Genomic DNA, 144,179 nt, shown 5'->3' on the forward strand with positions numbered 1-144,179 from the left:
CCCTCAATACCACGATCGAGGTGAGGCCCTTGGCACCGAATCCCCAACTGCTCCCCAGGCGCCACAGCAATATGGCTGCTCACTGCTCTGGCTGTGTGTTTACAGTGTGTATGTATTCACTACTGTGTGTGTGTGTGTGTACTTGGATAGGTTAAATGCAGATCACAAATTCCAAGTAGGAGTCACCATACATGGCCACGTCGCTTTTTATTATTCAGACTAACTATCCGTCCTCCATCTATTCATGCCACGGGTGATATCTCGGCTGACTCGGAAACCACTGATTCAGGTAAAGAATCTGCCTTCAAAGGAAACAACCAAGTGTTGTTTCTGTCCGACCTGCCTAAAGAAAGTTAAAAGCATGAGGAGATCCTTCATTGCTCCGTTTCAAAGGGACCGTGACATACTTGAGTGTTCATACTTACTCATGGGGAGCCATTGAGGTTCATGTGCAATGAGAGACAATGATGGAGGCCTCTTCATGCGCCACTAAAGCGGAAAGAAAATTGTTTTTTGTTGTTGTTGTTGTTGTTTTTGTTGTTTACAATAGCTGGACAAAGGTAAATATTTTACATTAGTATGAGAGCTAACGGAGCCATCGTGTACACAAACAAAGAAGAATTCTAAATCAGCATGAATATCAACATCACCTTAATATTTTTAACAAGATCTCATACTATTTGCATTTATTTTTACAAAAATATGGTTTTCCCACATGTACATTTAGTTACATTTACATTGTCTCTAAAACACAATTCTGATGTATTGACAGCATCTAAAACGTCAGTAATTTATAGTCATACAAATGCATGATGAATGTATACCTTAATTATTCTATTAATATTTAAATCATGGAATTAATCAGTTGATTCTATTGTATTTATGATATTTGAGTTATTGCTTTGATTATGTTTTCAATCTTATTTATTTAATGATGTTGGCTCATTTCAAAAGATTACAGTATATATAGTACATAACTCAACAGGCTAAATAACGTTTGTTTCTAAGAACAAAAATAACTAATCATTTAAATACAAGATTAAAGTGCAAAAGAACTATAAAGACCAATCGGTATCACTTTACAATAAGATCTCATTAGTTAACCATTAACATTCACAATGAGCAATAGCTACATTTGCTACGGGAGTTATAATTTTTGTAAAAAAGAAAAAAAAGAAAAAATACAAGTCTTAGTTCATGTTAGCTAATTAAACAGCACAGCTGCAACTTTCAATTTAACAATGTGTTATTAAATATTGGAATAGCCTCGATTAATGAAAGTTCAGAAGAATTTTCCATTGGCAGTTTATGTTAACTAATGAATTGACTTATGTTAACTAATGAAGCCCTAATGTAAAGTGTGAATGAACAATAAAGAATCAAAACACTTTCAAACAATGTCTAGGGCATGTTGCAGTCAAGATTAAAATTAAGAAAAAAAAAAGTTTGAAAATAAATAGCCTAATAAGTATTTGGCACTGTGATGAACACCTTAGCAAATCCACAATATCTGAATGGCAATTTAAAATTATTTAAATATGTTTTAGAAAGTAGAGCAGGTGCTTTATTTATTTAGATATATTGTGCATTTTGACCAGTCGATGGGAAAATTATTCTTAAAATGCATTCCAAATTCTAAATAATTTGTAATATCTAATTATTCACGGTATTTAGAAGTACCCACGATAAAAATATTGTGCATATTCATTACCGTGATATATCAGATTACCAAATACCTTCACATGTCTAATTATTATATTAAAAAAACAAAACAAAACAATGGCAAAATGTAAACAGTCATTATTGTACAATATAAAGTTGCTCATAAGTATGCTATAAAGGATTCATGAGTATTTTAAGTGCCTGTGACATGCTGCTGATTATCACAGAAAAATATTTAATAAAACCTCAGCCACAAGCTATTTACAGTACAACACTGAGAATGAAAGCCTCGTAACCGATCCTGTGTGAAATGACACATGGTTGTGTTATTGTAAATAACACTGGGCTCTCACTGACCTTGATTGGAGGGATGGTAATGGATTATGTCTTTCAAACAGAATGTGTAACCCAGAAAATATGACTAAAATCTGAACAGATAATTTTTTTTTTTAACAGGTGGCTTTGTTGATCTGGATTTACCCCATTATCTGCTCACCCCTGTCACCTTTCCTTCTTTTCAGTGCTCATTTCCCTAATCTGACTATCCACTCATGCATCATTAAAAACATGCTCTGTCACTACTGCTGTCCAACTTATAAATGACTCATTACCAAAATAAAGCAGAAAATATGTTCTGTCTGATTCACTGATTATATTTGTATTGTAAACACAGGCTTTCTGCTTCTATGATTTTTAACCCTAGCTTTGTGGTTCCATTAACCCTCATTTGTTATCAATACAAACATACCTCACGTGTGACCTATATTCACTTTGTCCATGTTCCCAGCTTTACAAACAACATCAACACCACCAGTCGAACTCTAGCACGTCATGCACGTATAAGACATGTAGGTCAAAGTTGAGAGTTTACAGTAGGCCAAATGACAGCTGAGTGTAGAGACTCATGCTCTAGTAAGAAAGCAACTTTCATTGAAGCAATGTGAATGACTGAGGTGAATGACAAATTGAGCACTGCCAGACAGGTGCAAGTACAGATTCCAGCTGTGAAAAGATAGTAAAATTCTCACCAAACCCTTTAAGAAGGCCTATATGACCTAGACCAAGACCAATATTAGACCAAAAACCAGATCCTTTAAAACCCAGACCCACACTGACACAAGGCCCAGAGCAAGATCGAGATGTAATGTTAATATATTTTGAATAAAATTTGTAAAAAAAAAAAATAATAATAATAATAATATAGAGATAAAATGCTTAATTTATCAGAGCATTCTTTTCATGATTTTATTTTTTTAAACCTTATTTTCTATAAATAAATCAATGTATAATATCAATATTAAAATATATGTCAAGCTCAAAAACTGCCATTTTACACATTATAGGAAACCTTTATATATTATATATATATCACATCATGTGAGCATCAACCGAAAGAGAACATGCAAATGTGTTAAATTACTGACATGTCAAAAGGGTTTGTCTTTCAAAACATTTGGGAATACCTGATATAAATAGAACTGGTCTCTAACCTTTGGCATTTTTTTAAACACTTTTGATTATTTAAAACAGAAAATACACTGCGGCGTTTTGTACGTGTTTAGATGTTCCCGATTTTCTTTTGTTTGTTTGTTTTTCCAGTGCGGCGGTTAAGTGTGGAGGTCAAGGATCGTTGGCAGCATTTGTTGTGTATAAACAAACTACACGCGTGTTACATAATGCAAAATAACTACACGGCTGTCATCCTTTAAACGAGATCAGGTGGAGAACTCGGGGAGATTGCGTGTAAGGGAGCATCTCTCATCTCTGTGTTCATGAGTACATGTTCACACACACCAAATTCTAGACACCAGTTGCTGCACTATTGATGTGAACTCATGTATGTCAACATTAATCACACAGTGCAGAGAAAGGTGCGGTACAATGTATGATGGGATAGATAAACTGTCATGTGATAAATCTGCTTTGTCATCCTTTTAATTTAACCAGCACCACTGGAAGTTTTGTTCTGTTCTTAAAAAAGGAAAAGTGTGTGTTTTGAAACCATTCATGCAGAGTGTACAAAATATTAAGCCGCAGATGGCTATTAGTTTACTAGTGGTCAACTGAATGCAGGCATGTTATGACTTGTGTATAATAACAAATTTGTAAGATAAAGTTTGTAAATAAATAAATATATATAGATAGAGGGAGAGAGAGAATGTTGCAAGATGTAAAAAGTGACTACTTGTAAAATATAAACTCACAATTACATAAAATCAAATCAATAACAGAAAATAAAGTGTCAGCTATAAAGTAAGAAGTCACATTGAGAGATATAAAATCACATTTTGTCATTTAAAGTCATAAACTATACAAAATAAAGTCTCAACTACAAGATCGAGAAATAATGCATTTATTATTATTTAGTTTTAGTTAGAAGAATTCTATGGAATATATTATGCTAAATTGAGTTGCGAGCTATTGGTAACTAATTCTGTTGGTAGCTTTAAGCATGATTATTCAATCCAACCTGAATTAATAAATAAACATTCATGGAAACAAAGGATGTGTAACTTTCTGGATGACTGGGGAATTTGAGGGTGCAAATTGTAATGGTGAGTCAGCTTCACCTTCTGTGACTTTAGCTTTCCAGAATATTCTACTGGGATTTAACCCTGGAGTTAAAGAAAATTCAATAGATTCCCCATCACACCATTGACTTTGGGAGGAGTGACAGCAGATATTGACTTTAAGCTTTGCTGTACAAATACACGGATGACTCCTCTGTCCTCTCAAGTTGAAACGGACACTAACGTCACACCAAATCTCCCTGGAGAGGGATGAAGAGGGACCCTGAGGTCAAACTAACCATCTCTGAAGAGGCATACTGTGATAAGGTTTGGCTGTCTCAGACAAAATCAACATTATGACGGAGACCTACGACATCACAGCAATCATGAATAAAACATGCAATGAACAAGTCGATGCAGCATTGACTGCATTATTTATGCTCACTGCTGCTCTGTGTGTGTGTGTGTGTGTGTGTGTGTGTGTGTGTGTATGTGTGTGAGAGAGAGATCCAAGGATGAGGTGTGGCTGTGATACAGCATTAGAAGAAACTAGTTTTGATGACAAGCCTAAAAATAAATAAAACAATAATTATAATAAAATCAAATAAAAATACACTATTTTTAGGGCCAGCATACACTTGTTCTGATTCTATTTGATTTAATTCCAATTTATTAGAGCATGGTTTCCCAATTTATGGTTGATGAGAATATGCAGGGGGTTTGGAAAATGATGAAAAGCTAATAATTAATTAAATAATAATAATGTAAATTTACAATTATTTTAATTGGACTACACTCAGGCAGCAAACTCACATTCATAATTTAAAATATATGACTTCTCATATATTCAACTACTGTATAGCAATACCTCAGTAGACAGGCAGCTATCCACACTACTTTATTCATGCATCCTATATTTCACACATGGTTGTTTTAGCAGCGTTAATGATTAACTGTTTAAGATATAATATCGCATGAGGCCAAGTGAGGAAAGATCTCATGGCAACTGGCATTATAATGTAAATGACAATATATTAGTGCTGTGTTACGAGTCCCTATGTGACTTATGGAGATTTGACACTGGTGTGTGTAAAGCATCAGTCGCATTTATGTGTTACTCAGCTGAGTGACTGAATGTATGTGTAAGCACTGAATCACTATTTTTCAGACTCCCGACTCCTATAGACCAGAGAGAGATGGAGTGAGAGACAGAGAAAAATATATTGAAAAAGCAAAAAGAAAGAGAAAGAACAAAGTTGGTGTGACTACTCCACCTGCAGGCTCAAAATGTATATTTAGGTAAACATATATTTGTGTAAAACTTAATCATAATCTTAAAATGTTAATAAAAAATATGATACCTGGTTCTGATTGGTCATTCTGTGGTCAAATATATATATATTTTATATATATATTATTACAGCACTAACTATATAATTGAACGTCATCCCAAGTAGATGATTCCCTACACTGCTGAATCATTCAATATTTTAGTATATCAACCATTCCAAGACAATTAAATAATATATTTGGTAAATACCTGTGTGTTAAAGGGTTAGATCATCCAAATATTAAAATTATGTCGTTAATAACTCACCGTCATGTCGTTCCAAACCCATGAGTCCATGTCCAGAAAGGTAATAAAAACATCTTCAAAGTAGTCCATGTGACATCAGAGGGTCAGTTAGAATTTTTTGAAGCATCGAAAATACATTTTGGTTCAAAAATAGCAAAAACTATGACTTTATTCAGCATTATTCTCTTCCGGGTCTATTGTGAGCGCGTTCACTGCAGTGATATCCGGTTCGTGAATGGATCACTCGATGTAACCAGATCTTCTTGAACCAGTTCACCAAATCGAACTGAATCGTTTGAAACAGTTTGCTTCTCCAGTAAGCATAAATCCACAAATTACTTAAGCTGTTAACTTTTTATACGTGGCTGACACTCCCTCTGAGTCAAAATAAACCAATATCCCGGAGTAATTCATTTACTCATACAGTACACTGACTGAACTGCTGTGAAGAGAGAACTGAAATGAACACAGAGCCGAGCCAGATAACGAACGATTGACTCATTCTCGAGTCAAGAACCGTTTCTGTTGGACGCGTCCGATTCGAGAACCGATGAGCTGCTGATACTGCGCATGCATGATTTAGCGTGAAGCAGACTGACATGCAGAGCATCTGAACCGAACTGTTTCTTTTGATGATTGCTTCTGAACTGATTCTATGCTAATGTTATGAGCGTGGGTAAACCGAAGGCTTGAATGAAGAGAATCATCGGCAATGACGTCATTACGTCGAGCACAAAAGAACTGGTGAATCGTTCTTTTCAACCGGTTTATTGAATCGAACTGTCCGAAAGTACCAGTTCGCGGAAAAGAACAGAACTTCCATCACTACTGGTGATCCGAAAACTGATGCAACCGGATCTTGACTCGAGAACGACTCAATCGTTCATTCGTTATCTGGCTCTGCTCTGTGTTCATCTTCAGTTCTCTCTTCACAGCAGTTCAGTCAGTGTACTGTTTGAGTAAATGAATTACTCCGGGATATTGGTTTGTTTTAACTCAGAGGGAGTGTCAGTCACATTAAAAAAGTTAACAGCTTAAGTCATTTGTGTATTAATGCTTATTGGAGATGCGAACCATTTCAAACGATTCAGTTCGATTTGGTGGACTGGTTCAAGAAGATCCATTTACATCGAGTGATTCGTTCGCAAACCGGATATTACTAAATTGCAGTGTTTTGAACGCGCTTAGAACAGACCTGGAAGAGAAGACAATGCTGAATAAAGTCGTAGTTTTTGCTATTTTTGAACCAAAATGTATTTCCGATGCTTCAACAAATTCTAACTGACCCTCTGATGTCACATGGATGACTTTGATGATGTTTTTATTACCTTTCTGAACATGGACAGTATACAGTTCACACTCTTTCAATGAAGGGACAAAAAAACTCTCGGACTAAATCTAAAATATCTTAAACTGTGTTCCGAAGATGAAAAGAGGTCTTATGGGTTTGGAATGACATGAGGGTGAGTCATTAATGACATAATTTTAATATTTAAACTAACCCTTTAAGTCTGGGCTCTGACTAGGCAATGCAAAAACATTAACCTTTTTCCTCTTTCAACCACTGTGTGGTCAATTTTGCAAAGTGCTTTTGATTCATTGTCATGTTGGAAGGTAAACCTTATTCCCATTGACAAGTTTCAGGCAGAAGACTGCAGATTTTCCTAAAAAAATGTGATGGTATTTTGCCCGATCCATTTATCCTTCTATGCTCCAGTCTCTGCTGCAGAGAAACACACCCATAACAGGATATTACCACCTCCATGCTTCACTGTAGGAATGGTGTTATTTGGATGGTGAGCTGTATTAGATTAAATTTTAGTCTCATCTGCCTCAGAATCTTCTAGGTGCATTTTGGCAGAGCTCAGTCGTGACTGAAAAAGGCTTTTTTTTCTTTTTTTGCCACACTCCCATACAAGCCACATTTGTGGACAATTTGTGATATTGTTGTCACATGCACACAATGACTCTCATAGATTCCTGCAACTGCTTCAGAGTTCCTGTAGGCCTCTTGGTAGCCTCTCTAAACGGTTTCTTTCTGGCTCTTTCATCCAGTTCGGAGTGACATCCTGATTCACGGAGGGTCTGTGGTGTACCAAATACATAACACTTCTTAATAATAGACTTCACTGTGCTTTTAGGCATTGATAAAGCCTTTGAACCTATTTTGTATACACATCCTGACTTATGCCTGTCCACCACTTTACCCTGGAGATCTTTTGACAGTGCCTTGCCACCCATAGTTAATTGTTTGCTTCAGTTGCACTTCCATGGACTGAAATGCTCCAGGAAAACTCTTTTCATGCTGAGCTAATCAAAATGACCACAGCTGATCCCAACTGAAAGTCAAATGGTTTGTGTGCCATTGAGAAGGTGATTAGCTACACCTTATTGAAATCATTTTTAAGAAGAGGGTGATCCCTTCAACATAAATAGCACTACAGCTGGATAAAATAATAATACAGTAAATACAGCTGGATATCTGTGTCTTCATCAAAGCAACAAAATATTATTATTGTAAAGGGGAGTGATTATTTTGTATAGCCACTGTATATTGCAGTTATCCGCAAAAGGCGGCACGTGGGAAGATTATTTTGATAGAGGTAGTGGCTCGTTCTGAAATAGATCTGTCATGACAGCAACATTTATTCACAATCACTTCGTCTTTAGTGGTTTTTACATTTACATTTTTTCAGTAATTATTTATTTTGAATTGAGAACTTTTAATTTGAAAAGTTCAAAAGAGTCTATTATATTCTTTGCAAACAGCGATAACTAAGTTGCAGATAAGACACACACACTTTGGATTCAGAAAACTAGTTAGGATGAAAGCATAGTTGTGTTTCCATTCTTTTTGTATGCCCTATTTTCGCTGTCAACTTTCCTATTTAGACTCTTTGATAATGCCATTTTTCTCACCAGCTAGTTTAAATTTTAACATCACTCTGCACACAACGTAAATTCATTCCTACAGCATACAAAACAATTTTTTTGTTTCATACTCTTTAGTCAGATTAGAAAATAGAAATACAAGCTAAATAAGTCAAATAATGTACTTCAAAATTGTGTCTTCACATTAACATGATGTTTCTTGTTGTAAACTTACAGCACAAGTGTTTCACAAGTAAAAACTGCTGTGTTAATTTCCAAATTTAAGAGAATTAAAGAGTTTATCAATGAATAGTTGCTTCATCGGTTTGTTGGACCACAGGACTGAAAGTCTTGCAGAAACTTCAGAGCCTGATTGCGTGATACAGTACATGAATGGGCTAAGTAATATTTCATAATACATTCAAAGGAACCATAAGGTGGAAGTGTGTTATCATTTAGACTTGAATTTCATAATTCACTGTCTTTTAATAATTATACGTGTTTAATTCTGCTTGCGCTTCACTTTTTGAATCACCCTCCCTTACTTTTTTTTATCATACAGTTCCTTTTCACACTTCCCCCTGTGGTCTAACATCCTCTTTTCTGATAGAAACTGTTAACTTACAGAACACAGAGCCAGTAGTGAGACAACCACCAACAGGAAGGCTTATCCACAAGCCAGATCCTCTCCAGCTTTAGGGAGCAGGCCCTTCTCTGATTTTTCACATCCTTCATTACCTACAGTGGCCCATTCATGAAATCGGATGTGACTAAGATCCAAAATGGCTGCCTTCTTTGGAACCACAGTGCAAAGTAAAAATGAAACTTTTACCCATGTTTCAAGACACCACTATGGAATTCAAGCCATTTTTTCCTTGAATGTTTCAACTGTGTTAATATTAATTTAGTGGAAACTAGTGACCAGTATTGATTTACAAGCTAAAGGCCAGTTTACAGATTACTATAAAGATAATAACAACTGTAACCATATTAATGTCCACACATACAGAAGCTTTCACTGCATAAGAAGCATGACCCAAATTGTTAACAGCAATCACTTGAATGGTTGATGATTTCCATTATTACACCTCTACTGTATTTGCTACAGTAATGCTAGAGATAAAGTCCTTTATCTGGTCGGGTCTGATTTGTGCAGTGTCAAAGCTCCGAATTCTTTTTTTTCTTTAAACACAGGCCTCTTCAAGATGATTAGATTACAGGCCACGATCCGAGCCTGACCACTTATTTTTCCTTAACTAAATGACAAACTGGATGGGAGTTGAAGCAGCACAGATGAAATTAATTCTCAGGGTCATGGATGAGAGACATCCGTGGCCCATGAAAGGGAATGAGAGGGTTTAGCTCTCTCTGTCGCATCTAAATCAACATGGCACACATGAACACACACCCCTGTCAGCAAGTTGGCTGGGTGTTTGCGTGTGTGCTGCTGACAGCTGGTGTGAAAAAGGCATGTGAGGTCAGGCAGGGATTGAGCAGAGACTGGTTGAGCTTGGCCAGGTTTAGGAAGATCACACATGTGAGGATGTTCTGGGCTGCTCTTTGAAGTCTTTGAAGAAAACTCATACTTGTGTAAGATAGACGGTGGGAAAGATCTGAAGTTCATCCTCCATTCCCTGAAAAGGGAGGGAAACTTGTTTTTGGACTCACAGGGAACAGATCTTCACTAAATACTATCTGTGATTAACTGTCCATTACCATTTAACTTGGGAAGTCGTGGCCTAATGGTTAGAGAGTCAGACTAACAATTGAAAGGTTGTGAGTTCGAGTCTCGGGCTGGCAGGAATTGTAGGTGGGGGTAGTGCATGTACAGTTCTCTCTCCACCTTCAATACCACGACTTAGGTGACCTTGAGCAAGGCACTGAACCCCCAACTGCTCCCTGGGCTAGGTGCCCTTGATTATTTCTTTGGGGAAGTCGAGGCCTAATGGTTAGAGAGTCGGACTCGCAATCGAAGGGTTGTGAGTTCGAGTCACGGGCCGGCAGGAATTGTAGGTGGGGGGAGTGCATGTACAGTTCTCTCTCCACCTTCAATACCACGACTTAGGTGCCCTTGAGCAAGGCATTGAACCCACAACTGCTCCCTGGGCGCCGCAGCATAAATGGCTGCCCACTGCTCCGGGTGTTTGTTCAAAGTGTGTGTGTGTTCACTGCTCTGTGTGTGTGCACTTCGGATGGGTTAAATGCAGAGCACGAATTCTGAGTATGGGTCACCATACTTGGCTGAATGTCACGTCACTTTCAACTTAACTTTGGTTTGTAAATAACTTATTTAAATACCAGTTAGTATTATTCATACTCTCTACCAACCTAGCAGAATGAAAAATAAATTGTGGAAGTGTTTAACACTTTTAAGACCTTCTGGAGGATGAAAGCAATGTGATTAGGCCTTAAAGAAGCTGTGGGGTATATCGACTGTCTGTCGAAAGCCCACACGGATTGTCATTTTGGAAACTTTTCCTGTTTCCCTAGACAGAGATAATCATGTATTACTATACATGAGCTGTAATTAGACTGGACACCTCATTAACTACCAGAAAGTTAAGTTAAAGAGAGACACAGCAGAGAACACACCAACAAAAGTGCAGTATACACATTCTTTCGCCAAAAGAAATCCCACTCAGTGGATTACTCTAAATCAGTATAGATGCTATATTTATTTTTGACACGAACATAAATAAGGCTGTAAAGGATGGACGTGCAATATATACAATTCAGAATGAACTGATATATTTAGCTTAGTGTCTGAAACCTTAAATGACATTTTTAAGACATACTAAATGGACAGTTTACTTCTCATAGCTTTGTTTTCTTTTGCATCCTCTTAAAGGTGAAATGTGTCTGTTCTGTGCCACATGCATCATCAAATGAAATGACTGTTTTTAAAATGGTTCCCCCCACAGAAAACTTCCCATCTGCTATTAGTCAGATAAAGAGTTGGCCCCACCCCAAATTCACACCATCGGTTGAGATGTGGCTGTTGGACTGGTCTGATGCTCAAAAAAAAAAGGGCCTATGTCTGTCGCTCACAGCTTTGTTGTTATCTGTATTCAATTTAAAGACAAAGTGTGATTTTAAACATGTTTCCACAGAAGTCCTATCTCATGGCTCTACCCTAGACTCCTGCAATTGATTCAGCTGTTGCCAGTTGGATGCTCAACCAAACAAAAAAACAAACTGTTGGGGTGACTAAAAATTAGGTTTTAGACCTACTGAACAGATTGAATTTCTCTCTGTCTCAGCTTTGTTTTATTTGGGTCTAATTAAAGGTGATGAAGTGTGTTTTCGAACAGGTTTCTCCACAGATAACTCACCCCATCTGTTATTGGTTGAGCCAATAGACGGTCTTGCCCTAGACTGTAAGAAATACTGTTTCACTGTTACACTAAAAAAAATAAGAGAAGTCACAGAACATTTTGTGAGAGGTTAGATTCAGATGGCACTTTCCATAATATCTGCACAACTCTGACAGAAAATCAATGCCAAGCCCATACTGAAATTGGTAATGGGCATTACGCTTTCTCCAATGGCTGTGTACCTAGTATCTCCCAATAATAAGACCATCTCTGGTCAAAGCCTCTACGTTTTAATTAAAAATATCTTAACAGCCATTTTGAACACTATTTATTCATATCAACTATCATTTTGACTTTTAAACACTTTACGGTCATGATCTCTGTTGTCAGAGGACCATCAGATTCAACATTTCAGATTATGTACCAAAAGTAGGATGATCTTTCTGACTCTGTAGTAAATTGTCTTAATACTTTATTACATATAACATTATTCCACCCTTTCCTCAGAGCAAACCACAATTATGGCATATTTCTGGTACGGAGCAAAGCCGTTGAAGTTTCATAATTGATTAACTGTTGCAGGAAAACTTCACTGATTAAGACAACGAATTAGAGGAAGTGGGTCCTCAAGTGTCAGAGCATTGAGGGGGTATCAGAAGATAGCCGTTGTCATTCTTAGAAGAGTACACCCTGGAGAGGTGGGGTTGCACTGTATAAGGACATTGTGGTTTGGCTGTCAAGGTTGACTCCCATAGTATCTCTCTCTTTCTCTCTCTCTCTGTTTGTTTCAGTGAAAACAGTGGCCGTTTAACCTTCTTATTAGTTATGTGGCTCTTCACCCCCCAAAAAAAAAAAAAAACACCTGTTGTGTTTCTGTGAAAATGTCATTTGTTGTTTGCTAGTATTTCATTGTCTTTCTGGTGGGATGCAGTGTCAAAATAAGCTCTGTAGAGGTGTTGAAGTCTGAAACCTGACTGGCTACATTTTCTCCAGTGCATTTAATTATTTGGAGCAAGACAAATCTACTACAAAATTTCTGCTTTCACCAATTCCCCACTGCCCTTTTGAAACACAGATAATTATTTATTTTTGCTGTTTTATGCCTTTTCTTGAAAAGTAAAAAATCATACCCCCCTGTAGAATCCCATCAACCACTCCCAAAGTCGGATCAAAAACAGTCCATTATATTGTTCTGGCTTATCAAAAGAGCTTTTCAGTTAATGCAATACTAAAGTAGTAGAATAAGCTATTACTGTAGCTTGTAAACCACAAGCTGGTTGAAAACACAAAGAAAAACATTGAATTTCCTTTAAATTTAACCATCATTAGCTTTTGTAACATAGTGTGATATGTTCAAAATATTTATTTAAAAATTGATTAAAAATATCACGATATATCAATTTTTTTTACATTATCTGCAGCACTTTTAATGTGGAGGCCAAAAGAGGTGGAAGGGCCGCTAGCCAAGGTGGTTTTTATCACAGTCATATGAAGAGTGGCGGTACTCACAGCTCTTGGACTATTCACATAAGACTCTCTAGATTGCTAAAGATAAACATTACACTTACTAAGAGAGTCCTAGTTATGGCCAGTAAGAGGAATCCCATAAGTGAGTGGGTGTTAAAGGAGATAGTCCAGCAGTTGTTGAAGTGTAAATTGCACCTCTGGCTGTATGCTGACAGCGCTGGCACTTTGTGAGGGGCCCCACATCAAACCACATCCTCTGGTGTTCAGTGTCTACTCAAACAACTGACCTTGCCAAGTCTCAGACATGTCACTAGTGAACTAAAACCATGTGCCTGAATATGAATATCAGATCTACATGACACACAGAAAAGAGCTCTGGTAAAAAAATCTAGTGTCTTCTAATGGTGCACTCACACTGACAGCAGTCAACTTGGTGGAGATCGCCTGGTCGATGGAAGTTGACATTCCTACTTGACTCGAATTTACAACTCTCCTATAGTCTTTGACGACACAAATGCGCAACTCACACTGAACATGAATAACTTCTAGTAGTTACTGCTAACACTGTCAGTGTGAAATGAAGTGACTGATCTGAATTGTTCTACATACGCAGGATATAATTCAATTCAAGTTTATTTGTATAGAGCTTTTCACAATACAAATAGTTGCAAAGCAGCTTTACAGAAAATTACATTTCTACAATATATTTAGTAGTAGTATCTTGTCAGTGGTGACTATGCCAAATTGATGGACATATGGCAGAAATGTACGGTAAAATTCAGCTAATGACATAGACAATGGACACACACACACACATATTATATATACATATTCATATATATATATACATATATACACACACACACAGTACAGGACAAAAGTTTAGACACACCTTCTCATTCAAAGAGTTTTCCTTATTTTCATGACTATGAAAATTGTAGATTCCCACTGAAGGCATCAAAACTATGAATTAACACGTGGAATTTTATATGGAATTAAATACATAGAAAAAAAGTGTGAAACAACTGAAAATATGTCATATTCTAGGTTCTTCAGAATATGGGTGGGGTGGTGTTGGCCCAGTCGGTAAGACGCATGCCTTTGGTGTGAGAGACCTGGGTTCAAATCCACTGTGAGGCACCAATGTGTCCCTGAGCAAGACACTTAACCCCTAGTTGCTCCAGAGGCGTGCGACCTCTGACATATATAGCAATTGTAAGTCGCTTTGGATAAAAGCGTCAGCTAAATTAATAAATGTAAATGTCTTCAAAGTAGCCATCTTTTGCTTTGATTACTGCTTTGCACACTCTTGGCATTCTCTTGATGAGATTCAAGAGGTAGTCACCTGAAATGGTCTTCCAACAGTCTTGAAGGAGTTCCCCGAGAGATGCTTAGCACTTGTTGGCCCTTTTGCCTTCTGTCAACGGTCCAGCTCACCCCTAAACCATCTTTATTGGGTTGAGGTCCGGTGACTGTGGAGGCCAGGTCATCTGGAGCAGCACCCCATCACTCTCCTTCTTGGTCAAATAGCCCTTGATGCCTTCAGTGTGACTCTACAATTTTCATAGTCATGAAAATAAAGAAAACTCTTTGAATGAGAAGGTGTGTCCAAACTTTTGGTCTGTACTGTCTGTATATATATATATATATGATTCTAATAACTGTCAAAACTGTTTTATTATTATTATTATTATTATTATTTTACTCATTTTCAAAAAATATAAGCTCATAAGTTTTTATAAGTTCTGTAAGTAAGTAAGTAAGTTCTGGAATTGAACAAATATGTTAAATATGTCAAACATTTAAACATTAAAACATATTTCAAAAATAATAAATGAGTTGAACAGACAGAAAAGTAAATTGTGAATGGGAACACTTTTTATTGTCCTGTGTTAACCCATGTGAATGTGACTTGTGGAAGAACAAGACTTTCCTCTTTGCAAAGTATTTTAATAAAAGTTGTGAGTGTTGGCAAGTAACAGTTTTGTGGTTTACCAATTTCTTGTGTCATGAGATAGCATGTCCTTCTTCTTGGCTTGTGAATTCTCAGAAACAGTATAGTAACAGTTTCATATTCTCTTACAAAATTAGGTCACACCAATCCATGTCTGTTAATAGTCACCCCTTCACTACAACGACAACAAGAAAAATGGTAGAACGTGGTAGAGTTCTTACTTTAGGTCAGTGGTTCCCAAACTTTTTCTGCAGGGCCCCTTTTTGTAGAGAAAATTTCCAAGCTGGTTTCAATACAATTAAAGAAAAAGTTACAAACATAAAATCACAACATATGTTGGATGTGATCCTTATGTTATGAAGAGGAGCATTTTTTCAACTAAAATTAAATACTTGCCTTCCATTGAGGCAGTGAATATAGGCCAAGCATCTAACCCTGATTGCAAGCAAGGTATTTTGAAGTGATTCCTACCTTTATATGCATGTGGGATATACGTAACTCCTTAAACTTTGCTCCATGTACTGGCATGTGGCTGTTGATCCTGTTAGCAGCACAAAACTTTTATTTTTAAATTCTGAATTGATTATAGCCTAGAAAGCAATGAAATAGCACTTCCATATAATCACTAAAAAGTTCACTTACTTCAGTAGAACAATCTCTCTATGTTCTGCTTTCTAATCAATGAAGCTCTCTAAGCTGCACATTTAATATCTTAGTTACAATGTCTACATGTGGTGTTCAGCATTGATTCTGACTGTCTCATGCTGACGTTAGAGTTGGCAGCCCTGTATCTATTTATATATATATATATATTATATTGTAATATATTATTATATCCTATATTTACAATTTGTGCACGCAAGCATTGTCCGACTCGGCTCCTCCTGACAGCAGATTCAGGTTTACAAGCCACTTTTCCCTGCATTTTTTCAGTCAATTTCTTGCCCTTTACCCTTATAAACAGGTTTCGTACACATTAAAATGCTCCATGTGGTTTCTCAGTTCAACTGATTTAAACATCCATAAAAAAGGCAAAACATAAGAATTTAGAGTTTCTGCTAGTGATTCCTACAGTATATAGAAAAATCACTTCTTGCCCTCCAGGTGCATTTCGCGCCGAAGCAATGACATCATCTGCAACTTATGAAACAACATATTCCTGTGACCAAAGCTGAATTTTCAGGATCATTACTCCAGTCACATAATCCTTCAGAACAATGCTGATTTGCTGGTCAATAACGATTTCTTATTATTTTAATTCTGAAAACAGTTGTGCTTCTTATATAAAGGATATTTACAGAAATCACTCTTGACATTGAAAAACAGCTTATTATCCTTGTCAAACCTCTAGTGCTAAAGATGGATTTTAGATACGGAAAACTGGTACTCCGCTATTATCAAGAGTGCTCAAGTTGAGAAGATCAATGATATACTGTAAAATTTGAGTCTAAAATGTTTCAGTCATTGTCATTTAAATGCATTATGTGATCCCAATTTCATAAATCAAATGTTTATCAAATATTAATTAACTTAAATATTATTTGTATTTAATATTCACTATTCTGACACATTTCATTGCCATCCAAAATTCACACACCAATCAAAATTATTACATGTTCATCATTTGATGCCTAAAGCATTTCAGACCAACCCATTACAAGACCTGCTTTCCTGAACTCTTTTTCAACATCTGCACTCTTGGTCCCTCAGTCCAACAGTGCCCCATGGGAACAGGACACACCCTAAAACTCTCTCTCTCTCTTCCACAACCCCAAGAGTTTCACTGAGACACCCTGACCTTCATTCATTTCCTTACCGCAGAATTACTATGGCCACGCCCTTCTCCTTGATTGCAAGCGTGTTGAAACTGACAGGTTTTAATTAGAGCAGATATAAACTTAAAACAGAGCAGATCTTCAATAGAAAACACATAAACAGACTTTTTAAACAATCATACCTCACTCAATAAATTGGCAAATCAGTTCAAATCTGATTTGGTAAAATTATGCAGAAATTATTTTGATCTAAATACATTATTCTCTATTTTTCAATGTTTTTTGCACAACCGTTTGCACAATCCTAATTCGTCTTTTTTTCTTCCGATGAAATCTGATATTATGGTATAATCTATTTTACATAAAGAGGTATCTTATCAATCACAAGTGCAGTATGGAACACCTCAAGGCTCAGTACTAGCGTCGTTACTTTTCAACAGTGTTGGGGAGTAACTACATGTAACGGCGTTACGTAATATAATTACAAAATAAATGCAAATGTAATCAATTACAGTTACTAAGAAAAAAAATAGTAATTAAATTACAGTTACTTATGAAATTTTTAACGATAACAATTAAGAGTTCTCTTTTGAATATTTACACACATCGACATACAGCTTTCTTTTCCAAATTGCACTAAGACATATGGCCCATAATCTCCGCAACGTGGAAAACACAGTCTGGTTCATAGAATCCAGTCATAAAAATGAATATGCCACATTTTGGACAAATAGATCAAAAGTAGGTGAGTACACTTGAATCAAAATGCGATATAGGAGTGTCTGTGAATATTAAGCCGCAAAATGACAATCTATGAATCCTGCACGTTCTGTGTGTCTGTGGAAACCAGGCGCTACTGGCCATCGGGAGAACCGGGCCAATTCCCGGTGGCCTGGCAGACGATTTGGCCCTCTATTTTAATATTGTTATTGTATAATTGCACGCCAAATGTACTAAAGCGATTATTTCCAAATACGCCTTTCGATAATTAAATCTCTAATAAACCATGAATCGGTTGGTCGTGACTACAATGCTTCGGCTCGCGCGCCTCGACCAAACGGTTCGGATCAGACTCCGAGTAATCAATGCGAGAGAGAGAATAGAGTGGGCTGTGGGAGCACACACCAAGAGCAGAGAAGCGACACTTCTGTTCAGGGTTTCAAGTGCAGGTCAGTTTCATCTGTAAATATGCTATTGTAATTTTGTCTTTGTTTACTTAGTCAAGAAGCAGCAGCACATTGGTCACACTCACTCAAAATACTGTATAATCGACAGTATGTACTGTATGTTACAGTAGTAATTTAGCAGACAAATAATCAAACTTTATCCTAGGTTTAGGGGAGCTAGTGCAGACAATAACACAACCCTTAGGAAAATTAATGCAGCCTAAGGTATGGCACTAACCATGGCTCAACCATGGAATTTTGTAGTAAAAATAAATACAAGTGGTGATTCATTTGCGAAAAAACAAAATTGCACTTACAAAACATGGTAAAAGTAAAAAAAAAAAAAAATCTTCAGTATTAAAGTCATGAGTAGATGGATGGATAATGGAAGTGAAGGTGCAGTTCAGGAGAGAACTCTTAATTATGTTGCATGTCCCCAACCTAAGGATTTTAATCTTTTTCATGTCAGGTCCATTCACAAAAAAGGGTTGTCCATGTTTCAGAATGTGTTGTGGGTGTACGAGTGTGAGATCTCCCAACCTAATATTTTTCCCCCCAATCCACCCCTCATGGAAATTAATGCTGCAGACATGCGGTTTCATTTACTACACATAGGCTACTGAAGCTTTCAGTGTTTTCAGCCTCTGCTGCCTCAATATATGAGTACATGAACACAAACATAATCTCTAGAACTGCTGTGAGTCAATTCATGAGCATTTTACTTATTTTGAGAAACTATCATAATATCATATACAAAGAGACAGCAGTTTCAAAAAGACACCAATGTTTCAGGAGTTTAGTAGAAATGTTAATTCTTGCGTTCATGACCTCAAGGTTAGAATGTAATGATTTATCGGTTGGTTGTTCTGCATCCTTAATAAACAAAACTCAAGCTAGTCCAAAATGCAGTACATAGAGTTCTTACTAGAACGAGGAAGTATGACCATATTAGCCCAGTTCTGTCAATGGCTCCCTATCACATTTTAAAATCTTGCTTAATACTTACAAAGCCCTGAATGGTTTAGCACCTCACTATTTGAACAAGCTCTTATTGCACTATAGTCCCCCACGTCCACTTGCGTTCTCAAAACTCTGGCAATTTGATAATACCTAGAATATCAAAATCAACTGGGGGTGGCAGATCCTTTTCCTATTTAGCGCCCAAACTTCAAAATAACCTACCTAACATTTTTTGGGATGCAGACACACTCTGTCAGTTTAAATCTAGATTAAAGACCCATCTCGTTAACCTGGCTCACACATAACACACATTTCTAAAATTCAAATCCGTTTTTAGGATTTTTAGGCTGTATTAATTAGGAAAACCGGAACACAATGTACTTGCTACATCTTTAGAAAAATGGCATCTGCACTAATATTAATATGTTTTTCTCTTATTCTGAGGTCCCCATAGTCACCAGATCAAGTCTGAATCCAGATCAGATGGTCACTGCAGTCACCCGGATACAGTACGTATCCAGCTCAGATGGTGGATCAGCACGTAGACAGGACCTCTACAGCCATGAATGTCAGCGAAGACCAGGACAACTAGATGAGCCCCAGAGACATATCCACAGTCAAGACCTTGTCTCTTAGACAGCCACCGGGACAAGACCACAGGAAACAGATGATTCTTCTGCACAATCTGACTTTGCTGCAGCCTGGAATTGAACTACTGGTTTTGTCTGTCTTGAGGAGAACTGCCCCTCCAACTGAGCCTTGTTCCGCCCAAGGTTTTTTTTTATCCATTCTGTCACTGATGGAGTTTTGGTTCCTCGTCCATGTCGCAAAATTTAATTGTTATTGATTGACACACTCTTGTGCAGTCTGTAAATGTGTTTACCAGAATTTAAATATTGAAATATCATGCAGAATGCCACTGCTGTTTTGCATAATACCAGAAATGTACTGCTCATTTGCATACACCTTAGTTACACTGCATTTAAAAAAGTAAACACATCATTATAAAAATGAAAGCATTTTATTTAATCTTAAAATCATGTTGTCATCACATCCGACAGATTACAAACTATCACAGTTTTTGAAAGCTAGTTTTCAGATAAAAAAAAAAAATTAAAAACAGGAAATTATAACAAATCAAGAACTACAAAATTTTTTATAGAACTATAAAAAAAATCAATTAACCTCCATTTTTAATCTCAAAGTACCATTTCAAAACATAATTTAAACACCTTTTCCTTTACACAAAATCAAACACACAAACGAAGACATTTAATCAGTTTGCCATGCAGTGGATGTAACTTTAAATATTAATAAAAAAATTATATACTATTCTCTTTTTTATATAATTGTATCCAGATCATATAGATAATATATAGATATTTTATATTCAAGTCAAAACACTCAACCTCCCTTTATATAGGGAAACAAGCTAAATTAAAACATTTACCACAAATATAATCTAACAATGCTTTTATAGCTGCCATCAGCAGCATGGCTGTCTTTCAGGAACATTAAAAACAAAGGATTTCAGCAAAATTATTTTGGCACAGAAAACCACACATAATGCCAGCAGCATCTGCTTTGTAAAAAGACAAGGAAAGATTAGAGAAGCTTTTTTCTGATATTTTTTTCCAGGTTTAAAAAAAAAAAAACATTCTGTGCATCACATTAGTCCAGGAGAGAGAGTGTATGTGCATCTCCTGAGCATTTGCTTGAGGCCAGTGGTGTGTGTCCCAGAGTTCTGTTGCTACTGCAGCATGCTTTTAATGGTCTTAGTGGTTGACTCATCATTAAGATGTTTTGTTGTGTACCTGCACAGACATTAATTAATTAATCATTATATTTACTGCATTCTTTTGAAGTATCATGTCAAGCTTTCATTAACACTGTTGCAAAACAAACATGCAGGGCTAAAAAAATAATCTTATGGAATATTCCTCACATTAAATGACAAAATATATATATATATATATATATATATATATATATATATATATATATATGAGTAACTAATTCAAAATGTGTCTTCGTTGACAAGTGCAGTTGACTGATATGAAATTAATATGGTACAATTTTATAGAATAATATTTATGAAAAAAATAAAAAAAATAAAAACTTATATGATGCTCTAATTTTGGCTTGTTGAATAAGGTACCTGAGAGCATTTAGAAGACCTTCCACACTGCTTGGTGGCTGATCTCTGAGCACTTTAATGCAGCCTTTCATCTGTTAGGGGAAAAAAGCAACCATGGTTAGAGTGGCAGAGTAATGAAAGCACTCAACTTCATGAGTCATGATGCTGTGAGAGAGCCATCACCACGTTTTCTAAGCACTATGATTATAAGTCAGTGAGGGGAGGGGGAAAACTTCAGAGATGGGTTTTCAGTAACAGGAAATGATAGTTTCACTCACGTCTATTTTGGAGGACTTTGCGAATGCGCCGACGGGATGGACGTAGTCGTAGAGGATGATGACCCCCACCATGACACGCAGACAGAAGGAAACGGTCTCCTCACTGCTGAAGCGGCTGCGATATTCTCTGTATCCAAACAAAATTAGAGAATAAGCAAATCTTTTTACATTTTTTTTGTTTTATATTTACCTACCATGTTCTAGTAAATTGTTCTTGTTGTTTAATACACCACAAATTTTATGGTGTCATCAGATAGATGAGAAAATGGCAGACTTACGGGGTTTCCAACATAACTTTGCACACGCTTGCCATGGTGCTTAATACGTCTGTTGTGTTTTCAATGGGCAAATTTTTATTCTGTTGGGAAAAAGGAAAAAATTATATATGTTATATATGTATATTTAAGTGTTTTTTTTTAATATATCACCGAGAACTGATTTGAAATGTTTTTATTTACCTCAGATACAAATTTTGTTGTGCCATCACTTAATGTTTTTAGCATGGGTGTAGCATCAGCATAAAATAGAGATATCCGATTGGCAAGCTCATTATTCACTTCGTTTTCTCCCTCTGCCTACATAGACAGACACCAAAAACATGACAATTTAAGCAAAGCAAGGAGAACATAGATTCTTCTCTCTCAGAACTTAGCACAGTCAATGCCTCATGAAAGTGATTAAAAGAAGACCATAAAGTGAACAATAAGAAGATTCATAACCACTTAAGTTTTTTTTTCTGTGTTCCAATTTCACAGAAAAATCTGTCAAAAATGGTATACATCATTAATCTACTAAATAGTAAAAAATGAATCCTTCAAAAATGGATGCATGTTACTTGACCCTTCTGTTTAAATGAGGATTGTATGCCAGTCAAATTTTGTGTTAGCAAAGCTAGCTTAATTTAAGTAACAATGGAATAACCCAGAATACAGTCATTTTGGTTAACAGGTAAATGGGAGAAACAGCAAATTGGACAAGGATCGGAAAAGTAAAGACATCCCCAGAAAGGAAAATTAAGCTTTATATAAATATTTATATAAATATGCGATGAATTATTTAAAATTCAGTGAAAATAAAGTCTTAATTTACTGTACTCTACTGAATAAAAAGGGTTATTTGAAAACAAATTTCAAACAAAACCATCAGCTTCAAAATGAGGACAGGCAGACAATAACAAATTTGTTTTTACTTAAGAAAGCGGTTTAATCTTTCAGTAAACTGCATACACCTGCACATTCTGGTGTGTCAAGTATAAAAATACATTCATACATTAAACATTAGTCTAAACTATTAGTCCTGATGTGGAGAGTGCCAGCTGGAGTGATTTATTTAGATCTCTTACAGTAGTAGGGCCCTAGGGAGCCATGGTGAGGCTACTGAATTCAGTGTGAGAGAATATGAGGGGAAAACCAGCACCACTGCACTAAACAAGGTATGCATACTGCACGATGTCCCTCAGGGCTATGTATGTGGCCCACTCTCAGATCAGATATTTAGTCCTAGGAGGGCAGGACATCTCTGGGGAGGACAGGCACAAAAGCTGAACACAGATCAGGTGCCAAACTATATTGGTGCACCTCAATGCACTTCAGTAAGCATCTCAGAACTCTCTCCCAGTGGGAGGCTATTTTGTGTTTGGGTCCTCAATAGTCCCCTGAGGGTTGGTATGTCCAAGTGGCTGAGTGCTTAAATATGTGAGTGTGAAAGAAAAGGAAGTGTGTTGGTTATGTGAAAGGAGTGTGGGTCAAATCAAGAGCTGCTTTTCAAAGGCATATCTTTACATTAAAAGTTAAAAAAACAGGTGTGAATTACTTAAGTGAAGACAGAAGTGTAGTACACAGAAAGGGGGGTTCTCTATTTGACACCAATAAAAAGGTGTCAGTTTCAATTCTTGAGAAAACTCACAGGAACATTATTGATCCTCATGCGGCTTAGGGTCCTCCTGTAATAACTGAAGTCATTCTGAATGGCTGGATTTGTCATCTGCAAAAAAACGAAAACCACATGTCTTTAGTCAGTTTAGCTACACTACCATTCAAAAGTTTTTATTTTTATTTTTTATTTTTATGCATAAATGGGTAAAAAGTGACAGTAATACTTTATTATTTATAATATAACAAAAGATTCTATTTCAAATAAATGTTATTCTTTTGAATCTTCTATCAAAAAATACTGACTGAAAAAAAAAAAGTTTCCACAAAAAAAATGAAGCAGTCGAACTGAAACGAGGCTGCTGAAGGAGTGTGAGACATGGCTTCAAAACAGCTGATCTTTTATTATGCCAGCCGACTGCTTCCGCTCCTTCCAGTTGTGCGTATGTGGGCAAAAAAAGCAGCACTGTGTTATCATACTAGATACATTTGAAAGTTCTGTTATAATGCTGCTCTGTGCAGTGGTCATCAGTCTATTAAAAAGTACAAAATATTAAAAGGGTCTTTGGTGTTTCCCTGTTTTAAAAAATAAATAAACTGGAAATCGAGGGATTATGACGTCATTGGCCGGCGACACAATGGACACGGCCCGTCACTAGTTAAAATTTCTTATTTCTCTGGGTTTAAACAGTCTTTGAAACATTTAGGATAATCAAAGTACACAAGTCAGCAAAATATATAACTCCGTTCTAGTGATATTTGGATATTTTAATAATGAAAAAAATCATACATATTGTGCCTTTAAGCAGCACAACTGATTTCAACATTGATAATAATATTTCTTGAGCACCAAATCAGCATATTAGAATGATTTTTTAAGGATCATGTGACACTGAAGACTGGAGTAATAGCTGCAGTCTTCTTTTAGTTATTTTCCATTACAATCTTTGCTTGTTGTGGGTGATTGCTATACAGTTGTTCAAATTTTCATATTGGTTTTTAGATTAGTATTTGGTTTTTAGATTAGTATTGAAGTCGGGCTGTCATATGTGGATCAGCTTACTATTTTGTGTATTTTCAGCAGTTTCGGTATGAAAAATAAATTTCATACTGATTAAATTGATTTATTGCATTAAAAAAAAAAAAACGATCATGGATTTATTGCATTTTGGGATGCTAGGGCATTGTCATGTTGCAATAGTCACTAGCCACCAAGTCCCTTTCAGGTCTCTAAGTGTGGTTCAGTTTATAATTTTCATCTGTTTTATCATCTGCCAAGTGAAAATCTGATCCTTTAGAAAAGTTATAGCACACCTCTCAAAGTTAAATAAAGTTTAATACTCAAATTATGGGTTTTTAATCAACCTGTAACTCCAAATATGAACAATAGTAATAGTGATTCTGGCCTTAACAAGAACCACTAATACAATTATTGTGTATGCAAAGGTGTTTCAACGGGAGGCAATCTGCAGATAAGACTGAGGTAGACAAATACAGTCTGGTAGTCTAGAAGGCGGAAAACACTTACAGGATTAGCCAAAGCTTTACATAAATGACTAACAGTTCCTTTAGGTACTTAGTGCAATCTGTATCTGCCAGGACTGAGCAGACCCATGAATCCCTTTTAGAATTACTGTTTAAACTTAAAGCAATTCAGTCGATTTACCGTCAGACCAGACAACCCATACTATTCCTGCAGTGTACGTTGCTACGGCACTGACGGTCTGAAGTAGGTCACTGCATCAAGCTGAGAGGAGGGCATGGTTAAATGGAGGATGGCATGCCACCTTACACCCCCTATCTTCACGCATTAAGCAATTCCATCTGGGGGGCTCTTTAATTGGGACATCCCAGCTCGATGCCGCAGTGCGTCAGGGTGTATGTGAATGTTTATTCAGGACAGAAAGATGCTAGTGTTAGTGCAGAGATGAAGAAAACGGCTTGACGAAACATTATTTGATTATAACCCGAGACAAATTAGGTGGTTTACCGTTTAGTCATTTAGGGTTGTTTGAGTGTCTGAGGTTTTGACATGGTCAGAGCAGTGTGTGAAATCACACTATAGCTCAGCATGCTGCTGTCTTGACATAAACACATTTAATGATCATTCACCATTATTAATTTGATGTAAAAGAAACAGCAGGTATTTAAGCAGAGAATAAGTGAATGAGGAGAGGGGCAGATAAAAAGATAAATTCATTGTGATCTTAAAGGGTCATGAAACCCCCTGTTTCAGCACCGGTTAGTTTTCACCACAGTTTAAAAAAAATGCTAAAATAAATGTGGGCGTGGTGCACTTGAGGAGAGGAGGGGGAAGAGGGGAGACAGGCAGCTTTGGGTTCAGACAGTTTCATTTCACTACCATCAAATTAAAAACACAAATAACTGCACAGCCATTTGCACTCTGCATCGAAAATGTATGTATATGTAGCTAGTGGTCGACTGATATATATCCAAGGCCGATATATCGGCCGATGTTTGGCATTTTTCAAATATAAGCAATACCAGCAGGTAAGTTTATTCCGCTTAGCCGATATGTTCAAGGAGGGACTTTTATGTCGACTCCGCTGAGACCGGAGGTGCTTGAGCACAGAGTGCTTACATTCACACTATTGTTCACTGTCATCGTAAATAGTTCTGTCTAATATGAATAGAAGTCTAATAATCACAGACAGAACGGTTAAATAAAGGAATTAATGTATACAAAAAGTATTATAACGATTGCTTTTATATTATTAGTAATAGAAAGGCAAAAATTATAATACTTTCTCGTTTGCCATCAGCACAAAGCTAATATGCATTTATATTTTATATGTGAATTGAATGCTTTAAACTCATGATTTCAAATTATGCTGTTGCCCACTGTCATATTCATGCCATTTTCTCTGTGTGCTTTATGTAAAACAAGTGTTGCCCTGGCTTTATTTGAAAAATATGATTCCCAATGCACACAAACCAGAATACTGAGTGTCCTGTTGGTTACAGTATTTACTTCCTTTTTAGTTATATTTTTATTAAATATTTATTTATGAAAAATACTTTTTCATCTAAAGTATATAAATGGGCTTTATATTGGCAATAAGCCCCCTGCTTTCCAAGATATTGGCATCGGCTGTCAAAAAAAAAAAAAAAAAAAAATGTTTCAGTCTAACACTTACATGAACGTGCTGTTGCTGCTCTGATAACTTTAGGCTTATTTTGTGGCGTTTATATAAGCCTTGATGGGTTGTGTCATGGAGCTTTAAAATGGTTACACTCACTAAGTGAAGGAATCACATTTTTGCCAAACTCTCATTACAAAGAGAAAAAAAAAAACACTCTCCTTCGATGCATGAACCTTCAAACAATGTACTATAGTCCTTTGCCACATCACAAATTTTGATGTCAACACGACGTAAATTTTAATCCCGGAAAATTAAAATAGTGCAAAAATCTTCAAATTAACCAGTTTTCTCCAACAAATGGAACTTTCGAATGTTAACATTGTCTTCTATAATGTGCAACACAAAAACCTCTGCTAAATTAAAATAGAAAAAGTAGTCTGGGGTTTCATGACCCTTTTAATGTCGTGAAAGGCTTGGCAAGCACCTGTGCCAGTGAAAACTGACACATGCAATTGAAAAGTAATTATTTTCTCATTAGCTGGTTTCCAATCACAATTAGCATGTCATTAGAAAGAAGTGGAAGCTTGTTAAGGCAACACATCCTAGCCAGTCTCATCTATCACATGGTAATGTGTAATAGAAGACTGCAAATTAATATTCTGCTGACTTGCAGTAAATGGTGAGCTCATCTTTTAACCAGGGATTTAATTTGACTACAGAAAGTTAATGAATGACTTCTACTCATGGACATCATATTTTACATAAAGAAAATGAAGCATGTCTTAGGTCCATTATGTTTGCTAATTAAACATGATGTGTATTATTTTCATAACAATTAGGAATATATTTCCCAATTTTTGATTACAGTGCTACATCTGGATGTTCACATTTAATTTTGTGTTTTTCCCATTAGTGATTATCATTAAATTCTCAATAATGTAGTATTTTTGTTAAAGTTATCATAAATTAATGACAATATAATACTATCAATATAATATCAATGTGCATGATTATTTTTGTATTTTCTTTTATTATTATTATTATTATTATTATTATTATTATTATTATTATTATTATTATTATTATGTTATTAAGAATTCAGAGGGCTGGACATTTCTTAATATTTGCAGAGTTTGGTTCCAAAGCGCTATAAATCCATTTTGATTAATTTGAGTAAAAATGTGTTTTCTTTACCAAAAAATTGGCTGGATGAAAACCACTATTTTTTTTTTTTTTTCAAACTTTCACATAGCATCTTTAGGTTATAATAACATAAAAAAAAATTCAAATCCAGATTTAGACTGAATTATTTATTATAAAATGTTTTTTTTTTTTCCAAAATGCAATTAATCCATTGAATCAATATGAAAGTTATTTTTCATACTGAAACGGCTGAAAATAGACAACATAATAAGCTGATCCAAATATGACAGCCTCTGAACTTCAATACTAATCTTATATACAGGCACTGGACTAAAAATACATTTATCAGACATCGCTCCCAAAATGAATTCAAATGGTCATCTTGTTTGCTATAAATTAATTACAGCAATAAAGAAAACTTCATTATGAACAAGAACACATTCAATATCACATTATACCACACAATATCACATTTGACCACACAAATTCCAAAATGACATTTCCCTTAAATTCATCTTCCAAAAGTGCATTCATCTTTGTCATGTTTCATTAATTTAGTTGACTATATGCTGTATTAACAAAAACAAATGTCATTAATAAAAACACTAACACTGACAAGCTATGCAATATGGCATTCATAATCGAATGTGATTCATCTAATGAACGTGATATTGCATAGCTTGTCGATGATATATGGCTTTGTGTATTAAATGCCGCTCTATCTGAAAGAATGTGATGGAGATTTACCGGTACTATTAATCACAGATTTTGCTTTACTGACGAGATGTGCGTGACAATCACATGTGATTTATCATGCAGCAGATGAGGAAAACTAGGATGCTGGGTTTATTTAAAGCACCGCCTTTACTGTCTAGAGTGCGTGGCATATCGCATTCTGCAGAAAAGGGAGATTGGCGTTAGTCACGGTTTGGAAAAAAAAAGGGAGTAAACATGATCTAATAAGTCAGCGGGTACCGCATTTTGCGTGAATTTAAAAATTGACTTCTCAATTCCGACAATATACAATACTGATTTTGACGCAAACTCAACTTTTTAAAAAAATAAAGGCGTTTATTGCGTTATGGAACCAAACACTTCATTTGTAATAAATACAAAAAATGTTAATGATACAACAACAAGACTTCATTTTATTGAATTACTGTTGAAATATAATTTGTATTTCTTATTATAAAATTCAAACATGTTCTTGACAGGTTTTGTGAGATTCAAACCAATGACTTTTGACCTGTATTGTGTCAGCTGAAGTATTAGTACACATTCAATTCTAAATAAGAATTTTAAATGCAAAATTAATTCGACTGACTGATAAACCTATATCACATATAATGGTCTTTAATTTATGCAATGCTTGCAACCAAAAAATAAAAATAAATAATAATAACAAAAAACATAAACAAAAAACATAATATAATCTCTTGAGGAATGGTCCTCACCTTGAGCTCATCAAATCGCAGTGTGAAGTGCAGGATCTCAGCAAACTGTTTGGCGAGGGCTTGCTCTCTCTCCAGATGCTGTATGGGGTCATCATTTGTCTCACTAGTGAGTGCTCTCAATAGACTATGCAGCGCTGCTTCTGTAGAGTCACACAATCATCAGTTAGGGTTAATTAGGTTCTTATTGAGTGCAACAGATTTTTTTAACAATCATATAATTTACCAATTATAAACATCCACCCACTGATGAGTTAACTATAACTCATAATTAAAGCTGCAAGCAGCGATGAACGGGCCCTCGCACCCGGGCTCACCGCCATCGTGTGGCTTTAGTAAAAAGGTGAACGTTGAGAAATATGCATTTAAACTCATAAATATAAGTGCAATATATCAAAGTTTATTCCATATGTGTGCCAATCTTCCTGTTGCCAGCAGGTGGCGCTATCGTTATAATGGAATAATGGCCTTCAGATGTGTTCAAGCCAGGACCCTTATCACACATGTGAAGTTTGGGCAAGATCGGACATTTTATGCCTGAGTTATAACATCTTTTATTCCCATGGCGAGACATCGAACTTCGTCATGGCGCCATGGACACGCCCTTTAACAAAAACTCAAGATCTCCACAAGCTAACATTGCACAGTCCTTCAGATTAGACTGACCACAAAAAAGACATTGATGTCATAAAATCTCTAGGAGTAGTTTGTCGCAGTGTAAAATATGTCACTTCCTGTTGCCAATAGGTGGCGCTATGACTATAACTGAATATGGGCATGTCAATCTGTTCAGGTCAGGAGTCTCATCAAACATGTGAAGTTTGGGGCAGATTGGTCATTGTATGTCTGAGTTATAGCAACTTCCAGTTTCATGGCGAATCATCGAAATTCGCCAGGCCACCACGGACACGCCCATTAACGAAAACTCAAAAGCTTCGCAATTTAACATCGCAAAGGCCTTCAGATTAGGCATACCAAATTTGGTGTTGATCTGAATGAATCTCTAGGAGGAGTTTGTTAAAATACAACGCATGGAAATGACAAAAATGACACAAAATTTGCTCATAATATTAGTAATAACCGACTTCCTGTTGGGTTTCGGATTTTGCTCCAAGAGACTTTTTTGTAGGTATTGGAGAGTTACATGTGTATACCGATTTTCATACATGTACATGATACGTAGTTTGAGGCGCACACCGTTGAACGTGTATAGGTGGCGCTGTTGAGCCATTTTGCCACACCCACTTCTGAAACCCATATCAGATGTAAATTTTCGCCAGTTCTGAGGTGTGTGCAAAGTTTCATGACTTTTCAAGCATGTTTAGGCCCTCAAAAATGCGATTCATCTTAGAGAAGAAGAATAATAATAATAATAATAAATATAGCTGCAAGCAGCGATGTCGGGCTCAAGCCATCAGTGCAACGCCACCCCGGTGGCATCGGGAAAACTGTGCCCAGCGGGCATAAGCATTTACAGTAACCCTCTGACAATCAAGTTTTAAGGAATGCGGCAGTTAAAGGGTTAATCCGACCAATCTAGACTTTGAAATCACATACACAGAACAATATATATAACTTTAGTAACACATTATTTTTATATTTATAAAAAATGTATAAGGTGTGCATTATAGCTGACACCTATATGAACACATTACAATTGTTTTGTGACTGCAAGTCTTTCTTCTCAAATGCTATTGAGCTTCAAATTTGCATTTGAGCCCATGTGAAAAAGTAGCAAATTTACATATGACTTACAGTTTGTTGTAATAAATATCAAACATTCAAATTAATTGTGCATTATAGCTGTCACCTAGATGAACAATTACAGTTGTTTTTGTAAGTAATTCTCTTCAAATGCTACTGACGTTAGAAAAGTGTATAACAATATCACATGTAACTTTAGAGACTGTCCCTAAATTTGAGACTCTTGAATGTCCAATGTCAAGACAGCTTTATGCCTTTTTTTTTTTTCTTTAGTTTTCTTTTCTCTGTGTCGGATTGCTGATGTCCTATACCCAGGCATAGATGTCCATCCATCAATTACGAATATTCAGCTGCAAACATGAGGTGTGAGCGGTCGCGAGCGCGGATGGGAGAATGGCGCATGTTTTTTTTTTTTTTTTTTTTTTTTTTGAGCAACTGGGATGGTGCCCCCTCTGAGAGTTGGTGCCCTACGAAGACTGCATACTCTGCATATAGGGAGTGGTGGTACTATCTGGAAGATATATTCCTCAAACCATCGTACAAGAGGAGGTGATGCTAATCCTTCAAGAATCGCTCAAAAGCTATTTAAGTGTACAGTTTCCTTTTATTGCATATTGAAATAAATATTTCTGAATTCTGAATCAAACTGGGTTGGGTTTATTTATTTATTTTATGAGACAACTGAGACTTTAATCTCCTTTGTAATATATGTGCTTTTAATTAAACCAAGAACAATTTATTTATAGATGTATTACTGCTTAATAATGACTATTATTAAGGGAAAAGGATTTATAATCATGAACTATTTACTAATGCTTAGCTAATGAGTGCAGTTATTATAAAGTGTTACCAATGCATTTACTAATGTTAACAAATTAGACATTATTTTACAGTGTTACCAAATCCTTAAATAATTTATTAGTGTTTTGTAATGATTTTAATTACCTATAAGCATTTGTGAAATAGTTTTGCTTGCATTGCAGCTTTATCTGTCAGTTGAAGAGTTTTACTGTTACATCCATGAGATTAATAAATGTCATGTCACAGAATGTCATAGGTCAGTATCAAATGAGTTTGAAATTATTATTTGCAGCACAAATAAGGATTATTAGGATGTTTTTAAATCCCTAAAACTGTCAGAAAAGGATAAGGCCTAAGAGATTTCTTAACCTGTAATGAAAGGAAAAAAACGCCACCATTAGCAACAACAAAAACAATAACAATTTAAAATACAGATTTTTTTTCCTGATTATTAAAGGGATGATTAGGTCTCTCTCTCTCTCTCTCTCTCTCTCTCTCTCTCTGCCAGACAGCCCCTCCCTACAATCCACACACACTGTCAATCACCAAAAATTCACAGTCACCAACCCCCTCACACTCCCCCTCCCTCTCCCCCTCCCTTTCCTCACAAAGAACAGAGTGGCCAGAGTGAGATCATGTCAGTTGAGAAGTCTGATAGTTTTCACATTTTCTTTTATCCATACAGTGTTGTAAAGTCGTGAAACTATGCATATTTCCTCAGAATGATTTGATCTCTGTATGAACAAATGCTTTGAAGTGTTTGGAAGCTGCAATTTAAACATACAAGACAATTAATGTTTCCCTTTTTACTGTCATTTCAAAAAATCACCACGACAAAACAGTTCAAGCTAACCAAAATCTGTTCGCAATTTAAATTCCTCAATGTTTTTTCTTCATGTAGACAAAGTTTGGTGTGTATAGTGTACTTCCCCTGTGAGGAGTATTCATTAATTCACAAAATAATCTTCCCAAAAATCCATATTCAAATCAAAATAGCGGACTTCCTGTTGGTTGTAGCTTATGACTGTGAATTAGAAAGTTGTCCGTCTTGATAAGAACAATTTATGTACCAAGTTTGGTGTCTGTAGCTAAAACTAAATAAAATGCATTATTATTATTACTATTATTAGCTGTACACTTGATAAAAAATTTTCAATATAAACTTATGCAATTGTGTGTGTGTATATATATATATATATATATATATATATATATATATATATATATATATATATAAAAATTCAAGTGTACAGTTTTCTTTTATTGCATCTTGAAATAAATATTTATGAGTTCTGTGTTTGTTTATTTTATTTATTTTATTTTTTATTTTACATTTTTTTAGGAAGATTACAGCCTTTAATCTCCTCAAAATAAATGTGCATATAAACCATGAACAATTTAATTATAGCTGTATTTATAAAATGCTTACTAAAATATTAATTTTGGGAGAAGACTATATAAAGCATGAACTGACTATTTACTAATGCTTAGCATAGAATTGCAGCTATTATGAAGTGTTACCAATGCATTTACTAATGTTAACAATTGAGACATTATTTTAAAGTGTTACCAAATCCTTAAATAATTTAAAAGTGTTTTGTTATGATTTCATTAACCTATAAGCATTTGTGAAATAGTTCTGCTTGCATTACAGCTTAGTCTTCATCTGTGAGCTGAACAGTTTTACTGTTACATCCTTGAGATTATGTAAATTCAAATAAATGTCATGTCACAGGGTGTCAGAGGTCAGTATCAAATGAGTTTGAAATTATTATTTGCAGCACAAATAAGGTTTTTTAGGATTTTTTTTAATCCCTGAAACTGTCAGAAAAGGATAAGGCCTAAGATATTTCTTAAGCTGTAATGAAAACAGCACAATTAGCAACAACAACAAAAAAATAACAATTTAAAAAACAGTTTTTTTTTCTGGTGATTAAAGAGATGTTTAAGTCTCTCTCTCTCTCTCTCTCTCTCTCTCTCTCTGTCTGTCTGCCACTCAGCTCACACCCCTCCCCCACTCACACTCACACACACACACAGTCAGCACTCATACATTCCTCAAACAGAGTGACAGAGTGAGATCAGATGTCTGACAGTTTTTTAATTTTCTTTTAATCATACAGTGCTGTAAAGTCATGAAACTATGCATATTTCCTCAGAATCACTGGTTTTCTAAATGAAAAATGTTTTTTAAAGGTTTGGAAGCTGCAATTTAAAAATAGAAGACGATTAATGTTTCACTTTTTACTGTCATTTCAAAAAATCACCATGACAAAACCGTTCAAGCTAACCAAAATCTGTTCGCAATTTAAGTTCCTCGATGTTTTTTCTTCATGTAGACAAAGTTTTGTGTGTATAGTGTACTTCCCCTGTGAGGAGTATTCATTAATTTTACAACTGTAAAATCTCAAAAATACACATTCAAATCAAAATAGCCGACTTCCTGTTGATCGTAGCTTATGACTGTGAATTAGAAAGTTGTCCGTCTCGATAAGAACAATTTATGTACCAAGTTTGGTGTCTGTAGCTAAAACTAACCCCCCCACTTTTGACAAAAGGTGGCGCTATAGAGTGCCTCTTCCACGCCCTTTTAAAAGCTTTTGCCATGGTCTAGCAATCTTTAATACTGATATCTGTTTCGAGTTTCATGTAAATCTGAGCTAGTTATCTGCCTAAAAATCACCAGAACAGAACATTCAAGTTTGACACGTTGCCATGGCAACACTATATTAGATATAAATATCCCCATGACAGATTGTCTTCGGCCGTGTTTTGTCATTATTCTGATGAAGTTTGAAGCAAATCAAGTAAAAATAAGATGCTGAATTCAAAGCGTTCTGAAAATGATTCACTTCCTGCTGCCAGTTGGTGGCGCTATAACGTTGACTCTTAATAGTCACATATATACGATCGGTATCATACAACGAATAAACCAATTAAGTTTGATCAAATTCAGCAAATGTATGTGGATGTTATTAGACATTTCCTGTTTCTCATTTCTCGCCATAATTTCAACGCCTCGCCACGGGCAAACCGTTCGAGATATCAAAAATCTCTTCGCAATTTAGCATCCCCAATGTCTTGAGATCGTGTTCACCGAGTTTTGTGGTGAACGGGTGGAGTTCCTCAGAGGAGTATATCAAATTCCAGAGCATGTGTTTTTCATAAAACCCTAAATAGCCAACTTCCTGTTGGGCGGAGCTTATGACATGCAGTGTGAAAGTTGTTTGGTTTGATGAGTTATATATATGTACCAAGTTTCATATGTATACGTGCAAGTATGCATGATATATGGCCCTCGGTACTACAGGGGGCGCTGTAGAGCCCCTGTGCCACGCCCGTGTATCAGACTCTGCCCGGCCCTAATGGCCGCAGGTTCCAAGGTGTGTGCCAATTTTCAAGAGTTTTTGAGCATGTTAAGGACCCCAAAAGCCCCCGAAACCTTAGAAAAAAATTAGAAGAATAAAGAAAAAAAAAAAAAAAAAAAAAATAATCCTAAGGAAAACAATAGGGCTCTCGCCCTCCAGGCTTGAGCCCTAATAATAATAAACGGAGCAATTCCAAGAGGGTCCTCACACCATCGGTGCTCGGGCCCTAATAAAAAACAAAGCAGATACAAGAGGGTCCTCGCACCTCGGTGCTCGGGCCCTAACCAGGCAATTATAATGGATGGTTGTTTTTCAACTAAATATTGTATAAAATGCTTGTTTGATGCTGACATATTGATTCATACTGCTTGCAGACCAGCACTAAGAATCAATCCTTCCATCAAACTACATAAAAATATCTGGTATCATACAGGACCTAATTAAATAATAAATGTTATTTAATGCCTAATCTCCAACTATTATCTCAGACACACAAACATACCCCAGGCTACACAGAAGGTACACCCTTACATTAGGCCTAATCTGAACTTTCTCTGTGTTCTTTAACACACAGTGATGTCTTAAAGTGGTCATATGAAGCAATAAAAAAATTTCCTTTCTCTTTGGAGTGTTACATGCTCTCTGTGTATAAATAAGACCTGTAAATTTGTCTAAAATACTAAAGTCTCAAATCTAAAGAGATTTTCTTTATAAAAGTTAAGAGTCAACCACACCCTCCTAAAATGACTTATTCTAAGAAGCCCCCACAGGTCTACATCACGATGTGGGAAGGTTTGCATAACGCCGCACAAATGTTCATGCAAAGAAAGAAAGACATAACTTTTATACTATTAGGCAACTGCCATGTTGTGGAGTCGCTGTGTGTTTCGTTGTGAAAGCGAAACTACTTTTGTTTGGCCTTCCAAAAGGACACAACTAGAAATCAGTGGTTAAGTTGTATTAACAACACTGTTCTGGAACCGTTCAAGCCAAATATTCAGATGTGTGCCATGAATTTTTTGGAGGATGATGACTGTTTCCTGAACCAGTAGCCTACAATGCATCTCTGGCACAAAGGCTTTTATTATAAAGTGGGGCTTTAAAGTTCCAACTTTGCAAGGACAGTCTGGCGCTTCTGACTTCTGTATGTTTTTTATATTTAAAGTAATTGCCAGCAGTGTAGAGTAGGCTTGTTGTTCAGAAATACAGACATGGTTTTACGTTTACACAGCGCGATACACAATGCAACGCATAAAAACACAGTATAAGTCATTATAATCATAAATGATGTCCCCACTGGATGCAACAAATTCCTCGTTTATAGTGATTTTTTTTTTTTTTTCATCTAATGATGTCCGTATCGCAAACTAATTATTCTATTTAACTGGATCTTCTTTGTGAACAGGTCAAACCAGTTCACCAAAACGAACTGAATCGTTTGAAATGGTTTGCATCTCCAGCATGCACTAATCCACAAATTACTTAAATTAGTCCGTTTATAAACGTGCCTGACACAATCTGAAGCTAAATAAACCAATATTCCAATGTATTTAAATTACTCCTAACAGTTCATTGACTGAACTGCTGAAAGAGAACCGGTGATGGGATGTGCATGAGCAGAGCAGCTGGACTGAGTCTCATCATGCTGGGAGACGGCATCACAGTTTGTTAATGGAGGGCATAACATTTCCGTCACATGCTAGATGCATTCGGCCTAATACAACGCACTGGATAGCTGGCGAATCAGAGCACTACTCGCTTTTTTAGAACGATGAGCTTTGTAAGAATCGACATGTTTCAGAAAGGCAAGATAGGGGAGAAACAATAATGTAGATTATGTTGAAAATAATTCATTTTTTAACCTTAAACCGCATAAACACATTGCATTACATGAAATACACAAAATTATGTTCTTTTAGTAAAGTCATATGACCCCTTTAAGCCTCAGTAAACAGCTTGATGACTTGAGGGGCTGTTCTTAACCCACAATTCCCTTTTTCATTCTCTTTATTGCTCTGTTGAGGCAATCCAGTACACAGCAGCATGTTAGAGTAATTATATTACATAAGAGTCAGTCATAAGAGTTTATGGTTGAGGTACGGTATGATCTCAGTCTGGCCGCATCAACCCAATTTTTAATCCTGATCTCAATTACAAGTCTTAAAATATACACATAAACAAAACAAACCAGAGTTGCCTTTGAAGTGATTCATGTTTCGCTGTTGCCAGTATTGCAAAATTGTACAAAAAACTACTACTGCATGTTGAATTAAGTCTGCTCCGAGAGTTAAAACTATTTTGGAGGGTTTTCAACTTTATTTTTATTGGCACATTTGGAAATTACAGTAATCAATCCCGTCTGAAGGTAAACAGAGGCTAGAATTGTCTGTTAACTTATTTATTCCCATACGGACTCAAGTTTTTCATAATCAAGCCAATCTAGCCATACAGGCTGCTCTCCACATCAATGTGAGAGAGAGAGAGTGGGAATTTTTAGGCTGGTGACTGAAACTGGAGCAGTATGTAGAGTAAATTGAGCAGATTTGCCATAAGGTAATGACCTTCATCTGCTTTAGTCAGCTTGGCAGGGCAGAATAGCAGATTAAAAATGGCCATGGAAGCACACTATTCTCCTCCCAGTCAAAACAGAGCTTGAGATAAGTGGCTTTTAAGGGCATATGCTGAGAATGGAGTGTGAGGTGAGGATGACAGATCAGAGGAAAGCAGGGCAGGGAAAGGGACAAGAAAGCAAGAGAGAACAACTAAGAGATGTAAGTAATGTTAAAATGTATAGTACATTGAGGAATTAATTGTGAATCAATCAGGAAACCTAACACTCTGCTCTGCAAGTCTGTTCTTGTCTGGAAGATCGGACAGACTTATCAGAATGCAGCAGCATGCCTTTTTCATGCTGTTAATACAATTATAACACCACTGACACCCAAAGGCTCAAACGTTGACTTAATATGCACATACAGGGAAATAATGTGATTTTTGTAATGTAAACAGTGAAAACTGGTTATTATAATAAGCTGATATTTGTGAGTTATCAGCTTACTGGTGTGCATGTAAACATGCTTATTGGCTACATTTACATGCAACCAAATAATCCATTTGTAATCGGATTGACGGCTCAATCTGACTGAAAAGCCTTCATGTAAAAATCTTAAATGATCCAATTGCGCTTGATTGGAATGACATTTCAAACGGATTGAAGGGGGTGGTTTATTCATTTTCTAATACGATTGAGAGTGCATGTAAACACACGATCGGAATGAACTCCTAAATTGAAAGGACTGCACATGTGCAATTACACAGAAACAGCGTAAAGATGATGCATGCCTCTTCCTTTTGAATAAAGTGTTGTAAAAATGCGTGTGCTGTCATTATGCCATCATATCCTTACACTCAGCAACTGTAAAGTGGAGGAGGACAACCTGCCACCTGTCCTTGTTTTGGATTCTCATCTGCAGGCAAACCGTTTTGGGTGCAGGGAGGGGCATTTGTTTGCATGATAAATATGAGCAGAAATGAGCAGATAAATATGAATTCTGCTATTAAAAACAAATAAAGAAACCTTGTAGGAGAGTGGTTCTTATGTGCAAGAGAAACTCTATATTTGTGCAGTTTGCGCATGTAAAAAAAAATGAAAAATAAAATATAAAAATTCCGATTTGAAGCTTGTGACATACAAATGTGCACATCAACCTGATCACTTTATTTAGCATTCATGTAAACACTACATTCAGATTCATCAATTAATTATTTGTTAGATTCAACCAACAACAGAATGGTACATCCAACATAAAGTTCCATCATGATCAAGCAATCAAGCAAGGAATCCATGGAAGCTTTCATTGGCCAGGGCCTGCCCATGAGGCTGTTTGACCGACATGTCAAACCACTAATAACTTTTTATTCGTTCAGCGCCATGTTTCGGGGTGTGGAAATGTCGCCACAGTAAGAAGATTCTAAGCCTTTAACTTTAAATATTTAACATACTTTTGAAACTCCAGTGTTTAGTTGATCCTGATAAGCGTTTGTCGTCATAGTTGTGGCTACTACAGCTTTCGTCTTCTGTGATCTTCATGGCATATTTGTTTCAAGACGGAAAACTAAAAGAACACACACAACGACTTTGACAATCCTGAAGTGTTTCCATTTTTGAGTCCCATATACATCAGACATTTAGCCAAAGGTCTGTCTGAGGCTGAGACTAACTGCTCATGACCCAGCAAGAAAAATTCAAACTGACAACAAAATGGTCTAACAGAAAAGAGAAAGGTTTATTCAGAAAGTAGGGTATTTTACCAAAAGTGGACTTGATAATTTGTTTGTTCAATGCATAGAAATGTCCGTTTGTCTCATCTATCAAGAAACGGTCTGCACTGAAACTAAACCCACCACGGAGAAAAGTATGCAAGCTTGCAAGACCAAATGAGATCAGACAAAGTGTTGAAGATCAAAATTGGACTATCAGCTCAGCAAAATACATTTGTACCCCAAACCCAGTTGAACCAGTCACCCGTTTGAGCTAGCTTTCAGGTAGCTAAACTGATTGCAAACAGCAGTAGGTCATTCAGTGATGGCGAATTAGTCAAGAAATATATGAATGCTCATGTGGAGAAGGTGAGCCCCAATAAGAAAGATGTTAAAAGCAGTGAGTCTGTCCGCAAGTACAATCACCAGACAAATTGAAGAAATGGGGGATAATGTATATGCCCAGCTGCAGGAGAAAGTTAAAGAATATATATATATATATATATATATATATATATATATATATATATATATATATATATATATATAATATTATATTTATATATATTTGCATTAGCACTAGTTGGGGGGGCGATACTGCAAAATTTGGTATCGATCCGATATCAAATACATATAGGGTCAGCAACGCCGATACCAATACGATACTTTTATATATATATATATATATATATATATATATATATATATATAAAAAAAGCTTTTGTGTAGGGGAGTGCACTAGGTCTATGTCATTATTTCTGAAAATCTGAAATAAAAAATAAAATAAAATTAAGAATAAAAAAAATCTCTCCTCTGGTTATAAAGGAAATTAAATAAAGTGCACACAATTATTACTGAAGAACAAATATACCTATGCAATTACATTCCCTGAGCCCCCCTTCTGAATGTGCTATCAGTTTCACTCACTCTGTCCGCTGCTCCTCGGCGCGTTGTGTCAGTGAGTCACGTGACGACACAACAACGACTCACAGCAGAGCAGCGGGAGTGGGAGGAGTAGCAAAGTGGCCCAGGATGTGAAAGCAGCGTTTGCTCAGGATTGTAGAGATAAAAGACACGAGCAGAGTATAATGAACGTAGATGAGAGATATTTAAATTAAAATATCGATTCGATTACATTAGTATCGATCCGATACCAATACCAGTGTTGGTATCGATACTATCGATATTTAGATCGATCCGCCCACCCCTAATTAGCACTGGATGAGAGCAATGATGTGCAGAAGGAGCTGGAAGCCCTACAAAGTCTCAAAGGTTTTATGAAAGGGGAGCAACAAACGATGAGAGTATTAGATCTACTGTAGACTGGTCCAAGTTGGCCAGCATCAAATGATGGTGCTCCTTGTATGGTTGGTGCATTGTGGGGGCTAATAGAACACATGAATAGGTCAACCTGATAGTTTTGAGCCATTTTTACGAGCTGCTTCCTGAGATATACAACTTTTTTTCTGAAAAAGGGCAAAACTGTCCCAGAACTGATCAATGCAGAATGGAAATGGGACCTGGTCTTTTTAATAGCTGTGACAGAAATATTGAATGGCCTCCACTTGCAACTACAAGGGAAAGGGAAACCAATGTGTTACAAGTGCAAAAGCAAGACTTCCCCCATCTCCCTGTTACCCTTAGCCTCTCAGCTGAGAAACCCGTGGCCCCAATTCACCACTGAAAAGTCAGTGGAATTGCTGGAAATGTTGAAGTTGGAGTTTGATGTGCGATTCTGTGATCTACATGTCTACGCTAAAGAAATTAGCCTTGTCCAGAGGCAGTTTGAGTTGGCTAAATAACAGAAATGTGATGTTCTGAATTGAATTCTATGCTGCCCTTCCTAACGAGACATACCCAAATATCAAAAGGCATGCAGTGAAGATGTCCACACTTTTTGGCAGCACATGTGGCATCTGTGAGCAAACCATTTCACGCATGAAACTGATGAAAATTCAAATGAGATCAAGACTCACTGATGAACATTTGGATCAGCTGTCAGCTGAGACTGTCTGTGACAGCGATGAAACCTGACATTGGACTTCTCAGCAGCCAGATGCAAGCCCACAGTTCACACTGATTAATATGCATAAGTATATGTTTTGATTTCAATAGAAATTAATATATAATAATATAATGCTAATAATAATAGTAGTAATTGAGTAATAATGCTATTTTAATAGGCTATGTATCTCTTGAAAAGTAATGATCATTTGTCTGTACGTGGATAACAATATAATAAACTAATCTTGCATTAGGAAGCATAATAAATGCATTTTAAATCATCGTAAAATCTCCACAATAATATTGGTAATCACTCTAGTCCTCACAGAAAGACAGATTTCTGGCATTTAAGCCTATCTGTCAGCTAGTGTGTTACCCCAACCATTGTGTTTTGTGTGAAAGGACCAGCTTTGGTACTTCCCAGGGGCTTCTCAGGTTTTAGTGTGTTTGCACAGAATGTGTTAGTATGCATTTAATTTTACAGTTCAGAAAAACTGATTGAAACAGATACTGCCAATGGCACTTCCCAAATTTAAAGGTACAGTTCACCTAAAAACTCCACTCCCCAAATTCCCAAACTTGTTATGACAAGCACTTTTAAATCAACTACTGTGAACAAAAAATTAACTTTCATAATATGGAAAAGAGCAGCCAGTATAAAACATTCAGGTTTGGAATGACATCAAGGTAAGTAAATGATTTCAAAATGTTAATGTAAAACATTTCTGCATAACTACTTCTGCTATGGAAAACAGGCTAATGTACCTAATCTCTGTGAAAATTCGTAGAACTTCTTTAGTTTGCCAACTAGTGGCACCACAGCAGCCCACGCCTGGTCTTGTAATGCTTCGTCATTAGGGTTCTGGATTGCCTGAAAAAACAAACACAACATCTTAATATCACAACAGCTGCCGAGTTATAAGCAACGTTCCAAATGAGTCCAAATGAAACATATTATTAAATGACTGTATGAGGTTGTGTTAGAATTATGTATGTGAGATGAGGTTTTCAAATGATGTGCTCATGAGGGTGGCAATTTGAAGATGTAACTAATGTGAAATACAAGCACACAAGAGGTTTGAAGGTTTTTTCATTACATTTTTCCATTATGACACTGGGCAGAACATCTAGTCAATGTTTTTCTCTCTACCTCAGTGTGCTTTTAATTTCCAAATACATGAGGCTCATTAAAATAATTACTGAGCGTGCTGACATAAAAAAGAAATACACCACATTTTATTCAGCGAATTAGATCAAAGAAACATTTGAGAAAAATTTAATTCTGCATTAGACAACATTCCATGGCAACTGCATCTGTATAGCAACAGTATCCATGGCAACAAGAGTATCAATCACACTGACACTCACTCATACAGAGGCATGACTGAGCAGAGCAGAGAATTTGGAATGATACAAACACAGTGTGATATGTTTTAAAGCTACCAATATTATTCCTTTAACTCATTTTTGTGTGAATTTATGTACATACTGTAAGGAGACCATTTTTGCATGAACAGTTTTATAGGTGCATACGTAAGTCGAACATCAGCAGACCTCTGTTATCTTGAGACTGTGCCTATACCTCTCGTATCTCTTGGCCCGCGCCTTTATATGCCTGTAGTTCGTCAAGTATTCCCAGTGCATCCTTTAGGACCACATCCACTTCTTCCCACGTTTTACGCTCTGCTTCTGTTGGCTGAGCATCTGGAGGAAGAGAGAGAGAGAGAGAGAGAGAGAGAGAGAGAGAGAGAGAGAGAGAGAGAGAAAGAGAGCGAGAGAGATAGAGAAAGGGAATAAATGGCATAAGTTTCAAGATCTTTAATCAAAACATCTTTCAAGGTCACATTTAGTCAGTGTCTGACACATTAAAAGTGAATATTCAACAAATGAACAGGAATCAGAGCTTTATAGAGAATGAGGCAAGATTAAAATGAAGGAAATAACAAAGATAGAGTATTTGGTGACACTTTGCACAATATATTTAACCCTGTGTTTGTGCTGAATAGTAAGCACACTGAAGAAAGGGTATTACTGTAAAAGTACTCTTCAGAACTTTCCATTCATTTAAGAATTTTTTTTTTTTTTTCTCATGGTTTCCATAAAAAAATATTAAGGAGCACAACTGTTTTCAAAATTCATAATGATAAGAAATGTTTCTTGAGAACCTAAATCAGCATACAAGAATGATTTCTGAAGGATCATGTAATACTGAAGACAATTCAGCTATGTCATCTTAGACATAAATTACATATTAAATTATAATAAAACAGAAAACAGTTACTTTTATTTGTTTTGTTATATTATTTCACAATTTTACTTACTTATAATAAGTAATACATTTTTGACCAAATAAATGTAACCTTGGTGAGAATGACATAATTATTTGAAAAACATCAAAACAATCTAACCTTAATAACATTGCAGTGAAATTCTTATTTACGGCTAATTGCTGGGGCATTTAAATGTTTTATTTTATTAAAAGTTTATTTAAATTTCTATAAACCATTGCATTTAAAAAAATAACCACCCAAGACAATATAAACTACAAAATTAGATTTTTGAAGTGATCACTGTAAATGGACTTCACTAGCAGACATTTTTTTAAAGTGATTTGGTTGCTCACATTTGTTTAGATTGACTCTACAAGTAGGTATGGACAGTAGTTTGTACACTTATATAATTTGGACTTATAACTCAAACTGGTTTGGAGTGACAAGAGTGAGTGAGAAAATTATGAGAACATTTGAATTTTGGGGTGAATCCCTGGGGATCCTAAAGAGTAATTGAGTCAAACATTTACAGCTAAGCCTGTTTCATATATTTAAATGGCAATGTGTGGAATTTTCAATGGTGGAAACTAGAATGGCCCACATCTAAAGAGAAACCTCCATGAGACATTGGCAGCTGTTAACTACAGCTGGCTTCAAATGCAAGTTAAGAAATCAAGGGCCACCTCTTTTCTCACCGAGCATTCAGATGCCAGACATTAAGAGAAACTCTTAGCTTTTTTGTCTGTGTATCTTTTTATATTGATACAGTAGCTCTTGTTCCAGTGCGCTGTCTATTAGAGTCTCTTGTACTCCAGCCCTCTTTATTAGCATATTACATAACATTTTTCTTATATGTGTCTGACTGTTGGGCCACGAATGAGTCAACGGTTTTGAGGTGACTCCGTATAACCCGCTGTCTTTCTTCAAAGGAATAATTATATGACTTAAAATTGAGACAAACATGGTAAGATGGAAATGTTCTGTGGGCAAGGGTAATAAAGGCCAGGAAACTCTTATTTTCTACTGTCTTATTTTATTTTTGGTTCATTCACCATCCTCCGCTTTGGAGAGGGTTTTTGGGTTCAAACAAATGAGATGGTAGCAGATTGTGAGTGGTTCCCAGGGGAAAGGAGTTTAAGATATTATCAAGACCCACAAGGGGAACTGCCATTTTTTTACAAGTTGACCGGGTTCTGAACTACACCAAGTGTCCCAGAATCCCAGCTCTCAAACATACCAAAAAGGACACGTGATACACTAAATAAGCGCATTTTGAGGTAAGCTTCGAGAATGAAGGATTGTTTACAGCAAATAAATGAAAGCGAGTTAATGGAAAGGGGAGAAATATCTCACTTTCGAAATCGAGGAAGAAGTTGGGCTCTTGTTCAAGATCTGTGCATGTCAAAACTTTAAGGAGGTTCCCCATGACAACGTACCTACAGGAAAAAAAAGACAGACAGAGTTAGGTCACATATTCTGAACAGAATTAATAAATCTAATGGTCAGATCCAAGTGGGGGCAGCACTTAATAGCCATACTTTGATTCCATCATGGCACTAATCTCCCCTGTTATCAGTCAAGAAACCGTCGCCCTTCCAAACACCAGTCGACGCTCCTTTCCTTTACCACACAGCTTCCACTCTCCAGACATAGTGGTTTTCCTGTGCAGTGTCTTGGGTTGACCAGATGTCACTACTGTAACGCCCCCCCCTCCTTCAGCACACACACAGAGTTACGGGAATCCCTGCGCTTTGGTGGCCAGAGTCAACCGTGCATGTCATGCCTACTGCTCACGTTCAGTTCCCTATTGAGGGGCCCCAAACTTTCAAAGTTAAGATTTAGGAAGTAGACTAGTGTTTTTAAATGTAAAAATAGCTCTCCAAAACCATTAATTCTCTTGGGATAACTAAAACTACTGTGTTTAACATTTTATGTTTGCAAAACGTGAATAACTGTAGACATGGGTGAAATACAGAAGCAAGGTCAAACTATCTTTCCATACAGCAAAATCAAGGAAGGAAAAATCATATTCCAAAGATGTTCAATATAGGGGTAATTTCCTAACAAACTTTCTATGTTCTTTTAAAATGAAAGTTTAAAGTACTATGCTCTTTCCTTCCCCGGTCCACAAGAGCATTTAAAAGTAAACAGTTATTGTGATAATGTCACAAGCTTCGGCCCATTAATATATGATCACCTACCTATTTAATATTAAGCAGCTTGGACTACTCCGATGAACAATAGTGTAAGGGACACTACCTCGGCCTGTTATTCACGATCGAAAAATAAAATGAAAAGACATAACAACAGCAAATAACTTGAGACAATAACAACAATAAACCCTCATGTTGACGAGTGCTTGTGCAAAAAATAAGCCTAAAACTTTAGTGCATTGTTGAGTACCTGTGTTCTCCACGCTATCAAATGGAGTGTATGTGTTCAGATGAATGCATGTGCAAAGTAAACTCTAAAGTATACTTTGGGGTTTAGGATGACATTCAAAAGAGGGTAAACAAGAGTAGAGCAGTCCAACACAGTAACTTGACTCAAGTGACTCAATCAATGGTGTGAGTTTCAGGATGAACTGTTTGCAACAATGGAAAATGGGGGAATATTTGCACTATTTGCAACTACGCCTGGTGATTCATGTTAAGCTATGACTAAAATGGAAAGTTGACTGCTAATTCTACAGACTTGTATGATATTTCTACAATACATTAAGTTATAAAAAGGCTTTTTTAGCCTATCTGTGAGAAAATCAACTATAAAATGAAGATTCTGAAAAAACACAGAAGAAGAAGAAAAGAAAAAAAAAACACATCCTTCCTCCAGTACATACCAGGCTCCTCCGAAACAGCCACCTGACATCAAACCCGATAAACACTGTTAGCTGATGGGAAAATGCCTCCACCACAACTCTCAATGGCATTTTTTTTCTTCATTACTATTTTACTTTCTTTTATGTAAAGCACTTTGAATAACCGTTGTGTATGAAATGCGCTATATAAATAAACTTGCCTTGCCTTTTCTGTACAAAAGTTTTTCAGGAGTTTCAGGAGCGGAGTTGTACACATTAACCAAATGCACAGTTCAGCTGCAGGTAACCTATAAAAGTTACAACTAAACAGAAGAAAAATAATTGTCAATTTACTATTGGACACTGTTTTAATATCAATGCATTAAAGCCAATAACCCCAAAAGGTAACACGGATGTACACAAAGTCTTGACTGACTATTCTATAATTCTTTCACTGCCTGTCATAAAGATATATATAAAAAAGAATGAATTACACAAAAAGATTGGGTTGTGTTTAGTTTCACCTAGTACAAAAGATGAAAGAGGAGAGGAAACCAAACAAGAGGGAAAGGGTCAATCTAGGCCATAACAACAGAAGAGAAATACTCATGATTCCTGTGCCTCTGGCGGAAAGAAAGATGAGTGTAAGAACACACACATAATCACACAGGCGGCTAGATATAGGTCACAGACATGAGTGTGTACTGTGTGTGTGTGTGAATGGGTGTTATATAATCTAGCTGACGATCCAACTGCAGACCTAGACAGAATGAGACAAACATTCACTCAGTCTACATGCCTGCCATTACAATGAATGTTACAGTCACCGACATGTGCAGCGGCACATCAATGTAAAATCTAATAAAAATAACTGATTTCTTTCAGAGCGAACAAGTTATATTAGCAGTTGGTTTATGCTACTGGTAAGTATTTGGAGAGTCATATACACTACAATTTATTGATTAACATTCAAGATTTTAAGTTAAACATATAAGGGAAAACTCTCAATTTTATTAGTAAAAATGTAATTTCATAAAAAAAAAAAAAATAATAATAATAATAATAATTAAAAAAAAATAGAGCAATTCCAATAGGGTCCTCGCACTCGGGCCCTAATTAGGCTGAAATGTAATCAATTGATCAATATAGTAAAATGCATTACAATGACCAAAGTCACAATGGCATCTTTTACGAATGACCAACAATATATGTAAACGGCTTGACATTTCCTGTCAAGTATCTGTGCATGTCTGAACTGGGAACACGGAAGAGCATACAGAGAGTGTACGCAGGAGACAGGCTGCTGACAGGTGGAAAGCTGAGACATGAACAGGTAGACGGGTGAACAGGACGACCGAGACAGAGTGTCTGGAAACTAAGGCACAGAGGCGAAGGGAGTGCGAGATTTGTCGAGGAGTGATTCTGGTGAGGTTGAAGTCAGGTGAGTGTCTGAGTTCGGACCATTTGTGTGCATGAGGGTCCGTACATTAAAGTTGCATTAAAGAGGTAGGGACCGTACATTAAAGTTGCTGATGGTAAACCAATGATCAAAAGCACTCTAACCAATGCTGACAGAAGCAAGACCCTCTCAAGCCAGAGTACTCTAACTGATTCAGACAGTCACACTTTACAAAAGAGACATGGACACATGGTGAGGGGCAGTGGCAGGTTAAAGCCACTCTTAGGATCATGTGGAGGTCAAGCAAGGCTCATCAAGGCTCAGGATTAGAGTTCAAGGTCAGTGCAGTGAGTTGATTACTCATTTCACAAAACAACTACTGAAGTAGTGCAAAATAATTTATTGCTTTAGTTTCCTTGCAAAACTGGCATTTGGTGTAGGTTTTTAGGTGTACAAGAGGGATTTAGAGAAACATTAACTTCACAGGCAATCAAAAACAACAGTAAAACTACAGAAAAAGCTCAGAGAAATCTCAAGTGCCATGAAATCCAAATTCACCTTATAATATTTGTGATGTATAATATAATTCAATTTCAACAAACTGTTTAATACACTTAAAATGTAGCTTCTGAAAAAAAAACCACTAACCTGAACACACTGTAGCTTTAACAGTTTGTTTAATAAACTTTTTTGTACTTTTTTGTAATTGCAATAACATTGCTTTTAGCATTTAACATAATAATGGGGGAGGGTCAAAATAAAAAATGAAATGCTACATAATTGAAACTGAATATTTCACAATATTACTGTCCTATTTTATCTATTTTAGATCAAATAAATGCAGCTTTAGTATGTATTAAGACATCTTTTAAAAACATTAAAATCTAACTGACCTTAAACATCTGAACCAAGCAACGACCCACAATACCTTGCCACCCATAGCAATGAATCAGTAAAAACACTCAGAACACCTTAGCAACCACAAAGCAACATACTGACAACATTCCACAATACAAAAGCATTATGGTGACAAGTTTTGCATGGGTAACATTTACTACTCTGATGCTATTTGCACTATATTTACTGTGTGTTTATCCTCGTCCACTGTTGGAAAGTTACTTAAAGTTACTTGGAATAAATGTGACCTGAATCCGAGCCATGCCAATGATGTACTGCTGCCAAGTATGCCAACCCTAAATCCCACCAAGCGCTCTCTCTAACCATTAGGGGATAATTTAAAGGACAGGGGTCTCAAAAATCCAACATGACACAATCATTTCTCTTATTAAAGAAAAAAAAAAAGCAAAATACAAATTAAAAAATAATATTAATTGACCTAGGGTTCAATGATCAATGTCTTTTGCATTCATGTCATTATTATAGGAACAAACGTGATCGAGGTGTACAAATAAGTAGGCTAACCGATATAAAAATGAAAATAAAACAATGCAAAGGGGGGGAAATTAATCAAGCTCCTAATATCTTCTTATGACAACAACAGGGTATGTGGGCCACACTGAGACAAGAGTGAAAATTATATTAGGAACAGTGCATTTGCCTCTTTCACAGTAGTCCCAAAGGGTGAAGGCGAGCTTCCTATTTCTGACCTGGTTGTTTTCTTTTCAAAGCCTCCTACTGGGAGATTGCGTGCTGGTGAAGAGGAGCTACGATGGGATTCTGGACAAGGAGGGGCAAAGGGGGGCTCGTCTAAGCCCACTGGGCACTTACGATTCACTACTGCATTGTGATTGGCTGCACGCAACTTCTCTTGCACTCCACTGTATCCACGGAGTTGAAAAAACCTGGATGCTACAAAAACACTCCGACAACCAATAAGAAAGCGAATGGGGAGGCAGAGAGGGGTTAAGAGCTTGTTTATATATGAATAGCGATGAAGTAATACACCAAAAATAAACAAGAAGTGCAACAGCGACACGCTGATTAATCATGGAATTCTACGAATAACTGGCATTCCAGTCTTAGGATGCATAATGCATAATACATATCCTTAATTGTACAAATGAACAAATGAAAAACACTATATACAATAATTTGAATTATTAAAACTAATATATATAATAATTGTTTCTATTATTATATATTGTATAAAATGATGAAAATTCTATGTAATATAACATTTATATTAAAATTATCATTTAAAATAATTGCATACTGAATTATAAAAAATTATTCAAAGCAATTAGTATACAATAGAATACATCTTAAAATACTTGCAATACATGTATTTTACAATTGCATATGTGTATAAAGAGTAGATTTAAGCTGCTCCATTATTTCCCAGCCTGTTGGAACTAGTGCTGGGATGCACAGGAGCACTACAGCATGGGTTTCCACGTGCTTTCGCCATACTACACTATCGTGGCGCCATAGGAATAAAAACAACAACAACCTCACCCCTCCCTGATTCCCTTCGTCACGTGTGCACGGCCATGGAGAGGCTAACCGGCTGCCTCAGGCACGAGGGGGAGGGGAACGAGTGAATTACTGCATGTTTTCATGTGCGCTTATTTGAGTGAATGGATACAATAATCCAGTTATGTATGTGGTGAACTACTGTATACGCAGAATTGAACCTAATGTGAGAATATTACCAGAAGAGCAACACTTAACAGAGCAGCATTGTCTAAAATCAAATTTACAGAGGCTTAGCCAATGATTTATTCATTTCATCCTTTACAATGCACATTTATTGACTATCATTTTCCAAATAGCAAGTGTGGAACGTTGTGAAATCTGTTAATGTATGCTCAAGAATGAGTAATGTGTGTGTGCATGTGATACATCATGCAATGTCACTCTTACACAGCATCACTTGCATCCTTGTCTGCAGTTTTAACTTGACCTACATTTCCTGGGGAGTGCCGCCACATCGCATTAGCCGACTATAGTAGCAGTGTTCTGATTCACCCCAATCCTTTGAATCCAACCAAACTGACCAGAAAAATGGGGTGCAGATACCCTTCATCCATCCCCAAAAACTAACATGACCTGCTTGCCCAAACATAAATTTTACGTTATGTGTTAAATAAAACTAAGGAATCAGAAGAGGGTAATCAACGAGGGAAGAGGAAGCGTGTGTTTGTTTGTGATTTGTAGCTCCGCCCACGCTAGCCACAATGGAGTAAACAGCCGCTTTAATGCCCTCTTTAAACATGTTGTGGCAAAAATCAAAACAAATTGCTGGATAAGCCAATGAGGTCGTGGTGCATTTGTGGGATATCAGCTATTGGTGCGTCCGGATTGAGTGTAACTGCAAAAGACAACACTTTCAAAGCCCAACCGTGACATCTGTAGCTTTGACGTCACGACCACTGACAAATAGTGACACACAAACAGCACAGTGTTACTGATGATGATCACTTATAACGATGATCATTTAAAACATTTGCATAAGTCTCAACTAAGTGGTGGTGCATGGTGATAACCGGAGAGGTTCAGAGTAGGATTTTTGGTTAATCTCTCCTACAATAGGACCTCTTAGGCAGCACTGTACCGCTCACGATCAAAGCCAGAAACCATGGCAACCGAATATCATAAGCCAAAATAGGCTACCTCATCTGAAATGTTGGGAGAAGGAATTTTAAGCAGCCCCGTTCCAAATGTTAAGTCTGTTTAATCAAAAAACATGCGTCACTTCCATTGCTGAAGCTGCTGTGATTATCATAATCTTTCAAAAAAGATCCGTTTCTGAAAAGTCAAGCCTCAAATGAGTTACACCTAAAGAAAGAAGACTGAGGTACAGAACGTGATGTAACCTGCCTCGTACAATCCATGTCCGCTACGGAAAACAGCAGAATTGGAAAGAATTCAAGTGTCTTGTCCTTCTTTCACTGTGAAGGTCTTCATGATCTGAGAAAGTCATTGGTGCAAGTTTTGACTCTGCCTATAGATTAACATAGGCTGTGGCACTCTCAAAGCCTGAAAATGAAGTTTGCATGTGTGAGAAATAGTCTTTAAACCCCTTTTCTGAGGTCCTTTTGTCATTGGATCCCTCGTGAGATAATGTTCCTGTGGCTCAAGTGGTAGAGCATTGCGTTAGCAGCACAAGGTTGTGGGTTCGATTCCCAGGGATCACAAGTTAGGTAAAAAATGTTAGCCTGAATGCACTGTAAGTCACTTTGGATAAAAGTGTCTGCTAAATGCATACATTTAATTTTATTTATTTGAGGTATTATTTAACATTTACAAAACGGCTGGTTTCAATTTCTTTTGTTTTCTTAATTCTGAGTAAACGTGTGGTGGTCAGTTCAGTAGAGCTGTTTATGCAGAGTATGGAACTGTCAAACCGAGATGAGATTTTTGAGGGTGTGTATAGCACAAGGTGGATTTGCGCTAAGAGCCTTGAGTCTCTTTTTTAGGCACAGAGCACCCTCTGCTGACAGCAAGGAAGGTGTGTCCAGAGGGCCACTCCCTATTCTCTGGATAAAAAAATAAATAAATAAAAATAATAAAATAATGCTCAAGCATCCCTGTGATCCTAAATAGGACAAATGATTAGGAGAATGTAAAGAAAAGGGAAAATAAAATAATAAAATAAAAATGTATGTACAAAAACATTATTCAATATTTAATTTAAATATTTAATTTTGTAACGCTTGCATCCTGAAACAGGGTGCAGAATCCTTGTCAGCCTGCAAAGACCAAGCAGTTGTGAAAATGGATGAGAGAAAAAAAATGAATAAAGTAAAATAAAAAAACTGCTTTTTAGAAATGTAATATTTATTTCAATCAATATTGCACATCCAGAAAACACTAATATCCAAAATTCTAATTCTTGTAGAGACATAAATCTCATAATGAGGTTAAAAAAGTGTAAAGGACAGTAAAGTTTATTTATTTGTTATTATTTTTTAATATTACCCATGGGGAAATGATTGGAATGATGAAGTGGAAACACGACCGGTAGCAATGTATTACGATCAACAAAAGTAAGCAGCACTAGCAACCAGCTTCTTTTTACTGCATAAACTGAAGGATGGCTTTATAAAACTTGATAAAAGATGGTCAATTGAGAATGACTTTGACATTTATACAGCAGGGGGATGACATGTCTGTAAAATGCCTGTGGTATGCATGGGTGGAGGGTAAGTGCAGTGTATACATGACACACACAGTAAATGAAAGGGGAGCTAACCCAATGAATATTTAACTAATCCTTCCACTCCCTTCATCTGCATCAACATGTCTCTTAGTGCAGGCGCTGACTGACTCAGAAAAGCACACTGCCATCCTTCTCATATTTAAAAGATGTCTCAGATCTCTAGGCAGTGGCTGTGTCTGCTCTCTCAGCACCACTTTACTTCATGTCATGTCTTAAAAGGGCGATTATTGACAAAGGTCAATGGAAAAGCAAAAAGGCACTTAAAATTCAAACTGTAATATGTATATTTAGCTTTGCTGAATGGAAACTTCTTGTCATTTAGTTAGCCTATTTTCCATGTACAAATTTAAAGAATTGGGAATTTTTTTTTTTTTTGTTTAAATGTATTTGTATTTATTAAGAATTTAAATACCCACCCCAGAATAGCCAAATTTTTGATTTTGTTAAATTAAACAAAATAAAAATAAACACGTATGCTGATGAAAGCCAAAATATTAAATTTCATGGATGAATATTTACTGAGTAATTCACTATATTGTTGAGGCGGGTTGAAATGGCAATCTTCGCCTGAGATTCACACACAAATTACAGGTGGATTAAAAATAACTTCAGAAATATGTCAGCATCCTTATGTTAGAGTTACACAAAGATTTGTAGGTATATGTTAGTAAAATCTGTTGACTTTGGCCATAGTTGTTGCATTTTGTGCCAATAGTGTCAATTCAAAATTGGGGAAAGAGCACTTTTCATTTTTTTTTCTCCAAAATAATAATATAATTGTATATTATATTCTTTTATATTCATCTTAATATAATTGTAGATTCTGGTTCCTAAGAATCTTTACTTTTAGAATCTTTATTTCTAAGCTCTTTTATAGTTTAATCCTATATTGAGATATCAGTGCAGCTCCATGTACATCTTGTTGTATGCTACCCATTTCTTAGTGGTCAAAAACAAAATGTGTTTTTTTTTTTTTTTTTTGGTTTATCTAGTCATCACTGTTGACATTGTCAAATACGCAAATAATAACAGGGCTTAGGAATGTACAGTGCGATAAGTCAGATTATGACTGACCATGATTAATCATCAACTCTATAATGAACAGTGAGAAACGCAACATAAGATTGCCCAGGATCTCATTTACCTGGGTTTTAGGATTAGCATAGGGACTTAGACAGGTATGTTTAATTGTATGTTCCTGGAGTCATATGGACATTTCAATGTGAAAGTGAACCATGTAGGCCCCTAAAAATGAAAATGCTAAAAGAAAAGTTTGTTAAGACTCAATATCTAAAAGGGCATTAAGATATCTTTAAGTTTGAGTTACAGGCCTGCAAACTTGAAAAGTGCTCTTTCCCCATTTTCTTCACCTCTGGCACATAATGCAACAAACAAATTGTACTAACAGACCAATCTCTGTGTAAAAACAACATAAGGATGCTGATCTTTCTGAAGTCATTTGAGCTGGAGACCTCTGGTTGAGATGACATGGAATGACCCATATGGAGTTTTCTTCAGCTTGTTCATCTGACATAACAGCTAACGCCTTGGAGATCCTGAGACAATAACAACCCATACAGTGATTAAGATCTGGTTCAGTCTAGTCTATCAACAGGACAATGAAGTTACCAAAAAAATAAAAATAGAAGTATATATATTATGTCATGAAATATTCACATAATCCTTTCACAATGACAATAACTTTGCAAATGGTGCCACCTGCTGTTCAAAATAAGGAATCACAACACAACACCACCATGGTATAACATACCATAAATCAATATGCATGCATTACACCAATATAGAAATCCATCAAAGCAGTCAGAACACATAATTAGCAGTGGTGGACGAAGTACACAAAACAAGTCAACAGTCAAGGCCAAAAGTTTTGGCAGTGACACAGATTTGTGTTTGGTAAAGATTGCAGCTAAAGCTGTTGTTGTGTTCATTCACATTGTGAATTAGATTATTGTGTAGAATGATCAGATGCATTTGAAATAAATGAAATATCACACACACACACACAAAATAAAATAAAACACTGACCAGCTTACATTAAAGGTGTAATGCTAACATTAGTCAGATAGCACTGAAAGCGAACATCCCACCCTCCTTGCAATTGCCGTCCAAAGCCACACCCCCTGAACGCATTTATACTTACAGACCAGAATACCAGAGACAACATTACTACAATATGCTACATCAGCAGTTGCCAATTTCAGCCCATGTTCCAAAGTGAAATAAACCCCTGCTCGGGGAGTAGGATGCAATGAACATGGTGTAAGGATCATATCGATCGGAACAGTTCATACACGTAGCTCAAGTACAAACTTTACTAAAATACAAAATTACAAACACAATTTGTCACTGCCAAAACCTATGACCATGACTGTATGAATACATGTACAGATAAGTACAGTAAAATATTATTCCAGTAAAAGTATGAGATACTTTTTTTATTTTTATTTTTCTTGAGTCAAAGTACTAAAGTAGTTGATTTTTTATGTACTTAAATAAAAAGTACTGACTGATTGTTTATTTTTGTAATTTTATATAAGCTACTTATATAATTCGATATATGTATATGTATATAGTCATACTGTTAAAAATACCTTTTTTGCTATGGACTACATTGATAAGAGTGATGTAGAGTAGAAGTATTCACTGTTAAGCTTACACTGCATGAACCTGAGAGAAAAAATGTATTGATCTAATTTTCAGCAGTAAGAAAAAAAGTGTTGTTTTGCAGAACATCACATTTATATATGATATGAGAATAAAGCCTGTTGTTAGGGATTACATTAGGAAAATATAATTATATTTCCATAATGACTACGATTTTTTTTTTTTTTTTTTTAGTCTGTGGGGTAAAATTGGTATCACTTCCCACTATGGTAATTACTGTGGTTGTGTTTTGAGCATCACTATGGTAATTACTGTAGTTATGTTTTGAGCATTGTTTTTCCATCAAATGTAAACTATCTGAGCACAAGATAGATTAAATTGATTATGTTTTAAATATGGTTATTTTGCTTACAAAAACACATTATTTGCTATAGGAGACCTTTGTTCACCCCAAGATATAACAAATCAATGGTTTATTAATTAACAGCGTGAAGGCTGTATAATGTCTGTTGCATAATCCTACCGCTGCTGTCTGCACTTTAATGCTAATCAAATAACAAAAGACAAAATATTGCATACTATTCTTGACTAAAGAACTTTTGTGACTTGCATAAGTGTAGCAGACCTCATCTGAATGATGACCAAGTTTACTGATGTTTTATTAAGTTTATTGCATCCTTTTTCAATCCAAAAATCTCACCATAAGAGCTAAACAAAACACAGCATGAGAAGTGCACATTAAACTGTCTCTCGGTAGCATTATCATACATCAACATACAGCGAATTACAAAAAAACACTTATTACAACTAACAATAAACAAATATATACAGATCTCATGCCCTTTCGAGGTGTGCTTAATAAACTGACAAACTTTAAATCTGAAGAACTGCATGCTTTCATGACCCATATAGCTCCATAGACTAGAAAACCCGTCAACATAAGTGTCCCGACTTTGTCAAGATCTCATACATATTTAAACTTACAAAAAAAATATTAAAATGTATACAAAAACTAATTATAAGATTAATTATAATAAAGGTCTGTTACAATCAAGAAAGATTAATATGTATTTAATTTTGACAGTGAAGTGTTATTTTACATTTATTTCTGTACCTGAAAACTGTTAAACCTACCTAAAAAGCACCATTTAATATGCATCTAAGTTTTGTTGTTTTTATGTAGGCCTGCTGGATGTTAAATGGATCCAATCCATGTTCATCAGAAATTATTTGAAGATGCAGCATTATTAAAGTTTTTTTGTGTTTTTCGTTGGGTCAGGTGTTTTGAACATTGCTGATTTAAAACCTGATCAAAATAATATCTATTTTGATGTCAAAATTTCAAATAAGAGAGGAAGTGACAAATATCCTACACAGACATTTTTGTGGACATGCATTTTAGTGTGTTTAAACAGATCAAACTGTACATCAAATTTAGTTCACAAACAACTGACAGTTTTGACCTTTAAAAATATTTGACATTGGTGACTTACATTCCGTGCCAACTGTCACGCGTGCACTCAGGGGATTCCCAGATCTCGTCACACTTGTGAATTCATTTCACTTAAGACTTGCTCTGAATGGATCATTTGAATCAGTGGGTTGTTGACTCAAGAACAGCTGCAATTGGAATCGTTTGGTGTGATTTGCGAACAGATGTAACAGGTTTATTGAAAACGATCAGTTCGTTCATGAATCCGAAAAGTGCACTTACGTACAATAACAAAGACCTCGCTACAGTCCACCACTGCTTATTAGCAACCACAGAGATGGCACCTGGCAACCACCCACAACACAGTGTAGGGTATTCACTGCACTACAACTATCGACATATTCTAATTCTAATAGTTCCAATATCTTTGGACAAGTTTATTTATGATTTAATTTGTAACCATTTTAGATTCTATATATATATATATATATCGATCATTAAATACATTTTTATTTCTAGTTCAATAAATATAACTAGGCATAACTACAAACTATTACACTACCACTTTGGATCTAGTCCCTTAACAGGTCCCGTCAGAAGATATCGGTTATGTCTGGTAACCAAAACTGTATTAACTAAAAGTCTTCGATCATCCTGAGATAACAAATGGAACCAAGGAAGAGCAGAATTAAGTATTAAGAAATACAAAATTAAGATCATTAAGAATTAAGAGGGGAAAAAAATTAGGAGGGTTTATTGATTTTGGTTTCATGTTTCAGTGCACAATCGTTGTCTGACCAGCACTCAGGCTCACCAAGGCTGCATTTACTAGATCAAAAACACAGTAAAACATTAATATTTTTTAAATATTATTACAATTTAAAAACAACTGGTTTCCATTTCAACATATAATTTATTCCTGTATTTAATTTATTCCACACTGTAACTGTTCTGCAGCTTTGAACAGCCAGTCTAACAGATACTTCCAGAGAATAATCAGGCATTAATCTTACATTCATCGTACAAGTTATTCCAACAAATAGCTCAAAGCAATCACGTAAATCCTATTAAAGTGGTGAATCCTCTTGTAGTTTTCAAGATTACCAGATAGTGGCAGTACTGGCTGATATGCAGGGGGAGGGGCTGACACTGTTAAAGATGACCTCAGGCTCCACTGCTAGACACATATAATCCACCCTCACCTTGCAAAAGTACAAGGCATTTACACTGGCTCCCAGCCACAAGATTTGGAAATGCATCTCCTGTAATGCACATCATCATAACCTCGCATAATAAAATGTTGATTTATTTGATGCACTAAGTTTCATCTTACTGACAACTGTCAGATGAAAAGGGTGTGTTCTCTACCTCAAAGTCAGCAATTATGTGTGCTGCAGCTTGTCAAGGTATCCAAGAAAACAAAGCAAACTGGTAGGTTAGGGGCAGGAAATAATAATGAAAATAAAATAAATTGGTGGAAAAAGACACACACACACACACATACAAAAAAACAACATCACAGGGGTGGAGGCTTGTCGTCATGTTAATGACACACACTGTACAGGGAAATTTACATCACAATTAAGCAGAACTAGACAAAAATCATGCTGTAAGAAAGAGAAACTGAATCTTCAGGCAAAAAAGGCGCCAATAATCCCCCTTTTTATCATATACAATTCATTTTTAATTTATAAGACTAAGAATTCCTGCCCAACGGTCTAAAGACGCACACTTTCAGTCTCCACTGAACACTCCACTGAGACTCCCCTCTATCTTACTTATAAATGGGGCCACCTCCAGCTAACTCCGACTCTTTTATTACATAAGACACCATCCTAGAGGAACAGGAAGATGCATTACTCAAATCTTCATGTCCCACAATGCCGTTCACTTTCACAGTAACCATGTTACACAATCTGGGCTCACATCTCTGCTGGGAAAAAATGCAAATCTCTTTTATTTTAGATTGAAAAATTATGCTATTTTAGCATCATTTACATGCTATTATAGGTTTTTATATTTGGAATTGATTTTTATATTTTAAATATTATTTTGTATTGAGTTTTTATTTTTGTATTTCCGGTTTAAATTTTAAATAGTAATCACATTAATTTATTTAGAGAAGTACTGTTTTTGTAATTTCTAGTAACTTAATATTTCATTATTTTCTCAAATATTTTGTTTTTGTTCATTTTTATTTCAGTTTTAGTTATTTTAGTACATTAACAAACTAAATTAAATGAATGAGAAATGTTGTTTTGCCAACTAGATGAAAATAAGTTGCAGTTTATTTATAGGCTATATTTTCTTTTCTTTTATTTCAGTCAATGTTTATAATATTTTAAGTAATGAAGTGTTTTTTTTGTTTGTTTGTTTGTTTTTTAGTTAACTATAATAACCCTGGCTTCACACAACAGTTACAGAACTACATATGTCAACAACTGCTGGGAAAAAAAGCACAGCTTTCTCAGACATTAGACTACAATGTTGAGGATGATTGAGTATTCTGTAAGTGTACAAACTCTTCAAACAACAACAAAACTGAATAAATACTGCATCAAGTAAATCATAAAACAATATGTTTGGCAATTGTGTCTGCGGTTTAAACACCCAGATTGCTGCACTGACAACAAATTATCCCTGCCTAGGTATTAGGGGAAAGCAAGAAAGAGGAAGTGGTTTCTGGACAACTGGACTATGGTGACATTCTGATGTGAAAGTATTGGAAGTCTGCAATTCACTCACTTAAAAGATATTACAAAAAAAACTGTGTATACAATTAAAACGGGCAATACAAATATTCTCACATTAAAGAAGATACAGCACATTGACACTGGGTCCAAAAAAATGCAATGTGATAAAACAGTCAAGTGTTTAATCCAAACTTTTACCGAAACAGCGTTGAGCCTGAAGTCATTTTTACAGTCACAATTTTTTTTTGTGTGTTCTGTGTAGCACCACTTACAGTAAAATATCACTGCAAATTTGTATTTTAAATGTTAAATATGTTTTACATGGCTTTGGATTAGATGGTGTAATACAAAAATCAATTACAATACAATAATTGTAATATGGAAGAGACTATAAAAGTGGTCAAAACCCGTAAGACTAATTTCGCCATAGCTTAACTGGAGATTTTGCTATGGGTTTTTATAATGCCGTTTTTCAATTTATAAGTATATCAAGGTATGTGGTAAAAATAAATTGACTGCAAAACTTTTTTTGGTAACTACAAATGAATATTCAGAATTTGAGTGTTTGTAGTTTATGTTGTAAAACAAAACATCCAAGTTATTGTTCTATAAAAAAAAAAAAAAAAAAAGTGTATTTATTAGGACTGTCTCGATAACCACACTATCACAAGCAAACCACAGAGGTATAAAAGAACTTCAACGACTGCAATTTTTGCATGTTTTCTTTTTTCATAGGGTTTTGCCCTTCTCGTTTTACACTTTGTGAACATGTACTGAATATTAAATAAATAAGTAATGATAACATTATGTGTACCATGCTGATTTGTACAGAGGATTCATAGATTTGCACTTAACAAGCCTAAACAGACAATGAATGAGAGAGAAATCAACTGAGCATGTGCGATTAATTGCAAGTCGTATATATTTGTGAAAATAGGTTGTCATGTCCAACGAAAGCCAAATCTCTGTCTTAGCATCAACGCATTTGTCAGCTAAGTCTTCTAACATGGCTCTCAAAGTTAAAATGATTTCAACAGTGTTTTTCATTATGTCTCTCTTTGAATGAATATGTAGTTGAGTGAATGGTTTAAAGACTCACTCAAAAGACAGCCCCTAGCCGCCACCTTGTGGCCCAACAGTTTAACTGCACTAACTGACGGGGAAATATCAATAGACCATCTCTTGTCAAGTCGAATTCAAGGATCAGAACAAACTATTATACATATAGGCTAGCAAGAGCCTAATGCAAAGACAAATCTGAAAGCCTGGCACATTTTCAGTGCAGACTAATATAAGCGTCTGTGATTGGCCATTGCATTCGTAAGTGATTGGTTATAAGGGTCAACGCTACAAAAACACTAAAAATAACATAAGAAATGCGCAAAAAGCATCTAATACAGTGTGAGGGAATCAAAATGTAATTCCACGAATAGACACTTTTCATTAATGTTCACATTTCATTTTAATCCCTACAGCCGTAATTGATTGTTTCATTGTGCAGGGGCAATTATATATACATATATATAGATATATACACACACACACACACACACACACACATATATATATATATTAGGTATAAAAGGATACATGTATTCTTACTAGTGTTTGGCATGGCTGATTTTCGGCCAGTATTTGCCATTTTTTAAATATCGATATCTGCCGATAAGTTACACTGCATGCCCGATGTGTTCGAGGCGGGATGGCAGTGCCTGAGTACACAGTGCTCACACTCTCCCTCTTGTTCGCTGTCTTTGTAAACAGTTCTGTCTAATACATATAGAAGTCTGTCTTATAATCCGTCTTCATATTATTAGCAGGCTGAGAATAGCGTCGTGACTGGATAAGGACACTATCATCAGTCATATCCTCTCTACCTTACGCACACCACGCCCACTTAGATCAGATATCACATCACATCAACATGTCAGCCTGAGGGTTACCGAGGGTCATCGCTTTTGTCTTCAATAATTCGCGCCTAAAAACGCGTGGAAAATGCTGAGTGCGCCGCTTTCTCCTTCTTTCCAAAGCGCTCGGGCAGTTGCGCCCATAGACATCATTGCGCCCCTGAGGCGTCTGCCGTTGCTAAACAACCATGACGAGCTCCGTGACGTGCTCTCTCCATGAAGACACGGAAATTTCAGCAAAGGATAAATGGATTTGCAGCTCTAAAAATCGCTTGCAGTAGCTCTGCTACTAAATTTATTTCAAAATGGCAATCCATATACAGCTATGATCACCTGTTCCTTCATCTTGACTGAGCTTTCAACGTTGTTACGGGAAAGGATGAAGCTGATTGGTTAGTTCTTGTCACATGACCTGCGGTGCGCTTGTGGCTCTCTGAAAAGTTGAGATGTTTTTAACTCGATGCGGTGCGAACGTGCCTGGAAAAAACGAGCGCGTCGCACCGCGTCCACGTTGCGACCGCGTTGCTTCCATTATGAGCGCGCATACCGTGCGCCTACGTTGGAAATAACGAACTTGTGCGCGCAAAAGACATGCTATGTGAACGCCCCCTTACAATCCGCTAGCAGGCCTCAAAAAAACGCATTCCAAAAAACGCTAGGGCTGGGCTAAGGGAGCTTAAGCCCCGAATATTTTGTTACCTTGTCTTTCTCATAGAGCAAAACAATTAATCAGAAAAACAAATGTGAATAAGACTACAGCTGCCTCGATTTCCTAATCATGAGAAGTGCATATTACAGTTATATATATATATAGTGGGGCTCGAAAGTTTGGGCACCCTTTGCAGAATCTGTGCAGAATCTGTGAAAATGCAAGTAATTTTCAAAAAATAAGTCCCTTGAGTCCCTTCTGAACAGTTCTGAACAGTTAAACTGAGCAGCAGTCTTCAGAAAAATCTTTAAGGTCCTGCAGATTCTTCAGGTTTCCACCATCTTTGCATATTTGAACCCTTTCAAGCAGTGACTTTATGATTTTGAGATACATCTCATCACACTGAGGACATTTGACAGGCCTCAAAAACAAAGGTTCAAATGTTCACTGATGCTCCAGAAGGAAACAAGATGCTTTAAGAGCTAGGGGTGAAAACTTTTGAACACGATGAAGATGGCCAAATTTCTCTTATTTTGTTGAAATATAATTTTTTTCCATTTAGTTCTGCCCTACGTAAGCAACAGAAGATAATTGTATGTTTCCCGGTACACAAATTAAGTACAATTTACCTTGATCTTCAAATTCCAAAAGTTTTCACCCCCCAGCTCTTAATGCATCTTGTTTCCTTCTGGATCATTAGTGAATGTTTGAACCTTTTTTAATAGTTGTGTTTGAGTCCCTCAAAAGTCCTCAGTCTGAAAAGATGCATCTCAAAATCATAAAGTCACTGCTTGAAAGGGTTCAAATATGCAAAGATGCTGGAAAACTGAAGAATCTGCAGGACCTTAAAGATTTTTTCTGAAGAACGCTGCTCAGTTTAACTGTTCAGAACAAACAAGGGACTCATGCACAACCATCACAAAACAGAAAGACAGCCGAGGATCATCAGGTAACAGAACACAGTATTAAGAACCAAGGGTTCCCAAACTTCTGAGTGGGGTTATTTTAATAATTTCAGCATGGACTAAATGTTAATATCTTGTATGTACAATATCTTACTCAGGACAGTACTAAATAAAATATAACATGCGGTATGATCTCTCTTATTTTTTGAAAATGACTCATTTTCACAGATTCTGCAAAGGGTGCCCAAACTTTCGAGAAATGTAACAAAGTTTAATGTTGTATGTAAACTGTGTTTGAGAGAGAGAGAGAGGTGTTCAGAGAGGAGTCTGTTGGATGTTTAGCTGTTATTTGTTTTATGGACTCAATGTTGAAAATGTAAAACATTTCAAACACGGTTGGCAGAAGTGAAAAATAAATTATTTTATGAAGTTACAATTTTGTTTGATTCCATGATCTATTTTACTGAACATGAGTACTTACAATGCATTATTTGAATTTACTGACAGTTACTTGTATCTTGTCTTTTAACTTTATTAAGATCAGATTCTGCAGGTAAAATTACAATAATAAGGTGACTTGACTTGGACTTGACTTGACTTGACATAGTTTGTGACTTGACTTGACTTGCCCAAGAAAAAAATACTTGGGACTTACTTGAGACTTGAAGGTTAAGACTTGAGACTTACTTGAGACTTGCACATGTGTGACTTGGTCCCATCTCTGAGATACAGACAATTCACCCCCAATCCAGAAGGGGAAGCTCACAGCAATGCAATGCTGTTTTATAACCGGCTGCCAGCAGAAGAACACTAAATGCCTTGAGTTGTGCACTTGAAAACAAAGCACACTAGACAGTGACCCTGTGCTGATTCTGAATTCGTCTCTCACAGCCTGACAAAGGAGTATACTTTAAAGGCTTGTGGACTCAACGTTTTGCGAAATGGAGTTTTGTACTCATCCTACCTCTCTCATTCGGCACAAACCCAAATAATCCAAAATATTTCCATATTTGCTATGTAACGTATCTGAATGCTATAGTATTATTTATTATGTACATTTTAGGCTTTGTACTTCAGTCGCGTTCCAACAGGGACACAGAGGCATTCGCGCTGTTGTTTTTTTTAAATATGTTTTTTATCACTGTATTTTGTACCAACTGCTCTGTCAAGTTAGCAATGCTGGAACTGATAGCTTTTGTTCGTGTGTGTGTGTGTTTACAAGTAGAAGGTGACTTATGAGGACATCACCCATGTCCCCATTTTTCAAAACGCTTATAAACCATACAGAATGAGGTTTTTTGAGAAAGTAAAAGTGCACAAAGTTTCCCTTGAGGGCTAGGGTTAGGTGTAAGCCCATAGAATATACAGTTTGTACAGTATAAAAACCATTACACCTTTGGGATGTACCCACTTTTCACAAAAACAAACGTGTGTGAGTGTGTGTGTGTGTGTGTGTGTGTGTGTGTGCACGGGCGAAGGTGCGATCACTTCAACTGTTTCCTTAAACCAGCACAGTCAACTTTAAACACTTATTGTCTTATTAATAATACATCACTGTATAAAGGTCTGCTTTTATTTGTGTACACGCACAATGAAAACAAATCATTGTGCTTTGTAAAATAAAGAAAACAAATAGGATGACGCTTTCTGCTATTTGAGTTTCTTTTCTGTGAACAAATTAAGCCTGTCACAAAAATGTTAGGCTATGTTACGTGTCACACTGTTTTTTCTCTTGTTTATTGTTTATCTGTATACTAAATCAAATATATTTCAAGAATGTATTCCTTGTATGTATATATGTACTGCATATTTTATACCTACATATCACATAATGTAATAATATTTAGTATTTTCACATATAAGTGGGAATTGTTTTTAATTTTTACTACTGTCTATTCAAAATAAATAAATTTTCCCCCATTGTACCAAAATTATATTGAACTGTCACCCTTGAACCGAGGTACGTACCGAATCATGACATCTGCATATCGTTCCACCCCATTATGTATACATATATACATACAGTATTGTTCAAAATAATAGCAGTACAATGTGACTAACCAGAATAATCAAGGTTTTTAGTATATTTTTTATTGCTACGTGGCAAACAAGTTACCAGTAGGTTCAGTAGATTGTCAGAAAACAAACAAGACCCAGCATTCATGATATGCACGCTCTTAAGGCTGTGCAATTGGGCAATTAGTTGAAAGGGGTGTGTTCAAAAAAATAGCAGTGTCTACCTTTGACTGTACAAACTCAAAACTATTTTGTACAAACATTTTTTTTTCTGGGATTTAGCAATCCTGTGAATCACTGAACTAATATTTAGTTGTATGACCACAGTTTTTTAAAACTGCTTGACATCTGTGTGGCATGGAGTCAACCAACTTGTGGCACCTCTCAGCTGTTATTCCACTCCATGATTCTTTAACAACATTCCACAATTCATTCACATTTCTTGGTTTTGCTTCAGAAACAGCATTTTTGATATCACCCCACAAGTTCTCAATTGGATTAAGGTCTGGAGATTGGGCTGGCCACTCCATAACATTAATTTTGTTGGTTTGGAACCAAGACTTTGCCCGTTTACTAGTGTGTTTTGGGTCATTGTCTTGTTGAAACAACCATTTCAAGGGCATGTCCTCTTCAGCATAGGGCAACATGACCTCTTCAAGTATTTTAACATATGCAAACTGATCCATGATCCCTGGTATGCGATAAATAGGCCCAACACCATAGTAGGAGAAACATGCCCATATCATGATGCTTGCACCTCCATGCTTCACTGTCTTCACTGTGTACTGTGGCTTGAATTCAGAGTTTGGGGGTCGTCTCACAAACTGCCTGTGGCCCTTGGACCCAAAAAGAACAATTTTACTCTCATCAGTCCACAAAATGTTCCTCCATTTCTCTTTAGGCCAGTTGATGTGTTCTTTGGCAAATTGTAACCTCTTCTGCACATGCCTTTTTTTTAACAGAGGGACTTTGCGGGGGATTCTTGAAAATAGATTAGCTTCACACAGACGTCTTCTAACTGTCACAGTACTTACAGGTAACTCCAGACTGTCTTTGATCATCCTGGAGGTGATCATTGGCTGAGCCTTTGCCATTCTGGTTATTCTTCTATCCATTTTGATGGTTGTCTTCCGTTTTCTTCCACGTCTCTCTGGTTTTGCTCTCCATTTTAAGGCATTGGAGATCATTTTAGCTGAACAGCCTATCATTTTTTGCACCTCTTTATAGGTTTTCCCCTCTCTAATCAACTTTTTAATCAAAGTACGCTGTTCTTCTGAACAATGTCTTGAACGACCCATTTTCCTCAGCTTTCAAATGCATGTTCAACAAGTGTTGGCTTCATCCTTAAATAGGGGCCACCTGATTCACACCTGTTTCTTAACAAAATTGATGACCTCAGTGATTGAATGCCACACTGCTATTTTTTTTAACACACCCCTTTCAACTAATTCAACTAATTGCCCAATTGCACAGCCTTAAGAGCGTGCATATCATGAATGCTGGGTCTCATTTGTTTTCTGAGAATCTACTGAACCTACTGGTAACTTGTTTGCCACGTAGCAATAAAGAAATATACGAAAAACCTTGATTATTCTGGTTAGTCACATTGTACTGCTATTATTTTGAACAATACTGTATATATATATACAGATACACACACACACACACACACACACACACACACACAAAAATACACTTACAAAACCCAAATATTTGAATGGTAGTGTACATAGTATTTTCCAAAACTGATATCTTATTTAAGTCTTTACGGGGGGGGGGGGGGGGGGGGGGGTGATTTTAAAATAGTTCTGCTTGCAAAGTTACATGTTCGCTTGTAGAAGAAGTGAGTTCTTAGGCTAACTGTCCTTGAAATCAAGTATAATATGCAAATTCTAACAAAACAGTGACTTCACTGTACAGTGTAGTTTGTAAAGTAAAATAACTGCACAGTATTGTAATAGAACTGATTGTGTGTACAGATGCTTACCAGCAGAAAAGCAGAGGAGGTGACAGAAGGGAGGCCTATCCAGGCACTCGCCAAGGTCGCAATCCTACAGAAATACTAACAATCTGAAAAGAGAGAAGAGAAAGAGTTCTCATTATAACAGATAAAAATAAAAGAACAGTTAAAAGAAACAGAGCTGTGATGTCATTGACTGTGTGTGTCTTTAAACAGCATTTCCCTTTTTCAATTCCTCTACACATTTATACTTAAGTCTCTCTCCCCATAATTTTGCAATTTAAAGTCCAGAAATGAGCTTTAACACACTAAAGACAATAGATGTTCACAATCTACACACTCTGTGCATGTTAATTCCTGCATTCATACTTGCTTCAGACTTCCTTCAGTTTTATGTGAGCCAGTTATACCACACTTTGGTCTAATGGATGCAGTTCATCAATCCATTGTAAAAATGCATGGTTTGAGCAAGGCAGTGGTTGACAGATTTCTGGTAATTATGTTCTTAATATTCAAGGTGAGTTTTGCCCCTTCTTCGTGTACTGTAGCTAATGCCTGTAGGCTGTAAAACTGCCCCGGTGGTAAAGTGCTGGGAGGTGCTCTGGCCACTTCCTCTTGTGCAACACTTCCTCCCATTCACAGCAGACTTCAGCTTTCCATTGTGCTTGCTGGCTTCACCCTCACCTCAAGTCAGTGTAAACCATTTAATGCAATTTTTTTTACAACCTGAAACCCTCAAAACGTTGGTACATAACGCTTCTGCATCGTTTGTGCTATGAACATGAATAATGCCTCAAATCATGAAACTTGTTCAGGAGGGTGTTAACATTATTATTATTATGATTATTATTATTATTATTATCTTTGTTTTATTAGATTTTTGCATGGCAGATGGAAAAAACATACCAACCACCAAGAAAAAAACTAGGGTTGTCCCTGATATTTTTTAGCCGACTAGTAGTAGCCATTAGTTGAATAATTGCTCATCAATTATTAATTTAAGTATGAGCCTTTAATAGCCTATAATAAGGGGTGCTCCGATCACGATCGGCCGATCGTTAATGCGCATCTCATCAGTAAAGCCGGTTCTCTAATCAGCGGTTAATTCCATCTGGTGCATGATTTCACATAGAGCAGCTTTTACTACACAGAGCCGTTGTTAACTGAGAAGATGCACCAAAAAACGCTGAAAATGAAGTGGATTTGCGCATCTTCTCTATTAACAACGGCTCTGTGTAGTAACAGCTGCTCTATGTGAAATCACGCACCTGATGGAATTAACCGCTGATTAGAGAACCGTCTTTACTGAGGAGATGCGCATAACGATCGGCCGATCATGATCGGAGCACCCCTACCTATAATAGCATATTCTGCGCACAAGCACTGAAAATAGTACCATATTCAATTCCATAGGTTATTCTCGAATGTCTGAATTACTTTGCAAAAGCTCTAAAAGAATAAATTTTTAAAATTAAGTTTCTTCCTAATGATCCTTAGTTCCTCTTGAAAGTTTTTATTCATAATATTTATTAATATAGCTATAATGCAATGTTGCATGAACTTGCAATTCAGTTATAGTTCATCAGGACAATACAGTCAACCAATGCTAAATTAATCAAAAACAACTTGCTTCATGCCATATTTGTATACTTAATGTAGTTTACACAAAAATGAAAATTGTCATCATTTACTCACCCTCATGCCATTCTAAATAAGATTTTAATCTTTGAAACAAAATACAAATAGTTCTGTCCCTCTATTCATACAGGGAAAAAAAAACCTATACAGGTTTTTGACTGACTTGAAGACTAGTGAAAGATTCTTTCATTAAACTTTCATTGTTGAGTTAGTTTCTCTCAATCTGGATCAATTCTGAGCAGTGTGAAAATAAGCATATTTGATCCAACTATGAAGAAGAATATGCCTGACCAGCTATGCTGTATGACGCAACTGCAAATTGGTTCATTGGTCAACCAAACAATTTAACAAAATGGAACTCAGTTTAGATAAAGATACAGTCTCCGATTAGCTGGCATTGCTGTGGTGCTTTATATTTTGCCAACAAACCAGCATTACAGGATATAACACGATTATATCACATGTAGACAGAGAGATGAATATCGGAGGAAAGAAGCCCTCGGAGCAGCAGAGGAATTTTTTATCTAACAGCTCCAAATCTGGTCTCTAGAGACTACATATACGACTTTCTCTGCTACAGTCACTACAAAGAAAAATACAGTCCAGTCCAGTCAATAATGCAGATCCTTCATTTAGTCCTGCATTAAACAAAAAACATAATTCTCTCCTAAGTAGGCACAGACAAACCAATGAGGGGGAGGCGTTTTTTATTATTTATAATGAAATAATACATTAATATGCATAAATAAAATTAAAATAAATATTTAGTATTCACTATTATTCTATATTTCATAATAGTAAATACATTTCATTATATTTTACATTTCAGACGTAAAATTACAGTTTTTAAATGAATGGCTGTCTTAATGTATTCATTTTCAAACAATAAACCAAACTTTTGGTTTGGAAAAGATGCGGCTTGCCCTTAAATCTTCTCTTTTGTTGAGATGAGCTCCTCGTTACAAGTATAGGAGGATGGTTGGCGCATGCTGCATTCCCAAATGCATGTTAAAGTGACATAATCAGACCACATGCAGAGATGGAGTATGCGGGGAGCAGCATTTACTGTGAACAGAGCAGTTGCTCACATATAAGAACACAGTGCCATGCTTCACTTTCAAACACATCACATATTTAACCACATCCTTTGTGATTTGATCATCACACTAAGCCATTTCACTATGTTGATTTTATTTCAATTAATTGTGTAGCCTTATTAAAGTGCCTGAAAACTCTAGGATGTAGATGAACCGCTCATGATTTTCATGCACGGATCGGTAGAAGAGTCCACAAGGCTTTATCTTTTTAACATGCCAAGTTGGCACATTGGGTGTGTTGGTTAAGTTTAGTGGGCCTGTGCTTTTTAGAAACACAGTCTATCCTAAAAAGTTAATTTGATCTAATCCACCTGATAGGATCTTGATAAGATTCAAAAAGATGCCTTATTATGAACTATTCAGCGAATGCAGAGCGAACAAAATGACACTTTGAAAAGGCTGTGTTTAAGTTGCAATTGGAGACACAATTGAATGCTCAACTAAGTTTAACAAGCCTGTTGATATTAACTGGCCTAAATTGTAACAGATAAGCAAGGCATCCAGCACAGTCCAAATATTATCCGACATCTGTTCAGAATTCCTAACAATGTTGAAGTAGAACAGCAGCAAACACCAGAGCTGCAGTCACTGCAATTAGCAGAGCAGTGAAAAATGCTGAAGTGCAATCAGACTATCAGCTGGCCATTGTGTCGATGCTGTTAGAGCATGCTGTAATCTGCAGGAGAACAAGTAAAACTGCAGTATGTTGTATCCTCATAAAGAATACTTAAGCCGCGTTTCCACCGCAGGAACTTTACCCAGGAACTAGGGACTTGGTCCGGTACTTGGTGTGTTTCCACCGCAGGAACCAGGAACTAAATAAAAGTTCCGGGTAAAAAAATGCCCCCCAGAAAGTCCCTGCTGGCGAGGTGGTACTTTTTTTAAAGTTCAGGAACTTTCGGGGGCGGGACTTTGGCGCTAAACATCCTGATTGGTTGAGTTGACGCAGCATTGGTTGAGTTCAACCACCATTTATTCGGATCAACATTTTCAAAATATTACTGTTATTGTGTCATGAAATGTAATTTTAAAAGTATTTCAGGCGAGAATGTAGTTGTTTAAAACTCAAATCTGTTGTTTCTTTATAAAGACAGCGCCTATTTAAAAATGTGTGTAAGGGAAACAGGTCAATTTAGCTCAAAGGGAATCATTTAAGATTGTAAAGGGAATTTGAACAGAATCACTGTTTCACGGCTGTTCACGGAGACGCGCCTGCGGTTCAGTGAACGAGCCGTTTAACATCAAATCTGCGCTGGATACTAATATCCAAACTATAGTGAAACCACTATCAATTAGCACAGTAACAAGATCGGCAGTTTAAGACATTAACTTGTAAGCACAAAACACAAGATACTTCTCTTTTCAATATGAATAAGGCTTTATTGGATAAATCTAAGACATATAAACTAATCTAACACATAAACGCACGCACACATACATTCACACAAGTTGCAGGGAGGTCGAAAGTTAAGGAAAGATGAGTTTAAGAGAATGGAAATATGGAATCCCAAGTTAACAGCAATACGTTAAATTGCATAAACATGAACAACCATCAATCACGTAATTAGCGCTCGCATTGAGTTCCTCAATGAGGTTAAAATTATATTAGATACACCAGTAAAGGTCACAGTCTGGAGGTAAAGTTACTTGCATCTCCTGTGAAGAAGGAGCCTCGGTGAAAGGGCTATCACGAGGTCGTTGATTGGCTGGAAGTTCAGTCTCTGAAGTGATGTCTTGGGAAGCCCGTGGTTGTTGGGCGTTGGCTGAAAGTGCAGAGTCGTGTTCGCTGGTTGAAGTTGAATGGACGTTACAAAACTTAACTCAGAACACGAAACTCTCAAACGGAAAAGAAAAGAAATAAAGTTTGACGAGACTAGGTTGTGTTCCTTCTCATAGTAGCAGCAGGCAGGCACGCTGGAACCGCGCTCAAAGAACAATGATGACTACCGCATGGCTAGATGCTACAAGCTAAAGCTAGGTAGCAAAGCTACAAGCTAAAAGCTAAGAGCAGGCATGACTGATAGCACGAGCAATGCTAGAACTAAAAGCAGACTAAAAGCCGACATGGCTAATAGCAGCAGGCAGACTAGAACTAAAAGCAGACTAAAAGCAAGGCATGACTAAAAGCAAGGCATGACTAAAAGCGAAATTACATCGTGTCCAAAGTATTTAAAACTTCCTGTTGGCCACCCCTCAAATGTTGCCTTGACCAATCAGATATGTTCTTGAGTCTTGGGTATCATAAATCATTTGTTTATCTTACCAAGCATGTGGTTCTTGCCTCACAGGGTCTAATTTTGGACATGATTCCTATAACATGATTATGATATATTTTACAAATAAATGATTGTCAGGACAATATCAAGCAAGAAAATGCGATTATTTGAATACTAGACATGACTAGGTATCCTATAGTTATCAAAAGACATACACAATAAGTGATTATACATGATAGTCAAATGTGTGGGTTACACGTAAATAAATATGGAGTTAAGCAATGGAATGATTCATTCATAAGTCTTTTTTGAGTTCATTCTGGTCCATATATAATGTATAAAAAGCAGTTTCTTTGCCATTCTCTGGCAAAGGGACTTTTCTGTGAAGACAAAGGTTTAAAGCCCTTCCCCCTTAGGAATTTCAGTCTGGTTTCACTGGCTGGGGGGGGGAAGTCAATGCAAGTATTTAACTTGATCTCCTGGGTTTACATGTGATGTCCAGCGTTGCATTCCAATCACGAACAATAAATTTGACAATCTCTTCTTTGAATTAAAATTGTCAATAATTGTTCTATTGGTGTTAATGTTGAAAGCTGTTGTGTGAACAAGTTGGTTGGTTGGTTATCTTGTTTGGTTCCTGTGGCACTAGAACTGATTTATGACTTCCTGAGGAATTCAGCTCATGTTTCAATGCACACAGCTCTGATAGACTCTTTGATTTGTCTGATTTGACTCATTTCTGCTACATATATCCCCCTTTCGATCGGCGAGGTGTTTAGGTGAAGACATCGTCGATCGCTGGAGAAACAAAGGCAGAAGAAGCAGACAAACACAGCAAACAGCAAGACAACACCTCCATGACAGTTACTGTACTGGTGCAGGCATCAGGTTATTTAGGTACACGTGGTTAAGTTCAATTAGTCAATGTAGTTTAGCACATTGAGGATAGTTTAGATGGTCTTGGAAATTGTTTTTATTTTGATTCATCAATCAAATTTGTGGTTAACTTTGTTTGGTTCTTCTAGGTTGTCTTACTTTACATGTTTACCATTAGTTTTCTAGTAATTTCATTTTCAATTCAATGAATTGACCTATCATGCATGGAGCTCTCTGGCTTCCATTCAGTTTAGAGTGGCTGGCGGATATTAGGTGTTGCGAGTCAATCCTAATATCAGACCTTCGACCCTCGCAGGGTGTCTAGGCGTTTCACCTACTCAGGAAAGAGGGGAAGGAGAAGGATAGGTAGAAGAAGAACAAAACAAAACAAGGCTGCTGTGGGTTTTCCTAGCATGGGTTACAACTACTATTGAGCTAGGATGTCAGGTGCAGCTAGTGTGTCGTGAACCTTAACTTAGTGTCAGGTGTTCTACCTATTGTGAGGATGGCTGCACTTTTCTTCATGGATGGTATGTGTAACTTTGTTACGCTAAAAGTTGGATATTCTACCTGTGGGAAGAATATGTTTGTTGACTGTGTTATCAGTAGATGTGTTTACCTCTGGGTGTAGGTAATGTTGTGTGTTACTGGTGTAGTGCATGTGTGGTCAGATCTGTTCAAGTCTGTGTTGTCTCCCCCTTTTTCTAGCATGTCACTGAAGACTGGCTCTCTGCATCTTTGGCTTGGATGAGGGCGTGTCCATGGTCTAATGAGGGTCAGTCCAGCAAGGCAGGAAGTTCTTTAGCAGACAGTCGGAGGCAGTTTGGCATGGCTGTGTGAAGCTGAGTTGCAAAACTTGTCTCCTATGTTGCATTCTTCTTGTGATGCCTTCTGGCTGTAGCAGACTTTCTGACCTTCTGTGCTCTGGTGGTTGCTGTTGCACAGACAGGGAATTTGGAACTTGGAGTTGGAGTTCATTTGACAGTTTGTTAGTGACTGAGGTGATGTCCTTTAGTACCTCAGATTTTTCATCAACAGTTGGCCGTGAAAGACTTGTTCATTCTGGGTTGTTGTTGAACAGGTGCTTGTCATCTCTGATGTGGTGCACCAGGTGATCACCGGCCTTCCGTTCTGTCGCTGGTCACAGCGAGCATGACTCAACTTTGTGGTCATATGCATGTAAATTGTCTTGAAGGAACTCTCTTAGTTGTTCCATGACTTGTTCCGTGTCTTCTAATGGTAAGCGGTTATGTTCTTGTGCATACTCAGCACTGTGCATGTCTGAGTGGTGCTGAGGTGGGTTTTGTTGTCGCTTACCCACACGAGTTGCTCTTGGATGAGTCAGGTGATTACTTTTGGATCTCTGGTTAGGTTTCCAGATGTTATCCTTTTGGTTTCTTGAGAAGCGTGGCTGGTCCCATGGATTTTTCCAGCAGTTGGGCTGAAAGCGGTCGTGGATATGGGCGTCACGTTCTCTGTGCTCTTGATGGAAGACTCTGGTGTTGTGATGCCACTGGGTGTCGTCCAGTGCAAGGCTTGAGTCTTTGTTGACAGAGTTCAAGAGTGTGGAGGTTTTGTTACCTTTCTTTGAGGCCAACTTCTGCTTGTTATAGGCCTTCTGTGTTAGGTCACGCAACTGTTGGATGGTCATGGAGTTCGGACAGGCCATGACACCTAGATGGTGACTGACTCCAGGGTGCAGATTCTTTAGGAAGAGGGTTTTGAAGTTCACATCCTCTTCAAGGTCAGAGTTGTTGTGTGCACCAAAGTAGGATTGTCGGAGTCGGTTGTAGTAAGCTTGTGGAGTCTCTTGACGACCTTGTTTGGTTTCCAAGGCAGTTAACAGTCCATGTTCAGACTCTGGGTCTGTAAACTCTTTAATCAGGACCTCACGAAGTCGCTGGTAGTTTGACTTGGTTTGACTGGGCTGTCGATCTAGAAAGTTTCGCACCTCGGAACTGGACGTGGCTCTAAGGAGGTATAACCAGTCTCTGTCAGTCACATGAGGTCTCACTTCCAGATGGAATTCGATATCTCGCAGGTAAGCTTGGATGTCGGGGCTCTCTGTGGAGTTCGGTTTGAACCTGCTGATGTTTTTAGACAGCTCGTTGAGGTCTTTGATGGTCATCCCGTGTGCAGCTTCAAGGCCTTGGACGGGAGGTTTTCTTTCGTTGGCAGGAAAGGGTTGTGTGGCGAAGGCAGGTGAGGTTTTGGGTTGTGGCCCTTCGCTCCTTTCGTCATATGCCAGTTCTTGGACGTGGGACTCTGCTCTGCTCAGCAGTGATGAGGCTAAGAGATGTTTCTCTTTTCTTGGCTCTAGTTTGTGCTTGTAAGCATTTTGGAGTTCTTTTCTGACCATGTAGAGCTCATCGTTGGTATCGTCTAGTTGTTGGGTCAGATTGTCCGTTTCAGTTCTGTACCTTTCAAGGTGGTCTTTCAAAGCACTATTTTCAGAATTCTTGTTTCTGATGTCTATCTTGGCTTTCTCTAGTAGCTGTTCGGCATACTGGAGCCTGTTTACCAGGTCTTTCTGAGCAGCCGTTGCATGTTGCTGGTCGAGCTGAGCTGCTGCCAGGGCTGCTTGGAGCTTCATAACTTGTTCTGTTGTATCCTGCTCCCTCTCGCTGGGTGCTTTGAGTTGATCTTGAACTTTCACTTCCAGCTTGTCTATGCGACGTTCAGCACGTGTCAGCTCCTCTTGAAGGTGGGTGATGTGCTTGTCGCTCAGTTTCAGCTGGGTTGTGAAGGCATAGCTTAGTGAGCTCGTGATCTTGACTAGCTCCTCGTGGTTGTTGTTCTGGCTTGAATCTTGTGTCAGGAATCTTCTCAGGATTAGGATTATTATTAAAAATAATAACAGTTCAAATGTCTTTGGAGTGAGGCTGTCTGTTATGCCTGTCAGCCAAATGTTCACATCTTCCCCATGGGAAATGGGGTCTGCAGTCTGCGGCATGTTGGCACGCTGGGAAGAAGAGAGACTGACACAGATCTGTGTGGAGTAAAAGCCTATGTGTGGTGGGACAACTAAGTGTTGTATCAGTGATTGTGAACCACTAGTGAAATGTGGTGATGACTGTGTTGGTCTCAGGGTGTCTAAGTAGACTAGAGATGCGAAGACTTTGTCACTCTAATGAGGAAGAGGAAAAGAGAGACAGAGGTGAAAAACAAATTCAAAGGACAAGCAAAATTTCTGTTTTTCAAATGAGGAAAATTATTTTTTCCAATTAAATGTTATCAAAAACGTAAACAATATTATTATATTTCTTGCTTTGGACAAAAGAATACAATAATAATTCTGATATCTCTTTTCTTAGTCTGACAGGATTGACACCGTACACCTTTCAGTTGGACCGCTCACCAGGGAGTCAGCGAGGGCGACAGTTGCTCAACACGTATCTCTATTAAATTGATCTCAACGTTGGATGAGATGCTAAAACTTGGATTGCGTTTCCAAATGTAGGGAGGTTAGGAAGAACAAATGAGAGGATGATTACAATCAAATTCATAAGAATGATTCGTCGTCTTTGGCACGATTGTGTATTTACTTCACTTAGAATTGATTGATGGTTCTTACATGTCCTACAAATGTAAAAAGAGAAGAGGAAAGTAAAGGAGAGAGAGGACGGAGATGGTAAGTCTCAGTAGCGGTTACCTCAACTACAAGGAGAGCGTTGTGTTAGTTGCTGCACAACTAATCAAACAAAATAAACTTTAAGTGAAAGAGAGTTGTCTTTCTAATTTATTTGAACTCGTAGTGAGGGATAACAATGTCTCCTTTTAGGGCTCAGGTTTGTCGTTCCCAGGCTAGGATACACAAAAGAAATGGTAAGAAATAGGAAAATTTAAAAAATTAATAAATGGGCAAAATATGCAAAAATGAAATTAAAAAGAGGAAATCAATACGTAAAACAATAGTGGTTAAGTGTATAACCAAAATAGGAAGAGGGGTAAAACGCATTCAAATAAGTAAAGGTCTGAATAGCATATATTCAGATGGGTAATAAATAAATTAGGAAGAATAAGTTTACTTAACTTCCAAAGTTCAAGGCTTATTCATTCCTAAAATAATTAAGACCAAAAGAGAATACTAGAAATAAAAGATCATATGAAATGATCTGAGAGGGAAATTTTAAATGATTCAAAATAAATTTAATGTTTCAATTAAATTTCAATTTGACAATTAATAATTGTGAGTCAGTATTTCCCTTTCTAGTAAAATGAAAATAAGTGGTCTAGTGAGAAAACAGAGCGATAAAAAGAAAGAGACTAACAAGTGTTAGTTAAGATGTTTAAAATGGTTAAATCACGTCAGCGTTGCCCAAACACACATTATTCTACCACTGGATGGTAATGCTAACGGCTAACCTTTGAGGCTAGTGGCTTTAGTATAGACTTCAATGTAAATGCAATGGTTTCGTTAGCTTAGCGACACCGCAGAGTTTGTGCGCTGCGCGTGCACAGTTCAGAGTTGCTCCGGAAGTACGTTAGGCTTCCGGGTCACGGTCGTCACTATGGCAACCAAAACACATTCTAGTGGATCAGCACATGAATCGTTGCATTGTTGCAAATACAGTTAAGCATGTTACATGAAATGTCGGCTCATTTCAACACTGTACAAATAACAACACCGCCTTTCAGTTGGTTTTGCGATGTGGCACTTAAACTCTCAGTTTGTATAGAGTTAAATTTATCTTAATTCAAATAGCAGCTTCCTGCTGTAGTTAAGGGAACACAGTTATATCAATCTCAGCAATTTGAATCTCCGTGCCAGTTTTTCTGGACACAAACATAAAAGTTTTCCTTCACTGTTGGTACACAGTTAAAATGTACTTGATCAAGCTTTTAAAACACTCCCATTCAAATTACTCTCGGACACACGCAGTTACGCGAGATTGCATTCACTTTGTGAACGGATACAAATGGGCAAACATTGTTCTCTAATGTTTAACGTTAACGTAGGGGAGTCGAATATCAAAATTGATTCGTCAGTGGAACACGCACTGGCAATCAAACTATATGAAATATGAATACGGGGACTTTGATAAATAGATTGAGGAACCCGCTCAAAACTATTCTTTATTCACCGATTTATATCCCTTTTGAAACACTAACAGTTTAGCTCCGTTCAGCAAACAGTGACCGAGATAGCGTTTGAGACACTGGAACACGCAGTGAAATCAAATCAGCTATAAAACAAGGCATTACACAAATGAGGAACACGCTCAATTTCTACCTTATTGTACGATCTCAGATGTTTACTTTTAAGTTCACTTACTGCTGTTAACAAAGGGGAGACGGACTCGAGTTAAAGTCTCCTCTAGCTCCTTTCATTCAAGCGGGAGGGCGCGCGCTGCTTACGTCACGCAAACACACACACATACTCAGGTCTCGGAAGCTTTTCATCCGTCATTCCTTTAGCAAAATCAAAGATTAAATAACTTGGTTTATGCTCACAATTTAGGTTAAACTGCCCGCATTCTCCACCATTATAAATGTAAGGGAAACAGGTCAATTTAGCTCAAAGGGAATCATTTAAGATTGTAAAGGGAATTTGAACAGAATCACTGTTTCACGGCTGTTCACGGAGACGCGCCTGCGGTTCAGTGAACGAGCCGTTTAACATCAAATCTGCGCTGGATACTAATATCCAAACTATAGTGAAACCACTATCAATTAGCACAGTAACAAGATCGGCAGTTTAAGACATTAACTTGTAAGCACAAAACACAAGATACTTCTCTTTTCAATATGAATAAGGCTTTATTGGATAAATCTAAGACATATAAACTAATCTAACACATAAACGCACGCACACATACATTCACACAAGTTGCAGGGAGGTCGAAAGTTAAGGAAAGATGAGTTTAAGAGAATGGAAATATGGAATCCCAAGTTAACAGCAATACGTTAAATTGCATAAACATGAACAACCATCAATCACGTAATTAGCGCTCGCATTGAGTTCCTCAATGAGGTTAAAATTATATTAGATACACCAGTAAAGGTCACAGTCTGGAGGTAAAGTTACTTGCATCTCCTGTGAAGAAGGAGCCTCGGTGAAAGGGCTATCACGAGGTCGTTGATTGGCTGGAAGTTCAGTCTCTGAAGTGACGTCTTGGGAAGCCCGTGGTTGTTGGGCGTTGGCTGAAAGTGCAGAGTCGTGTTCGCTGGTTGAAGTTGAATGGACGTTACAAAACTTAACTCAGAACACGAAACTCTCAAACGGAAAAGAAAAGAAATAAAGTTTGACGAGACTAGGTTGTGTTCCTTCTCATAGTAGCAGCAGGCAGGCACGCTGGAACCGCGCTCAAAGAACAATGATGACTACCGCATGGCTAGATGCTACAAGCTAAAGCTAGGTAGCAAAGCTACAAGCTAAAAGCTAAGAGCAGGCATGACTGATAGCACGAGCAATGCTAGAACTAAAAGCAGACTAAAAGCCGACATGGCTAATAGCAGCAGGCAGACTAGAACTAAAAGCAGACTAAAAGCAAGGCATGACTAAAAGCAAGGCATGACTAAAAGCGAAATTACATCGTGTCCAAAGTATTTAAAACTTCCTGTTGGCCACCCCTCAAATGTTGCCTTGACCAATCAGATATGTTCTTGAGTCTTGGGTATCATAAATCATTTGTTTATCTTACCAAGCATGTGGTTCTTGCCTCACAGGGTCTAATTTTGGACATGATTCCTATAACATGATTATGATATATTTTACAAATAAATGATTGTCAGGACAATATCAAGCAAGAAAATGCGATTATTTGAATACTAGACATGACTAGGTATCCTATAGTTATCAAAAGACATACACAATAAGTGATTATACATGATAGTCAAATGTGTGGGTTACACGTAAATAAATATGGAGTTAAGCAATGGAATGATTCATTCATAAGTCTTTTTTGAGTTCATTCTGGTCCATATATAATGTATAAAAAGCAGTTTCTTTGCCATTCTCTGGCAAAGGGACTTTTCTGTGAAGACAAAGGTTTAAAGCCCTTCCCCCTTAGGAATTTCAGTCTGGTTTCACTGGCTGGGGGGGGGAAGTCAATGCAAGTATTTAACTTGATCTCCTGGGTTTACATGTGATGTCCAGCGTTGCATTCCAATCACGAACAATAAATTTGACAATCTCTTCTTTGAATTAAAATTGTCAATAATTGTTCTATTGGTGTTAATGTTGAAAGCTGTTGTGTGAACAAGTTGGTTGGTTGGTTATCTTGTTTGGTTCCTGTGGCACTAGAACTGATTTATGACTTCCTGAGGAATTCAGCTCATGTTTCAATGCACACAGCTCTGATAGACTCTTTGATTTGTCTGATTTGACTCATTTCTGCTACATGTGTTTCGCCGATCTCTGAGACGGTGAGCTCCACACGATCAGCGAGAGCTCAGTGATCATCTATCCACCCAGAGGCAGCCTCACCTTGGATAGACCTTCTGATATGTGCCGCTGACTCTGATGTGTCTTTAGTGGTTAAACATAACATATAATTCAGCTGCGGGGTAAATCTAACAGGTTTTCTTTGGTCTGTATTCAATTTATCTATATGTTAAAATGAAAATAAAAAAGGCAAGTCTATATAATATTTTGTTTCATTGTAATGGCTGTATATAACGTTACACATATCCCTGAACTAAGTACATTTCTGCAGCTGTTATTATGTTTAAATGAAAACGAAAGGAGGCAGTGGTATTTTATATCCTATTTCGTTTTATTGTAAATGTACTGAGGGGAAAATTGCAGTAGCCAAAGCCATCTGAGTTCACGCAGCATTGGTTGAGTTCAACCACCATTTATTTGGATCATTTTCAAATATTACTGTTATTGTGTCATGAAATGTAATTTTAAAAGTATTTCAGGCGAGAATGTAGTTGTTTAAAACTCAAATCTATGGTTTATTTATAAAGACCGTGCCTATTTAAAAAATGTGTTTCGCCGATCTCTGCGACGGTGAGCTCCACTCGATCAGCGAGAGCTCAGTCCTCATGTATCCGCCGAGATGCAGCCTCAAATCGGCTAGACCTTCTGATATGTGCCGCTGGCTCTGATGTGTCTTTAGTGGTTAAACATAACATATAATTCAGCTGCGGGGTAAATCTAACAGGTTTTCTTTGGTCTGTATTCAATTTATCTATATGTTAAAATGAAAATAAAAAAGGCAAATTTATATAATATTTCGTTTCATTGTAATGGCTGCATATACACATATCCCTGAACTAAGTACATTTCTGCAGCTGTTATTATGCTTAAATGAAAACCAAAGGAGGCAGTGGTATTTTATATCCTATTTCGTTTTATTGTAAATAGGAAAATTGCAGTAGCCAAGACGAGCTGACTGAAGTTATCAAGTACGCTGCTGTTTATAGATTTACCGGACTTGCGTCGTCGCGGACATCACACTCCCGAGTCGAATGCACAAAGTCTGAACTAACTACCGAGGATGCACGTCCAAAATCAGCGTACTTTAAAAAAAAAAAAAAAAACAGCAGTACTTTGTATTGAGAAACGCGCGCAGACCTACGTCACCAGTCTATTTGCCTAATCTTCCCGGTACTTTACACCGTGGTGGAAACGCAGAAAGCAACCGGTCTGGGGGGAAAAAGTTCCTGGGAAAAAAAGTTCCTGGTAAAAATGTTCCGGGTAATTTCGGTGGAAACGCGGCATTAGTCAACAGAAGAATACTGGGGGAAAATATAAGCTGCCAAAGAATACATATATACAGAATCTGCAAAACCTAAGTGCTTGCTCCAAAACATATGCCACCACATTTGCTCACCATCCACTTTGTTACAGAAAAATACATTTTATTCCTCTACATCTCTGTATTTTTCTATAAACCTTCCCCTAAACCTATAGCCATTACTCAAAACTTTCTGTATTTTCATCATTATGTATGATTTAGAAGCTTGTTGCCTAATTTTTCCATTCGGTTAGAATTTACTGGTATTATACATGTGGGGACATTTGTTCACACACACAGCCTCTGAATATGCATTATATTTTCTGATTGAACTGTTACTGTATACATAGAATATAAAGGGTGTGTCAACTGTACCCACTTTACCACCTTGTACATTTCACAAAATTCTATGTTATCCTTTGTTATGCTATCATATTAGAAAATAAATCCAGTAATAACAGATTTTGAAATATCAAAAATATAATTTTTAAACAAAATTTGCATAGCATGTGTGTAAATGTGATTTTTAAACCACGTCTCAACCGTAGTCCACTGACATACATGTTTCTCTAGATTGTGCAAATACCTTGCATGGCACAATATAAAATGTGTCTACTCTCTACAAAGAGAAACATTTGAAATAATATATGTTAAGTTCATAGTACAGGATACAGTCATAACAGGATAATAAGCTATTCATTGTGGAAGGGACATGGTGAAATGAAAATTTTATCTTGTATAAAAAAAATAAAAAATAAAAATAAAACCTTTCGCAGATATCTTTGGAGTGGAAAATTTGCCTTTCAAATTTTCCAGGAACAAAGAGAATGCTATTTACAATTAAGTATATATGTAAATATTAACTATTTACAAATAATTCATTTTACAATCTTTTTTTGTCATACGAATTTAGATTTTAAGTAGGGAGGAAAAATCAATGTATATCGTAAATCAGATTTTTTTTTTTTTTTTTTTTGGCAATATCACCCAGCCCAAGTATGTGGAAAATAATGTTTTTTTTTTTATTATCTTAAACCGCCAATAATAGGTTACTTAATAAATAGATGCCATTAAAAAAATATATATATATTCCATCTTTATGTTGTTTCTACATTAATTTGGAAATTCAATGTAAAATTTGGAAAATATAACTTGCGATTTATCAAAATTAATTACAGAAAACAGAGATAATTTTTTTTAAATGACAGCACTAGTTAAATTACAGACAGATCCACAGACTGACAGATTTGATAATGTCACATTACAAAGTGAAAATGCATGCAAATAGCATTCTAAACACCGACCACACCAAATACAATTCTCTTTTTTCCCCTCATCTGAGTCTCAGTGTTATGCCAGCATAATAAATCATCTCCATTATTGCATAAGCTCATTCCTGTGGATGAGTTTATAATCATCATCACCTGATCAAGCCTGTCAATGCTGAGTTACTATGGCAGCTGCTAAGATTCTGACGCACTGAAAGCCTCATTTGAATTCAGAACTGAGAAACACGCAACATAGTACTTGGAACGTCACCAAGGCAACAGCTCGGAACCCATGCTGTGAGGGGCTGGAGCTCTTGGAGAGGACGGGAATCACGAAGCCCTTTATTCAAAAGAGTTAAGCTAATCACTCTGGAAATGGACAGGCTTACATGAGAATCAAGAAGAGTGTAAACGTTACTGAGTGGGTGCAGCAGGAGGCAATTTATTAGCATGAAACTGGGTTGGCAAAGTGACAATATAATTAGTAGTTTTTGCAAAGGCAAGCATCTCTATTCCTCATAGAGTTAAGGGGTTGTTCTAAATCTTTGGTACACAAATCACTTAGCACTATGCTAGAAACATCAATAAAATCATATGGAGGTACAATTAAATCAGTTTAATTTACAATTTTCATGTGGTGTACGATAAATCAAGTGAATCAAAACTCATACATGATACTTACACTCTTAAAAAAATGTTCTTTTATGGTTCTTTGGCAGGGCGTATGGTTCCATGAAGAACCTATAATATCCAAAGAACCTTTCCATTGCACAAAAGGTTCCTTGTAGCACAGAAAGGTTCTTAAGACTATCTAATGGTTCTTCACACTCATGTTGTTCATATTTTTGTTTCTGGAAAGTGAGATTAAGTGAGCTAAATTGTCCTGTCTGGTCCTGAACTCATTCCAGATTAATTTTCTATTAGTTGCATTCAATTATAGTGTAAAAAAGTATTCATTTTAAGTTACATAAATAGTGTTGTGGTGTTTATCAATTAAAAAAAGACAAGTAGATCCTTTTATATCGATTATCCATTTTAATGCTGTTTTGCATGACTCAAAAAAAAATTCTTAGGCTTGTTAAGTTTAGTACATAAAAAAACACTGCAATCATGTTTTAAAATGAAATAAAAAGGCAGAGTGATCCAAAATCTTAAAATATAAAAGTGCCACTTTGCACCTATGAATTGGTCACAAAATGAGTTTAAAACTCATGATTTAATAAAGATTTAACGTGATATTAAGTTGTTTATGTAGTGTTCTTATTCTAGAGGTTTATTTATGCAAATGCTGCATGACATGTTTTAAGGCGGGCATACACTGTGCAATTTCTGTGCGATTTCGGCAAGGTACCAACTCACACTGTATGAGTAGATCGCATGCGATGTAAAGCCAAAGCTCACGATTTTTGTGCGCTCACTGTACTGTCCGATTGGCGAGTTGACAGCTCACACTATACGTGGGGAATCAACCGAATCAACACATAGGATCCTTCAGAACTTGGATGTTTGTGGCTGTTTCAGAATAAACATGCTTTCCCGGGATAAACACACTGCTTTGGGGATATGCACAATTCTGTGTGCTGAAACGTCCCAAAAAAGAAAAAAAAAGGCGTCTGCGTATATAGACGCACAGGTGGCTGGGAAGATGTGGCCAATATGGTCAATCCATTTTGCCACGCGAACTGGAGGTAAGCAGCCGTTTTTTCCCCTCTTTTATTTTTCTTTGCCATAACTCCACTAAGTTATCCCTCCACCACTTCAGTCCACACTACACGCCGTGTCAGGTGTCACTATGGTTTCGTTTATGATTTCACCCATGCGCAGTGAGGAAAACGCGGAAAATCGGTTCGTAGCCCTGCTTCAATAGCGCGATACCTCACGAGAGGCGACCAAAATTTCTGACATGTCAGAAATCCATCCGACCAACTGATTGCCGGTCGGGAGAGGCTTAATCGCCTCTCGTTTCCCCTTGTACACTGCACGAACACTGCACAACAAACGACGCACGAAAATGATGAAATCCGGCCCGACCCGAAAAAGAGTCGCACGAGTCAAAATTCGGCTCAAAATCGGATGAAAATTGCAAAGTGAATGCCCGGCCGGGGGTGAGTGCTGAATACTGGAGTCTCGTTCAAACTCTGGAGGGGAGGGAGCGGCCATGGAAAAAGGGTGACAACACCAACCGACAAACATCTCTTGCTGCTGTTTTCACTGCTTTCAGGTGAGTTAAGTACCTAAAATCACACAAATATCACATACAACTGTTTCTTTTAGATATTTACTTAACAGAAAACTTTGAAATAGTCCGTTAGCATCTCAACTGTTTTCAGGCAAGGTAAGCTATTTCTTCAGCTTGAACTCTTTTTAATGAAATTTTCAGCTTTTAATCATATATTTATGTGTAGATGAGAGGTTTTGATAGATTTGTGAAGAGTTTGCTGTCAGTTTGTAAACGGTTTATTGAAAATTGTCTAATTGACATTTATAAGGAGCACGAATTAACTGAATCTAACGTTAGTTCAAACTTGTTTTTATCGTTCATGGCATACAAATATTGATAAAAAATGTTCTGTGGTTTCAGGAGTGATAATATTATCTCTCTACAACAGAAGAGAAGCTCCAAAATTTCAAAGTTTCTGAAGGAAGCTGCTGACAGAAATTAAGGAAACACAGGTTAGCCGAGAACGCTCTTTAAAAATGTTCATATGCATTTTCTCACAACATATTTTTTTAGATCACCATGCATCTGTTATATTACAGTTATTTTAGGAAGGTTCTGACATCCAAAGCCGAGTCACACAAACCTAAAATCATTCATGTTAATTCTGTTATTTTAAGAAACTGGTTTGTGTGTGTTGGCTTATATATGTATATTATAATATTTTACTTCTGCTCTAGCTTGCTCCCTTTAAAATAAGCCTGCCTGTATACTAAATATTGTTGGTTCTGTGATAAATGGCATGTTATTTTTCTAGATTGTTCTATGATAATGGCAATTCAGCAGAGTTGGAGCAGACCTCCTGTCAGACAACATCTCTTAGGTGCTATGAACCATATGACTAGTAATTAAATCCTCAAATTCTGTTCAAAATTTTTAATGTTTTTTAACATGTTTTTTTCTGCTCACCCAAGTCTTCTGCTCACTGCATTTATTTGATTAAAAATACAGTAAAAACAGAAATATTGTAAAATATTATTACAATTTAAAATATCTAAGAAATCAATGTCACACAGTCCTTCAGAAATCATTACGGCTGTGGAGTAATTATATAAAAATTCAGCTTTTTATCATAGGAATAAAATTAAAATTTACAGTATATTTAAATAAACAACAGTTCTTTTAATTTGTGATTATATTTTACAATAACACAATTTTCACTGTATTCATGATCAAATGAATGCAGACTTTAGTTGCCAAATTTGTATTTGTTTGTTTGTTTTTCAAAAACATAGTAATATTTCCAACATTTTGACAGGTATTTTGTGTGCAAAATCTAGGACACTGCAGCATCACCTATTGGCACAGTGCCTAAAACTGTTCCCTCAAGATTCTGGTCTATCTAAACTACTGGGATCAACTACTGTTAATGCTAGATTTTCAAAAATATGTGAAGATCACAATATGAACTTTGTTGCAGTTAACTTGCATGACATTATTGTAAGAATGATTAATTAGTTGCATGCTGGGCTGTTATGGGACATCAACTAGGTTTTCAAGACTGTAAACATGATGCTGGATGAAACGGACTGTGACTGGTTGCTTTACATGTCTGTCATACACCCTCTTGGGCAGTCCTAAGCCAATGAAAGCTGCCTGGTCCAGACCTTCTGCCGCCTGGCTATGCAAGACTAAATGAAAAGGTAACATGCAAAAAAAAAATAGGGGGACTTTAACTTTAACCAAACCACCCAGAATACATGGTGCGGTGCGGCACTTGCAACTAAACAAGAAAAACTAAAAACTAAACAAGAAAAAAAAAAATACTCATAAATAAAAAATAAAAAAGAAAGAATGCTGTTCTAAAGATAAGTATGTTCCTTATTATTTAGTTTTATTGCTAGTTACAATAGAGAGAGGACACTGCTGGGCTATTAGTGCAACAGATTTCTTTTTTTCTAAAAACATGATTCTGTTCAGTGTAATCCATAAAAAAAGTTACCAAAAATCAGGAAGCTGAAATCATTTGCAAAAATAGTTTTCCCTCTTTTTGTCTGCAATTCTGAGAACAACAATATACAGATGATATTTGCAATCACATGTATATGAACTGGAAATGAAAAATCATGGTATAATTTTTTTTTCTAAAAAGCATCATTGGCACTGGCTTGTCATAATTTATTCAAACAAATACTTTCTTTAACACAGAAATTCATGTTGTTAAATAGAAGAAAATCATGTTATCTACTGATAAAAAGCCACTTCCTTTCAGAATCGGAAATGAGAAATAGATCAGTCTGATTGTTAAATGAAACATTCACTCATCATCAGCCGATTTATTGAACAGATCTGATTCAAAAGAATGACCTGTTTACAATTTGAACTTGTAATAAAAGCCTGGACAGATGTCAAAATTTGTGATAGGGCATATATTTTTTTTTAAGGCAGATACACTTTTAGGGTGCATACTTTTAGTGTGACATTTGTGTCCAATGTTTGAAAGGTCCAATCCTTGTTCATTATAGTTGCATGGAAAAGAGCAACCAGTAAATTATATATTTTTTTTCCTACTGCCCCACAGTAGAAATAGTCATACCAGTTTGGAAGAGTTAATGATTACAAAAATGTGTATATTTGGTGAACCGTCCCTCTAAAAGCAGAAAGTACACACAACTACACAGCCCTAAGCCTAGGCTAACGGTAGGCATTTATTTACTCAAGACAGACCTTGTCTAGTAGACAACAAATACAGAGGAATCTGAGTGCAGTGGGTGGTTGAGTCATCTAACGACATTCCTTATTGCCTCAAAATTACTCTCTTTACCCCCGACACTGTCTGTTTGCCTCGACCCACACTAAAACAGTATGGGGAGATGGTTACTATTAGTGTAGATAAAATTGAGGAGGTCAATGAGACCGCAGCATGGGATAGAGGCAAGTCGACATAGCATAAACGAGCACAGCTGGCACCTGACAAAAGCAAGAGTTAATAAGTCTCTCTCATACACGGTATCCATAACTGACTAGTAGTATTTTACAAAATAAAGAGCCCCTTTTAAAAAACGATACTCTATTTTTATTACACATAATGCTGAGGTTTAATTAATTATATATATATATATATATATTTATATATATAAGGGCTGAAACGATTCCTCGAGTAACTCAAATGATCGAGGCAAATTCCTCTGCCTCAAAGCCTCTTTTAATTTATTTTAAATCTCGTCACGTTCTTTCGCAATGGTTTTTTTAATGTGACACAACGCGTTTACGTCACCCACAAAGCGGAAGGAGACACAAGCGCTGCGTCCGAAATAACATACTGCAAGGAGTCAGCAGTGTTTTGATTTGAGGGCGCGGGCAAATGTAAAGAGAATGTAGTGGCGTGCGTCCATTGCAAGATAGAGCTGGCATACCACAACTAGGGCCCTATGATTTCCATGATGCAGGAAACGTCAAAAATAGGTCATTGCACTTACATCAAATCACGATATGGACTAATATCTGTAAATATTAAGCCGGAACAGTCTATTTAAATATGAATCCTGTGTGTCTCTGTTAATGAATGGAGCAGAAGCGCGACTTCCTTTAATCACACACACTGAAGCGCGCTTGATGATGGCTGTGATTTCAGCGTCTGCTGTCTCACTAAATAAGGACGTGAACACATGAACAACATCTCCAGAACTGCTCTGACAGTCACTTCATGAGCATTTGTCCGTTTGATTTGAGTAAAACTAGCGTCACATCACACACAGAACTGTAAATGTATGTCAATTCGTCAAAATAAAAGTCCTGTTTAGTTTAAAGACAAGCATTTGCCAGAGATGTATTACTATTGTTCAGCTGAATGTACATAGCCTATTACAAAAAAAATTGAATCCCCTTTGTTTACCAAAAAGTTAAGTTTGCTTAATTTTCAATAATTAAAAGATAAATGTGTTTAATGTGTATCTCAGAAAATGCTTTATTTAAAACCCCAACTGAATGCACTTAAATGCACTTAATTCATCCGTCAACTTTATTGTCATTGTTCACAGTACAAGTTACAGACAGAGAAACAATGGGTAGTAATTAAATGTTTATTTTTGATGTATGCATTGCATTCTATGCATTAAAAAAATAAAAATATTATATTTCGATGAAATTTTTGGTAGAATACTCAATTACTAAAATATTTGATAGCTACAGCTCATATATATATATATATATATATATATATATATATATATATATATATATATATATATATATATATATATATATATATATTTCAGATTTCAAAAAAACATGATTGCATGCCTCAAACCCTAAAACCGTGTGAATTACATGATGTATGTTGTCGTTCTGAACCTTTAGGTGCTTTGTTGGTATTAATCCAGAGAGAGGAACAAAGAAGTTGAAAGGATTGAAAACAAAAGGGGAAATGGTGCAGAAGAAACAGGTTGAAGTGAACCCACATGTTGTCACCCTTTTCAGTGGTATTTCTGAAATGTACTGTAAGTACACATCCCAATATCTTTTTTCTTTTATTATTCTATCTTATTTGATTGTACCTGTTATCCCTTTTTCTGTCTCTGAATCTGTCATCCCTCTATCTGTTTCTGACTGTATTATTATGGGCTGTAATATATCTTATATATTGTTCTCTTTGTTCTTTTTAATATTTCTAGCCACCCTTTGGATCTAGGGATGGAACAGCATCTGGAGCTGAACTTTTCTCCTTTTTTTGATCCAAAGTTTTGCTGGACACACTTGGGGCCTTGTTGTTTGGGCATGTAAGACTAATCAATCTTTGTGGTTTTTAGAAATGTTTAATTATGACATGTTTATGAAGTGTCAATTTGTATTTATTTTTTTATTTGTATTTATTCATTTATTTTATTTTTTGTTAAATAACAGGTGAATTAATTTCTGCATCAAACAACACTTTATGCAGTTAAATGGTGTTTAAAGCTTATGCAGTTATTGAATAGTTAAAATGTAAAATTGACCTGCCAGACATTAATATTCATTAAAATGTCAATCCACATTAACGTAGTTTACCGTATAAAAAAAAAAAAAAAAAAAAAACTGCAATCAGGAAATACAGGGAAATGTTGTAATTTAAATGACAGCAACACGGCTGTAAATATTACAGTAAGCGGCTGGCAACCCTGCTGTCAGTATTTTATTGTAAAATGTACAGTTAATTTTTTACAGTGTAATCTTTACTGTTTAATTAAGTATAGATGAATGCTTGATATTGAACTATTGTCTGTTTTGTTTTTTCGTCGACAAAATTTGTCAACATCGCACACCCCTAATTCTTGGGTCAGAGCCTGACTCCACCCACTGGCAATATCTGAAAAATGCTGAAAAGTTGGCAGAGCACAGCGGAGATAGTGGGGATGAACCGAGGGCAGGGCTGAGCGGGTGGGGCGTGAACCTGAGACACGCAGTGATGGATTAATTGGCAGCTGCTGTCAGTCGCTAAAATGGAGAGTGACTATAGTGACGCAAGTAGCTTTGGAACAGAGCGTACATTTGAAGCAGAGGACTTTTCTCCCCCACCTTCACCTGAAGTGAAGGATGTTGAGGTGTCTGTGGACACAGGGCCAGGGCCTGAGTCATATCAATTCGAACCGCTGGCTCAAACTGCTGTCTTAACTCCTGCATCACGATCGGCACCCGACGATGCTAGCGAAACAGTCGCGCAAGAGAGAATGGGGGCTTTTCAGCACAAGCTGTGTGGAGAAGCCCATTTCTACCTCCATTGCGTTGGAGAAGCAATCCCACGTAAAATGCAGTTTGCACACTCCAGCTCTAGGCGGGAACTCGCGGTCTTCCAGGCCATGTGCATGCAACCACTGGTGCCTAATTTTCAAGTGTGCTGGAAAACTATGCAATCAGCGACACTACACCTACGTAGCATCCTGACCACTGTAAATAAATCTACACTAACTTGAAGCTATCCTAACTGATGCAATACTATGCTACTAACTATGCTTCTAACAATACTAACAACTGTGCTAATTAACTACATAGGCAACACTAAATAATCTAAATAACTATGTAAATGCTTTGCTAAATAGATGCTAAAATACTCTATCCTGATCATTTTCTATACTTGCAATTCCAACTCCTGACTCACTAGTGTGATTTTGACAGAACAAGTTGGTTTTATACTGCCAGGGGCGTGGTAGCTCGTACCAAGGGCATGGAGAGCTGGAAACTGCTTACGTCACCTGCCACCGCTTACCAATCCAATAGGAAAAATCAACAGTAACAGTAAAAATCAGCAGTGGCCACCATTCAACCTGAAGAGGTCAGCACTCTTTATAACACTTTATGCTCAAATGTCAAAAAAGTTACTGGAATCAATGAACAGCACTAATAAGCCACATTCTTACAGATCATTCACTAAAAAAAAAGTTGGTTTAGGGTTTAGTTTCTCTTTAAAGCTGAAAGGTAATTCAGTCAAGAGCAGTGAGAGATTTTCATTTTCTTTTATTGTTTGGTTAAGATTAAGGACAGACAGCAGTAAGTACAGTATTGGGCTAATGCGATATAGATATTAAGATTCTCTCCCAACAGTTTACGCTCACTTAAGACATAAACAACTGTGTTTAAGCGAATACTACCCAAGGCTTTTTTTTTTTTTTTTTTTACATATTTTTGTGTGTATTTGACCCCAGCCACCCAAAGCCCAAAGTATACTTTGCTTGTCCACGGCCTGCCAACACAGAAAGCCACCTAGGGAACAGTGTTTTTCAAATCTTTCTGTTTTATTATCAAAGCACAACCCAGTTTAGAAATAGTAGATTGCATTTTACGAAAATCACCGATTTAGACGTTAAGTTTGGGGTTTTAATGGACAAAAAAATTGCAACTGCTCTGATGGAATGACAGGTACACTAGAAGGGTAGGCTAATCGTTTTATTTAGGAATATATATTTTATCTAGTTTTCACAATCTTTGAAATGTACTTTGTTTAACAGAAAAAGAAGATATGTATATACATACAGGCATACACACACACACATGCACACACACATACAGGTGCATGTCAAGAAATTAGAATGTGGTGGAAAAGTTCATTTATTTCAGTAATTTAACTCAAATTGTGAAAATTGTGTATTAAATTCAGTGCACAAAGATTGGAGTAGTTTAAGTCTTTAGTTCTTTTAATTGTGGTGATTTTGGCTCACATTTAACAAAAACCCACCAATTCACTATCTCAACAAATTAGAATATAGTGACATGCCAATCAGCTAATCAGCTCAAAACACCTGCAAAGGTTTCCTGAGCCTTCAAAATGGTCTCTCAGTTTGGTTCAATAGGCTACACAATCATGGGGAAGACTGCTGATCTGACAGTTGTCCAGAAGACAATCATTGACACCCTTCACAAGGGTGTTTGTGTAAGCCACAAACATGAATTGCCAAAAAAGCTGGCTGTTCACAGAGTGCTGTATCCAAGCATGTTAAGAATTAAGTTGAGTGGAAGGAAAAAGTGTGGAAGAAAAAGATGCACAATAAACCGTGAGAACCACAGCCTTATGAGGATTGTCAAGCAAAATTGATTCAAGAATTTGAGTGAACTTCACAAGGAATAGACTGAGGCTGGGGTCAAGACATCAAGGGCCACCAAACACAGACATGTCAACGTCAGAGGCGTCTTACCTGGGCTAAGGAGAAGAAGAACTGGACTGTTGCCCAGTGGTCCAAAGTCCAAACTCTTTTCAAATGAGAGAAAGTTTTGTATTTCATTTGGAAACCAAGGTCTTAGAGGCTGGAGGAACGGTGGAGAAGCTCATAGCCCAAGTTGCATGAAGTTCAGTCTAGTGTTAAGCTTACACAGTCTGTGATGATTTGGGGTGCAATGTCATCTGCTGGTGTTGGTCCACTGTGTTTTCTGAAAACCAAAGTCACTGCACCCGATTACCAATAAATTTTGGAACACTTCATGCTTCCTTCTACTGACCAGCTTTTTGAAGATGCTGATTTCATTGTCCAGTAGGATTTGGCACCTGCCCAAACTGCCAAAAGCACAAAAAGTTGGTTAAATAACCATGGTGTTGGTGTGCTTGACTGGCCAGCAAACTCACCGGACCTGAACCCAAGATAGAATCTATGGGGTATTGTCAAGAGGAAAATGAGAATCAAGAGACCAAACAGATGACCTGAAGGCCACTTTCAAAGAAACATGGATTTCCATTAGGGGTGTACCGGTTTCAGAATTGGTTATGACGGTTATGACGTGAGTCAAATGTGACGGTTCATAACATAAACGTCTATTGGGGGGGGTGGACCTAGTGGATCTGCCGTAGAGTCAGTTGGTTGTTCTTGGAGATAGCGGGATAACTCCGTGTCAGCGCGTCCTCTGATCGGTAAAGGGGCAGAAATTTCAGACCTCCGTTTATTAAGGAGATGTGTCACAAAACTCATCATCCGCGCCAAAGTTTGTTGAGCAAATTTCAAAGCCGCACCCGTCTGTTCTAGAAAGGATGCAGAAAAGATATTTAATGCTAATGTATGAGGCATAGGCTTATGCTGAGTTTCATTTACGATGAGATGCGCTCTAGTTCACATTGCAGTGCAAGTGAACGCGGCGCGCTGGTGCTTCCATGTCACGGTTATCATTGTCTGCTGTATTTGGTTTTTATTTATTAAAATACATGCAATTGGTTGATGAAACATTTATTAAAATTAAGATAAAATTTGTACAAAACGAAATTCATTTTTAAGAAAGGTTTTCTACAAAGCAAAATTGAATGAAGTGGTAAATATGTCTGACGATTTACAAAACTTCATTAAGTGGTAAAAACCATGTCTCCCGATATATTGCGCATCTTATGATCCTATCTAAAAAAATGAAAATAATTTTTGATAAAAAATGTTTGTAAAAAATATTTTAATGACACGGTTTTGGCGGTTATAGAGTTCTAATGACGGTGTTCAACTATAACCGCCGGTCTCACAGTTATATACTAACCATCACACCCCTAGTTTCCATAACCAACTCAGCAGTGCCACAAACCGATCACCTCCATGCCTTGACGAATTTGTCTAAAGTTAAAGCAAACAGTTGCGAAAGAAATGGAGTGTGTATCATATTGGATGTATTATCTCTTAAAGTGACCGCGCCTAATTAACTACCTGTTGTCAGTGTCCTTAATCCAAGAAATTAAATAGGAGAAAACCACTCACTGCTCTTTACTGAATTACTTTGTAGTTTTAACAAGAATTAATCTACATTTAATTTATACAGTAAAGACTATGTAATGCTATTTACATTTGATTATTCAGTTTCTGTACCTGGACACCTTCAATTGTGAAAAATCTTTAAAAAAAAAAAATGAATATGTGACCAATCACGGAAAGTAGGGACTCGGTACTGGGGCATTTTGAGTTATTCACAGATTCTGAAAGTGTAGTCTCCAAGCTTTCCAACGAAGTGTAACACATGGAAATCTGATAATATTTGGAGAAGTTGTGGCCATTTGAAGGTAGGCACTCAAAAAAGCTCAAAAGGGTGAAACATGGCCTCTAAACATTGTGCAGTTCTCACCTGCTGGGACTGACAATAGAGCTCATTTACATCTCATTTAGATAAGCCATACCCCCTGTAAAGTTCCCTGCATGGTTGCATAGCAATGACAGACACAACGGGAAAAATCTGACCACATACTATTAATAATAAAGGAGAATGTGCATTGTAAATGTCAGTAATTTATCTTTTTTGACTTTTATAAAAATTATTTAGACGCTTTCATCGTCGCTCAGATCGTCTTCAGAATCAGTGAGCACTTGTCCATAAGCATCCGGCATGTCGAAGAAGTACTTCAAAATATTTTCGGTGTAACAGCCACGGTAAAGCTCGTTTGCGATCATCTTTGCGGCGTCCATCATCATAGAATTTTGATATCAGCTAGAGTCGGCCAGAGCGCTGCATAATAAGTAGCCATGCTTCCCTTGGAGGGCGGGGGCAACAACAAAAGAAACAAAAGCCGGCTTATCCAGTATGGAAATACACACAGACAATGACACGCCCCTACTGCGTGCTAGAATCTCCGAAAAACAAGCCGATTTCAACCTCAAAATATACACTTTTAAATATACCAATATTGCTATCTCAAACACGGAGAGGCTTCTTCGTGTTCTCAAATAACAGATTCTGCAAAAAAATGAAAATCACCAATTTTGAAAAAAAAAACCCGCTTCTTTCTCATTTTGCTTGAAAGTTGTGCTGCCGACTTGTGTCACTGGTTTCCGTGACGGGTCACATATGTATATTTGCTTATTTGTGCTATTCACACAATTTCAAACAGGGCCCACCGACAGCAGAGCCCCGCAAACCCCAGCTATGGCACTGTACACTAGTGTTAATTTCGTCAGACGAGACGAGACGATGACAAGACTGCACCACTGTCCAGAAAAGCTGAATAAATGAACATGCATTATTGTTGACGAAAAATTCTAAACGAAAATGTTTTGTATAAAATAAAAACTAAGATAAAGTCTCTCTTCATTTTAATCTACAACCATCTATGGTTTTTCATCATCTGTTACGACGTTAAAATATTCAGAACGAGTTTGCGGCTTCATGCTGTTTGCAGGTCTCATACTCCTGTTGCTGCCTGCCTGTGGCTGCCACACGAAACTGCTGAACACAACACCCAAAGCGAACATGAGTGAGCAACGACGACATACTAGGTCGAAGGAAGAGGCTCGATATGTGTGTGTCATAGTTAGCAGCCGTATGTTATCAAGAAATAAAAATAGTGTGTGTATAGAAAGAATTCGTCCACATGCCGCTCAAAAAAAAAAAATCCTGAGCGCAAGTCCACCGTCTAGTAGGGCTGCACGATGTGTCGTTTAAGCATCGATATCGCGATGTACGAATCCACGATAGTCACATCACAGGATGTGCGATGTAGGCTGTCGTAGCTGATCCGTTATTCACTAACTGTATGGGCCAGCTGCTCCCCGGCCCTTGATGAATGTGATTCGCGGATTAATTGCACAGCTTAACCATCATAGAGTGAAAGTTTATCATTGACAGGACTGAAAAACACATGCAAGTTTAACAGGGCAGAGAGAGAGAGAGAGAGAGCGCACGAGAGAGAGAAACGGAGAGAGAGCGCGCGCGAGAGAGACAGAGAGAGAGCGATCCGTCTTCAAACAACACGAGCGCTGTCTTGCTCTCTCACCCTCGTGCATATTAATAAATTGACACGATGGTGTTGATGTTTGTTTAAATAATTTAAAATGAGAATTTAAGTGTGCTTACCCCATTTTTGTTTGTAAGAAAAAATATTGCAATATATATCGCAGAAAAATAAAATATTGTTGTAAAATATAATGTCATTTTTTCTCAATATCGTGCAGCCCTACCGTCTAGGCAGGCTTTTTGTGTTCAATTATATTTCCTGTCACTGTGCAGGCTCTTTTATTGTACATGACAGCTAGTGTCCCGATGACCGGTCTTTGCATTATGATTAAAAGCAGTATGAATAAAGTAAAAAAATGTGATCAGGTTAATCATTTGTGAATGTATCTCCTAAATCAGAAATTTAAAACCAGACTCTTTTAACATAATTTGCATTAAACAGAAATCATTCAACAAGTGTATTTTGTCAGGTAATTATGACATTTAACCAATGTTTGAAATATGTGAAACACTTTTTTTTACTGAAATGTTTATCAGTAATAATGTGTTATAAAAAAAAAAAAAAAACTAAATTTTTTTTAAATAAAACTAGACTAAAAATAAAAGACTTGTAGTCGACTAAAACTTGACAAACAAAAAAAGATATGTGAATGACTAAATATGACTAAAACTGAGAAGGACATCTGACACAAGACTAAGACTAAGGGCCCTATTTTAACGATCTGAAACGCAAGTGTCAAAGCGCAAAGCGCAAGTAACTTTGTGGGCGGGTCTCAGCGCTGTTGCTATTTTCCCGGCGGGATAAATGGCTCTTGCGCCCGGCGCAAATCTAAAATGGGTTGGTCTGAAGTAGCTTCATTATTCATAGGTGTGGTTTGGGCGTAACGTGAAATAAACCAATCGGAGCGTCATCCAACATTCCCTTTAAAAGCAGGTGCGCAAGTTCCATTATGGATTGCTATTATTATGGCGTATTTACCAGGTGCACGCCAGGAGTGGTTCACAGCCGAGGAGACTGATGTTCTTGTAAGAGCAGTGAAAGACAGAGAAGTTGTGTTGTATGGGGATGGGAGAAACCCACCCAAAATACCCAAGATGATTTCCGTCATCTCACGTGTTAATATTTTTTTTAGTGTAACAATTTATGATTTGCAAAAATAACTGTTGCATCTGTGTAGATTACATGAGCAAAGTGTATGCGCGTTGTGCACACTATACATTATGGTCAAGCATGCGCCCTTAAAATAGCATAACGAACAACGCGCCACTGACTTTAGACTAGGTTTTTTCTGGTCAGTGGCACAATTGTTTAATGGAACAGCAAAATAGCACCAGGGATTGTTTGCGCCGGAACACGCCTCCTTTTTTGCGCCGAACCGCCCAAGGAGCGCAAGTTCATTCACTAGTTTAGCGACGTGCTTCTGTGGAGGGAAAAGCGCGCTTTGCGCAGGTGCAAAATAGGAATGACACATGCGTCGGTGTACAAAGTCAATTGCGCTGGGTGCAAGATAGGGCCCTAAGACTTAATTAAAAATAGCTGACGAAATTAACATTACTGTACACTGATCGGTACACTTCAAATTAGACAGTAGCTCATTGCCAGTTGCAATCACCAATAAAGCGTTGTTCCGTGTTTGTTTGTTTTTCTATATCGTCATAAATATCGTTATAGCAATTATTCTTGAAATATACTTTTTTAGGCTATATCGCCCACTATATATATATATATATATATATATATATATATATATATATATATATATGCTTTAATACAATCACCAGAAGTAAGGCTATAAATAAACAACACCATGACTACATGACGTCAATGGCACCACCAGTCACTTCCTTAAATCAAAATCAACAAGATGGAAAGTCTGAGTTAATAAAAATATATTTAAAGAGCACAAGTAAAAACTATATATATATATATATATATATATATAAGTTTTAATTTACTAAATAATAATTTACTAAAGCTTGTTTGTAAAATAATACTTATATATATATATATTAAATAGCAGCTAACAGAGATATCTTAACTGTAAGATTAATGTTTAAAGGCACTGCAGACCATATCCAGACAGTTAAAACTGCTATTTATAATCAGTCACTTTCATTTTATGGTTTTACAGTATGTTTAATATTTTACTTGAACATTTAATTTGTGTATACACTACACAAAACATTACGAGCTAAAATTATTTGATGAAACATACTTCTACAAACCCACACAAAAATGGCCAAATCTAAGAAGATGACTAACCACAGATTAGTAAACCTTTTCTTTTGGGCAGAAAGGGAAATGTTGAGCCCTGGGGTGGACAATCTAAAATCAGCCCTCAGCCCTCAAATCTCAAGCATGAAGAGTCATGGGCTGACTAATGAGGCGAAAACATGCTCGACTCATATCCTCTTTTAGCCCTGTGAACACTCACCTCAGACATCACCAAAACCAACCAAATTCACACTTAACAGCATGACTTTACTAGAATTAGCCATCTATGCTGCTTATATTCAGCTTTATTTAAAAAATGACCCTCATGCATTCTGACGGTGGGCAGAGAGTCTAGTATAACTCTTCTGCTTCACTGAAGACTGGCATGTTAAAGGCAACAGATGGATATTGTTGGGTTTCCTTCCCAAATGTTGCCAAGTCATCTGTGCCGGTTACCATGTTCAGCCATCCTCACCATGGAAACAAGAGGGAGGGGACGCAGTGGGGACACAATATATGTAGAGTGTCAAAGTGACAGTTGAAGCGAAAGCTAGAAATTGGCTCATTGCTGCAGAACAAAAGAAATAACAGAATAGCAGTGTAATTTCTCATTTTGTACATTTTAGTGGGTCTAGCTTTTACAAAATTATTATATATTTTTTTAATCCATAAAGACATGAAATGGCATCTGGATCACATTTAACTTACAAAACCTAACATATGTCTTAGTGAAACTATAGGACAAGGCTTAATTGTGTCCACTGGGATTGTCAAAATTGAATTATTTAAATATGGCGGAAACTGCAAAAATTTTATGAAACATAATTAAAACTTCCTTAGACAGACAATTGTTCTTGGACTACACACCAAGGCCAGAGACATTAAGGCCTGGTTTCATAGACAGGGCTTAGCCTAAACCAGGATTAGGCCATAAATAATCCAATTAGGACATTTTAGTTATTTTTATAAACATGCTTTATAAAAAAACATTACTGGTGTGCATCTTAAGACAAAACAAAAGCAATGACATGTTTTAAGAAAATGCCATGTTTTAAGTAAAACCAGGGGTAAAGTTTTAATAGCAGGTCAAATTTGATTTTTTTAAGAGAACAGTTTAATTTTTGGACTTTGTATGTTTTTTTCTTGCACCCATCTACATGTCATTAATATCCCTATTTTTTGAAGACTAAACATGACAAATTTGTGTGATTAAAGTAGGGTTGTGCAAAAAATCGAATGTGATTTTCATGCACATCTCATCAGTAAATAAGCTCCTGTAATTAGAAGTATATCTCCATCACATGCGTTCAGATCAGGGTTGCCAGGTTTTCACAACAAATCCTGCCCAGTTGCTTCTTAAAACGTTTTATTTTTACTTTTAGTATTAGTCAAATATAATGACCCTGAGCAAAGTTTGCCCCCCTTAAAACAGAGTGGGGTGAACAATATTTTTTTCCTTCATTTCCTTGCAAGCATATGGTTTCAAGTGCCAAATGTGTGTCAAAGTGGTGTTTGTTTTCAGCTCTATTTAACACTTTACAATTGAAATGTTAAAATCCTGAAGTGGAAATCAAGTGAAAAAAAAAAAACATATTGCTCAGCTCAAAGGTTGACATGTAAAGACATGACATCAAGAAAGTACAACATTGCATGCTGCTGCAAGACAGAGTACACAGAGAGATCACCTGAGGTTAAAAAAAGTAAAAAAATAATGAATTAAAGGCCACAAGGACATGTGCTCATGCTCGAGGCTTAACAATACACAATGGTTAATATCATAACACAAAAAATCATTCAACCTTCAACAAAAAAGTATATTTTTAAGTAAATGAAAGGGAGTTATCTTAAGGAAACTGCTTTAACAATGAATACCATCACCAATTTGTACACTGCATTCTTGTTTAAAGTTTTACAGCTCAAATCCTTCACTAACCTACAAATACACAAAACATTTCCCCAGAACAAACATTCTTAATGGGATGAAGAGATTAGCAGAAAGTGTTTCTGATTTCTATATAATTACAACAATGGATGCATACTGTGGCCTACATTTCATGTAATAAAAACCAGTGTAGAGTGGCTGTAGGTGCACGTTTGAAGGTTTTGAGGACATCTATCTAGACTAGGATTCTCAGATACACTACAGACATTAAAAAGTTTTATTTAAAATATTTTTTTGTTTGTTTGTTTGTTTGTGAAACAACTTTCTTTTGCTCACCGGAGTTGCTCTTATTTGATCAGAAATAAAAACAGTAATATATTAAAAACAAGAACACCGTAATAGTCATTCATTTTAAAATGTAATTAATTCTGGTGATGGCAAAGCTGAATTTTACAGCCATAACGCCGGTCTTCAGTCTCAGATGATTACACAAATCATTAGGGCTGGTCCGAATACCATTTTTTGAGCTTCGGAGGGAGAGGACTGAACATACCATGTCTACACCAAGCGGCAACCTCCACCTCTCTCTCGTGAAGCCCACACGGAAGTGACTTAAACTGTAATTCATCAACTGGCCGCTAGAGGCTGGCTGCAGAAGGGAGTCAATCCATTAGACTCCTCATGATAAAGTGCACAACTTTACAGCAAAAAAAAAAAAAAAAAAAAACTTTAGAGCATGGTTTTAAAAATCTTTTTTTTTTTTTTTTAACCCGATTAAATTATATTAAAGCATTCAAGTTTTATTTGCCCATTTTTGATTATCCGGGAGTGACGCACAGTAACGCGCTGTCAAGATGGCGACAGCCACCTCCGCCCACTTTTAGCTTCAGATGCTCTTTGGAAACATATGGGTGATGTCACGGACACTACATCCATGTTTTTATATAGTCTATGGTATAATAGAACCTATTAGAGGCCATTCACATCTCTTGTCTTTTGCGTGGTCCAGTTTGTTATTTTTTAAATTAAGACATGCCGCAGGTGCACTCATAATGGCTCATCACATGAAAACTGTCACGTCCCGGAGACTCGTGAGATGAACTAATTAATTCTCTTTACAGCTCAGACAGCATAGATTAAAGCTAAAAGATTATGGGGCTGTCATATGATGAAGGAACGACTCAAACCTAAAGACTCGTCAAATAAGAGGTGAGGTGAACTAATTATAAACTGAAGACCCAGGTAAACAATGAATGAATCTTTTCTGTTTCTTATAGCATTATAGCTTTGTATTGTTTGTAGTGGGATCACTGTTTTCGGAAGTACTAGTAGACATGTTAGGAAAGTAACACATAACATTTTAATTATATTTTGATAAAAAATGAATGAAATGACTCGAAAAACAGATTAGTTCATTTTGCTGAAAGAGACTCAAAGGTCAGAATTGGTAAAATTATCAGAACTTCACATCACTTTTATGTCAAGAACTCTTCGTCAAATCGACTTCACGTGTGGCAGGTGTGTTGCTTGGGACCCAATGGAGTGCAGTGTCAGATTATGGTGCAATATGAACACGCAGAACGTTCAGAATTAATAAACTTCTAATAAACTACAGAACAGCTTGAGTCAAAAGCGGTGTGCCTCACACGGGAAGGGCTTATATGCCAACCCACCAAACCAATATTCGAATAATCGAATATCCTGGTCCAGCCCTACAAATGATAAATTACAGGTTACTCTTCATTCAAGTAGCAAATCATGTTATATCAGTATGTATTTGGTTATTTTTAAGCTTGTATTTTATTATTTAATTCCTTTCTCAACCATGCATTGATTGCAAAGGAAGCACCTTAATTTGGTTTTGCTTGGCTGTGACAAATTACTGGACATTTTAAAAAGGGATCAGCTTTATCAATCCAACTTCCTGTTTAAATAGGAAATGTGTCAACACAGGAAAGAAAACTGAAATTGTCAAAAGATTTCTTGGTGTCTCTAACAATGAATAATTTAGGAACTTACCATAAAAAATAAAAATAAAAATTAAATAATAATTATAATTTTTATTTTTATGATTTGCTTTCCTTAGCTATGAATTTTCTATGAGGAAATTACACAATTGTCCCAACTGCAGATAACACAATGAAATATGCACCACACAAATATTATGACTGATAGCCATGAGCCAAGAGGACAGAGAGATGATCATAAACTCTTGACTAGTTTAAAAACCCAACCACTCAACACAGTTCAGGTCACAATTCATCCAAAGCACATTTAATTTCAATTGTGGACAGTTAAATAAAATTGTATACCATTAATATAAATGCTTACTAAGGCAGTCCTCTCTTAAACAAACAAACAAACACTGCTGTATACACCTACTACTTGCACATCAGATTCCTCACAAAAGTGGATTACAAGTACCTTTATTTACGGAAAACATCTGTCAGTTAAACAAGCAGAGCCACAATGTTTACCCCTCATGGCCTGACATGCAGGCAAAGCAATGCGTGCAATGCCTGCCACAGTCCAATGTGTTTTACAAGTTAAACGTTTTTTACCATTCTGCACACAGTACACTACACTCCATATTGTCATCAAATTTAAATAAACGATCATCCATTCAAGTTACCCCCTGATGCACTACAATGAAATGCAGTCCCATCAGGCAACGTCCACCTACACATACTGTACAAACATTCCACATTAAGAACCAATCTCAATCTGGCCATGACTTAAAACAGGCTACGGTGCTGACACACAACAAAGTGTCAGAAACCACCAGATCAGAGTCTTCCTGTATGCTATGCTTGACTTCAAGCCTCACCTACATACCATAAAAGGAAAGGGAAGGAGAGGCGATAATATGTTAATCGAACAGTGTGAAGAGTATCTGTGCATGAATGTTTGTGATGAAAGAGGTTTATCCAAAGGTATACGATTATAAATAGTAGCCTAATATAGGAGGATGCTTATACAGTAAAGACACTGTATCCATCAGGGCTCATGATTGATCTGACATGTGCAGGGATGCGCTATGGATATACAAACCACACAGTCCAGTGCTCTATGCCACATTAATACTCGATAATTTCACATTACTATGACTTTTTTGGAGGAAAAGACTTTGAAAATAAGTAAAAAAAAAAGTATAAATTGCATGATTTTATTTTTGCAGAACCTAAAATGCTATTTTGGTTTGCATAATAATAAATGAATACATCCTCACACTGATGATTTTAATTAGGAAAAACCATATGATGATGGTCATAATCAAACAGGGATTTATTGGCATGTAAGAAGTTATCAATCAGAACATATTTTACAAGTAGCCTACTTTTATTAAACTGTACATATATAAAATACACCTAGTCACATTGGACATTTAGTGCATTAGACTTTTAACACTAGATACCCACTTAAGATCCAAGCAGGGGCATCAGCTGGACTTTATGTTCCCATACCTCTGAGCAATGAATTTCCATGTTGTACTGTAGAGCGGGGTATGTCTACAAGAAGTATCTAAATGTACACCCCTGACTTTAAATAACAACTAAAAAAACAGCATGATATTTCCAAGTTTTCCATGACCATGAGAACATTCTTGCTTATGGAAACTGTAAAATCATAGCAGGTCTTAACTGTGTTGCACAAAGCATGGCAGAAGTTACACTGCATTACAACGTGTGGCACATAGCTGCTTTTTTACACCCATAAATGCAATTAAACACTGTCAAACACTCATTTTTCATCTGTTCATGTCTATACCCCTGTAAACAACGGATGGCTAGTGGTGCCATCGTGTTGAAAGCACACCGCTCACTCGCATGCTGTATTACAGCACTAATGCATTCAGAGTTATGAATATGCACATTAAAGACCAGTACATGCAGCATAAAGAAATAAGAGAGGAATGAAGACGCACCTTTGATTGTGAAGCGATAAAAACACGTATCGGGTCCAGGTAGCACGCTATAAGCTCCAGGGAGAAGGGTTTAGATCTCTCTCTACGTTACCTCCGTGGATCTGAGCCTCTCTCGCTCTCTCAGCTGTCTTACCGACTGTTATTTCCGGGTTAATAAAACGTCATATGCTTCTCGCATTTATTTTAACCAAACGCCGTAAATCAAGCTCCAAGCATTATCATATAATAAGAAAAGCATGTAAATACTTTAAATATTTAGTCGCGTGTGTATTAGAAATGTGACGATTTGTTATAATATAACTGAAAGTAATGAAGAATTCAGCGCGCCCCCTGCCGGTCAACTTGTGCTGTTGCGCACGAGACACACCTGACTGATAAACTTCATCCATGTTATGTAAACCTGTGCAAATGAAGCTAATGAAAGTAACTAATGATGACACACTGTCCAATAAAATCTTTTTTTCTTCTTTGTTTTTAAACAAAATGTTTTTTTTTTTTTATCTGTATTTGCCACGTGAAATGACACTTGAAATTTGTATATGTTATCCAAAATGTATATATTATCCTATATTTGTCTACTTCCTGTATATATGCCTTAACTTCAGATCAAAAGGTCTGTTCAGCTGACTATAGGTTGATACTAATACAAAACATGGATGTTATTTTCTATTGGCTTTGGTATCAGCCATATGGTTGGTGCCCTCATTTTAGATTCGAATTTGAGTGGTCACTTCCGTCAAAAAATAAATAAAATAAAAACAAAACCAAAAATTTCTGCATGCTTAGAAGGATAAATTCAAATTTATTTTGATATCTGTGGTATCTGTGTTATGCAGAAATGTGCAGTTTTTCGTTTACATATTATATAACAAATAATAATGGGCATGGTTATTATTTCAGTAATGCAGTTTAAGCCTTTATTGAACACACCAGGACTCGATCACCAGCACCGATACTTAAGTGTTTCCTTTGTTAATTAGGTTCAGTGTTTTTGAAAATCACCATAGGAATAAGGTGTGTGTTGTATTTGGTGTGTAAAATAGGTTACTAACTGAACTATCTGCAAATATGGCCAAAGACAGGATCCATATCAACTGGGCATGTAGACAGTGGCAAATCAACAACCACTGGTCACCTGGTCTAATGGAATTGACCATAGAACAATTGAGAGATGGCTGCAACATGTTCATATTAATTTGGGCTCTCTTTTATAATTGATTTGATATTACATTTATTATTATTCTTTTGAAGAAGGGAAAGAGTTCCTTCAAGTATGCCTGGGTTCAGGACAAACTGAAAGCAGTGAGGGAACGTGGTATTACAATTGATATTTCCCTGCGGAAATTCAATACTCAGAAATACACCTTTACTATAAGTGATGCACCTGGTCATCGTGACTTCATTAAGACCATGATCAACTTCATAGGTATATGTGCTTCTTGAGGAGTTGAGCTCTTGAGTGTTTATCTGGGTTTCTCTTCTGGTACTTCATAAACAATCAAGTTGATATAGATGGTGATCTTTTTCAACTTAGGCTGATGCTGCTCTGTTAATTATCTCTACTGCAAAGGGTGAGTTCAAGGCATGAATTTCTTGCAATGGTCAGACGAAAGCATGCTTTGCTGGCTTGCATCCTTGGGGTCAAACAGCTCATGGTCTGTGTCACTGAGCTGGCATTCAGCCAGAAACGTTATGATGAGGTGGTGAAGAATGTCTCTGTGTTCATCAAGAAGATTGGCTTTGAGATTGGTGCTGTACCTTTCATACCTGTTTCAGCTCAAGAGGAAAGAACTTTGTTGGAAGGGCTTGATTCCCTACTTCCTCCAGTGCGCAATGAAAGCAAACCACTCCCCCTTCCCTTTCAAGATGTCTACAAGATTGGTGGTGGGTAAAACTACCAAGTGAGCAAGGTCTTGATTTAACAAAGTATAAAACCCCTTAATTGTTGAGGACTCTGGACTTCTACTGTGACTGTCTAACTGGGCTCCCCTCACCAGGTGTTGGCACAGTCCCTGTGGGAAAGATTGAGACTGGTGTCTTAGAGCCTGGAATTGTTCAATCAATCAATCACCTTTATTTAAATAGTGCTTTAAACAAAATACATTGCGTCAAAGCACTGAACAACATTCATTTGGAAAACAGTGTCTCAATAATGCAAAATGATAGTTAAGGCAGTTCATCACTGAATTCATTGATGTCATCTCTGTTCAGTTAAATAGTGTCTGATGAAAAAATAATGTTCTCACCTTCTCACCAGCAAAGTTGACTGTTGAGGTGAAGTCAATTATGATGTATCACCAGGGGCTTCAGACTGCCCTCTCTGGCCACAATGTGGGCTACAACATTAAAAATGTGTCTGTACAGGTGCATCTCAATAAATTTGAATGTCATGGAAAAGATCATTTATTTCAGTAATTCAACTCAAATTGTGAAACTCATGTATTAAATAAACTGAGTGCACACAGACTGAAGAAGTTTAAGTCTTTGGTTATTTTAATTGTGATGATTTTGGCTCACCAACCCACCAATTCACTGTCTCAACAAATACGGTGACATGCCAATCAGCTAATCAACTCAAAACACCAAGCATGTTAACAGAAAGTTGAGTGGAAGGAAAAAGTGTGGAAGAAAAAGCCGCACAACCAACCGAGAGAACTGCAGCCTTATGAGGATTGTCAAGCAAAATTGATTCAAGAATTTGAGTGAACTTCACAAGGAATGGACTGAGGCTGGGGTCAAGGCATCAAGAGCCACCACACAAAGATGTGTCAAATAATTTTTTCTTACCTGGGCTAAGGAGAAGAAGAACTGGTCTGGACTGTTGCCCAGTGGTCCAAAATCCTCTTTTCAGATGAGAGCAAGTTTTGTATTTCATTTGGAAACCAAGGACCCTAGAGTCTGGAGGAAGGCTTACAGGATGGAGAAGCTCATAGCTCAAGTTGTGTTAAGTTTCCACAGTCTGTGATGATTTGGGGTGCAATCTCATCTGCTGGTGTTGGTCCAAAGTGTTGCTTGAAAACCAAAGTCACTGCACATGTTTACCAAGAAATGTTGGAGCACTTCATGCTTCCTTATGTTGACCAGCTTTTTGAATATGCTTATTTTATTGTCCAGCAGGATTTGGCACCTGCCCAAACTGCCAAAAGCACAAACAGTTGGTTAAATGCCCATGGTGTTGGTGTGCTTGACTGGCCAGCAAACTCACCAGACCTGAACCCCATAGAGAATCTAAGTGAGTGATGAAAGTGACGTGACATTCAGCCAAGTATGGTGACCCATACTCAGAATTTGTGCTCTGCATTTAACCCATCCGAAGTGCACACACACAGAGCAGTGAACACACACACACACTGTGAACACACACCCCGAGCAGTGGGCAACCATTTATGCTGCGGTGCCCGGGGAGCTGTTGGGGGTTCGATACCTTGCTCGGTGCTCAAGGGCACCTAAGTCGTGGTATTGAAGGTGGAGAGAGAACTGTAGGAAACAACCTTTCGATTGGGAGTCCGACTCTCGAACCATTAGGCCACGACTTCCCTCCACTCTATGAGGTATTGTCAAGAGGAAAATGAGAATGAGAAAAGATACCAAAAAATGCAGATGAGCTGAAGGCCAGTCAAAGAAACCTGAGCTTCAATACCACCTCAGCAGTGCCACACACTGATCACCTGCACACCATGCTGAATTGAGGCAGTAATTAAAGCAAAAGAAGCCCTTATCAAGTATTGAATACATGTACAATAAATTAACATACTTTCCAGAAAGTCAACTGTGGCGAGTGGGGCGGGGCCGAGAGGCATGGGAACGAGGAGTGAGGCCAGGTGTAGTGATTGGAGATGAGCTACACCTGCGCCCCACCGCCAGTATCGAGTCCCACGTAGGAGATGGAGGGATATAAAACTGGAGCGACGACCGTGAAGGACGAGAGAGGACCAGGCCTGGGACTTATTTTATGTTTTGCTTTTATTTGTTTTGTTGTGTTTTTTTTTTTTGATTGTGTTTATTTTTGATTGTTAAAGTGTTTTTGATTGTGCGCCGGTTCCCGCCTCCTTCTTCCCGATGAATAGGATGTATATCGTTACATCAACAATTCACAATAAATAAATAAATAAATAAATATATTAATATTATTGGTCTTATGAAGTATAATTAGATGTGAATTGCTGAGTTTCTGTTAAATGTGAGTCAAAATCATCACAATTAAAATAACCAAAGACTTAAACTACTTCAGTCTTTTGTACATTTAATTTATTTAATACACAAGTTTCACAATTTGAGTTGAATTATTGAAATAAATAACATTTATTGAGATGCACCTGTAAAGAACCTTCAAAGAGATGATGTAGCAGGTAATGAATGCACAGCAGGACCCACCATCAGACGTCAGCGGGTTTATTGCTCAGGTACTACAGCTTTGCTCTCTTTGATGAACTCTGGTTGACAAACTGGTAACTGAATCTCTTGCGTGTTTCAACAGTTCATAATGCTGAACCACCCAGGCAAAGTCAAGGTTGGCTACTCCTCTGTACTAGATTGCCACGCAACTCATGTTTCCTGTCATTTTGCTGAGCTGAGGGAAAGACTTGTTCGGCGTATGGGGAAGAAACTGGAAGACTGGCCCCCAGTACTTGATGTCAAAAGATGGTGCTACAATCAAACTCATCCCAAACAAACCCTTATGTGTGGAGAGCTTCTTTCATTATCTACCTCTGGGTAAGCCACTGGATTTAAAGTCAAAGTACTGCTGAAAGAAGCCCGTTTTAATGTGTCTGTGTGTGTGTTTTTCTTGTCAGGTTGATTTGCTGTAAGGGATTTAATACATACAGTTGCTGTTGGAATTATCAGAACTGGAGAAGGTGGACTAAGCTAAAAAGATGTCACAAAAACCTGCTCCATCAAAATGAGTTGCTCATTCGTCCCTTTTATAATACTTTTCTACCAGCAGTCTGGTATGTGAACCAAAAAGTTTATGTTGAACATTTTTGTAAAGTTTTATGGAACCGCACTTTATTTTTGCCAAGTCAAGCCGCTTTTTAATTACGTTGCTGCTGTATTGGGTTGTTTGAACTGACTCCGGGGTCCAATCTGAGGTTTGGTATGACTTTAGAGAAGCATTAACAGTTGTATGTTGCTTGAATGCAAATAAATTTTTCCCTTTAGTCGTTGCATGTGTTGAGTCTTGAGTCCACTTGTGGCAGCTGCTGTGGAGTGTCTTTACTAATTGACCTCGATGCTTAAGAGATTGAGTCTTGTTTAACATGAAACCATTTTATTGATAATGGAATGGTAAGTGAGGAACATGTTCAGACAGCGAATACTGTCCTCAAACTAAGCAGTCAAAAAGAAACCTGTCTGACCTCTATCATTTCACCTCAACGCTGAATACTGGGTTGATGCAACAAAAGGGGTTAATGTCAAATGAAGATAATTATCTAAACTTGTGATTCGTTCTGAACTAGACTAATTTAAATTTTGGGGATCCCATCTACCAAAATGAATCACAATGCTGATCTTATCCAACCTTTGTTACTTGAATGCAAGACTGAGCAAATCTCAAACTGGAAACTATAGTGGTCGTAGTCCTTCATTGGGAATTTGAATGGCTAATGAGATCTGACATGGGGTTACTGGCAGAATGGACAAAGCAATGGTTCCAGTTGCAATACAGTACATGTCCATCACTTGAAAATATAACATCTATGAACCAAGTAAACAACTTCCATATTTCAGAAGTATTTCAAGTATCCAAGACCTCTCAATAAACTATTAAAGATGAAGAAGGGTGATCTTTCTGTTTGTGGAACACCACTGTATTACAGAGCACTGTCCTTCTCAAAGACTGTAGTAAAATTACTTGTGTAGATAAAACAAACACTGATATGGGATCAGATAGGAACAACCTGTGAAAAGGACACAGGTAATGCATTGCACAGGTTAATCATTTTTACATTGAGCTGCAAGAACAGGGAATAGCAAACACAAATTATCATTTCACTCTTGGACATGCTTTAGTGGTGTATTAGGAAATGTGATGGTAAAAACAATTGAAAACCGATGTTCAGGAAACTTACAAGTCCAGTTATTCGCAAGGAAGAGAAGTCTACTAATGTCTGTCCCTGCTATAGATGATAGCAATGATGGCCACATTTATACTTCAATTTATTTGAACAAAACTGGCACCAGCCATAATTTACTGGCAGGTCGAGTACAAGTTCACACATTTACTTTTCAGACAAACACAATTTTCTACATTTACACAAAATCACACACTCATCCTTATGTGAAACACACACACACATTTATGTACAATCCTATATAGAGAGATACAGTATCAGTAATAGTGGAGAGAAAGTGCTGGTCTTTTAAGTGGGTGCAGTCTAGCCACTGCGGTAGGCTGTATAAAATGGTACAAGTAACAGCGGTAAAGTTAGAGATTTTATTTACACTCTGTCTCTGATGATGGTAAGGAGATAATGGGTTTCTCATTGTGGTTCCATCTCTCTAAAACTTGTATTGTTGATTCAGCAGCTAAGTCAAGCTCATCCCATAAATGGAAGAGGAGGACCAACAGTTCAGTGTCAATCAGACAGGATATGAACAAAAGACATGGGAAATACACCTTTCCTCTCTGGCTGCCCTTCGATGTGCCCGATCTGAAGACAAAAAAGAAAGGTTGCAATCAGAAAGTAAAAAAAAAAGGAATAACTGATGATGAACTGCTGTATTTCTGAAAATTAATGCAAGATTACCAGTTAGATTTAATTCAATGGCCTGGAAACAGTTCTGCTTTAACCATGGTTTATCAGTTTTTCATATTTAAACATCACTGTGTGACTTTGGTTTTATTCCAAGGAGTCTATTTGTTTATGTACTGTAGGCTTTTGAATGTAGAATTTTGGCTTCTTCGGTCTCATGCTGTGGTGCACATTTGCTTGAAATTTTGGTGTTGTTACACTTACCCACCACTCCTGATCTTCTTCCCCGGTCACTACAATGACCTCACCCTCAACGAAAGTGAGCTCATCATCATTATCTGCCTGACAATCATAGATAGTCTTCACCCTTCGCATGTTACTCTTTATCTGATAGAAGGCAAAACAAATAATGAAAGATAGTAAGATACTTCAATGCATTTTCCCAAAGCATTGGTGACCAAATCTTTACCGGATTTATTTTCCTGGGCAATGGTACAGGCGTCTCGTGTGCAGATGTTAGGCTTCCATTGGTGTCTTCACTAGACGGGACAGGTTGAGGAGACAATTCAGCTTGTTGGATGACTGCTGGAGTATCTGGTGGTTGCGGCTTGGGAGCCACTTCACCAGGAGGAGGTTTGTGGAAGACCTCAGTGGTTACAGGTTTGGGTGGGGAGATGTCTGTCAGTTGAGGTTTGGGCGGTAGATCTTTCAGCTGAGGTTTAGGGGGTAGATCACCTAACTGGGGTTTAGGGGGAAGGTCAGATAGCTGAGGCTTTGGAGGCAGTTCTCCTGGTTTAGGGGGTAATTGTGAAGGCTGTGGTTTAGGAGGTATATCTCCAGGTAGGGGTCTATCGGCTAACGGAACTTTCTGTGGAGTGTCTGAACTCTGCAGAACCTTTTGGAACAGGACAGGTTCAAGAGGCTGGTTGGTTTTGTCCATAGATGGGTGATGAATGGTATCTATCTTACGCAGGGCAACTATATAAATAAAAAAAAAAGGGTTAGTAGATTAGTTGTATGTTTTCAGTCAAATTTTTTATATAGTTCTAGACAATTTTGGAAGACAAATATGAGAAAATATTTCCCTCACTAACAATATGTTGGGTTATGTTTAAATGGCAGTAAAGCACACTAGAAACCAGGGTTTGCAAAAAGTTTAAATAGCAAAGGGCAAAATAAAAATAAAATTTCAAGAATAGTTTTTGCTGAAATACTTGGAATAAATGGTTTTGTTTGTTGCTTCTTTTAATGAAGTTACTCCTCATCACTGCCACTGGCCTTTTATAGGGTATATTTTGTGATGTGAAATTTCATTTGAAAATGTTTCTCAAGTTATACATCTAACTGTACTCTAATAGTGGGTAGGAAATGATACACTGTCAGCTTAATACAAACTGAATTATACATACGTTAATGCAAATAACTATACACTATACACAATAACTAAATTACTTAATGGAACTAATTTTATTTCATCATACAGATGTATCAAAGCAATATTCAAAAGAAGAAAGCATGCCACCTACCCTTCTGAGGTAGTTTGGGAAGGACCCGTGGACCAAGTGTGGGCTTTGTGGTGTTGAGACTAGAAATATGGAAACATATGTAAGCCTCAAAGCAATGTCTGCTAATATCATATTTACATGCTCCGTAAAACCAGCCATGTTGTATAAAATGGAACTGATTTGCATGCCCAAACAAAATGAAAAATTACATGGACATATTCAAATGAAACTTTGCAGTGTAAAGTTTGCTGACCTTTCTAATGCAAATATAGTTCTAAAAATAGTTGAAAATTAGTTCATAATCATATAAAAACTGCAAAAGGTTTTTACTTGATGTGCAAATTTAATTCCGAATCACTTTTGTTCGGGGTGTTTCATTTGCTGCATTGAAGCTTGTGAAGGATGTCGGTTCACCTTTGCTGTTGTGGGATACCCTCAAATCTGTTTTGAGTGTACATCTTGATGACAGGAGGAGGCGTCGAATCGCTTCCTGGAACGATGAGCATGTTGTACAGTGAGCATTATACTGTGAGGTACTGTAAGATGTCATAACAAATTAACTAATTACTTAAATCTCTGTAAGAGCCTCTAAAGTAACATTTTCAGAAGAGACTTGTGTGACTTTCACACTGGGAATTTTATTTTATTTTTTTGAAATTATTGGAAATAATTTTTGAAATAATTTTAAGCTCACTACATTAAAGGGATCCCCGGGTATTAATACAAGTATAGGGTAATATAACATAAATGATGTCTCTTATTGGAACATGTAGTAGAGAACTCATGAAAGATGTATGTTATTAAAAAAAGCTAAATTGTTTTTACAATATGGGAGATGACTTTTTTTTATGTGAACAGTATATTATGCATTGATGACGTCAAATGGTTGCACTTGGTGAGCTACGGGTGCTTTTTACAGCGACAACTCGCTATTTAAACAAATAAAATACTAATACAATACCACATTGTGTGGCGTTTGGTTGTAATTTTCAGTCGGAGGGCAACGAGCAACAGTGGCTGTAGCTCACCAAGTGCAACCATTTTACGTGATCAGAATAATGCCCCCCCCCCCCACACACACAGTCCTAAATATGTATAAAACTATGTGATTCTTTCATATAACATATAATCTTTAATGGGTTTTCTACTACATATTTCAGTAGGGGACATCATTTACATTATATTAAGCTATACAAGTCTTAAAACCCAGGAAATAATAATATAAACATACTCTGCAGTTGGCTTTTGAGATTCACAATATTACAATATTGCGATTATCGCGACAGCCCTATGCAAACAATCTTATGTAAACTGATGTTTTCAGAAACAAGGAAAAATAATAATAATACTGAATGCAAAATTCTGAACTGCAGTGTACATGAAATAAAATGCATTTAAGTATACGCAACTGTTTTCCACATTTAAGTTAGTTTTGAACGTGAAAATCTCCAGGAATTCTTTCTGCAAATGTCACTTTATGGCTTTGTTTAGAGTCAGTATAGTGAAGCAAACTTTAATAAGAATGCAGCAGAAAGTTAATACATTAGCGCCAGGCCAGGCACAATAATGGTCTTATGCATTCAATCAGCAACTTAATTTAGATGGGTTATATCAAAACAGATCATGGCAAGATGCAATGCAGTCAAATATGTCTTTCACCTAATAATACAATTCAGACCATTATTTTGCCATGCCTTTCTCTTTGCCTTTTCACAAAATGGTAAGAAACATGCAAATCACTGGGGCAGGGTATAATGAAGAAGTCAAAAGTTTAGGGATGGGTCATTAGGCCGAGGCTTTCATTGGCAATATTGTCCTCTCAATATTGGTTTTCATATTTGAAATGTTATGGAGCTTAACACGTAACAACACCACAGAATGAATGGGATACAAATGATCTGGTTATATATTGTAGAGACTAAACCAAAAATAAATGCAGGAAGCCTGGGGATGATAATAACAGCGGCTAAGGATTGATCTTAAATTAACCAAGATTTGCTAGAATGTTATTTTAAAACAACTAAATTGGTGTTTAAAACAACTAAACTGAAAACAACTCAAACAAATGGAAAAATCTAATCCTTTCTATGTGTATAGGAGTAAATTTAAACCTGGACAAAAATACACACCAGAAACATTAGATTTGTAATTCAACCTAGAGTTGTTGACTAAGTATAGCCCACCTTTTATGAGCGGGGTGTGCGAGAAAGAGGTGGGGGGTTCGGATAGAGTGCGTTTGTGTCCAGGGGGAGGGGGCGGTGGTCTCTTCTTTGAGAAAGTGGAGCTGCCACTAGCGGGGGTCTGTGCGGCAGGGGTGGAGGGGGGCAAGTTTGACAATGGAGGGGCTGGAGGTAAAACAAACATGAAACAAGAACATGCCATGATGTCATGGGGAAGAATGGATACTGTCATTTAACATGTGCACTGAACAAGATACAGGAGGAGGATGGCAGGATATAAAGAGAAGTAAATAAAAGGAAAGAATGACAGTGTGGATAACCACTTGGAAAGGATGACAATTGCTACTGAAACTGAAGCAGGCCAGGTAAGTGGGGTACTAAATATAGAAGTGGAGAAACTAGATGAGTGACTTAAACTGGAGAAGGACATCGAGACACCACAAAAAAAAGTTGATTAAGGTTTATTCTCATGAATGATCTATTCTATGTTACATATTTTGAAAATAATAGTCAATAGCCAGTGAAAAACTCAGTCAGAGAGGACCAGGAAAGGGATGAAATGTAAGCAAATGCAGCATTTTTATAACTTCAGCAAATTCTGCACATAAGTTGTTACTAGGGCTGTGTGATTAATCAAAATCATCATAAAATCACGATTTGAGCATGCAGAATTTCTAAATCGCTTTATAGCACAATTTTCTGCACCCCCGACCTCCCACAGTATGCTATCTGAACCAATCAGAATGCAACGCGTCTAAGGCATATGACTACGTAACTCCAGGTTCACACACTGTCTTTTTTCCGAGCCCATGTTAAAAGATCAGAGCATTCACAATGCACACGGTAAAAGGCTAGAAATATAAACATGCGAAAAGAATGAATATCTAGCACATAAGCATAGAGAGAGTTGTGAGTGCACAGGATGCAGTTTGAGTGAGAAGACACACGTTTTAAGTGCACACACTCTCTCTGGGCGAGAGCAGCGTGTATCTGAGCATGCATGTCTGGTTTTGTGACAGAGCAAAGGAAATCTGTGTGTGAGTGGAGAGATTCGCGCTTAGGCATTATTTTAATGTGCATTTGCGTTAAAATTATGCGCTCTTGCTGCTGCTTCTGCACCACATACACCTAGCCTATTATATACACACTGAGTACGTGTGAACCTGTATAATGTATAACAAATCTATTTAAACACCTGAGGCACCGCTACAATGAGCTCTATGACCAATGCATGGCAAAAAGAGAAAAAAAGTCCCTGGACACGGGATTTATTTATTTATATTTTTTTGCCATATGTCTAGACATTTTGCCACACCTTTACTTAGTGATTATTTTGACGTATGTCTGTTCTAGAGACATGTTACAACTTTTTGATGAAGCTCTAATTGGTTTTCTTTTGGAAATATGTTTCTAATTCATACTGATTGCATTTATCACTGTAAAGCATATCTGTGCGTGTCAAAATCATGATTCGAATCGAAATCGAAAAATTGATCAAAGAAATCGCAATTGTTTTTTTGTGTCCATATCGCACAGCCCTAGTTGCTACTAAGCAAAGTCAAATCATCTATTTACTATATAGATAACATCAAGTGAAAAGTACATCGGATGTACTGAATCTGATTTGTCTGCTAAACTTATAAGAAGTGTTAGCGACCATGACGGTTGTTTGTGTAACTATAGTGTCCAAAAACCAGAAATATGCAGCATCTATAAGTATAAGTATTAATTTCCTTAAGAAAAAATTAATCTTATTCCCCTTAAAACATTTGTATGGTATTGTACTTTCATATAAAAACATTTAGTTCACTGCAATGCAGCAAACTTCAGTTTCAGACACAGCCGTACGATCACAGAATAAGGTAATTAAATAGATTAAATAAGCAGGAGAGGTTTATACAAAAAAAGAAAAGAAAAAAGATAGTCACTGATGTATTGTCGAGTGCTAGCCAGAGTAGCATAGTGGGAATGAGAGCCAAGGAAAGCCAGAAGAGGAGCTGCAAGAGATGAGAAAAATAGAAAAATACAGAGAGAGAGCGAAGAACATTTGCAAAAAGACTCGATGACATTTTACATACTGTAGGTTTGCCTATTAATACAATGACATCAGAAAGTTAAACGAAAGTATCAAAAGGAAACGTAAACGCAGCTGGAGTCTGTGCAAAGCAACAGAGAGCGGATAAAAACCATACAGATATTTGTTACAGTTGTTAAAAGTTTCGCTGTTGTTGTTGTTTGTTTACTGTACAGATTTTAGCATTACAAACTGTACTAAAATAAAGAAGCTAATAGCTAGATTAATACGCTCATAAACTGCATTTATGAATATAAATAGAATTTAGAACATAAAAATATAGATTTAATTATTAATATGCAAGACTGGTTAGAACAAGTTTTATGCTCAAGTGTTGGCGTTTGATCGGCTTTGAGGTTCTAGTTTACCTTTGCCTGCATTCCTTGGAGGCAGATGTGGAGCATCTGAGACTGGAGAGGACGGGCAGTCAGTAGAAACACTGTACATCTGATTGGAGAGTGCAGTGTATGAAAGCCGCTGCTTATCTCGCTGGCCAGTGAAAACAGGCAGAGGGAGCTTGTCATGAGGAGACAGACTGTACGAGTGACAGAAACTCTGAGGCCGGGGAGAACGATCCTTCTTAATGGGACTGGGCTGGGGATGAAAAACAATGTGACATTGTGACTCAGTGAGTTACATGAGTTCGGATAATTTAAAAAAGGAGGAATGCGTTACTTTGTCATCCAGATCATCGTCACTCTCGTCAAGCTCCTCCAGTCTGAGATTCCATTCATATTCCACATGGACTTTAAGATTAAATTTTCCTTCAGTGGCTTGTACCAGCTGAAGCACACACGAACACACACATACACAAATATGAGTCAGATCTTCAAAAACAGCCACATCTTAACAACCCGGCGCCTTTACCACATCTTTGCTGCCTCCTATTGTTCACTGATCATGAAGAACACGTTTTCGGACATGTATTAAGAGTTTTGAAAGGAAGGATTATATCATCTGAACCAGAAGTTACTCACCGCTTCCTCACACTGAATGATCTTCAACCGCCTGGCAACATCTAGAGCTGTTTCTCCATTGTGATTGGCTGAAACATAAGGCCCCACATTAACCAGAAATTATATGTACATTCATTTAAATTACCAACATTATAATTCTAGACTATCTTGTCTAAAGAAACAAATGACAAAAATAAATATATATATATTCATTTATTTTAAATAAATACAAACTCTTTTTCTATTCTATCTCGACTTGTTTTCTTTTATTAATTATTTTATTTATTAGACTAACCAGTACTTGTCACAGCACATATTACATATTCTTCTTCTTTTGTTGGTTTGATTTTTTAATTTAAGCATCATAACATTATAAATTGCAGTATGAAAAACTAATATCCATTTTGGGAAGGAAAACAAATCAAAAGCCTTCATTAACTAATACAAGTTATAATAATAATAATAATAATAATAATAATAATAATAATAAATAAATAAATAAATAAATAAATAAATAAATTCATTTTTTATGGCCAATTATCATTATGGTACTGATGTGTTGTGCATGCCTACAAGTTTGCATATATTTAAGCATATTATAAAGGCATTATAAGTAAAAAGTAAAAAAAGTGAATCTGGTGAAACTGCACATGCATGTGTAACTCACTGATATCAGTAGCTGGTTTGCCTCTCAGCAGTAGTTTGAGGCATTCATGTTTCTCATACAGGCAACAGTAGTGCAGGGCCGTGTTTCCCCTCTCCGTCTGTTTATCCAGATTCCCACTGGAGACAGAGATAAGAATCAAATTTTCCTTGATCTTCTGACATGTTAGAGTTTATTGTACTATTAAAAACACACTGTAAGTATTAGAACTCAAAACCTCCTGCATAAAGCAAAATAAACATACCAAACCCAACCTGCATCAATTTTGGCACAAAACTACGGTCTTGTTAACAATGCCATCTGGGCAAGTCTCAAAAGTGTGTTTTATTGTGATTTAAATGAACTGAGGCTGATATTAACAAGCTTTTCACTCTTAATAAACCACTTCACATTTTTGAATTTGGGTCAGCAGTGACTAAACGCCACACATGGGGGTAGAGCAAGTAAATGACCCATTTCTGTTTACCTAGTGGGAATCACAGCAAAAATAAAAAACAGGCTACACAACTACACCAGTATATCCCTGCTATCTGAGAGCAAAATACATGCATAATACAACTGTGTGTCAGGAAATTTACTCATTATATTGTGAAATTAGTAGACTGTCACATGCCAGACTGAAAAAGGAATTTGCAAAAATATTGTAAAGATCGTAAATGTTAAAGATGGATTAACACAACCGGTGGACATGTGGAATTCATTGTGGAATTTACAAAGAGATGTATAGTATAATACTGTATGACTAAGCTTTCCTTCCAAATACAGTACACTACAGTTTAAATGGTTTGGGGTCAGTAAAAATTGTTTGGATATAAAGAAATTAATATATTTATTCAGCAAGGATGCATTAAAAAAAAATTACAGTAAAAACTTTTACACTATCACATAATAATAATAACAATATTAATAATGTTGTTCATTAGAACTTTCTACAGTATTCACTAAAGAACCCTAAAATCTGATTCTGAATCCTGTAATTTCATTAAAGAATCCTGGTTTCTGTAAAAATATTAAGCAGCACAACTGTGTTCAATATCAATAATAATAATAAGAAATGTTTCTTGAGAACCAAATCAGAAAATTATAATGAATTCTGAAGGATCATGTGACACCAAAGACTAATGACTGCTGAAAATTCAGGTTTGCCAACAAAAATGTATTTTAACATATACTGTTATAAAGAAATAATGATTTAAAATACTTTTTTACTTTATTTTTTAAGATAAATTTGACAGATCCCAACCTTTTTATGGAAACAAAGTGTCAACATAGAAAATAACATGACTTCCTTTTTTAAACACATTCATATTAACATTAATATCATATAATACATACTAATCACAATTTGTAACTGTACAGAAATTGCGCAAAAAAGTAACATAATATTAGATTTATCACAGTGCAAACTTTGCCACTGAATGAACTCGGAACCCAACATTTTGAAGATTTAATCTCGGAGCAAGTGAGGATTGGGGAATGGAAAACAAAACCTGGTGAGGAGTTGAGTGAGCCATGCTCTCCAAAAAATAAAACTATTCCAGTCGTCTGGCATGGATTTATTTCCCTTATGCTGTCATATTTCTCTTGAGTCAACCTTCAATGCAAACCTGGAATAGTTTCAGTGTTCCAGTTCTCAGGGAAATCAAATTATGATTATTTACTAGGATGTGAGCCAAGTCTATTTCATCGCAGACATGACCCGATCTTCTAATGCTGTTATGCAAATTTAACCCACAAACCAGATAGCAAATTGATTTAAAGTTGAACTTAAATTACTATATTATCTGCATAAAAATCTCTTCAAAAATCTCTCCATCTTAAATAAATAAAAAACACACTGAAAGCTCATCCCGTTGAATCATGAAGCTCTTTATGATAATAATGATGTAATGCAACAAAAGGTGACTGCCTAAAATGAATCCCAAAGATCATTCACTGCAAAAAAAAAAATAATATAATAAAAACATGGCCAGGAGTGTATACTCTCAGGTTTTTGTGGTTATAGGTTGGTGTTCCATACCTGTTCTGGACGAGGAAGTCAACCAGGTGCAGTGAGGTGTGGTCACCTGTCCTCACAGCGTAGTGCAATGCAGTCTCTCCTCCTTCCTACAAAAAATTTAATCTATTATCACTGTATTAACTGAAAAATTGATCCTATTTAATTCAGTTTTTTAACATTAATATCATATAATACAACTAATCACAATTTGCAACTGTACAGAAATTGTTCAAATATTAACCTAATATTACATTTATCACAGTGCAAACTTTGCCACTGAATGAACTCGGAGCACAATATCTTACAGATGTAATAAACTGATTTACTTTATTTACTTATACTTTTTTTTAAGAAGCTCTCCTAGTCATCTGTGGTAGAATTTCTCTTTGCATGGTATTTTAAGGGAAATAATAAAAAACATATATATTTTTATACAATTAAAAATTATTATTATTGTTTTTTAAAAATCTGCTGATGGAAACCAGGTCAACAATTTTATTTAGCAAATATATATTAAATTAATAGTGACAGTAGTGACAGTAAAGACTGTCAAAATGTTTATTGTACACAGTTATAAAAGATTTCTATTTCAAATAAATAATGTTCTTTTGATCTTTCTATTCATCAAAAAAAAAAAAAAAAAAAAATCAATACCACAAATAATATGTATACAAAAAAATATAAAGTGTTTAGATATATAAATAACTTTTTTTTTTTTACATTAATAATAATAAATGTATTTTTATTTTATTTTTTATTTTTTGCAGCAAATTAGAATATAAGACTGATTTCCAAAAGATCATGTGACGATTAAGACTGGATAATGTAAAATGACATTTTCAGGTGTATTAAACTAGAAAAAAAAACAAAACAAAAAAAACAATTCCCAATATTTTACATTGTTTTCAATCTAATAAAATAAAAGCAGCCTTGGTAAGTGTAAGGGACTTTCAAAAAAACTGACCCCAAACTTTTGAATAGTAATGTATGTATACTGTAACTTACTGTAACTTAACAATTTTGTTAAGTGATGTACTGATGAAGATCCACTAAATATCTAATAGTGTCTCTGACATGGCCATGATCACTGATTCATGTTTTAAGGATTCAACAAAAGATGACCGTAATCAGCTTATGCTCTGGCCATACACTAGGTTGCATCAGGGGTCTCCAACTAGCAGATTCTGGTCCGAATCCGGACCGCAAAGCATTCTGACATGAGGAAATAAATAAATGCCAAATGCAAATTTCTTATAAAATCAAATTTATATCAAGCACATCACTTGAACTGTTAGGGTTATGTCACCATGGATTGATACTACAGTTAACTGTTATTATGTTCAGAGGTGCAGTCATGCGTTTAGTGAAGAGAGCAGAAAGCGGCACACAAACGGATGAAACTTTCAGTGAACAAAAACAATGGCATTCTCAAAAATTTGGAAACATGAGGGGTCCTTAAAAAGTATTAATTTTTTTTTTTTTTTTTTTAATGGTAAATGAATAAGTGACCCTATTTCCCCACTGTCCTAGTTACTATATCTTTAAAGATCGATTTGACTCTGATGCTGTCCTTCACCTGTCCTCCTTCAGGTAGTGGTTCCATAAGCTCCACCCCCTCAGCATACACCTGGATGAGAGCGAGTAGGTCATGTGACCTGATGGCTTCAAACAGCTCACTCATCTTGGCTGCTGCTGAGCTGCAGGTTTTTCTTGCGAACTTATGATCTACATACTTAGCATTTATAAACTCTTTACGAACAGTCCTAAGATCAACATACGAGAAAGGGAAATAGCATTAATATCTAAACATTCAAACATCTTTAAGCAACTGCAAATAAAGAAAATCTATCATTTACCAGAAAGTATTTTCAATACACTAGAAAACTCAAATATAATATGACAATTCATTTTACGTTTGCTATAAACACTTACATGTCACTAGCAGGAGTGGGCTTGGGAGAGGGGCAAGGAAGATTTCCCTCCATTATTTCATTAAAACTACTGTTTCCCACATTCTTGGCCAGCTGAAAGCAAACCAATAGAGGAAAACAAAATAAAATATGCCTAAATTACAATAGATCCAATTCTTCTCATATTATTAAATAAATAATTATGAATTATGTATACAGTCACGGGTCCAATGCACTGACCCCAAAAATGTTTTATATGATTTTAAAATATTAAAGGATTTAATGTTAATACAACTAACTTGATTCATTTTGATACATGTAGTAAGGACAATGAAACATTTAGCTGAACTTAAGCTTAAAGTTAAAGTTAATTTGGCTATATTTTTAATTTTGTCACATAAATTAGTTTGTGATCAAACAATAACTGGCAGACACCCGCAATACTGCCAAAGAATCCCTAGGGTTCCCTTGTTTAAGACCTTAAACAATATCTGCCTCATCGTACACACCAAGAGTTCAGCGGTTCCCAGTTTGTCTAGCTCCATGGACTGAATGCGTGAGATGTGGACGCCCATCTCCCGGTGAATGCCTGAACATTCGATGCACGTCAGGATCCCGAGGTTAGTTGACAACCACTTGGGATCTGAGAACATAAACAGAAAAGAAAAGAATAAAAGGTAAAATTAGGAAGAGGAAAAGAAACAAACACATTTTTACCACAAGGGGTCCTCATTGCACTCATAATTTTAATTTCTAATGGACTTCAAAGGATATTCCACCATGATTCCAGTTCAAAGAGAGGGTATATGGTCCATTCAAAGGACATTAAAATGTGCAAATGTACAATTGTATTTAAAGAGTTCCAAGGCAAAAGCCTCTAAAAGCCATCTCGTTCAAAAATGAGATAACAATACTTAAGTAGTGAATGCTCTCCACACATAGTTCATCATGCGCTAAATCCCATCCTCAACCCTTTCAGAAGTGCCAGTACTTACACAGAAACATATACATAGTAGCCAGAGAGAAATAGTCATTTTAAAGAAGAACGTCAATCTGTTCTGATTACTTTATTTCAAAATTAATTCGTAATTAGTTACATTACTTCTCTTATTGAAGAGTTCAGGTTTTTGCATCTGAACTCTTCAATAAATTATGCCATAGTTCACACTTCTCTAGTACAGTAAGTTTCATCTGTGTGAAGGTGCTGCAGGCAGTGGCATAGCGCAAAGTGACTTCCTGTGTTCAGGGAGTAAGGAGCAATGAACACTATGTAGTGACTCTGTCAATCAGAATCAGAACACAGTTCATGCATGGATTTCTCTTCTAAAGAGCTGATGATCCGAATCAGGTGTGTTAAAAAAGGGAGAGATGCAAAATATGAAGAGCAGTGGAGTCGCCAGAACTGCAACTGAGAACCACTGTTCTAGAAGATGGAATGGCAAATACTGAATGGAGTTTAACTCAGAGTGCAATGTTATCAGTGATTGTAGGAGAATGAGACACAATCTGTGTGTTAGTGTTGGCAGCAGGTGTGTTTGTGGCTCCATGAGTGCCAGTGACATCCCCTGAACAGAACTAGTGACAGGGCAGCAAAGATAAGAGAACACACACATACACAGCAGCTAAATATAGAAACATGTCTTCTCTAGCAGCTTTCTCTGCATGGTCAGTAAATCCCAGGTGTACTTGTACATTATTTCTTCTCTGATAAACACACAATCAGTCATCATCAAATACAATAATTAATCTCTCTGGTTAAAAAAATAAACCAGTCCGCTTTCAAACAGACTCAATGGTGTAAGGAGTCATGCACCTTGACATAGATGAGTGTTTCGCTTTTAGCTGAGGAGCTGAATTACAGCTCAACACAGCTCTATAAGCTTTAATATGAACTTAAACTTCATTTAAAAGCCCTTGAATCAATGATTCAGTTGATCAGAATAGTTCATTTTTAAAAAGAGTAAGATGCAACTATGAAGCATACTCCTTCCATATAGTCTGTGCTACTGACATAAATGATACCTGAAATCATGTGACTTTTTTTACACCTACTTCATAAAATGGAACCAATCTTTAACACCTGACCAACTGAAAGTCCCTACAACCATCCAGAACACCAAAGAAACTACGTAGAATAAATGTAACAATGTACTAACAACGTTCCAGGACACCATAACAACCTCATAGCAATGTATTAACAACCACTCCGAACACATAAACGAGAAAAGAAACTATACTACGATGCTAGCAACCACCTAAAACACATTAGAATCTGCATATAAAAGTAGCTATGTGCTTAGGGCTAACAACCATGTAGAACACCTTAGCAACTGCTTAGTAATATAACAACGTGCTAGTACCAACCACCTAAAACATAAAAACTGCATTTGAAAGTAGCTATGAGACCTTAACAATGACAGCAATATGCTAACAACCTCCCAACAACATAGTTATACTGAATAACAACATAATCCAATTTATATCTACGGAAAATTCTGTCTATAGTGCATCTGTTACAAATTGTGTGTGTGCTAAACGAAAGACAAAGTGTTAGAGGAGGATTGTGATCAAAATGAGGAGTTTAATGGATGACGAAGGAGATTACGGACAATATACTACACTTCACAAATATGTTAAGTTAAATATACAGATAAAGCATTAACATAGACAAATATACATTCACATTCAATCACGGACCACGAGGAACTGAACAGACCGGGTATTTAAACACACAGGAGGTAATGAGGGAACTGGAGACAGGTGGGGAATAATCAATTAACCAAAACAAAAAAGGAAGGTGACCAAATAAGGAAACAGAAATCCATGAACGTAACAGCATCTCATACATAATATGAATCAAAGAACCATTCACATTAAGAAAAATAAATATAAAGATAACTAATATAAGTGTCTACACCAACGTTATTTTTATTTTTTTGTTATTATTGTTATGATTTTGGTGCGGACTTACCATGATTAAAACTTTATAGCTATCGTTATTGATAGTTATTTCATTGGTGTGAATTCTAGGCCTTTATTCTGGCACTACTCATTAACAATGGTCATCTAACAAGACAGCAATAAAAAAAAAAAATCACTGATAAACCTGACAATTTATAAAAATGCATTTCCTCAATTTTAAATTGTTCATCGATTTATGTTACAACAAATTAAAACAAGTATAAATGCACCATGATCCTTTCCAGGGTCATATCTCTATCCTCTTGCAGAGAGAGAAAACAATGAATTTGAAAGAGGCTGATCAAATAATCCCTGGAGCAGAAGCTCTCTCAGAACTTTTAGCACAGCTTGCATGAGCCAATTACATAAGAGAGTGATGTAACAGCGCTCGACTGTACTGACTGCCTGATCCTCACACTCACACTGCTGCTGCTTCATCATGAGAGAAACAGATTTCACTGGTAAAAGAGTGAGAGAAACAGAAATAGGGATTCAAAAAAATAAAAACAGATTGAATGGAGAACAGACGTGAGAGGAGAGAGTGAAACGAAGTTGAGAATCTTACCAGACACAGTTGAATTATTATTTTCTTTTGAGACAGACAGACAGACAGACAGACAGACAGACAGATAGACAGATAGATAGATAGATAGATAGAAAGATAGATAGATAGATAGATATATGGATGGACAGACAGAGATATGCACCTGGAGCCCCACAATCACAGCACACTTCATTTCCGGCCATGCGCAGCACATCTTCTATTATGGCTTTAGTGAGATCTTCCAGCCCATCATCTCCTCCCCCCTGCTCTCCTCTGAAGGCCATGTTAAGTGCCTCCTCCTTACTGTTAGTTAACACTGAGATCCATCTGTAGAGGCAAAAACACATTAACAGACACATTCATCTTTTTTTTTTATGTACAGTTTTACGACACAACCAAAACTGAAGAGTGCAAAGGCATTTTTTTCTTTGGAATAACATGCTGGAATAACAGGAACACGTATTAGGAAAGGTGTCAAATTTGACGGCATGGTAGCTGTACACAGTTTAGGGCTGCACGATAAATTGCATGCGATATTTAATGCGCATCTTGTCAGTAAAGCCGGTTCTGACAAGATGCCCGTTAAATATCACATGGGATTCATCGTGCAGCCCTAAGTTACAAAGTTGCAACTCTAAAATGCTTGAATTGCTTGTCCACCCCAGTCCTTCTTCTGATTGGTCCATTGTTTTAAACCGGACACTAACCCTCTACTGCAAAACATAAGATGGACTATTTATAATTTGTCCTAACTACTGTGTCATGTAATGCTGAAATACCAATTTGCCAACAAGACTAAATCCTAAAGCAACATCCAAGCCATTCTTTCAGACCCTCTTATTCATCTTCCTTTTTTTTTCATAAATAAGACATATTTTACAAAAAAATGGGGTGATACACTAAGATCAAAAGCATGCCATGCCTCCTTGTTAGTGAGATGATGTGATTGGCTTTTGGTTTTTAAGAGATTCCAGTCAAAGCAGAGGTGAAAGGACTGCAGGACTGATCTATAAAGGGGTTAAAGGCCTCATTCTGATCAGCCTCTGTTAAATGGCTCAGTCAGGGAGTTCTCTGATAAACAGCAGGGAGCTCACAGCAGTGTAGGTAAGAAGCAAAGCCAGCTGTTAAAAATACTTAGACGTTATGAGATGGTAGATGCTTTTTTGCCATATTAAAACAATCGAACACAACTTCAAAGACTTCTCACCACAAAGATTTACAAAACCCATCGAGAAAATGCTTTAGACAGGAGTTCAAATCTCAAAATTTTTTGTGATATTAGTTTGCCATAAAAGTAGTACAATCTAGTCACACAAAAGAAAAGTTTCTTTCAACGCTAGGCAGATTACTATAATTACAGATGCAAAGTGGTAAAAAAATTAAAGCCCCTTAAATAAATCTTACATAATAAATTCCTGCTCATCTTCAGCCTGGAAATGATATGTACGGTTATCTGAAACACATGACAAATAAAATATAATCCATTTGCATATACATGAAGTGATTTCCACTAATCTAATTAAACACCAGAAGATGGTATTAAAGTCATAAATCACATTAATGTTGCAATTATACAACTATTTAAAATTAAGTTTGACAATTTTCTTCCCAGACTGAGTGTGGTAAAGACAACACAAAAATTACACTAAGCTACTAAATCACTCATGTGGTTCCCCACAAAACAAGCTCTCCCTGTGGGTGTCTGTTGACTCACGGGAAATGAGATCGAAGCACTTCCTGTCCTCAGAGCTGGGCTTGACCTGACATGTGAGCAGGTTGAGTTTGACAGGCTGCCTGTTTGCCTGAAACAAAATGTGACAACAGGAGAAATGCTTGACTAATTCATATTCCTGCTGTAACATCCCAGACCATGTGATTTTAAATTTATCATAAAAGATAAAGCTAATACAAAGATTATATATTATTTTGGTAGACAATCATTTAACTTATGTCTATTACTGGTCTACAGCCCACAGAAAGTTTGTCAGTCTGACCGGGGTCCATTTAGAACAGAAAGTACTCTTGCACACCATCTTCACACTTTTTTTCTATTATATGTACACACTAGATGGATATCTTTAGCTGAGTGTCATATTTTTAGCGTCTCAAACCGCATATACCTGTAGTAGCATATAGGTTAGAGTGCATTACTAAATTAGTAGAGTTTCTAAAACCATAAAACATATTTTTTTAAACTAAATTAAGATTCCTTCTTTTTACAAATAAATAATATTCACAAAACTCTAGATATTAGTTTGTGAATTTTGTGATTTAACTATTAGAAACCTTATATAGGCTCAATCGCATAGTGATATGCATACAGGCTATTGTTGAACAAAGGTGTTGAGAAATGCAACACATATGTTGGTTACATAACACTGGTCCAGAATATGGTTTGATTTGACGATGAAATGTGAAACAGAGGGTATCAATAGGCAAAGTGACATCATGGCGAAAAGTAAAAAATTTATGGCAGGTTGTGGAGGGTGAGAGAGGACAAGACCAGTGTTGCAGTGTTAAGTAATGTGTTACTGTAATTTGATTTTTTTTTTTTTTTTTTTTGTAACGGAGGAATGTAAAGCATTATAATTTTCAAAAAAGTAATTAGAGTATAGTTACAAGCTGAAGTCTCTATACGTTACTGCTGTGTTGCATTGCTGACAGAATGCAGTGTTTTATAATCTAGAGATTGCAAAAAGGATGTATCACATGCTAAGTAACTTGTTAAATCAAGTGCCAGTGGATTAGAGACCTGCTCCCGAGAGACCTGATGCAACAGAGTTTAGTGCGGGACAAGACTTGATAGGCACGAATGCAGCGGGAGACATGAGGAGACTCGTGTGCGGGATGTGGGAGAATAAAATTATTCATGGGACTCCCGCAAAATAGAAATATCTTAACATAAAATATCTAAAACAAATACATTGTTGTTCATCTATTGCACAAAAGCAACATGAACTAATATAAAATATTAATTATTAACAGGCGCGTGCTATGGAGAGTTTCTCCTTAGGCTATAACACGTGTTTGCAGCATTGAGTAATAAAGTGCTGAAATTTGCATGCTCACGAATCCTTTCATCATAACACACGAATTGTAGACATTATGAAAGATTCATGTTCTAACAGAGATTTTTGAGATTGCGATGAACTGAGACGTCTTTTAGAGGTTATAAATGCAGCGCTCTTTGCTGGCATTCTGCCATGCCAAAACCATGCACACAGCAGCCACTTGGTTTAGTTAAAAATAACAGTATTCTGTGAATGCTGATGCTTTTAATAACAAATATTTTTTGGGAGCGTGTATAATGGGGTTTCATAAACTGAATGGAGGAAAAAGTAATGTAACTAGTAATGTAACTAATTACGAATTAATTTTGAAATAAAGTAATCAGAACAGTAATGTGATTAGGTTTAAAAGGAGTAAAGGAGTAAATAAAGCATTGATTTCAAACATTCATCATTTTTTTTTTTTTTTTTGCAAATGCTACTTTTGCATACCATGCCTCATCCCATACACAGGTCTTACACCATATTTCAAAAGGGAAAAAATATTACTAGGAAAACTTGAAGTTTAGCTTACCTCTGGAGAAGAAACTCTGCAAGTTTGATGTATCAATTGAAACCCAAACATTTCATCAAATTCCTCTGTATTGTATAAATACTGGCAATGCTTACCCCTTGTTTTACTCCATTGTCTGTCTGTGTGTATTTTGGCAAGTCTTAGAATTTTGGCTTGCACTTCTGTAATGGAATCTGATTTTTTTTTTTTTTTTTTTTTAAACCAGCTAAACTGAATGGATGGAATTCAATAATTTATGGTCCTGAGCCTTCAACGTAAGATTTATATATAAATGTAATATAAATTATTGATTGTTATCAGGATGTGAAGAGACCTTCAACCAATATAACAAAAAACTACTCTGTGAAGAGTGTAAATCACATGAGTGTGTCTGAGTTACTCACAGTGGCATGAGAGATGGTGAGAATTCCTCCTTTAACAGAACACTTCCTCCTTTGCCACACCTTCCTCAACCTACAACAGAACAATTATACTGCACAATTATAACACAATTATACTTATAACAGAGAGCAAGAACTCACATTGATCAGAAATCTCATCAAAATGTGTGTGTGTGTGTGTGTGTACCCATCACTTTTCTTCAACAGATAACCTTTCTTCTCACTGCCAAACTCTTTGTTTCCCTGCAGCTGGTGCATACTATAGCCACCCTGTTTACTCTGAGAGTCCTGCTCAAGTACAAACACACATACACATGGTGCTTTAAACAGCAATATGCAGTCACTGATCCAAACAGATACTGCATACACAGCATTTTTGTAAAATGATGATGATTTTACAATATTTCTCAACAGATTTGTAACCTTTTAAACATCAGCTTTATCTGACAGCCACTTATTTAATGTGCACACACACACACACACACACACTCACGCACAGCACACTAGGGCTGGGTGATATATCTAATGATATGATCATGCGCATATAGTCAGTAAAGCTGCTTCCTTGATCACTGCTAAAATCGCAATCACCTGCTTATAATTGGAGTGGCATTTAATAGACAGAGCCGCAGATCGCTGACAAGCTACGCAATATCGCGTTCATTATCGCAGATGAATCGCCTTCGATAATGAACGCAATATTGCGTAGCTTGACAGCGATCTACGGCTTTCTCTATTAAATGCAACTCCAATTATAAGCAGGTGATTGCGATTTTAGCAGTGATCAAGGAAACAGCTTTACTGATTAGATGCGCATGATCATATCGTTAGATATATCGCCCAGCCCTACAGCACACACAACAACAACAATCTCTATCTCATTCCCACGGCATGCTGTACACACTGAACACTTACTCTTCTAGACTTCAATCCATACAGGAAGCGGGTGAGAGAGACATACAATAGGAGAGGGTGTGAAAAGCATGGTACATGTAAGCTGTGTGTATTGAATCTGTTAAACCATTTAAATGCACTATGGTACACTACACAACGGTTTGTTCTAGCTTAAAGACTTGTCTCCCACCATGTTACCATAATAAAATGCAAGTTTGCTGTCATGACGATGTGTTGGCACTAAGCACATAAAACCAATATTCATTGACTAACTACTTATTGTCATTTATTTTGCTTATTAATTATGACAGAGTCAGTAATTTTTCTCTGAGCAACCAGTGGGGCACAACACTGGTTACCAGCAAGCCCAATTTCATACTGGCTACCAGAATGGTACAGCACTGGGCACTCCCTCTCACACTCTCCCCTGTACAGGTTGAGCTTTAAGAAAGGTTTGCACATTAGATCCACAGATTTACTGTAAAACTCAACTCTTCAGGTCTCATTCAATTAAAGGATTACCATATTTTTTGGACTATAAGTCGCACCTGAGTATAAGTCGCATCAGTCCAAAAATACGTCATGACGAGGAAAAAAATGTCGCACTGGACTATAAGTTGCATTTATTAAGAACCAAGAACCAAGAGAAAACATTAACGTCTACAGCCGCGAGAGGGCGCTCTCAGTTTTCATTGTAGGCTACAGGAGCACTGAGCAGCATAGAGTGCCCTCTCGCGGCTGTAGACGGTAATGTTTTATCTTGTTTAATTTCTCTTGGTTCATGTCAAATTAATTTTGATAAATAAGTCGCAACTGACTATAAGTCGCAGGACCAGCCAAACTATGAAAAAAGTGCGACTTATAGTCCGGAAAACACGCTAATTAGAATTCTACGTGTGTACAGCATTTTAAATACGGAATATATTTAATATATTTACATATTTTAAATATGTACAGTTAATGTAATGAACATTGGAAATATTTAATCCCAAACAAGTAATTTGACTGATGTTTGGGCAATTAAATGTTAATTTGCATTGGTCCTAAGACAGAGCCCTGAGGCACACCACCTTCTACACCTACCTCCTTTTGTTCAAGCTGTAGATAGGATTTAATGAGATCCCTTAATGCTGTGAGCTGCTTTTTCTCTTCATCTTGTGTTTGTTTTATCTACATCACACAAAATCAAAAATAACTTGTTACACTGTAACAGTATCAGGGGTGCAGGACATAAACCAATTATTGTAAAGTACCGCAATATTTCACCTAGTAATACAATTTTTATATTGTCATGCTAAGAAATAATATATGTAGCTGCATTTTTCACTTTCATATTTTGAGACTGGACCACATGAATGATTGGCCACCATTCAGACCAAGCCCAGCAAGGTAAAACGTGGTATAGCAACAGTCAATGCACAATTATTTTTAGTTGACCAAAGATCTTAGGAAAGAATATAATGGTGCACAACATAGAGGTGTAATGCAGCTCTAATGCTGTGTTCACACCAAACGCGAATAGAGCGTCTGGCATGAACGATTTCAATGTTAAGTCAATGCAAAGGTGCGTTTACGCACGTCAGGAGGTCTCGCGGCGCGAATGGGGCGTATTGCGCGGCGCGGAAGACGCGAGTTCGCCTCATTCGCGCGTCTAGTTCGGTGGTGCTTTTTGTGCATTTAGCGTTTGACGCGAATTCGCGTCTGCCGCCCGAGTTGAAAAATTTGAACTTTTGCGTCAATTCGCGCCGCGTTAACCAATCAGGAGCCTGCTAGGAGTCACTCATTCAACAGTATGTTCCTGCAGCCTCCGCTTGTGCAGGAATACCCTTCTCTACTCATTCAACAAGGAGGAACGACTGATGTTGTCAGTGAGCAGTCAACCGATGACAAAATAAACAGGAATAAAAAGGACCTATCTATCTATCTATTTATCTATCTATATATATATATATATATATATATATATATATATATATATAAAAATTGAATAAAGGCCAAAGATAAGAAACGTTTCATTTTACCCCAAACGAATTATATTTTATCTTGAACCACTAAAGAGACATCAGAGCCAGCGGCAAATGTCAGAAGATCTATCCGAGGTGTGGCTGCTCTCGGTGGATACATGATGACGGAGCTCCCGCTGATCGCATGGAGCTCATCTCCGAGATCGGCGAAACACATTTTTTTAAAATAGACGCTGTCATTATAAATGAACCGCATATTTGAGTTTAAAACAACTACATTCTCGCCTGAAATACTTTTAAAACTACATTTCATGACACAATAACAGTAATATTTTGAAAATTATCCGAATAAAATTGGCGGTTGAAAATGCTGCGTGAACTCAGCTGGCAGAAGCCCCCCCATGACGCGAATTCGCGTCTGTTGTGAAGTTAATTTCAAGCGCGAATGAAGCGAATTACTCGCACGAATGAAGCGAATGATCTCAAAATGGTCAAGCGGCAAACTAGGCGCGGTAGACGCGAATTTGACACTCTATTCGCGTTTGGTGTGAATACAGCATAAGAGAAACAAGTAAAATGTTGCAATAACAATTTTAAATGACAATACACTAAACAAAATTTTGTAATGTAACCCAGATATTTGTTAAATATTTTATTGCCAAGTCCAATCCATAAAGCTAAAATTATTTTACCAAATCATTTTTTTTTTTACAATTTAAGAAATGTTTCATTTTTAAAGAATAAGGCACATACATTGTAAAGATCTGCTGCTAGTTTCTCGATGTACTGCTTTAGCTTATCTGCCGTCTTCAATCCATCTTGAAAAAAGCTTTTTTTAAGAAAAAGAAAAAAAAATTACGACAATGAATTAACACATTTTTCATGTGGCTGTACATATTTTTTCAATACTGTCAGGAAAAATTATAAACTTTCAATATATCAAACGGCAAACAGGTCTGTACAGCAAACAGGTCTGCAACATCTAGACAGACTAGGGACTTATTTGAGGATCCTGTTTGTGGATTTCAGCTTGGCCTTTAAATCGATCATCCCAAACCTCCTCCTGCCCAAACTGACTCAGCTCTCCATGTTCACCTCCGTCTGTCAGTGGATTAACAGCCTCCTGACAGACAGGCAGCAGCTAGTGAGGCTGGGAAAACTCACATCCAGCACCACCTGAGGAAGTTCAACCTGCCACAGGAGCTGCTGAAACTGTTCTACTACCCCATTCGTCCTCTGCACTTCTATAACTGTCTGGTTCAGCTCAGCTACCAAATCTGACCTCAGAAGACTACAGAGGGTAGTCCGGACTGCTGAGCAAATCATTTGTACAACCCTCCCCACACTCCAAGAACTGTACTCATCCATAGTGAGGAAAAGGGCTGGCCAAATCACTCTGGACCACTCACTCCCTTTTTGAACACCAGAATGACCAGACACAGAAATAGTTTCTTCCCTTAGGCCTTTGATGCAGCCTTAGGCAATCCATCTCGTGACATTTGACAATAACTGTGGAACACATAACACTATTTATACACTTATTTATCTATCACACACACTTTGAAGCTTTGAACTAACAAATAAACATTCCGTTTTGTGGATACCTTTGGTGGAAATGTCCAGTTTTAAATATTGACAGATGACTAAAATAGTGCCAACACTAACAACCAGCCAAGAGTATCAGATTCAAATTGGACGAGTCAGTAGTACAGACACTGTGCCACACTTTCTGGTGTCAGGACACATCAGATGTTTACAGTATATATGAGGTTTGAGCATGTTTCTGCATTTTTACCTTTGCCATATTTTAGCAAATAAATAAAAAAAGAGCTTTTCAAAGTATATGTATAATTCCATTTGTTATATTTTAAAAGAAAGAAAACTGAATTTTCTGCCTATATAATTATTAGCTATTTGTTCAATTTCTTCAATTTGTGAAGATTTATAATATAAGTGCACATATGCATAATTAATAACCAACATATTCTATCTCTAAACTGGATAATGCACAGGGAACATAAACACTGAATCCAATGGAATCAAATCAAATAATAGAACAACTTTCTCCACACTTTATGGAAAAGATCTTACAGTTGTTTTTGCTGCAGCTCTACACTATTGTATGCTTTACTTGTACAGTTTCAATAATAACATTTCACCATACAACAAAACCAAATTACTTATTTATAATTAAACCCAGATAAGAAACTTATCCATAAAGAAAATCCATAAATAGTGTTTTCCCCTATTTAGTGATAAATGGTTGCTACACCAGGAACTTTTATATTTCTGATAAGTCTGACAAGTCAGAACACAATCATTCTTACATCTGACCAGTCAAAACCTTGAAGTGCAAGGTAAGCTTGCAGGTTTCTGCTGATGTATCTACAGCTCAAAGGCAACACTTGCTCAAAATAACCTTAATCTTTAGAGACTAAGAAAAAAGGTGCTACACTTTCAGTTCTTTCTTTCAGCTCATCACTTTTTCAGACCTTCGGGACATTGACACTTAGGTTACATGGATCAATAATACTTCCCATATCGACCATTAACAATCAAACGTCAAATAGAAATTTATGTTGACAGTTGTATGACCTCAAAGGATTTGGATTTTAGCAGACTTATTTATCTAGTATATTGATATTCCAAATGTCTTTCGTGGTAAAAAAAAATGCATCTGAAAGAAAATGTCACTTACTTGCACTGCCCATGGTAATACTTGATCAAGTTCTGAAGGAGGTCAACCCCTTTTTTTGTCTTTATTTCGTTCACTTTGATCAGGTACTGCAAAAACAGACAGAATTTGGTCACAACACAGTAAACTGTATTATCCCAACAGTAAAACAAAAGATATTCAGTGACTGAAACCTTAAGTGCTATATTATTTGAAATAGATTATTCAAAAATCATTTTAGGTAAAATTACAGGTCCTTTCCACTGCAAATATTTTAATTATTATATCTCGTAGTGATATGGCACACACATTCTGCTCAACTTAAGAGTGTGTTAATGTATTTGTGCATAACTTTTAAACCCAAAAGCCACAGTTTTGTGGACAATGTTAGAGACACAACAGTATTTAGTTTCCTAATTAGGTTAGGGTGTGTGAAAATCTTCGTTTTAATGTTGCATATAGTAGGTATGTTGTATGTGTTTGCTAGAGTTTATCATTTCCTTCAATACTTTTCTGTTTCTGAATGAGTCACCTTACTGCAGAATAAATTATTCATTGCTCTCATCTTTAGATTTTACTTAAATAAAATGCCTTGTTGAGTAAAAATAACCTTACTTATGTAACCACCAAGAACGGAAAATAGTAAACATCCAAATACAGAAGACTGATACGTTATAAAGATTCTAGACAATCCAGACTTTCAGCAATACACTACTGCCTCCTCTACATTAGTGCTTAAATGAAAAATTTGGAAAATAAATTAAATATTCGATTTTATCATGTACTTGGTCCAATACCGTCTGAAAGGCAATCTGAGGTTTCTTTTTTCCTAAGATATCTAACATTACATCTACAAAACATCTACCCCTCACAAACCCCTTGATGGAGAATGGAATAAATTCAAGAGGCAATTCCTATTGACAAAAACAAGTCATTAACATGTTAAATAACCCACAGCTATCCTCCCTAATGAACAAATATAACACTGATGATTACAAATCCATAAAACAAACATTTCTATCACAATCTGAGCCATCTGCTCTAATGCTAAGGGAATCTTTTGAGACATAAGATAAAAAAGGCCATTAGCACGGAGATGAAAGCATTACATAATTCTGATTTATATTAGGAGAACCAATCGCAACAGCTGTTGATGTGACAGCAACCTGGGGTAATTGGTGTAGATCCATTAAAGAGCTCTAATTGGTTGCTGTTTTATGAATGTTAATGTCATGGCAATACTGTAATGATAATGTTTGAAAGTTTTTTTGGTTGTGGGAGCATTAGTAAAAAAAAATCTCTGACCATGTACTTTCAGAATTTTCAGAATAATCGCCATATACTGGAAAAGTTATTAAATGCCCCACAGCTTATAAAATATTCCAATATACATGTAATCAGCACAATAAGAATAAACTAAAATATTATTTTGTTTGTTTGATGATTTTTCACAACTATCTGTATCTAACAGCATCAAAATTACCTTAGTTTATGAAGATATTAATTCATGTTCTGCTAAAAACGGTGTATTCTAAATTATTTAATTAATTTAGACAAACGAAACAAAATAAACTATAAACCTATATCAACTATGGGATATTTCTGCAAAGGAGGACAGGATCTCCAACCAGCTCAAGTGCACTACAGACCTCACACATCTGTAGTTGGAAAAGCCTCCGTTCTTTCTCCATCTCCTCAGCGATCTCAGCACCAGTGATCTCTGTTCGAATCATCCCGTGCTGCTTGGCATGCTCACGTTTTTCCTTCTCGATCTTTGTACTGTAAGATGGCAAGAAATAAACAGGAACCACAAGAAGACCATAAAAAGCAATACAAATATTTGTGTATTTAGCACAAACTCATCTGAGCTGGCAAACAGACAGCTGTGTTTATTTTGCAATATCACCTCTGTAGAGAAGAAAATGCTTTTTTTACTGTAAAATGCATCTGATAATTGCAAAAGCCCACAGACAGAAAATAATCAGTATGAATAGACAAATGTGTATACAGACACACTCAGCTAACACGCATAAAGCAAACATACATTTTGGTTTCGTAGTCCTTCCAGGCTTTGTCAAAGGGCTTTTTCAGGTCCTGAAAAAAAAAGGAAAAATAGTAACGAGTCAGGTAAAAATAATTAGACCCCCTCATGTTTACATCAAAGCAGATGTTACACTCAAAATCCTGAGCTGAGGTAACACATCTGCATCACTGTGGAAGGATGATATCCAGAGTGATAAGAAATACAGCCCATTACGACTGTAACAGCCTCATAAAATCATTATTGTGATGAATATCATGACCATGACCATTACTTGTGGTAAATGACAGACCCATTAGTGGGCTCTGACTGACTTCTGGTGTGGTAGTCACTGCTGATCTTCTGATAAGCAGGACATCGCAAATAGACGCACTTTACCGCACTCAGTACATTCATTAAAATTACATTAAACCTGTAGTGGGCTAATTTAATTTGTAACTTCATGAAGCCATTTACTTGAATAGAGCTTTACACACAAAAATACTTTCAAGAACCTTAAGTCTACAACATCATCTTTAAGATTTGTTTATGTTTCTGGCTTGGTATGAAAGCACAACTGTGGAGAAAAGTTTGCATGCATCTTGCATGTGTATTTAGGTAGGCTCTTCGTGTCTGATCATCTATGAGACCATGTCTGCAAATATTTCTCACCCCTTTCACGCCTTTCAGGTCGCCTTTTAACAGGGAGTCCAGTGTAAAGATCACATTATGACTCAGACTCTGGAGCTGCAGGAAAAGATGTTGAAACAGAGCAGAGACTGTGTTAATACGATACATGACACTTGGCACAGCATAAGCACAGCACAGAAGAAATAAGAGAAACGTATCAAATATAGCCATCGGCACAAAGAGCCTATTGAGAGAGACACAATCGTATCAGGATGAGCAGACCTGCATTGTCACCCGATACTTCGGGACAGATCTTTTAAATTAATCAACATTAATATTTCAGACCCAAGAGGCCAGATAGTTTGGACTCAAGTAACAAGATGAGACCAACTGTGATACAGCACTGTCTCATTAATTAAAAAAAGAAAAGACAAATCCCTCAAAACCTGGCATTATATACACCTTTAAATTACATAAAAATAATTTACACTGTATACTCTATATTGTGTCTATTTGCCCAATAATACAGGAAAGCACAGATAATAATATTCTGGATAATTATTTTTATGTTATGGCCAATGACCAAAAATAAATGACTATTAATACTGCTACTGATTTCTCTATTAAATGCATTTTACCCTCATTTTTAGATGTTAATTATAGCCATTACAGTATAATTGAAAGCCATTATTTAAAAAAAAAAATAAATAAATATATATATATATATATATATATATATATATATATATATATATATTTTTTTTTTTTTTTGCATTTACTAACTTAAAATTTAAGTGAACTTAATCATCACATAAACTATAATTGCAAACTGCATAGATTAATATTTATTCAAGCTACAAAAGTTACTCAAAAGCGAGCAGAGTAGAGATTGATTTCTCTTTTTCTTTTGTATTTAGGTTTACATCAGATGCATCAGGATTCACGTAGCGTTATCACCTGACTCGGACCTGACACACATCTGGTTTTCTCCCAAATCTTTAAGGTAATTTAGGACTTTTTTACACATTTAAGAACATGTTTACAAGGTTACTCGCCGTAACTGCAGATTTTGACAAAATTGTGTTTGTTTTTGTCCATTGAAGAGGCTCAGCTTATTCGTATTCGTTCAGACTTAGGCACCAAATTATTTTTTTAGGTGACACAGAATAAACATCTTTTATTTACAGGTGCTGGTCATATAATTAGAATATCATCAAATAGTTGATTTCACTAATTCCATTAAAAAAGTTAAACTTGTATATTATATTCATTCATTACACACAGATTTTTATTTCTTTTATTTTTTATGATTATAACTGAAAAATAATGAAAATCCCAAATTCAGTATCTCAGAAAAACTGAATATTACTTAAGACCAATACAAAGAAAGGATTTTTAGAAATCTTGGCCAACTGAAAAGTATGAACATGAAAGTATGAACATGTACAGAGTCGATCAGTCTGTGGCACTGCTCAGGTGTTATGAGAACCCAGGTTGCTCTGATAGTGGGTCTGGCATATCGTATCTTCCTCTTCACAATACCCCATAGATTTTCTATGGAGTTAAGGTCAGGCGAGTCTGCTGGCCAATTAAGAACAGGGATACAATGGTCCTTAAACCAGGTACTGGTAGCTTTGGCACTGTGTGCAGGCGCCAAGTCCTGTTGGAAAATTAAATCTGCATCTCCATAAAGTTGGTCAGTAGCAGGAAGCATGAAGTGCTCTAAAACTTCCTGGTATACAGATGCGTTGACTTTGGACATCAGAAAACACAGTGGACCAACACAAGCCGATGAGAGCACTGCAAACCATCACTGACTGTGGAAACTTTACACTGGACCTCAAGCAACGTATATTGTGTGCCTCTCCTCTATTCCTGCAGACTCTGGGACCCATTTTCCAAAGAAACTGCTAAATTTAATTTCATCACAGAACATAACTTTGGACCACTCAGCAGCAGTCCACTCCTTTCTGAAGCGAGACGTTTCTGACGCTGTCTGTGAACTTTACACAAGAAATGTGACAGCTGAAATCAATGTCTTGCATTCATCTGTGCATAGTGGTTCTTGAAGCAGTGACTCCAGCTGCAGTCCACTCTTTGTGAATCTCCCCCACATTTTTTAATGGATTTTGTTTCACAATCCTCTCCAGAGTGCGGTTATCCCTATTGCTTGTACACTTTTTTTCTACCACATCTTTTCCTTCCCTTCACCTCTCTATTAATGTGCTTGGACACAGAGCTCTGTGAACAGCCAGTCTCTTTTGCAATTACCTTTTGTGTCTTGCTCTCCTTGTGCAAGATGTCAAAGGTCGTCTTTTGGACAACTCTCAAGTCAGCAGTCTTCCCCATGATTGTGTAGGCTACAGAACTAGACTGAGAGACGATTTAAAGGCCTTTGCAGGTGTTTTGAGTTAATTAGCTGATTAGAATGTGGCACCAAGGTGTCTTCAATATTGAACCTTTTCACAATATTCAGAAATTTTCTGAGATAGTGAATTTGGGATTTTCCTTAGTTGTCAGTTATAATAATCAAAATTAAAATAAATAAAAATCTGAAATAAATCAGTCTGTGTGTAATGAATGAATATAATATAAGTTTCACTTTTTAATGATATTAGTGAAATAAACGTTTTGATGATATTCTAATTATATGACCAGCACCTGTAATTTCATTATTATTATTATTTACATTTTAACATATCAATAATAGTTTCATGTGTTTATGTCTCATCTTTTTTTTTTTTTTTTACTTTATCAGAATTTAATCTTGTAGATGACATGGGAATTAAGGTTCACTTAAAGTGGGAACTAAATGTCTTTTCCAACTTGAAATATGCAGTCAAAGAATTGTTCATTATCTGTACTAATATCATGGACCATAAGCATCACTTAGACATTAAGTGTAGTTTGGGCTCCTCCTCAGTGCATCCTTTAGATGTTGTAATACATTCTTTAAAATAAATGGTGCCATAGAACCTTTTTTTGTCTAAATAGTTTCATAAAGAACCTTTAAAATCTGAAGAACCTTTACATTTCACAAAAGGTTCCTTGAAGCGAAAGATTCTAAAAAGTTGTGGAAGATATGGTTCTTTAAAGAACATTTGACTGAATGGTTCTTTGTGAAACCAAAAATGGTTCTGTAAAGAACCTTTTAAGCACCTTTATTTTTAAGAGTGTATATCTCACACTTTCAGTCTGTTTTTCTTAATTAGTAAAATGCAGTTTTATAATAGATGAATCATGTAGACAACAGTTTAAGTAAAAATATTTAACTGCAATAGCACATAAATATAGCAAAATTTTCCTCTTATTATTCCAATTATTTATCTAGCTGACTGATGAGCTTATGGACACTGAATGGTTATTTTAGGGGAAATGTATATTACGTTGCAATGTTTACAAGCTTTACACATTTTCTGCAGTTTGAAACCCTGAATGAGCTTTTACATGAAACATTTCAATAAGTTGTACTGTAGGCTCTCTTATAAAATAGCCTACCTTTTGATGTTAATTCATGATCATTATGTACTATAGTAGTAAAGAGAAAGATTAAAAGGGTTAATTGCTGCTTGAACTGAGGCACTAAAGCAATCGCCTTGGAAACATTAAAGAGCTCCAACTGTATTTATTGTTTGTATTTCGTTATGAATTTTGAATAATTTTAAAGCTGATACTTTGTTTATTAAAAAGTCACAAAGTTTTTTATGATTTCTTGGCGGAAAGTGAGCTACAAATAATGAAGTTCACGCGTTAACAGAGTACAGCATATACTAAGATCTTATTAAGTAGCCATATTAGTAATGATTATTAACAAGAATTGTTAATAATATTGGCAATATCTACACAGCTGACAGCTTTACCTGTTGTAGTTTGTTCAAGTTGTGCCCAATATAGATGCTGTTTTTCCACACATTCACTTCATACGTCTCTGTCATGTCAGACTCTCTCATGCTGCACAACTGATCTGTGTTTATCAGGTGTGTGTCAGCGCTGCTGTGTGGCAGAGATGAGGACTGTTTGAAACTCTTTTATTTCCACTATAACTTTGATACGCGTTGTCTCAGTTTAATATTTGAACATAGCAAATGATGCAATCGCAAAACAATCAGGAAAAAAGGCATTGCATGCACATTTTTAAAGTTGCCATAGACTGTATTGATACAATATTTTAAGTTGTTCTCTGATGTGTGTGTATGCAAGGTTTTATTTCAAAATGCCCCACAGATCATTTGGTTGCACTTTATTTTACAGTACGTGTACTAATATGTACTTCTAGTGTACTTACAGTGTATTTATCTAAGAAAGTTCTGGTAATACAAGGTAACTACATGGGGTAGGGTTAGGTTAAGGGGTAGGTTTAGGGTTAGTACCTAGTTGTTACATAGTTATTGTAATTACTATAATAAGTACATAGTATGCACATGAGAAACTGGACTGTAAAATAAAGTGCTACCGATAATTTTTTACAGCTTCTTGCAATTGACACTTTTAGGGTATGAGCCAAAACGCTCTGTTTATGTGTATGTCCCCTTTAAAGCTGCAGTAGGGAACTTTTGACGCTCTAGCGGTTAATAAACAGAACTGCTTGCGTCTTGCAGAAGAACATCGTAGCCGGAACTACTTCTCTCTGTTTATGTCTATGAAGAATCACAAAGTTACTGGGTTACTCCGCTGCCGTACCCCCGAAGCAATCTAAAATAGTCAGAATATAAACACTTATTATAGGTGCACCCTAGTGATTCAGGACAAGCTAAAAACACGGTTTCGAAAATGTATTCATGGTGTACTCGCTTATTATGTTCATTTTTCTACATTTTGAACACAAACAAAGTTACGGACCGCAGCTCTGATTGGTTGTTTTTTACCGGGAGCGCATGACTTTCTGCAAATGGCAATAGGACCACTGGGAGGAGCCAGAGGAGCTTGATTTTTTACACAGATTATCTGTCTCATATTCTACTCTCAGGACATAATGACAGGTTTAATAAATATTTAAAAAATATTTTCTTACAAAAGTTCCCTACAGCACCTTTAAATGAAAATGAGCTGCAGCTCACGCCTTCCTTCCAGTATTGCCAAGTATTTTAAAATGTTTAGCTTTTCATGTCCGCGGGAGGGTTTTGTTGTGAAAAGCTGGCAACCCTGCTCCCTTCTCAGAAAAGTGTGGAGCTTCAATAACTCATGCTCGAGGGAATACCTGCGTTACGGTGACCGTGCTACTGACCTCACTCATTGCTTCCAAACCCCAAATTTTTAACTACCACATTCCTTTTCACGATCATTCTGGTAGCACATTAAGGCAGCATTCGTGAAGCACAGCATTAGTCCTCAGCCGTATATAAAGAATCTTGTGTTCGTTGGTGCAACACAATCAATGATACTATTAATGGCTATTTGGCACTGACATTGTATCTCCAGCAACTACAGCAAGAGAACAGTAATGGCGGACTGCAGCTTCTCACTCAGGGCTGTGTATATAATAACAGGACAGAGTGTCACAAATGGGCGGGACTTTCACCGACTATAACATCATAATCTGGAACTGCTTGTGTAGAGAGACTGTTTATGATTTGAATTATAAAACGAGTGAGTGGATTTTTACCATTATAGGCTGGTTGTTGCACACACTGTGGCCACACAGCTGTGTTTAAACACCTTATAAAAGTGATATTTGCAATCTGTGGCACCTTTAAGTTATAACACGTAAATACATGGGCCTAGTCACCAGTGGTGACCTCAGCAAAAACCTCACTCACAATTTAATATTATTAATATTGCAAATTTGACTGTTACAGTCACCGTTTGGAGCCCTGAATTGTACAATAATATGGCGACTGGTCCATATATCATTCAGCCATGCAAAAATGCGTGACATTTACTTAACAATTATATGATTATCTTGGATGATGCTTGCTAAATAAAATTAAATAAAACATTTTAAAAAATCTGCCACAGTGTCATTTTTTTTAAATGGCACCGAAACAATGAATGAATGGAACACAATCAAAAAATCTGTATGAAAAAAAAAAAAAAAAAAAAAAAAAAAAAACCAAGCAGGCACTCAAACTCAAAGTTACTATAAAAGCCTTGTATCAAGTAAAGTAAAGACCATGAATCAAAGACTATAATACTTGGAGAAGGTGAATTTCTAAAGTCACCTGATATAGTACTTGTATTCGATGCCTTTTGAGTAGAGTTGTTCAGATTCCGATACTAGAAATGTCATTGATACCACAACAAGTTCTGGCATCAGTATCGGCGAGTACATGAACCCATATAC

At 36.6% G+C, this 144,179-nt stretch overlaps 2 protein-coding genes, 1 long non-coding RNA gene and 1 pseudogene across 8 annotated transcripts in view; 2 read left to right on the forward strand and 2 right to left on the reverse strand.

Moving 5' to 3' along the window:
• Positions 1-20,257: 20,257 nt before the first annotated feature.
• LOC113066041 (protein FAM49B) lies at positions 20,258-104,413 on the reverse strand. 2 transcript variants are annotated; one of them, XM_026237624.1, is made up of 12 exons: positions 104,268-104,413; positions 67,179-67,261; positions 45,000-45,082; positions 42,959-43,080; positions 42,142-42,247; positions 29,243-29,382; positions 23,576-23,653; positions 22,129-22,245; positions 21,949-22,028; positions 21,671-21,797; positions 21,414-21,484; positions 20,258-21,069 (listed from the first exon to the last, which is right to left on the reverse strand). In XM_026237624.1, exons 3-12 carry the CDS (start codon positions 45,070-45,072, stop codon positions 21,006-21,008), a joined length of 978 nt encoding a protein of 325 aa, XP_026093409.1. In that variant the 5' UTR covers positions 45,073-45,082; positions 67,179-67,261; positions 104,268-104,413; the 3' UTR covers positions 20,258-21,005. The 2 variants fall into 2 exon arrangements, with proteins under 2 accessions (XP_026093409.1, XP_026093410.1); XM_026237625.1 differs by lacking the exons at positions 67,179-67,261; positions 104,268-104,413 and adding an exon at positions 45,848-45,872.
• Positions 85,221-90,110, forward strand: LOC113066043 (uncharacterized). Its single transcript, XR_003279113.1, has 3 exons — positions 85,221-85,268; positions 85,515-85,606; positions 89,451-90,110. It is a non-coding gene; the product is annotated as an uncharacterized LOC113066043 (long non-coding RNA).
• Positions 104,414-105,335: 922 nt separating the features above from the next.
• On the forward strand, positions 105,336-109,447 carry LOC113066040 (elongation factor 1-alpha 1-like; annotated as a pseudogene).
• Positions 109,448-109,525: 78 nt separating this feature from the next.
• Positions 109,526-144,179, reverse strand: part of LOC113066039 (arf-GAP with SH3 domain, ANK repeat and PH domain-containing protein 1-like) — a 107,323-nt gene continuing 72,669 nt past the window's right edge. Inside the window, exons 4-29 of one of the 5 annotated variants that reach the window (XM_026237618.1) lie at positions 137,942-138,016; positions 137,294-137,343; positions 136,899-137,028; positions 135,274-135,359; positions 133,329-133,404; positions 131,695-131,781; positions 130,633-130,641; positions 129,905-130,005; positions 129,721-129,790; positions 127,470-127,557; positions 127,160-127,208; positions 125,919-126,082; positions 122,760-122,893; positions 122,273-122,364; positions 121,917-122,103; positions 120,362-120,447; positions 118,345-118,460; positions 117,699-117,766; positions 117,397-117,504; positions 117,090-117,315; positions 114,651-114,812; positions 112,882-112,957; positions 112,489-112,547; positions 111,432-111,940; positions 111,227-111,349; positions 109,526-110,920 (exon numbers count right to left, since the gene is read on the reverse strand). In XM_026237618.1, coding sequence (XP_026093403.1) covers positions 110,846-110,920; positions 111,227-111,349; positions 111,432-111,940; positions 112,489-112,547; positions 112,882-112,957; positions 114,651-114,812; positions 117,090-117,315; positions 117,397-117,504; positions 117,699-117,766; positions 118,345-118,460; positions 120,362-120,447; positions 121,917-122,103; positions 122,273-122,364; positions 122,760-122,893; positions 125,919-126,082; positions 127,160-127,208; positions 127,470-127,557; positions 129,721-129,790; positions 129,905-130,005; positions 130,633-130,641; positions 131,695-131,781; positions 133,329-133,404; positions 135,274-135,359; positions 136,899-137,028; positions 137,294-137,343; positions 137,942-138,016 — 3,006 coding nt within the window. In that variant the 3' untranslated portion in view covers positions 109,526-110,845. Of the gene's footprint in view, positions 110,921-111,226; positions 111,350-111,431; positions 111,941-112,488; positions 112,548-112,881; positions 112,958-114,650; positions 114,813-116,575; positions 116,645-117,089; positions 117,316-117,396; positions 117,505-117,698; positions 117,767-118,344; positions 118,461-120,361; positions 120,448-121,916; positions 122,104-122,272; positions 122,365-122,759; positions 122,894-125,918; positions 126,083-127,159; positions 127,209-127,469; positions 127,558-129,720; positions 129,791-129,904; positions 130,006-130,632; positions 130,642-131,694; positions 131,782-133,328; positions 133,405-135,273; positions 135,360-136,898; positions 137,029-137,293; positions 137,344-137,941; positions 138,017-144,179 lie in introns of all 5 variants that reach the window. The other 4 variants (XM_026237620.1, XM_026237619.1, XM_026237622.1 and 1 more) reach the window with 4 other exon arrangements.

This window comes from Carassius auratus, chromosome 49, assembly GCF_003368295.1.
Source record: "Carassius auratus strain Wakin chromosome 49, ASM336829v1, whole genome shotgun sequence".
NCBI classification, from domain to species: domain Eukaryota; kingdom Metazoa; phylum Chordata; class Actinopteri; order Cypriniformes; family Cyprinidae; genus Carassius; species Carassius auratus.

Excerpts from the sequence above, each read along its gene's own strand:
- LOC113066041 (XM_026237624.1), bottom strand. The coding sequence starts at position 45,072 with ATGGGGAACCTCCTTAAAGTTTTGACATGCACAGATCTTGAACAAGAG. Across the intron at positions 43,081-44,999 it reads CTTCTTCCTCGATTTCGAAA|ATGCTCAGCCAACAGAAGCA; the intron begins GTGAGATATTTC and ends CTCTTCCTCCAG. Across the intron at positions 22,029-22,128 it reads CAACAAAATTTGTATCTGAG|AATAAAAATTTGCCCATTGA; the intron begins GTAAATAAAAAC and ends TTTTCCCAACAG.